At 40.9% G+C, this 144179-nt stretch overlaps 2 protein-coding genes across 3 annotated transcripts; both read right to left on the bottom strand.

Moving 5' to 3' along the window:
• Positions 1-70504: 70504 nt before the first annotated feature.
• Positions 70505-89384, bottom strand: LOC141495901 (serine protease 38-like). Of its 2 annotated transcripts, XM_074197770.1 has the most exons (6): positions 88821-89245; positions 88478-88504; positions 87050-87212; positions 80790-81067; positions 72589-72731; positions 70505-71055 (listed from the first exon to the last, which is right to left on the bottom strand). In XM_074197770.1, the coding sequence occupies exons 1-6, from the start codon at positions 89122-89124 to the stop codon at positions 70813-70815; spliced, it is 1158 nt and encodes a 385-aa protein (XP_074053871.1). In that variant the 5' UTR covers positions 89125-89245; the 3' UTR covers positions 70505-70812. The 2 variants fall into 2 exon arrangements, with proteins under 2 accessions (XP_074053871.1, XP_074053872.1); XM_074197771.1 differs by lacking the exon at positions 70505-71055 and having other exon boundaries at positions 72643-72731; positions 80974-81067; positions 88821-89384.
• Positions 89385-97104: 7720 nt separating this feature from the next.
• Positions 97105-137573, bottom strand: LOC141496516 (serine protease 27-like). Its single transcript, XM_074199024.1, has 10 exons — positions 137441-137573; positions 133508-133618; positions 126346-126490; positions 123553-123645; positions 119662-119813; positions 111128-111157; positions 108824-108986; positions 105347-105621; positions 98757-98923; positions 97105-97816 (listed from the first exon to the last, which is right to left on the bottom strand). Exons 1-10 carry the CDS (start codon positions 137571-137573, stop codon positions 97496-97498), a joined length of 1590 nt encoding a protein of 529 aa, XP_074055125.1. The 3' UTR covers positions 97105-97495.
• Positions 137574-144179: the final 6606 nt, after the last annotated feature.

Genomic DNA, 144179 nt, shown 5'->3' with positions numbered 1-144179 from the left:
GGTTAATATGAATATTATCAGTATCATTTTTCTATACATGCAGTTCATCCTCATTAAGTCCCTCATATTTCCCCCCTCTCCTCCAATCTCCATGTTTCACCTGAGTCCTGTATCTGAAGATCAAACCTTCTGTTCAGCTCTGGCCATTCCAAAAGGAACCTTTGAAATTCCCCTGGTTCATTGAAAGTTCATCTTTTCCCCTGGAAGAGGACATTCAGCCTTGCTGGGTAGTTCATTCTTGGCTGCATTCTAAGCTCTTTTGCCTTCTGGTATATTGTATTCCAAGCCCTATGAGCTTCCAATGTAGATGCTGCTAAGTCCTGAGTGATCCTGACTGCAGCTCCACGATATTTGAACTGTGTCTTTCTGGCTGCTTGTAATATTTTCTCTTTGACTTGGGAGTTCTGGAACTTGGCTATAATATTCCTAGGGGTTGGTTTTTTGGGATCTCTTTCTTGGGGGGATCCGTGGTTTCTCTCCATTTCTATTTTGCCCTCTGCTTCTAGAATATCAGGGCAATTTTCATGTAATAATTCTTTGAAAATGATGTCAAGGCTCTTTTCCTGATCATGACTTTCAAGTATTCCAGTAATTTTCAAATTATCTTTCCTAAGTCTGTTTTCCATATCAGTTGTTTTTTCAATGAGATATTTCACATTTTCTTCTAATTTTTCATTTTTTTGTTTTTGAAGTATTGATTCCTGATTTCTGGTAAATTTATCAATCTCCCTGAATTCTATTCTTTGTCTGAAGGATTTATTCTCCTCAGAGTTTTCTTATCTCTTTTTCCATCTGACCAATTTTGCTTTTTAAAGCATTCTTCTCCTCAATAACTTTTTGAACTGTTTTATCCATTTGACCTAAGCTGTTTTTTAGCATGCTATTTTCTTCAGCATTTTTTTGAATTTCCTTGACTAAGCTGCTGACTTCATTTTCATGTTTTTCCTGCATCTCTCTCCTTTCTTTTCCCAGTTTTTCTTCTAACTCCCTCATTTGATTTTTTGAGCTCTATCATAGCCTGAGCCCAGTTTCTGTTTTTCTTGGAGTCTTTAGATGCAGGAGCTTGTGCTTCCTCATCTTCAGACTGAGTATTTTGATCCTTCTTGGGCTCATTTGCAAAATATTTCTCAATGGTCTTCCTCTTGTTTCTTTGTTCATTTTCCCAGCCTAAGCCTATTTTTGGGGTGCTTCCTGAGCTTTTGGGACACTCCCACAAGGGTCTCATTGTGTGAGGTTCTGTCCTCCCTCCTGGTCTGTGAATGACCATAAGCGCCCCCCTCTGCCACGGGGCCGAGGTGGGGGGGGGGCTGCTGTTCTATGGGGAGGCCTAGACTGCGATCAGGATCTGAATGTGGTCAGAGCTCCAGAGTCCTGTTCCAGGGGCAGAGGACAGAGCTCTGCAGTCTCTCTTCACTCCCCTCCCTCAGCTCAATGGGCTCATGCCTTGGGGGCTCCCGCTTACTGGCTCCGCCTGCTTCTGTTTCCCTAGGCTGCGGAAAGACCAGGCTGCTTGCTATGTGCCCTGAGGGCTGGGCTGCACGTGCTCGCTCTGGCAGAGGTCCCCCGCTGTTCCCCCACTTTGTGCAGGTGCTCCCCGGGGTGCAGCTCAGGAGACTACCCCGCTGCTGTGAGCTGAGGCTCCCAGTGCCCTGGGGCTGCCTCTGGGAGGCTGAAGTTCTTTGGCTCTGGCAGGTCACCCCTCTGGCAGACCACCCCTCCAGCCCTGGGGAGCAGAGCCTTTCTGCTCTTTTCCAGGTTACCTTGAGTAGGAGAACTGACACAATGGGTCCCTTTGTGGGTTCTGTCTCTCGAAAGTTAATGAGTTTTTATCAGAAAGCTCCTAAGACTCGATCCCTTCATGTTGCCACCTTGGCTCCGCCCCACCAATGATCTCTTAATTGCCAATTATATAATGGTCTTTTCTCAATCCTCATCCCTCTTGACCCTCTTAACATAGCAGTTAAGTGAGGCCAGATTTGAATGCAGATCCTCTTGACTCCAGGCCCAGCTCCATCCACTGTGCCACTCTTTGAGATTACCTCCAGTCTACTTCGTATATATTTTATATGTGCCTAGCAATTTACATTCTTAAATTATAAGCTTCTTGAAGGTAAATACTATTTCTGTCTTTGTATACAAAGGGCTTATCACTGTGCTTAATACATAATAAGCACTTAATAGTTTTTTGTTGACTGGTTTGGGAATGAAAGAGTTCTAAGGCAATGGTGAAGTTCATGGTGAGAAGCTGAAGCAGAGGGACCCTGACAGCTAAGGCACATCTAGACAGTCTGAGTATCAATGTCATAATGAGCCATAGGATTTCAATCTGAATGATATTCTAGATCTTTTTTTAGGTTTTTTTTTTTTTGCAAGGCAGCAGGGTTAAGTGGCTTACCCAAGGCCACACAGCTAGGTAATTATTAAGTATCTGAGATCAGATTGAACTCAGGTACTCCTGACTCCAGGACAGGTGCTCTATCCACTGCACCACCTAGCTGCCCCAGAGAAGAGATTTATTCTAAAAGACACAACTAGATCATGAAGAACCAGGATCTGAATTCAAAATACCAAATTCCAACTCATGTCCTCTCTACTCTGGCACGCTATGTTCTTCTTTGGGTTTCTCTATATCAATTACCATCTTGTAGATTCCCCATTTGGCTATAGAATAAAAGGAGAGGGGCAGAAACTTTTTCAGATTAAAGGAACCCAAGTATAGGAGGAAGATGGCATCAAATCTCACATGACCAACCTTTAAAACTCCTGTTAATCCTATAGATTAGAAAGTGTAGAGAAAAGGAGGACTCTGTCTAGTTCATTATCCTGTTTCTCCCCTGGTACCAGATCCTAGATTCCTAAACCCTGGCCTTGCCACCTGTGAGGCCCCTCCAACTCAGCCTTCTTTAGATGTTGTTGCCTCTTGCTCTTTCAACTCAGTCATACAGAATTCCAGTCATCAGCTTCTGCTTCATTTAGGTTGATATTCTAGGCTACTTTCACCTTGTGCTCTAAATAAAAATGTCTACTGAGTTGAAAGCTCTCCCCTAATCCCCCAACCAAGAGAAATGCTACTACTCAGTAAGATAAAAAATACATTTTAAAATAAACTGAGAAAAATAATCAGGAAAGTAGTGCAAGTACTATTACCATCATTTTATAGATATAGAAACTGTGGTTCAGAGTAGAGAAGTGATTTACCCAAGGTTACAAGGCTAACAATGGGTAAGAAAACTATAGGTCTCAAACCTAGTTTCAATTTTACTGCCTCCCTATTTCCAAGGCCTAGGAGACACTGTTCATTCATGCTCCTCTGGTTCAGAAAACTTATTGCATTGGAAGTAGAGGAAAGGGATGGGGTGTCTTGAAGGAAGAAAATTCTTCAAGAGAGGTTGTTTCCAGGAATTGCAATTAATGATGGTTCAGCTAAAGTTCTAAAAGTAGATTTGGGAAACCAACAGATACCATAGCAGGAAGATTAGGGGTTGAAAGGAATCCAGCCTGGCATGATTCAATTGGAATGACTAAAGTAGGTTTCAGAGAAATTGGTACAGAGATCTAGGCCTCAATGGACTCCGGTGACAAAGTAGTTTGCCAAAATGCAATTAGACATCATCATTACCATCACAATAATCAGTGTTACCACCATCATCACTAACATTATCATCCTCACAATCACCATCACCATCCTCATCGCTCTTGCAGTTGTCATCTTTGTCATCTCTATCATCAGTGCTATTATTCATCCTACACCAAAATCAGAAACATAATTATCACATTTACTAGCACCATCATATCATCATCACAACTACCACCATTCACTATTATTACTGTTGTTATCATGGCCATTACTAGAATCAGTACCCCATCCACATTACCATCACTATCATCATTGCTATTGTTTATTATCATCACCATCACCAAAATCAGCAACATGATCATCATGCTTACTAGCACCATCACATCATCATTACAACCACCATCATCCACTATTGCTACTATTATCACCATGGTCATTACTAGAATCTGTACCCCAGCCTCATTACCATCACCATTATTACTGCCATCGTCTTCACTATTCCTAAAAAATTTGATTCTCCACCTTCAGACTGAACCCTTATTCTAGTCAAAGATTCAGACCTGACTCCAATCAATAACTCTAGTCACAGACTGACCTCTGATCATAGACTGAACCAAAGTCAAATGACTTTCTAATCACAGACTGATCCTCTAGCCCTCACATGCACACATTTTTGCTTGAAAGACCAGTTGAAAGGTAACTTTAACCTTCTATGAATAATATTATGGATAATTTAGTCAGTGGGAATAAATTACTGTATTCCATTACTATTGCAGGAGCCACATCTCACATCACATGTCCCACTGCTAAGATGAGAGAAGGAAGAAGTGGAGGGAGTATCCAACAAGGAAGATTATTAATCTCCCGTAATCAAATGGACAGTCAGGAGACTGGACTCCTTTCAATGCAATCATCCTGCCTTTTCCCTTCCTTCTTCCTTCCCCCCCAATCTCCCTCAAATCATCATCTCCCCCTCCCTTGGGCACTGACCTCGGTCAAGGGCCCATAAAGACTTAATTATCATCCAAATAGATTTTCCAGAGCAAAACTCCAAGTCAAACCCCTGGTTTCCTCTTGGGAAAGCAAACATGTTTATTCCCCATTGACAAGCACTGCAAGCACTCTCCTTACTGACATATGCTGTCATGGGGGAAAAGGGAGCATTTGTAGCTAAGGGAAAACAACCCATTTTTCTTCCCTGGAGGCCCTTGTTTACCTAGCACTGGGGCCAGGGTGTTATTTCAGGATATTTGCAAAGAATCCGGTTGTCAGCATTTCCGAGCTGAAGATGAGCTCTCAGAAAGACTGAGATGGGACTTCTCAGGATAAGGGTGTGTCTGTGTGTGTGTGTGTGTGTGTGTGTGTGTGTGTGTGTGTGTGTGTTTGTGTGTGTTTGTGTGACAGACAGACAGAGACAGAAAGAGATAGAGACAAAGACCCGGAGACTAGGTGGGACTGGTCCAGGACAAGACCCAACCTACTCCCTTTCCTGACCAGACATTCCTTCTTACCTATTCCATTCTGTTCTATTGTTTCTATTCCATTCCATTGCAATTATTAGCTAAATGACCCTAGTCAGTTAACCCTTCTGAACCTCAGTTTCTTTATCCAAAATATGTAAAAAATAATGGTACGTATCTTACCAGATTATAGTCAAGATCAACTGATCCAATGTATGGAAACCACTTTGAAAAACTTCAAGTGCTTTTTCATGGTAAGCTGGTATAGTATTAATAAATTCCACCCATTATGGTCTATTCCAATCCAAATGATTCATTTCTATTAAATGATCATTTATTTAACACTTTTAGGTATGATGTACATTACATCCAGCATAATCAATTCAATTTAACAAGTATTTTTTGAGGCTTCCCATGTATTCTCTCCTCCCCTTACCTTCCTTTCATTCTCCCCTATCCTCCCCTCTCCTTTTCTCTCCTATCATTTCCCTTCCCTTTTCTCCTCTCCCCTGCCCAATCTGCTCTTCTGTCCTCTCCTTTTCCCTGCTCCTTTCTATCTTGAGACTAAATTTAATTAAGAAGCACAAAATGAACTACATAAATAGAGAATAGAGAAAACACCAAATGAGCTCCATGAAGGCAGGGAATTGTGTCTTATTGACACTTTGTATCTCTTCCCTATGGACTTAATATGTTTATGTAAAAGAATTTCCCTTTTACATAAGGGATGGAAGTTATAAGGAACAAAAACAGAGATTGAAAATGAATGATGAGGGGGCAGCTAGGTGGCGTAGTGGATAAAGCACCGGCCCTGGAGTCAGGAGTACCTGGGTTCAAATCTGGTCTCAGACACTTAATAGTTCCTAGCTGTGTGGCCTTGGGCAAGCCACTTAACCCCATTTGCCTTGCAAAAAGAAAAAAAAAGAAAAAGAAAGAAAATGAATGATGAGGCAGTTAGGTGGTTCCATAGATAGAGCACTGGTCCTGAGTCAGGAGAACTTGAGTTCAAATCCAACCTTAGACACTTAATAATTGCCTGTGTGACCTTGGACAAGTCCTTAACCCCATTGTCTTGCAAAAGAACAAAAAGGAAAAATAAAGAAAGAAATGAGGAATCTCAGATTTAAAGGAACATTTCAACTCCTTAGAAAGGGTCTGTGGCTAGTACATCTTCATCCAAAAGGGCCAGTAAATATAATAGGCACAGATTGCCTATACTTTTGTTCAGCCACTCATCTGTGTAAAACCTAACCTAATAGGAACCTGGAAACTATAACTAGAGTGGTTACCATGGGTAAGAATGATGTCTTGCACTGAGGAAAGCTCTGATCTAAGACAAAAGGAACTGTCAAAAAGGAGAGGTTAGACATCTCCCCCTTCTTGCCTAGAAGTGGCAAACCTCAGAGCTGAGGTTCTTAGAAAGTCTAAGAGAAGAGACTTTTGTCCACCTTAGGCTAATGGGAGCTGCTGTTGCTAAAAGTGCAATAATATACCAACTAAAAATGTTCTATAAAACTCAGCCAAGCCATAGGCTAGAGTAGAAGCTGTCCATCAGAAAGTATGCTAAAGGAATCTAGCATATCAACTCATCTAGCAAAGATGCTCTATCCCGAAAAGAACCCAAGGGGCCAAGCTATCTCTTTGATCTGGTCAGGCATCAGATTCCCAGTAGCTGGGCAACCTGTCCAGTGCCAATTGGCAGTAGCTATGCCCAACAACCAAGCAACTTACCTAACCCAGCCCAGCTCAAAGGTAAGCTCAATGAGAGCTCAGATCAATAGCTGAGCAACTTGCTTGACCCAGCCCCATTATAAATAAATCCATCTAGTGGAGATACCATACTCTGTGAGAATGTAGCTCAACTAAGTCACCCATTCATCCAGAGGAGAAGTGATGTCCTCAAAGGATTTGACCTCACCTAACAGCAGAGTAGTTCACTCATCAGTTTTACAACCCAGTCAAATTTGGGAAGACTTTCCAGCATATCAGCATCCTGCTATTTCAGAATTAAGCATTGCCTTTGCTACTTGCAGTTCTTAACACATACTTGACTACCCTTATACAGGTTCTCTCTTCCTTCTCCCTTTATGGACTCTGTGTATACTTGTGGTTGAGTGTGCTCCAGATTCTGAGAAAGATATGCTGTAACTACTGTTTGTTTCATACCATTTAAATATCTTTCATAAGAAAGGAGTACACTGGCTTGTTAGTGATTGGGGCTGATGAGCTAAGGTGATAGAAGTAGTTACCCACAGGTTACCCCTAAAATCCAACATAGTAGTTGTTCCTCTGCTAGCAGCTAACCCAACCTGCCAATGCTAGTATGAAATGAAGTGAGCCCCAAATGAGTATTAAATGGGAATTGAATTGAACTGAAATGAATTCAATTCAAGAGGTAACATGATATAATAGAATGAGATTTGGGTACTGGATTCAAGTTTTGCCTCTGATATATACCAGCAGTGTGACCCTAAGCAAGTTATTTAACCTCTCTCTATGTGCTTCAGGTTCTGCATCTGTACAATAAGGAAGTTAAACTGGATGACTTCTAAGGCCCCTTCGGGCCATACATGATAATTCTAATTTGTCAGATTCAATGAAACAGCAATCTCTATGAAAAAGATCATGTAGTTCTTAGTAAACTGCAAATCCTTTATGTCTAAAATGAAAATGAAAGCAAAGAAAAAAAAAGTACAGTTATAGACTTCTTTAATCAAAGGAGAGTGTCCAGAATGAGAGCCCTGATGGCCTACGTCCTCTTTCCTGGCCAGGCCACATCTAGAGCATTGAATCAAGTTTTGATGGTCACAGTTTATCTTATTTTGGCTTTTTTGCTTGTCACATTTTAGAAAGGTCATTGATAAGGTAGAGTTCATTATGAGTTGGGTGTTGAGGATGATGAGAGGACCAAAGAGGGGAGAAGTGTCAGGAAGTGGAAGAAAAGACTAAAGGGGATCTTGATCTTTGTCTTCAAGTGTGAAGCAAAGTCTGCCATTTGAAAGAGGGATCTGTTTGTACCAGAGGACAAAACTAGAAAGAGTGAATCAGAGTCACAGGAAAGATTTTAGGCCACCTGAAAGGCAGGAAGAACAGCAAAGTAGCCCAATGGTTATTTTGGTAAAGTAGTGAGCCCCTCCTCATTGGAAGGATGCAAGCAAAGACTGGATGACTGTCCATCAGAGCTAGAGAGCATTTCTACATGGGAGGAGAATATTGAGTAGGTGACCTCTGGGGCACTTTTTGACTTGTTCTAGCAACAAGTACAGGTCTGTATAGACATATATGGAGACATACAAGTCATGTATGTGAATGTCTATAATGATAATGTTGAATGTAGGCATGTAAGTGAGTATGTGAGTATATACAGGAGTTTACATGTGGGATTATATATAAGAACATGTGTCTGTATGTGAGTGTACGAGTATATATCTGTGTCTGAGTATGTATGTTGAAGTGTAATTGTGGAAGACATCTAAGAATCTCTGGATGTTTATTTGTGAGTGTGTGTGTGTGTGGGGGGGGGTTGAGTATAACCTCTTTGGGTCTTAATTTCCTGATTTATAAAATGAAGGAAATGATTACATGACCTCCAAGTTCCCTTCTTGCTCAACATCTATGCTCATGCTCTACAATCTGTGTGTGTGTGTGTGTGTGTGTTGCATGTGTGTGTGTCCCAGTCTCTCCTTCCTCCTTCTTCAGGACTGCCGTTATCATGGCAGCGGATATGACAACCAACAGAACTAAGGAGGCAGCTTTGAGATAACCCCATATCACCAGGGTTTTAGCAGAGCATGGAGAAGGATACTGGACTCCTCCCCAGGCGACAGGCCAAATAGACACCAGCCCCACCAACACCTGATAACAACACCTCCCAGCCCCTATCCGGGAGGAGGATGTTGGAGTTGGAGAGGAAGATTCAGGATTCTCTTTCTCCACCTCTTGTGCTAGAAAGACAATGGACTCTTCCTTCCGACGGGCCCTCTTTGGGGCCTCTTACACCTCACCCCCTTTAGGGACTATGTCCTCTAAGTTGAGTCCCCAGCAATAGGGATGAGCCTCCTGGAGTCATTTCCCTTTCTTGTTTTATGCTTTCAAATAATCCAAATGATCCTTATGGTTTGGCTGTAAACCTTCTACTAGAAGCATTGAATTCAGTGTATGCTTTGGTATAGGCTCTATTCTGTGTCTTTCCTCCTTCAGTTCCAAGGAGGAGCCTGATATCTCTTAGGAAGACCACTAACACCTAAATCCAGTAAAGACAGGGTGTGGAAGTGAGGAAATGGCTTTAAAAAGGCCAGAGAAAAGCATGAGAATATATCATTTGTAATGACTTGGATTGGGATCCAGTTTGCTATTAAGGGCATCTTAGAAAAAAGGCACAGATCAGTCCATCAGCCAGTTGCAAGTGTGTGTGTGTGTGTGTGTGTGTGTGTGTGTGTGTGTGGTGTGTGTTGACTCCAGCAAGTAATTGGGGGGATTGCAGAAGAGTAAAGACCCCAGGGGGAAGAGAAAATGGGGTCAGAATTTCAGAAGCTTAGAGGAGAGAGAGCCATCAATGTAGACCAGAATTGACTATGACTCAAATGATGAGTAGAATTCAGAAAAGCAGAGGACAAGAGCAAGGAAGGATCTGACAGCATGAACTGGTGTGGTCTGAACTTTGAATGATGAGTACACTTTAGAAAGACAGAGAAGACTGAAGAAGGAGCCATTAATGGGAACTTATTTGAGCTGAGCCTTGAATAAGTAGAATTTGGAAAGACAGAGAAGAGTGAAGAGGGACTTGCAATCAAAGCCTGAAGATTTTGAGACTTTGCCACTTCTGGCTCTTTGACCTTGAGTACCTCAATTCTGTTTTTAGAGCAGAATTGGAGCCTCAATTTCCTCATATATAAAATGAGTTTAACATTTGTCACTTGTACTCCCCACACGGTGACGATCAAATGAGGTAATTCATTTAGAACACTGAAAATCTTTTTTTTTAAAGATTTTATTTATTTTGAGTTTTACAATTTTCCCCCTAATCTTACTTCCCTCCCCCACCCCCACACAGAAGGCAATTTGCCAGTCTTTACATTATTTCTGTGGTATACATTGATCCAAATTGAGTGTGATGAGAGAGAAATCATATCCTTAAGGAAGAAACATAAAGTATAAGAGATAACAAGATCAGACAATAAGCTATCAGTTTTTTTTTCTAAATTAAAAGTAATAGTCCTTGGTCTTTGTTCAAACTGCACAGTTCTTTCTCTGGATACAGATGGTATTCTCCATTGCAGACAGCCCCAAATTGTCTCTGATTGTTGCACTGATGGAATGAGTGAGTCCATCAAGGTTGATCATTCCCCCCGTTGCTGTTAGGGTGTACAGTGTTTTCTGGTTCTGGTCATCTCATTCAGCATCAGTTCATGCAAATCCCTCCAGGCTTCCCTGAATTCCCATCCCTCCTGGTTTCTAAAAGAAAAATAACACTGAAAATCTTAAAGTGATATTTCATCTTTGAAGGAGAATCACCATGAGGGAATGAGGAATGATGTATGTAAGAGACTAGGGGACAGTGTTGGGGGTGGGGCAGGGAAGAGAAGAATCAGTGGGCATTGAAAAGCTTAATGGATTGAATTGAGTTGGAATGGAAGATATCTTTGAAAGGAAAAAAAAAGATGGAAAAAAGTAAATTGAGATTGAACTATTCAGGAGAACTGACTGTGTTTTCCAAATCAGATTAAAATGGAATTGAGAAATATTTAGCAAAATAAATTAAAATACAATAAAAATAGATAATAATACATTAAGTGAATATGTATCCCACAAAAATCTTTATGGGCCACTTAGTGACCCCATTTCTAGTTGTGCTTCATCCAAGTGCTGTACAATATCTTGACTATCTGGCTAAGGAATCTGACTATTCTTCTGAGGACACAGGGAATCAGTTGAAGGTCTATCAACAGGGATGTGATGTGATGAAAGAGGCTTGGAAGGCAATTAATCTGGTAACATGAGCAAGATGGATCAGAGAAAGAACTTAGAGGTAGTATGGTCAATTAGGAAGTTGTAATCATTCAAATATAAAGTGAACCTAAGTCTAGTTAGACATGGGCTAGTGTGTCCCCTTGTCCAGGGCATTAGGACATTGAAGAAGCTCAAATAGCCTTTATAATTCTGACACGAAGCTTAGGGAAAAGAGGGATTCATCCCTTGTGGACCTAACTCACAATCAAAGAAAAAGATAGATCATTACAGTGAGCTTTTAACAAACATTTAGCTAGGGATTTAGATGATTTAGATGCTATGATGCTTACGAGTCTAAGAGGAAGGGAGGGGGCAGGAAGAAAGACAAGACATACAATTCAATTCCACTTGAGAAACTTTTATTAATCACTTACTTTGTGTTTATCACTGCTAGGTGCTAGGTAGGCACAAAGTATAGATAAGACACCCCCACCATCCCAACCTCCCCCCCCCCAACAAGAAGCTTACCATCTGATGGGGGATAATATTTATAGTACCATGAATCCTAAAGAAGTAACTTCCAAAGTTGTATTATAGACATGGAAATACATAAATTTAAGAGTCTGGTGATATATAAGACTGATTAGGAGAAATTTGGAGTGTTTCTTTTGTAACTGTAAATATACCAGGAGGATTGCTATTCAAGGACTGATCCTTCTATTTGCTAAGAAAGAAACATCACACAGGAGTCAATTGGGTGCTTTGGAGGGTGTCTGGGGAAATGAACTTGAATATCCCTTTGGCTATTAGGTAGAGTAAATTTTGTGGCTTTAAATTAGAGACTTCAGGAAGAACTCATGTGGGTGTCTCATTTCCTGATCCAATAGTCCTAAGTATGCCAGAGCTCACCCTGCCCCTGCCATCACTCAGAATCTTCAACACTTAAGGAATAGGGTTGGGTCAGCAATGTGATCAGTCTAATGTTCATTCCCAGATTCATAACTAGGAAAGGACCCTTGGGATATTGCCTCAGAGTACCTCACATTCAGAGGGCATCCTGCCCATTTCCTCCTCAATGGTGTAACAGATCCCTACTCTGCCCCCTAGGCTTGAAGAGCATATCATTTTGGCCCCTCCTGCTGACCCCCTCCACCACTGACTCCTCTTAAGATCATTGGCCCTAGTATCAGGGCTCAAGTTATCGATGCCCACGGTGGCCCTTTGACAGAAATGGTGATGGTGTTGGCAGAGACTTTTGCTTTTGGATTCAGTCTTTGTTCACTGAACTCTGCTGGATTTGCCATAGATAAAACTAGGAATATAGGCATCTATGGAAAATTTAGTACTGAATATTCAAAACTCTATATAACAGAAAAAAAATTGAGGATTTTTCCCCCCTCATATTTTGAGAGTAAGAAATGTCCTTGTGCTGTGATGGAGTTGAAGCACATTCTCTGTAGATGCAGCATGCTAACTGGATACCTTTGGTATGATCATGACATGTTTGTTGTTGATGCCTCCTACTGAGCAATGGAGCTGCAATCTCTAAAATCTAAATCATCCTGAACGATTTCCGGGAGATCACCAATGAGATGTTTTGTGGGTTTGTGAATTCCCAAAAAGCCACAGCACCCTGGGAGAATGTCCTGAGAGGACTGTCCTAGTTATGGCTCTGGACTGGATTTCATACTAATCACATTGCAGCCCATCCCTATTCCTTAGGGTAGCCAGGAAGACCCTGGGTAATGGTTGAGGTTGGCTCTGGCACTCTTGGGGCCTTTGTGGGGTGGGGAATTGTTAAAGGAGATGTATACCCTAGCACATTAGCTCTTCCTGATGAGGTTTCTCTTGTCCTCCAGGAGAGATATGAAGACACTGAATGTTAGTCCATTGAGTCAAATAGCTCCACATCAGGAAAAGGGATAACTCAAGAAACCTCTAGGATGTAGAGTATCACTTGAAGTCACTTTAGGCCATAGAAAAGTGAATACCTAGCTCCAACCACAGTCTTTTACCAAAGACAAAATTCAATGAATCCTCAGCTCTTCACACAAAACCTCTTTATTTCCAGTTCTCATGTCATAGTCAAATCAATTCTGCCATTGTTTCCAATGTCTATACTCCACTCAAAAGCCCTGGAACTTCCCAAACCAAATCACTCATTGGCCATCATTCTCTTTTTTACATTGTCTCCCACTGTAAGAGTGTGAGCTCAATGAGGTCAGGAACTGTCTTCAACTTTGCCTTTGTACCCCAAACTGCTTGGCATGTCCAAACAGATGCATTTTTCATTTATGTATTCAGTCAGTTTCAAACAATTTTGCTAATAGCTTCAAAGGGTGGCTCCATTTTCAGCCTCCTCTGATAATTCTTTGTTAGGATGTCTCTCCCTAAGCCATGGGTAAATATAGAAGTGTAAATGAAAGTCCAGGGGAAAAAGAAAGGAGGCAAGCGAAAAATCTCAGGTTGATGACCATGTCAATCTCCTATTGCTTTGCTGACTCTAACCTATTTCCCTTGTCAAATTCCTTTCCTCCTTCATTTTTCTCATTTGAAGTACTAGGTGGAATTAGATTCTCTCTAAGATCTCTCCTTGGAGTGGCCCACTGGATAGACTGCTGACCTGAAGTCACCTTTAGGAGTTCAAATCTGGTTTTAGACACTGTATGATCCTAGAAAAGTCACTTCACCTTGATTCTCTCTATTCCTCATCTATAAAATGAACTAGAGAAGGAAATGGCAAACCATTCCAGCATCTTTGCCAAGAAAACCCTAAACAGGGTCATGAAGGGTGAGACACACTGAACAAATCCAAAAATTGTGATGCATATCTTGTATTCTCTGGGATTCAGTTTCCTTGTCATTCAAATGCAATCTTTCTTTCCAATAAATATCCTTCTTTCCAATAAAGCTCTACAACAGAATAAGAGAGGCCCCCTTTCTCCTCCCCCTTCCATCACCTCCTTGGCTCCTAATCCCTCCACCCAAGTACTTGCATATTATCCCTCTCTCTGGCTCCCTGCATCTCACTCTGTTATCAGACCAAGGATCCAGACCTCTGACCCTGAGGTGTTATTCCCAGTCTCAGGCCCCACGGTCCCCACCATCTGAGGTGTTGGTCTGGCCCCAGCTGAGGAGCTAAGAGTCCCTAAATTTGTTGATGGATGGATTTTGAATTTGTTGATTGAAGGATCCCTAATCCTTCCGCTCTGAGGATTCATCTGGGGACCAAGTCCAAAGAGGCCTACTTTGATAAAAAGAAGAGTGTCAACCTCAGCACCGTCAGCCCCAACTTAAGATATCCCTAACATATTCTGGGCCCCTGGGTTTGAAGTTCTGCCAGAGGAAAGAGGCTTAGGAGGCTTATTCCCTCTGCTTTTTTATAACAGAAATGATCCTTGCCCCTTATCACCCACATTCACACCCCTGAGTCTCTCTAAATTGTTTTTCTCCCTATCTACACCAAACTCCCGATGCTCTTTAAGTATTTCACCCCCTTGAGGAAGGTTTTCCAATATGTGTGGATTACCTTTTTTCTTTTACTATTATTTATTTTTACAATTATATGTAACAATAATTTTCAACATTCAGTTTTGTAAAGTTTTTTCCTCCCTAGGATCACAAGTAATCTGATGTTGTTTATACTTGTTACGTATCATGCAATGAAAGAATCAGAACAAAAAATTTTTAATTTTTGGAGGAAAAAATCAAAAACCAAATTTAAAAAGGTGAAAATATTATACTTTGATCTTCATTCAGATTCCATAGTTTTTTTTCTCTGTATGTGGATGGCATTTTCTATCACAGATCTTTTAGAATTATCTTTGATCTCTGTATTGCTGAGAAGAGCTAAGTCTCACAAAATTGATCATCACACAGAGTCGCTGTTAAGTTATATAATGTTCTTCTGGTTCTGCTCACTTCACTCAGCATCAGTTCATGTAAGTCTTTTCAGGATTTTCTGAAATTTGCCTGTTCATTGATTCTTGTAGAGCAATAATATTCCATTATGCTCATATACCACAACATGTTCAGCCATTCCGTAATTGATAGGCATCCCCTCTATTTCTAATTCTTTGCCATTACAAAAAGAACTGTTATGACTATTCTTGTATCTGTGGGCCTTTTTCCTATTTTAGTTATCTCTTTGGGATACAGATCTAGTAGTGGTATTGTTGAATCAAAAGGTATGCACAGTTTTATTGACCTTTGGGCTCAGTTCCTAACTGCTGTCCCTAGAATGGTTGAATCAGTTCACAATTCCATCAACAGTACATTAGTGTCCCAGTTTTCCCACAGACTCTCTAACATTTATATTTTCCCTTTTCTGTCATATTAACCAATCTGATATGTGTGAAGTGATACCTTAGAGCTGTTTTAATTTTCATTTCTCTTATTAATAGTGACTTAGAACAATTTTTATGTGACTATACATAACTTTAATTTGTTCATCTGAAAGCTTCCTATTCATATTCTTTAACCATTTATCAATTGGGGAAGAACTTGTATTCTTATGAATCAGTTCTCTATATATTTTAGAAATGAGGCCTTTATCAGAAACACTGGCTGAATATGACCAGAAAGGATAATGATCATTGTTGGAAGGGTTGTGGGAAATCTGGGACACCATTGCACTGTTGGTGGAGCTGTGAACTCATCCAACCTTTCTGGAGAGCTATTTGGAACTACACCCAAAGGGCAACAAAATGAGCATACCCTTTGACCCAGCAATACCACTACTGGGTCTATACCCTGAAGAGATGATGAAAAAGGGTAAAAACATCACTTGTACAAAAATATTCATAGCAGCCCTGTTTGTGGTGGCAAAGAATTGGAAATCAAGTAAATGTCCTTCAATTGGGGAATGGCTTAGCAAACTGTGGTATATGTATGTCATGGAACACTATTGTTCTATTAGAAACTAGGAGGGACGGGATTTCAGGGAAGCCTGGAGGGATTTGCATGAACTGATGCTGAGTGAGATGAGCAGAACCAGAAAAACACTGTACACCCTAACAGCAACATGGGGGTGATGTTCAACCTTGAAGGACTTGCTCATTCCATCAGTGCAACAAGCAGGAACAATTTTGGGCTGTCTGCAAAGGAGAGTGCCGGCTGTATCCAGATAAAGAGCCGTGGAGTTTGAACAAAGTTCAAGGACTATTCCCTTTAATTTAGAAAAAAACAGATATCTTATTGTCTGACCTTGTCACCTCTTAGACTTCTTGTCTCTTCCTTAAGGATATGATTTCTCATCACACTCAATTTGGATCAATGTACAACATGGAAACAGAAACACTGGCTGTAAAAATTGTTAACTAGCTTTCTGTTTTCCTTCTAATCTTGGTTGAATAGGTTTTGTTTGTGCTAAAAACTTTTCAATTTAATGTAAGCAAAATTATTCACTTTGCATTTCATAATGTTCTCTATCTCTTCTTTTATCACAAATTCTCCTTCTCTCCCTATGTCTACTAATTAAATGATTCCTTGCTCTTCTAATTGACTTATGGCATCAACCTTTATGTCTAAATCATGTGTCCATTTGACTTTATCTTTGTATAGGATGTGAGATATTAGTCTATGCCTAATTTCTCTCATTCAGTTTTCCAGTTTTTCCTGTAGTTTTTGTCAAATAGTGAGTTCTCATTCCAGAAGCTGTAGTCTTTGGGTTTATCAAACAATAGATTAGTAAACAGCTATGTCTTGTGAATCTAACTCATTCTGTGTAGATTATCTGTGGATGTTTCATTTCTCTACTAATTCACTTGGTGGTCTCATCAACTTCCATGCATTCACTGATCATCCTGATACAGATGATTCTGAGATCAATTAATCCAGCCCAGACCTTTCTCCCAACTTCCAGTCTTCCATCCCTATCTGTCTATTGAACAGCTTAATCTGGATGTCCTGTAGACATGTTGATCCAACATGTTCAAAACTAAACCCATTATTTTTCCCCCAAACTCTCTCCTTTTCCCAACTTTCCTATTATTTTGAGGATACCAAAAATACCCTCTCAACCAGGTTCATAATTTATGTGTCATCCTCATCTTCTCTCTTTCTCTTTCTTTTTACCACTCCTGCTCTCTCACATTTGATCAGTTGCCAAGTCCTGTCAATTTTCTGGCTTTTATCATATCTTTCAAAGATGTCCCTTCTCCCTTCTGATTCTGCCACCTTCAAGCCTTCACCACTTCATACCTGGCCTATTGCAGCAAACTTCTGGTTGACCTTTCTGCCTCTGGTCACTCTCCCTTCTTGTCCATCCATCTTTCAGCTATTAAAGTCATCTTCCTAAAATAAACAGTCTTACCATTTTACTGCCCAATTCAGTCAACTCCCATGACTCTCCATTGCCTCTAGGATCAAATATAAAATTCCATTTGACTTTTAAAGCCTTTTGTGACCTGGAGGCTTCCTACTTTTCCAGGTTTCTTTCTCCCCTCCTTGTACTGTAGAATCCAGAAACTTGAACCTTCTTGCTCTTCCAGGCACAAGAAACTCCATTTCCAGACTAAACATTTATGCTCCCTTGTTGGGAATGTTCACCCTCCTCATCTAATCTCCCTGACTTTCTTTAGATTTCAGTTGAAATTTCTAGTTGCTCCCCCTTTAATGTTCATCTACTCCCTCTAATATTCTCTTCACTTTATCTCATCTATATCTTGCATGTACATAGTTGTTCCATAGGTCGTCTTCTCTATTAGACTGTAAGGGCAGAGATTGGTTGTATTCCCAGATCTAGGAGAGTGTGGGTAAGAAATTAATGCTTGTTGACTTGATACCTTCCTCAAGCAAAGAGTCAACAAACCATTTAGTGTCTATGTGCTTAGGGCTAACCTTCCTGGGCTCTGTTATCCTTTAGTCTTTATGTATTCAGATGATTATACACTTCCCTTTATCTTCAAATTGGCCCCTAACTCTGCTCACAGATGAAGCCTTGACTTTGGCTACAGACCAATCACTGACCCAAAGTCACAGATCCATGCCATGGTGTCTTCCATAGAAGAGATGCTTAAGAAATTCATATTGATTGATTGTCTACTCACACATTGAGCCCTAACTGCACCTTATTTTCAGCCCTAAATAGGGATGACTCAGTCCAATCCATCTTCACTGTTGGATACTCAATTCAGAATCCACAAGGGGTTGGCAGAGAAAATGCTCTTGGCTTACTCTGCTCACAGAGGCTGGTACCAGGATAGGAAGATTTGTTCCTATATTTTCTAGAGTGACATTCAAAATAGACAAATCTGAGAATAACCCACAGTCCCCGTGGCTCAGTGAGTAACTTTATAATGGGTTCAAAGGGTATTTGGGGAAAAGAGTTACCTTCCCTGGTGGTATCTTTCTACAAGAGAGTGTTTAGTTTGCCCTTTAACATAATGGAATCTCCTCTTAGTGTTCCCATTATGTGGCCATGAAGCCTCTGCTTGATGGATAACTTGCTACCTCCCTGGATAGCCTATTCTATTTGGGACAGCTTAAGTCATTAGGGAAATTTTCCTTCCAGAGAAACAAATTCTGCCTCCATGTCACTTTGCATCCCACTCAGCCCTCTCTGTGGCTCTGAGTATTGTCCCCTGGGGACCAATAGACCAAAAATACTTAATCCCTCTTCCCAGCCTTCTCATGGTGGAGGCAGGGAGCCAATCCACTTCCAAGAGAAGAGCCTGGGATTATTTCCCAAACTCCCTTTTCCAAGTGCCAAAAGAACCCCAAGTCCTAAGGTACAAAACTCAGAAAGCATGCCCCAGATCCCTTGCAGCCTCTTGATAAATGTTTAGACTGTTCAGTCAGCTCTCTTCCAGACTGAGGAGAAATCCATGATATGTACAGGAAGGTAGACACTGTTCCCTGGGGCCAAATACCTCTACTCTTCATTTTTTCTAACACATAACGTTTAAAAAGAACCTGCCTTCCAACAGCTCTACATAGTAGGTGATTTCTTGTTTTTTTGTCTAGATCAATGATTTCATTAATGAGTGGATGGTATATATTGGAAAGAGTTTGGGGAACCAGTGTGGAATCTCTCCCACCAAGACAAATTAGCATCGTCTATGTCTAATGTAGGGAGTCACTTGGGTTGTAAAAATATTATGGTGACATATGTATCCAGGGTCACCCAAGTAGCAAAAGTTACTTACTCTAAAATCTTTCTTGATAGGTAATGCAACTATTATTAGCCCCATTGTAGAGGGGACAAAGGGACAGCTGAGTGGTGCTGGAAATACAGGATGGAACCTTTAGTCTTGAAGACTCATCTTCATAAGTTCAAATCTTGCCCAGACACCTAGCTATATGTCCCTGAACAAATCACTTACACAGTTTTCCTCAGTTTCCATATCTGTAAAAAAATTAGAGAAGGAAATGGCAAACCACTTTAATATCTTTGCCAAGAAAACAATAGGTTCATGAAGAGTTAGATGTGACTGAAAAACCACTAAAACAACAAGAATGTTTAGCTAAGGAATGTTAGGGTAAGAATTTGAACCCAGATCTCTTGACTCTAGGACCTTTCTAATGAACCTGCTTTGGATGACAGAGTAGTAGTAGTAGTAGTAATAGTAATAGTAGTAGAGGAATTTGTTTTGTCCAAGAAGCCACAAGGTGTCATATGGTGGTGCAATGGATAAAGTTCAAATCCTGTGTTGGTCACTTACCTGACTGTGACCCTGGGAAGATCACTTCAACATTGCTTACCTCAGTTTCCCCATCTGAAAATGGGGAATAATAGTACCTAACTTTCTGAGTTGTTGTGAGGATAAAATGACTGAATATTTGTAAAAATGTTTTACATAATCTTGAAGAGCTATGTAAAAAGTTACAGCTAGATCCACATGGGAGACTGAGAGGACACAATCAGACACATGGAAGGACCCACAAGAGAACAGTGTCATGAAAATCAAGGGAGGAGGAAGACATACCCAATAAGATAATCAATTTAAGAACCATGGCACTTCTTTCTCACTCTCCCTCCCTCACTGCGGCGGCTCTGTAGACCTTTCCACCATGTTTCAGGCTCTTTTTATGTTCTAGTGAAGGTTTTGGAGATCCAAACTGAGTCTCTATCCATTTCAGGTCATCTGGAAAAACCTCTTTGAAGATCGCTTGTGAACTATAGCAGATATGTATAAAACCATTGGAAGGGATTAAGGTTTATTCCATGACTGGGATTAGATCTGTATCCAAAAAGATCAAAATCAAAGGAAAGTATTTCCTTGAGATAGCTAGGCATCATAGTGGATAGAGTGCTAATCTTGGAGTCAGAAAGACTTGAGTTCAAATCTAACCTCAGGCACTTATTATCTATGAAATCCTGGCAGTCAGTCACCTAATTATTTTCAGCTTCATTGAGTACCAAATGAAATAATATAGGTAAAAAAAAACTTTGAAAATTTTGAAGTGCTATATAAATGTTGGCTGTTATTACTATAAGAAAATTACCTGCTGGAATTAGACATTGAACCCTCTGAGTTGGCATCATTTCCCTTCAAACATTAAGCACTGAGCCCCAGCCTAGGTGGGGATGACTACCTCAGTCCCAGGTGGGCTATTTTATAGGATTGTTTGGGGATAAAATCTTATAAACTCACATTCCTGTTGCCCCCTTGACTATCTGTAAAATAGCAGTAATAAGTCTTGGGCTGCTTATATCATCAAATCTCCACCCCCATCTCTCACTCCAGTCCCTGTAGTTCCTAGAAGGTCCCTCCCCTGGGTACAGGTTCCTGGGTACTGGAAGCATACCATCCCTGGACTCCACCTTCCTCCCCACATTCCACCCCAGACCCCAGGGTTCCATTCTGGCCCCAGTTTCATCTCCCCCAACCCCCTTCGGTCCACCCCCTCCCCAAGTTCTTTTCACTCTCCTGACAGCTGATCCCTGAGTTTTTAGTCTGTTTTATTTACTGGTCCCTTTTGGCTGTCACTTGGTTTATTTTGGTCTCCCTCTGGCTTGGCTCCCTCTTTGCCTTAACCCAGTCCAACCTCCCTTTCTCTTACCACCCCACCCATCTGTCTTCTAACTCTGACTATTTTCCTGCTGGTCTCCAGCCCTCATACTCACCCCCCTGGGTTCCTTCCCAGATCCTTGTCATCTGTTCTCTGTCTTCTCTCTCACTGCGCAGTCTTGGGAGCTGGTTTGGATTAGATGGATTCATGTAAACCTGTTGACAGCAAACCGATCTGCAGACTACCATATATTCAGGTCAATAGTCTTGAGATCAGAGAGAGAAAAATTGTCCCTAGATCATAAGATTTCTTTTTCTACTTCCCTATCTTCAGCCTTGGAGGAGACCCAGTAACTTGGTCCGATCCGGGTGGTGGAAAGGATCTCAGAGCATCACCAATCTCTAGTTGCATCTTTAACAAATGGTCCTCCAGTTGCCGTGTGATAATTTCTGATGATGGAGCTCATTACCCAACAGACAAATATTTTACTTTTGCAGAGCTCTCCCCTTATACACAAGCCTCCACTTTTTTTTTTTTAGGTTTTTGCAAGGCAAATGGGGTTAAGTGGCTTTCCCAAGGCCACAAAGCTAGGTCATTATTAAGTGTCTGAGACCGGATTTGAACCCAGGTACTCCTGACTCCAGGGCCGGTGCTTTATCCACTGTGCCACCTAGCCGCCCCAAGCCTCCACTTTTCAATAGCAGTGCCCATCCAGACTCTCAGAGGGCAGCATTAACCTTAGGGGGAAGTGACCTCAATCTGCAGAATTTTGCTTCTATGAATTTGCTTCTGTGACCTAGGCCTTCCTCCCCTGTGTTAAATGTTGAATTTCCCAAAATCATTTCAAAGGCAGCTCATCTGTTGCCTCATCCAGGAAGGTTCCCCTGACTTTCCCAAATTAAGTAGTCAGCTGGTGATGGAGGCATGGCCAGTGGCTAGGTACAGGGGTGCTGGATTTAGCAGAATTTTCCCAGAGTCTGGTCCAAGCGGTATCAAAACAGCAGAGATCACTGTTATGGCTCATTTTTCAGCTCCTACACATAAATGAAGGAGCAGAGAAGGATGGGCCAGGGGCCTGCTCAGAATTTGCTGAGTCTGCACAAAGAACCTACCCAGGAGGGGGTAGATTGGGGTGGGGAGGAACCTACATTTGCCTAATGGGCCTTAATAATAGGGCCAGGAGAAGGGGAAGGAGGGGGACTGAGATTAACTCTGGGGGAAAAGGCATAAAATGTTATGAAACACATTGGACCACAGTAAGGGCAGGCAGGCAGGCGGCCCTGGAGGCCCATAATTCAGAGCAAATGTTCGCCTGCAGCTCCGGGGCTCAGGCCCAGCAGGGGCACCTGAGTGAGGGGAGGGGGACAAGCAGCTCCTTTCCAGATTCACTGCCTCTACCTCTCCTCGGTCCTTTCTCCCCTCAACCCTCCATCCAACCCTACCAGCTTCCCATCTTTTCCAGACTCCTTTCTTTCTATGCTTCCAACTCCCAGGCAGCCAAGTCAGTTGGTGACAGCTTCAGGACGAGAGGGAGGATGGAGATCGACTAGAGCATCATCACACAAATCCTTCCCTGGATCAACCTTCTCACAAATACATTCTTGCAAATTTAACCTCTTTGGACCTCAATTTCCTTTCCTGTAAAATAAGTGGACTAGACTATCACAATGATAACAGCATTTATATAGAACTTTAAAGTTGCCAAGTGTTTTGCAAATATTATTTCATTTGATCCTAGTGCCAGTCCTGCACAATAGATACTGTGGTATCTATGTACAGATGAGAAGACTGAGACAAGACAGCATTTAAGAGACCTACCCAAGGTCATACAGCTGGTAAGAGAGTGAAAGTGGATCTGAACTCAGGGCTTCTTGATTTCAGATGGCCTCTATGGTTTCTTCCAGTTGTGACATACATGGAATCGTGAATACAGAGATAGAAGGGTCATGAGAGGTGTCTGAGTCTTTATACAGATTTGTAAATGTAAGTCCAGAGACATTAAGGGACTTGCCCACATCACACAGTTAGTAACCCAAGTGTTCCTGGAAGTTCACTTCACAGAGATTCTTAGACCTTTCTGTCTCATGGATCCCTTTGGCAAAGTCTGATGAAACCCAAGAATCCCTTCTCAGAATAACATTTTCAAAATATATAAAATACATAGAATTTCAAAATAAATTAATTCTATTACAATAGAGTTATCAAAATATTTTTAAAATATAAGTTCCCAGGCCCCACATGAAGAAGCCCCCTCCCTGCCCACCAAGCCACCTCTCCAACATTCCCTGCAGCTTTGACCTTCTCTGCTCTGGTCTCAGGTTCCAGCTCTGCCTGTGGTGCCTAGCCCAGACTTCAACAATCTCAAGGACTGAAGGAAATAGGGGAAGGGGGCTGTAGAAAAGAGCCAGGAGCAAAGAAAGCATTTTCTTCTTCTTTTTGCAGGACTAATATGGCACCTCCCCACCCAGGTATAGGCAGTAGAGATGATGCCCCAGGAGGAGAAAGCATGTGATGGGAAGAACCTTAGTTTGAAAGTTTGAACAAGTTGTCCACCATATCTGAGCCTGGTTCCTAATCTGTAAAATGAAAGATTTGGATACAATGCTCTCAAGGGTCCCACCAAGCTTTAGATCCGCAGATCCCATGAATGCTAAAGGGTTAATTCCTTACATGCCTTCCATAGAACAAGTGAAACCTCTTTGAAGGTGTGGTTAATAGGTGGTCAGAGAAGTGAAATCACTTACACAAGGGCATCCAAGAAAATGGGACAAAAAGTAGCTCCAAGAGCCAAGACCACAGGCCAGGATGGAGCAAGGTTCTCATTTGGCTCAGTTCCATTCTAGAAACATTTTATTGAGTTCCTACTATGTGCATAATTTTATGCTTAAGGCTGTAATCCTTAAGACAACCACAAAATAATTCAGATCTCACCTCAAGGATCATATAATCTACTGAGGGGGGTGAAGTGATAATTACATTATATTATCATATCATATCATATTATGTTATGTTATGTTATATATAATATTAATGATTAGGAGCAAAAGAGATGGAATCCAAATACTCTCTGACTCAGGAAAGGTTTCAAGGAGGAGGAGGTGACAACTCAGTTGAACCTCCACCAAAGTGACTCCTGCTTCCTAGGGGACTCCAGTCTGCTAATAGACAAGGCCCCAGTGATGGTGATCATCGGAGGCCCTGGATTTTCAATATGAAAGAAACGAACCAGGTAAAATGGTGCCTATGAGAACAAAAATGTCCTTTGATAGACCCAGGCAGGGATCTCCCAAGGGATGGATGACCCTAAGAACTAGAATTGGAAGGGACCTTAGTAGGTGGCAAACAGAGAAGTAAGAGCCTGGAGTGCCAAGTTTTAAGTGATTTGTCCAAAGTCCTGCTAATAGAGGAATAATACAGTTCCAAGAGTGGTTTTCTTATTCCTCCAAGTTCGAGTTAATACAGGAGGTAATACCATATTTCCCTATGTCTCTCCTTTGCAACAGGGGTTCCCTGAAGGTATGAACTCTTTGGAGGAAGCTCTGTATACTCCTTAGGAAACAGGATCCCAGAAAGTAGAGGGAGTCTCTCCCTTGGTGCAAGGTTTCTCTCAATGTAGGGGGCAATATTTATTTCTCAGACTAGGGACTCCCTGGGTGCAGAAGCTGTCTCTTCTCCTTTGAAGATAGACTTTCTGAAGGTAAGGGCTGTCTCTCCTTTAAACCAAGGGCCTCCAGAAGGCAGGGACTGTATCTACCTTCCTATCCCCACCCCATACCAGGACTCTCCAGGGAGTAGGGGCTGTGTTTCTCCAACCCCATCCACTACACAAACACATCAAAGTATCTCTAAAGGAAAAATGGATATTACCCCCATCTCCATCCCCTCCCCAGACCAGGAACTCCCAGGGAACAGAACTTGTGTCTCCCCTACAGAACAATAGCTCTGAGGGCAGGACCTGTGTAACCCCTTCAGAACAAGGGTTCCCTGGGGGTGGCCATTCGCCCAGGCTAGAGCTGGCTGGGGGGTGAGGGTGGACATCCCTGTGGAAATCAGGAGGAAACAGAAGACTCATTCCTTCCTCTGCCCGGATGGGTGGGACTTCAACTTCATCTGCCTTCTCACTTTCTTCCAAGGCAATGGCAATAAGGAAACAAGATAAAGGGATGAGAAGGGAGGGGAAACACTTGGCTAGATTGTTGATTGAAGGGACAAGACCTCAGCAACAGGACCACAGAGCTTCCAGGCTCTGAATTTTCCCCTGTAAAGACCTGGACCCTGACCCCAAGCAAGGGGGTGCAAGTGATGGGAGGCAAAGGAGGGAGTTACTACTAGAACTGGGACCCCAGAGCTCAGAGTCCAGAATCTGACCTTGCAGATGCACATCATAAAATGGCAGAACCAAAAGGAAACTTAGAGATCATTTAGCTCAACCAATTTATTTTACAGATGGGTAAACTGATGCCTAAGAAGAGGAAGGGGACACACCCAGGAAATAGTAGAATCATATCTTTTATCCCCAATTTTGGTGCATTCTCCACTCTTCCAAAACATTTCCAACCAAAAAAATTTTCCACTGTTCTATTCTTGTCAAATGAACAAACTGTGGACAGGGACTGTCTATATAAGAAGATGCCTTATCACACACCCCGGTAGTCTGGGTTTTGCTCAATTTGGGGTTTTGGGATGTCTGTGAAGAATGTCCCCATTGTTGACTTAACACTAAATGTGGGGCAGTGGCTGGGGGATACTTCTTTATTTTTAGGAGACAGATCCTGGGCTTCAATCAGTCTTAATCCTAGGGTCCTAATGGGCTATTTCTGTAGAGCTAGGAGGCTCATCTTTTACTGATCCTGGAAGTACAGGTACACAGAGACAGTTGTGAAAGAGACTAAGGTTATGGGAGTTGGGGGCAGTCAAAAAACTCGTACTGTTTTGGAGTTTTGGTGAATAAGAAACAGTAGTGGTACTCTTAGGGAGTTCCAGGTAGGTGGGAAAAGAGAAAGTTCTTTTAATCAGGACATACTTGGCATGAGAGTCTCTGATCTCAAGGAGACCCCAGTCTGTGAAGGGGAAAGCACAATAAATTTTGGTACTAATAGATTCCCAATCTAATGGAGAAGATCCAGCCATTAGCCTGAGGGAGGCAAACAGGAAGGAAATTTGTCTGAGTAGTACCTATCCTCTTATTAATGGTGAAGGGAATGTTTGTGAACTTATGTATTTTTTTTAGTTTTTTGCAAGGCAATGGGGTTAAGTTGCTTGCCCAAGGCCACACAGCTAGGTAATTATTAAGTGTCTGAGGCCGGATTTGAACTCAGGTACTCCTGACTCCAGAGCTGGTGTTCTATCCACTGCACCACCTAGCCACCCCTTAAACTTATGTATTCTTTTTTTTTTTTAGGTTTTTGCAAGGCAGATGGGGTTAAGCGGCTTGCCTAAGGCCACACAGCTAGGTAATTATTAAGTGTCTGAGACAGGATTTGAACTCGAGGTACTCCTGACCCCAGAGCCGGTGCTTTATCCACTGGGCCACCTAGCAACCCCTAAACTTATGTATTCTTAAGAAAGACTTCACCATGTGGAAGAAATCTCATTTATTTGGACTGAATCTCTTCCAAGAGATGGTGGACACAACTCTGCTATTTATTATCTGTGTGACCTTGGGCAAGTCACTCAAATTCTCTAGACTTCAGATTCTTTATCCAACTCTGAATCCTTGGACTGGCTACCTATGGTGTATCCATCTTCCTCTTTTATACCTTTCTTCATTGATACTAACCAACAGAGATTAGCTGAACAAAAGGAATTCTATTGTTTCATCTTTCAAAAACTCTTGTATGCTACTGACAAATCTATGAGGTGTCTAGCTAATGTCTAAAGGTGATATTTTGTTCTACCAAATCAATGGGCTTATTTGACCTGGACAATGTAAAATAAGCCAGAGAGTTCTTGTATTTTTATGCCTTTCAGTTGATTATGTTACTGACAAAATGTGTTCTGCTATAGAGTCAGCATTCAGGAAATGAGGAAATGAGTATATGACTGGAAAGGGAGGTAGGCCATCGCACAGTAAGAATAAGAATCTGGATGTCCCAACTGATGCCAATGCAATGTCCAGAAACCTTGAGAAAGACTCCTAGATAATGGGGAGAGGGAACCCTCTGGGAATGAATGGTGAAGAAACACGATCAAGAGGCACATAGTATGAGAAAGCTTAAAGTAAATATACTTAAAAGTGAGATAGAATGTGTTGTGATAAGGGCAATGGAGTTAAAGTCCAAAGACCTAGGTTCCAGTCTCCACTCTTCTGCTTACTACCTATGTGGTCCTCTTTGCCCTCATAGTTTTTGAAATCTAAAGCCTAGAAAACTATCCCATTGGTCCCATCAGGGTTGGGTTGGGAATAAGTCATAGAGTATACACAGTATAGTTGAACAGCCAAAGAACCAAGTCAAGGGAAGGTATTCATTGTCAAAGGTTTCCAGGATGAGTCTGGTGTCTAACTTCTTCCAAGGAACTGAGGGCCAGGGAGTCTGAATTGGGAAGGATGTGGAGAGGTGATGATGAGAAACCATTGGATCTAAAAAGGTAGTCCAAGATTAGACTATGTGGGGGGAGGGGAAGTTGAAGTAGCCTGATGTGTCAGGGCTTAGGGAAAAAATATGTTATTTATGTCAATTATGGCTGTAGGACTGGAAGGGTCTTTAGAGATCACCTAGCCCAAAGGTTCTTAACCCTTTTGTTTGTTTTTGTCATAGATTCCACTGGCAGTCTGGTGAATCTCAAATGGATTCTATATAAAACCCATGAGGTGACAGACACTCTGCTAAGCACTTTTATTAAAACAAATATTTCATTTGATTCTCACAAGAATTCTGTGTATCCCCATTTTACTGTAGAGAAAATCGAGGCAAACAGAGGTTAAGAGATTTGACCAAGGGCACATAGCTAGTAAGTGTCTGAGGTTATATTTAAACTCAGGTCTTCCTGATTCCAGACCCAGCTTCCACTAGCTGCCTCTAAGCCCATGGATGCCTTCTCAGAATAATGTTTTTAAAGCACAAAATAAAACACATAGGATTACCAGTAAAATCAAAGGTTAGTGAAAACAACAGAATCCCTGAAAACTCGACTCACACCCATTGAGGCTCCATGGACCTCAGGCTCTACTTCAATTCCACATTTTAGAGAGGCCTCAAAAACTTGCCCAAGCTCACACTACTAGTAAGCAGCTGATACTGGAGAGATTCCAACAGTATCCTTTATGTGGTAGCACAATCCTAAGAACATGGTCTGGGAGGTGGGGAACCCTAATATCATCCTAAGCCAATGAAGGGAGTAAGCCAAGACTGCCAGAATAAGTCTCTATACTTAGCTCTCTTACAAATAAATAAAGAGAAATGATCAAATCTGCCCCATTAAAGGAATTCTAAAAGCATCTTCAGTTGCAAAGAGTCATGGTAGAAAACAGAGACACTATCATGAGATCATTTCTGAGGAAACTGCTTACTCATACCACCCAAGGGAAAACACTATCTGGCAGCTTTGTTTTCTAATTCATTATTCTTGCTAACTAGGTGACAAGGCCAGGTATTTCTTCACATTTGACATCCAAGATGACTAATTAACAGAAGTAGTCATGCTTATTGGAAATAGATGCTTTGAGAGAGAGGGAGAGAGGGAGGGAGGGAGAGAGGGAGGGAGAGAGAGAGAGAGAGAGAGAGAGAGAGAGAGAGAGAGAGAGAGAGAGAGAGAGAGAGAGAGAGAGATTAAGTTGAAAGAGACTTTCAAATTAAATATCTCTCTCTGTTTCTCTGTCTCTCTGTTTCTGTCTCTATCTGTGGCTGTCTCTCTGTCTCTCTCCCATTATCAGACATGTAAGTATCATTGAGTCATCTTTGATTCCAGTTTACAAAGGAAGAAAACTAAGGACTCAGAAAAGAGAAATAACTTTATCAGTGACTGAAATTAGTGCTGAACTGAGGTGGAGTCATATGGAGCCCGAATCTCATTGACCCATAGAGGGACAGAATAGAAAGAGACCCTGGAGAGCACTTTTGTTCAAAGAATTATTTACAAAGGATGAACCACTTACAACTGTCGACGAGCTACTATTGAGGTAACCAGTTACATAACATCCATTCAGCCAGTTTTCTGTGATCTTCTCTTGGGGAAAGATTGCTAATACATAGGAGAGCAATGTCAAGATCCAAAAAGACCTCAACTAACTAGACCAATGAACTGAAACAAGATAAAATTAAATTCACATTACATATATGTGTTTAAGCACATCCACATTCTTTCACTTGGATTAAAAATAATTAGCTGCACAAAAGAAAGATGGATTCCCCATCCCATACAAGCTCAGTGTGACTCAACAGGATAGTGTGGCAACCAAAAACTATCATGCAATCTTAAATTTCATGTAATAGTGGCACTGTATCCAGAGAGAGGGAGGTGATACAGTTGATATTCTCTCTGGTCAGACCACTTATTGGAGTATTGTGTTTGGTTCTAAATATTACATTTTAGGAAGGTTATTGACAAGCCAGGATGTTTCTGGAGGAAGAGGAACAAAATGGTGGTAAGACTGGAGACCATATCATATGAAAATTATTTGGCAGAATTATAGATGTTTATTTAGCCTGAAGAAGAAAATTGAGGGGGAAGGAAAGAAAGGTAGGTGAATTGAATAGTTTTTGCATTTTTAAAGCGCTGTCATGTGCTAGAAAGTTTAAATTAATTTTTCTTGGACCCAGAGGGAAAAATTAGGAGCCATGGGGAGGGGAGGATAGAAAACAAAGACTCAGAATGAGGTTTGGTGGAGGGAAGAACTTCCTCTTGGTAAGGAACATTCTAAAGGATACCTCAAGAGGTTGGTTTCCCATTATGAGAGGTCTCCTATCATTTGTCTAGGAAGGGATTATTATTCAGATACAATTTAGATTACATGTCCTTGGGCAAGTAACTTTACCCCTCCATGCCTCAGTTTCCTCATCTAGAAGATGAAAAAGATTGAATTAGATGACCTCTAAGGCCTTTTCTAGTCCTAGACTTGTGAATTTGACTTTAGCTGATCCAGTCTCCAATCTAGACAAAATTGAAATCAGCCAGCCCTGGATAAAATGAGGAAAAAAAGAGAATGGACTAGATTTAATTATCTGGTCATCACTAGGAATCACTAGGATTAACCACTAAGATCTCTGTACCTTTGGAAATGACTTCTGGATCAATTTAAGACTATCTGACAATAAATGACAAAAACACTTTCAACATGCCTAAATAAGGCTCAACAAACTTTTAAGGAAACAAGGAGAAGGGAAAAGAAAAAGTCTGTATCTTCTTCTGAAGACCAAGCCATGATGGGACATTATATGATCAAAGGATTATAGAATTGGAGGTAGAAGGGACCTCAAAAGTCAACATCCTCAATTTACAGATGAAGAAATTAAGGAGCCAAGAAGTTTCAATGACTTGTCCGTGTTCACCAGATAGTAAGTGTCTAAGGCAGGAATCAAACCTAGGCCTTCCTGATTCTAAGTCCATCATCTTTCCATGACAGCATGCTACCAGAGAGCAGTAACTCACTACTTGGTTAACTTTGGGCAAGCCACTTAACTCCTCTGAGCCTCAGTTTCCTCAGCTATAAAATAAAGTGATTGACATAAATGGTTGCTAAGGTTCCCTTCTAACTCTAAATCTCTCAATTACTAGGTCCAGCTAGGAGGTGCAGTGGATAGAGCATCAGGATTGGAATCCAATCTTCCTGAGTCAAATCCAGTCTCAAACACTTACTAGCTGTGTGACTTGTTTGCCTCAGTTTCCTCATCTGTAAAGTGAGCTGAAGAAGAAAAGAGCAAACCAGTTCAGTATCTTTACCAAGAAAATCCTTAATGGGGTTAAGAGTAGGAAATGACTGAAAAACAAAAGCAATGACTAAATACATTTCATCACAGGTACTGGGCTTCAACTTCCTATTAACCATTGTCATTCAGTTCATTCCAGAATAAAGACCATTTCTCTTTGGTAGATAAAAATTCGAAGGGAGTGGTTATTTTCTCTCTGCTGTTCATTATCACCACCCCCCCATGTCTCTGAGCAGCAGCAGCCACAGTAGCAGCAGGTGACCTCTCCCCTCCTTTGACCCTCCTCTTCACATGGTCATGTTTACAAAGGCGCCCAATTGTCCCTTCCGTTCAGCCTTTCTGACCCCATCTTTTCTACAATATAAGCTTTTTTTAAAAGTCCTTTAAATCAGAGCCTCAGAGAATCCCCAAATTGAATAGTTGATATATGTAAGCATCCAGTCCAGGCAAAGAGGAAGCTGACCTTGAACTTCAGAGCTCAAGACCAAGAGCTCTGAGGCCAGCCAGCCTAGATTCCAGAATCTATGGACCCTTGAAGTTTTCTCTGTTTTGTTTTTTATTTTTATTATATTTTATGTTTAGATTTTTTCCAATTGTTTTCTCTGTTTTGTTCATGGGAAGCACTCAGAACCTTAGGACTGATGGCCCTTCACTCTCTGGTCCCAACTTGTCCTTTGAGCTACCCACATTCCCCCTAGTTCTTCTACTCAAAAGAAAACCCTTTGCTCATTAAGCTGACTGAGACATGATCAAGTTAGAAATAAACTTGACTAATGAATTAAGTAAAAAGCCACATCTCACATAATAAGTAAGTTACAAAACCTTCAGATGGTCATGTTTACAAAGACGCCTAATTGTCCTTTCCCTGAAGCCTCTCTGACCCCATCTGCTAGTCCTGGCCAGGCTCCCCCTCATCCTTCCCTCCTCCTTCCCAGGCTGCCAGAGGAAGGGGAGGAAAGTTAGAGCCAGCAAGGCAGTTGTAGTACAACAGAGTGTTGAAGCTGGAGAGAGAAGGTCTGAGGTCCATTCTACTCTGCCCATGCCTACCTATGACCTTGGACAATGCATTTACCCCCCCTCTCTGAGCCTTTGTTTCCTCAGCTTAGACTTACCTAACACATAGGGTTGGTGTGAGAAACTTTTTTTTAGCAAATAAACCTTTTTTTATTCAAATCAATAATAAAACAGAAATCAGAGAAAGTTTGTATAGTAAAATATATATCAAGATAATTCAAAGTGAAGGAACCCTCCCATTATGAGTGAGCAGTTTATCTCAATCAGAAAGAGAGCCCCAGATTTTACCCAAATGGAAATTCCTCAAAGTAACTAGTGCAACAAGTTGACAATAAGGACAGATTTTGACGTTCTACATGTTAGTTCCTCCCAAGAGTCTTTTTTTTCCCACTTCCCTTCCATTTTTCCCATCCCACTTCCCTGAAGTAGGATTGGTATCATCTGTCTTCCCTCTTGAAGCTAAAAGTCAGAAGCACCTGAAGAGACTTAAGAACCCCAAGAATTCTGAAGAGAACACATCTCTTTTCTTTATGGTTCTCTCCAACTCCATCTCAACTCATACAGGCTCAGGGCATTGATCTCCACCAAAGAGGAAAGAATTCTCTATCCCTGGGATTTGGATTCCAGGTTACATTCCTCCCTTGGGCCAAAACCCTTTGCAGTCCTTTGCAGAGATTGGGGAAAGCCTTTTGTAAACTTAATATGTTCTAGAAACAGGTATTGTTTTTCCACCTGTCTGTCAGTGGGAACTGGTTTGTTAGTATGCTAGGAGACCAAAAATTCACTGTTATCCTTTTTCATTGAGAGGATAAAAAGAATACATCATTCATATGGTAAACATCTGGGTAAAGGGCTGACACTCTTACCAACATTAAGACAGTTTAGGAAATAAGAAGGGTGTTGGGTTGGAAGTTAGGAGACTTGAGTTCTAGCCCTAGGACTTTTCCTATTAGGGCATTTAAACTTTAAACTCCCTCCTAATTGGAATTCTATAATCATCTGAATATCACTTTCATCATCAGTAATCAAGGTTTTTCATTCCTGTCATTTCTCCTTTGTTTTTCTCTCTATTGAAAGAAGAGAGGAGGGGGGAAGGGAGGAAGGGAGGAAGCAAGAAAGCAAGGAAAGGAAGGAAAGGAAGGAAGAGCGAGAGAGAAAGAAAGAGGAAGAAAGGAGAGAAAATGGAAGGGAGAAAGAAAGGAAGGAAAGAAAACAGGAAGGAAGACAGCCAGGAAGGAAAGAAGGAGAGAGAGAGAGAGAGAGAGAGAGAGAGAGAGAGAGAGAGAGAGAGAGAAATGGAAGGAAGGGAGAAAGAAAGGAAGGAAAGAAAATAGGAAAGAAGACAGACAGGAAGGAAAGAAGGAAAGAAAGAAAGAGAGAAAGGAAGAAAGAGAAAGGAAGACAGGAAAGAAGGAAGAAAGAAAGACAGAAAGGAGGAAAGAGAGACAAAGAAAGGAAGGCAGACAGAAGAGAGAGAGAAGAGTGGAAGAAAGAGAAAATAAGGAAGAAAGGAAGCAAGGAAACGAGGAAGGAAAGAAGAAGAAAGAAAAAGACAGTGGCCCAGAATTTTGTAAGCATTTACAAGGGGCCAGGCACTCTGCTGATCACATATTTCCGATGGGATCTGACCAAAGCCGAGGAGGACAGAGTTCCCACCTCCTTTGTTCTGAGCTCTTGACCTCTGCCCATGAAACCCAAGGTCCTCTTGGCTTTCCCAGCTGCCAGGTCACATTGCTGACTCAACTTGTGCTTGCAGGCTACTAAAACCCTCAGATCTTTTTCATCTCCCCATCTGGTACTTGCAGAATTGACTTTTTAAATCCGAGTGGAGGGCATTCTTAGAAATCCCTCGCAGCCCTAAAGTCCCATGTTTCTCATTATCTTAAGTATCAGTTTGCTCCGAAGGGGGGGGGGGGGGGGACTCTTCACCGGGCGCAGACTGGAGGTGAAGCTTGAGAGCTTCCCAATATTTGAGGAAGGAGGCAGGAACCGCAGCATCCATTTTCCAGATGTGGCTCGATTCTGCTTCTGTTCTAGTCATTCCTACGGGCCGGATGATCTGCACAGCCAAACTGTATGCGTTGCCAATCTGGTCCTCTCGTCAGAACAGAAGTCAGTGTCTGCGGCTCCTCTTCCTCCCCATCCCCTAATTACTTAACTTCTAAAGTAACTGAGGCAAAGAGTGTGTAGGTGGATCCCTAAAGCCTGGCTTGTGTCAAAGGAGTCCTAAGACCTGGATTCAAATTCTGACTCGTATTAGCTGGTGCCTGTGGACAAGTCCTTCAAACACAGAGCCTCATGAGGGTCTTGGATGAGGTGATTTGTTGCCCTAACAGTCAATGTTCTCTGATTTGAGTCCCGACAAGATCTGACATTCTAGGATACTAGATATTCTTGCTGAAGGATTGCTGGGCCAGTCCCAGACTCTTCCCCTATATCGCCCCCCCCCCCCATACATTTGGGAGAGAGAAGAGCCTGCTTGGTCCTTAAGAAAGAACTTTGGAGAAAACTTTCTGCTCTGCCCTTGTCTCCTGTCTCCTGTCCCTCTTTATATTTCACATCACCTGACCCTTTCCTATCCATTACCCACAGAATTAAAAAGGGGAGAGGATGGAGAAGAAGGGGAGGGAGAAAGAAAAATGAATGAATCTCCCTCAGGACCACACATTTTGGCCGTTAGAATTTATGGAAATGATCCCTAGTTGGTCATTTTAAGATTCATTAAGATCTGCCTCCATCTAGTGGACGGAATGGGGAACTGATGAGGGAGGGGGCGGGGAGGAGTGGGGGGACACACATGCAAATTGATTGTCCTGGAGGGGCTGCCAATCACCCCCAGATGTGCTTGAAGCCTTCTCCCCACCTCTGGGAGTCGTGTTTAACAAAGGCAGTCATAAAATTAAGAACAGTAACATTGTGTTTGTTACAGCGATGTAAGTGGAAAAAGAACAGGATTGAGAATCGGGGAGCGAGTTCAAGTTCTACCACAGCTTTGCCACTGCTTGCATTCCAGACATCAATTTCACCTCTGTAAAATAAGAGGAGGTAAACTGAGTTATCTCGAGGGCCCCCAAATCCTATGGTGGCTTTGAAGTATCCTTTCCATAACTCAGCTCCATTAATTTGATCATCCAATTAAGCATTTATTAAGTATCTACTATATGTCAGGCCCTGTGCTAAGTACTAGAGATACAAAGAAAGGCAAAAAGCAGTCCCTGTTCTCAAGGAGCTTATAGTCTATGGGGAGACCCAACATGAAAACAAACTGTATGTAGGATAAATGAAAAATAACAAAGGGAAGGGGCTAGAACTGAAAGGAATTAGAATTTAGCTAACTATATAACAATAATACTAATAGCCTTATTTTAAAATAAATAATCCATCAAAAAAACCTTGTAAGATAGAAAGTGAAAGAATGAGCTCTCCCATGTTATGGATGAAGAAGCTAAGGTTCACAGAGGTAAGGAGATATAGTCAGGGTCACCCAGCTAGTAATAGAATTGTCATTTAAATTCAAGCACCCTGACTCTAAATCCAGTTGTCTTTACCCTACATTATGTTTTCTCTCATAACAACTCTCATTTCTAAAGTACCTGATGATGTATGAAGCATTTTCCTCCAAATGACCCTGTGAGGTGACTGTCACAGGTTTTATGTCTGTTTTCCACATGAGAAAGTTGAGGATCAGAGAGACAAATTGACTTAGCAGCATTCTTAGAAGTCAGAATTGGAATGGACCTTTGGGATCATCTAATTCCCATCTGCTCAAACTATGACAAATGAGGAAGCAGAGACTCAAAGATGGGAAAGGACTGAACTGTGTTCACATAAATGGGTAAGCGGTAGATTTGGTAGTTGAACTCTGGTTTTGACTCCTATGTTCTTTGCTGTTCAGTGTGGCCTCTCTCTATGTTGCCCCTGCCTTGAGAACTTTGGCCCATCCCACTTTTCAGTTCCCTTTTATTGATTGCTTTCTCTAATTAGCAAGCAAACTCCATGAGGGCAGGGACTGTCTTTCTTTTTAATGAATTTATCTAGGACTTAGTACAAGTCTACCACATAGTAAGCTCTTAATAAATGCTTATAGCTGTTCACTTGATGCAATTGATTGTGATTAATAAGGAAGATGAGGCCAAGTCCTCAAGGAGGCACTGGTCAGAAGTTGAGGCAAAGGGTTCTTTTCTGGGTTACAGGAACTCTAAGCAAAGTGAGCCCTGGATAGTCTCTGCAGGTGAGCAGTTGTTAAGAATGGAGCGCTGTCAGGTGTAACTTGGAGGACCTGGGATGGGTTCATTTAATTTTGGAGGACCACATTCTCTAGGACGGCAATGAATGATGGGCAAGAATATCAGTGTCATTGCTGGGTGTGATGCCTCCTATCTCAGTTGCTTTCTAAGCTGATTTAATCCATACCAAAATTACTAGTCAATACCTTCCTTGGGCCAGATGGACATTCTGCCCTCCCTTTGACAACAATGGAGGACTGCTGTCTAGGCTCTCTATACCCATTTGTTCTTTTTTGAGGGCAGATCCTACCCTGGGTCTCCTCTTTGGTGGTGGTGTTGGAGGTAGGAAGGGGAGAGCTGTCCCTGAATCTGACCCCAGGGCCTGGTTAAATCAAGCTCAAGTCTAGACTCACCAGGTTTCCTCAGGTGAGATCCCCGCACTGACCCAGGTATGTCAAGAGAGAGACAAAAGCAGCACAGTGAGGCCTAGAAGGGCAGCTGCCCACTAAGTAAATAGCAGTGAGGTTCAGCAGAAAGAACAAGGAACTATGAGAAATGGATTCTGTTCAGGGCTACACATAAATTATCAGATCATTTCTTTTCTGTCTAATTCAAAGGTTTTTTGTAAAGATAAAATGAGAGAGGGTGGCTAGGTGGCACAGTGAATAGAGCACCAGCCCTAGAGTCAGAAAGACCTGAGTTCAAATCCAGCTTCAGACACTTAATAATTGCCTATCTGTGTGACCTTGGGCAAGTCACTTAACTCCATTGCCATAAATAAATTAGATTTTCTTTAAAAAAAAAGATAAAATGAGAGAATAAAGTTCCACATTTATGTAAATGTAGTAAGGGAGAGGGGCAGAAGGGGACTTCTGATTAATTGAGTTCCTGCCCCCAGTCACTCGATAAGATTGTAGCATGTAATGAGCAGGAAACAGAGACAATGGGGTGTTAAGGCTTTTCGCTTTGTAAAAGGTTCACCCTTTCCAATTTTTGCAGGATTCCTTTTGTAACTTGTAAAGGGCATGAGACTCACACCCTGAATGACCCATTCGTGGATTATAAAGGGCACAAAAAACAGGGAGTGGTCATTCACAGCTTGTAAAGGAAGTGTAAAGACGATGCAGTTACATTTGTGGGTCCTTGAGGAATAGGAAGAAGCACCCCCATCAGTTTGATGGAACTGTAGGCTGGCTAGCCATTGGCTGGCTGAAAGATCATCCACACCCCTGATGACCTTTCTAAAGCCCACCAGTTCAGCAGATGAAGGATTCTCTCTATGAAGCCAAGGAATTCATCCCTGGAAGCAGAAGAGAGAACAGTCACAGGAAAAAAAAAGTCACTCCTTGCCTTTTCCCCTATGCCCTTTTTTTAAAGTTGGGGTAGGGGGGAGAAGGAAAGAAAGAGAAAACATTTTCTCTTTCTGTGTTTGTCCCCCCCCCCCATGTGTCTCTTACTGTATATAATTCCCCAGCTCTCTGTTCTCTCTGTCTCTGTCTTTCTCTCTGTTCTCTCTGTCTGTCTGTCTGTCTCTGTCTCTGTCTCTCTCTCACTCTCTCTCACCCCCACCTCCATCTCTATGTGTGTACCTCTGTCTCTCCTTCTCCCTTCCATCTCAATGGTAATGGCATTTGACAGCAGAGCACCTCTGAGACTGGCTGTTGGAAGTGAATAAAGTCAAAGAAAGCCTAGGGCTATGGAATGGTATTCTTAAACTGCCTTACTATACCAGTCTTGGAAAAGGGATGGTACTTGAAGTGGCTGGGAAAAGGGGCAAAGCAATATGACTCTCAGTGGTCTGATGCTCCTGAATGATATCTTTTTTTTTTGTTTGTTTTTACAAGGCAATGGGGTTAAGTGACTTGCCAAAGGCCATACAGCTAGGCAATTATTAAGTGTCTGAGGTTGGATTTGAACTCAGGTACTCCTGACTCTAGGGCCGGTGCTCTACCCGCTGCGCCACCTAGCTGCCCCCTTGAATGATATTTTAATCTTCCCTTGTGTTGCATTTGTTACTAGGGAAGTCTTGAGTACCAGGCCATGGTATCATCTACCTAAAATCTTAAGCAAAGAGAATGATGCCAAAGGACTGGCAAGGTCAATGACTCCTGCATGCTTACATATAAGAATACCCATTTTTACAGCACTCAAGTTTATACAGCACTCTAAATGTTATCTCATCTGATCTTTATAACAATTCTTCCAGGCAAATGCTATTATGAGTTCCATTAGACAGATGAGAAAACTGAAGCTGATCAGTGGCACACATCTAGTAACTGAAACAGGATTCAAACTCAGGACTTTCTGACTCCAAGACCAGGTTGGTTTCCCTGCTCTTCTCAGGTGATCCTGAGTCAGAGTTATAAGCACTTGCAGCGAGGTAAGAGAGCCTTGACACTAATGTTCTATTATTTCACAGATTAAGATTTTAGTCATTTATAATTTCTTGTGAATCAGAACTCAGAGGTAAAAAATAAACAGAGGAGAGGTTCATCCTTTTGATGGGGAGCAGGGAGCAGACTTTTGTCTTGTCCATGGAAGTTAGTCTTCATCTAGATCTTAGAAGAGGGAACAGACTGGTAGAGCGAAAAGGAGGAAGTTATTCCAAGAGAGAGTTACAACATGGTGGTGGTCGTTGTAATGTTCAGATTGTGTTGGTTCTAGATACAAATTCATTTGGCTTGGAAAAAGTGGTGACTTTCCTAAATGGTACTAATGATAGGTAGAGTCAACAATAAATTCTAAATTATAATGACAGCACTGACAAAAAAAGTCTTGTTTCCTACCCTTCTTCCAATCTCCCCCCACCCAGGGAATGGCCCTGCTTGAAATCCCACAATACAATCATGTCTCTTTGGCATTTTATCCTTTTAAAATACAAGTTCCACTTATAAGTGTCATATAGTAGGAATAGTCAAGTGTTCTTAACTACTGTCTTTGGCCTTGTTTTTGAAATATTTTAATGATAATTCTATTTCAATGTATTTGATTTCCTTTGTACCCCTAGGTATCTTATTTAAAAACATTACTTTGAGATGGGGTTCTTTAAACTTTACCAGACTGCTCCAGGGTTCCATAACACAGAGAAAAGTTACATTCCTCTGTCCTAGAGGACTACTCCTATAACCTAAAGAATGAGTTTCTTACAGCCAGGAGGAGGAGGAGGAGGAGGAGGAGAGAGAGAGAGAGAGAGAGAGAGAGAGAGAGAGAGAGAGAGAGAGAGAGAGAGAGAGAGAGAGAGAGGGAACGAACAGTGGCCTGAACCGAGGTTGTGTCTTCAGCAGTGGGGATCGGCTGCTTGACCCTAAACCATCCATGTGTAACTGCTTGGTGTCTACATCACCATCAACCATAGCATGTAGTTTTATACCAGTTGATGGAGTTCTAGGCTGGTCTACAACTGGATTAGTAAAAAGTCTATGATCAGAGCTGCTAGGTGGCGCAGTGGATAGAGCACCGGCCCTGGAGTCAGGAGTCCCTGAGTTCTGATCTGGCCTCAGATGCTTAATAATTGCCTAGCTGGGTGGCCTTGGGCAAGCCACTTAACCCCATTGCATTGCCAAAACATAAAAAAAATCTATGATCAAAGTCAGACCTCAGAATATTATGAGAGACAGAACTAAATCTATGAGAGGGGTTTAGTCTATGACTGACATTCAAAATAGATCTCAATTTCTGACTTTCCTTTGGACTCAGTTTGTGGTTTTTAAGTCAGTCAGAAAGTCCGAAAACATTGATTAAGCTTTTACTATGTGAACTTAGCAGTGCGGACACCCAAAATGAAAAACCAGTCCATGTCCTTAGAAAGCTTCCATTCTAATTCAGGGAAAAACATGTAAATAATGTGGTGTATATATACAATACATATATAATTAGACAAATAGCTATATAGGGAAGTTACTAGTGGGTGGACAATCTAGAAAGACCCTCTGCAAAGGATGGTATTTTATCTCAGTCTTTATTATTGAGTTTGAATTCAGTCTCCATTACTGAGGCTAGAACCTGCTCTGTGACCCAAGTTGGGTCCATTCTGTTGTACTGAAGGAGACCCAGTCTGGGACCAGGAATATGGTTCCATCATATAATTTGGCAACTAAGAAAGCAACAATCTGAGTCTGAGTAGAGAGAGGCAACCAATCCAGTTTTCAGTTTTGAATATCACATTTTAAGGAGGACGTTGATAAAAAGGGAAATGAAGAGCATACTGATATAATGTCTTTCCCAATTTTCCCTCCACTTTAGTTCTACCACCACCATCCAAGTTCAGACCTTTTTCATCCATTGGCCTATTGTCATAGCCCATCTTGCCTCAACTTTTTCCCTTTCCAATTAATCCTGCATTCATTAACTAAATAATTTCCTATATGCCCTATTCCCTTGTTTAGAAAGCTGTCCACTGGATAAAATTCAGTCTTTGACCCACAAACCATTCATCTTGTTTTCCTCTTATTACTTAATAGAAATAATAACAATTCAGTTGTATAATACTCTAAGACTTTTTCAAATATATTTTGTCAAACTAAATGCACCCTTATCCTTCATTGACTTGGTACCCTTTTCTAATATCATCTTTTCTTCTTAGTATGCTCTCAACTAACCATCTCAACCCAGGAAAATCATATCTATTTTTATACACAGTTCAAAAATTACTTCCTCCAGAAAGATGGTTCAATCTCAGGAGTACTGAGTTTAAAGTCAGAGGAATCTCAGTTCAAGGTCTGCCACTTGCTAGCCAAATGACCTTTGGCAAATCACTTCTGAACATCAGTTCCTTCTTCTAAAACACTTAGAAAGCTATACTTGGTCTCTAAAGTCTTATCTAGTTTTAATCTCTTGATCATCCCCTGACTACTCCAAAGCACAAAGATCCCTGATCAAAGAATATGAGAGCTAAATGAGACCATAGAAAATATCTGTTCCAACCCCTTCATTTCACAGATGAGAAAATTCAGTTACTCTCTCCAGTCTAGATCTTGTTGAGATTTTCTGGGTATAGGAAGGAAGAAAGGAAGGATAGAAGGAAGCAAGGAATGAAGAAAAGAAGGCAGGAAACAAGAAAGGAAAAGAGGGAGGGAAGAGGAAAGAAGGAAAGGTGGGAGGGAAGTGGTTGTTGTTTGCCCTTGGTTCTCAAAGAGACTTCCAATTCCCCATTCAAAGTCTGATCACTCTGGCCCATATCACTCCCTTCTCCAGACTCCTAGAATATTAAATAAAGAAGACAGAGCTATAGCAACCTTGGGAGAAACCTAGTTCAACTTCTGATTTTACAGATAAAGAAACTAGAAAAGCACCTTGTCCATGGACAGAGATAGAAAACAGCAGAGTGCAAATTCAAACCCATGTCTTCTGATTCCAAATTCAGGGCTCTTGCCACTATGGCCCAGCTACTCCTTGCCTAAGCAGAAGATGAAGGATAGAGAAGATGAGAAAGGCAAAAAAGGCAAAAAAGAGAGGACTAAGGAGTTGGAAGAGGAAAAAGAGAGGGAAGAGAAGAGAGAAATAGGGAGAGAAGGCAGGGAAGAAGGAAGGAGCCAGTGGCTCATCAGAATTGGAGAATTTAACAACTTGGGTAAGTCGGCCCCTTGACCCTTCAGAGGGAGAAAATAATTGTTGACAGGATTGGAAAAAATGTTCTCATTGTGAACATAAACAGGCAGGCCAGGCTTCCAACCACCACCAGATGTGACTGGAAAATGTTTAGGATCGGAGTCAACATATGAAATTTCCATCAAACTTTTTATTAATCAGGATGCTTTTTTTTTGCATCCCCAGCTTGATGTTGCTGAACAGTAGAGACCACTCCAGTGACATTCTTAGGAAAGATTGCTTCTTTTTCCCCTGGGGTGGGTGGGCCAGCCCCTAAGTTGAGGCTAGAAAGAGTCCCTCTCTGGGTCTCTAGAAACCATCCAGTTCCTTCCTTTGGTCTAGAATAAACTTCCTTCAAAAGAATTGTCCCTGGAGAGAACAGGCAAACATTTTCCTGGGTGAGTGGATTTGGGAATTAGAGAGGAGTGCATAACCCTGGGATGACTCCAGAGCTTTAACCAGGAATTCTTTCATCTGGTGCAAAACCCACTTAGGAGGAGGGTAAGGGAAGATTGTGATGAGGAAGAGGACAGTCCAACCATAGGTAGAGGTGAGTTGGGAGAAGAGGTGGCTCCTCTCCCATAAAGTACAACCTGTATCCCAAGGTACCTCCCATGTGGGCATCCTGGGGCAAAGTATCAGCTTTCTTGCTATAGTTAGGATTCTGACTGGGGCATGAGGAGAGCAAGGGGGAAGGTGACATAGTCTCTACTCTTGGTGGAGAAGGCATCACATATACATGAGATACAACTGAAGCTCCCAATGCTGAGAGGGCCACAGATTATATTTGCCATTATCCAGTAAAATATTTCAGACTAAGTGCATTTGGCTTGGGGGTGGGGGGAAAAATTGAAAAGAACTCAACCACAAAATCACATGGAGTCTTTTGAAGGGTCATATTTTGCATCCTATCTTCATCCTCAAGCCAAGGGCTCTCTTGAAGGCTCAGGCTTCTTCTCTCTCAAATGAGGGGTCCGTGAGGACAAGAACTCTTTCTCCCTCCTCAGAATAGGCACTCTCATAGGGTAGGTGTCATTTCCCCCTTGAACCAAAGGCTTTCTGAAGGCAGCAGATATATATCTGTCTGTCTGTCTGTCTGTCTGAGTGTGTCTTTCAGACTCAAGGATATGTCCAGGCTGGTGTTCTTCCAACAATGACCCTTCCAAAGTGATTCAGTGTCATCCCTTCTCTTAAAGAGGGAGACAAGAAGGTGAAGAAGACTTCAGACTGACCAGGGTTCACATGACTAGATGCTATGACTGAGTCCTGAGATGTTTTCCACAAGGTGCTATTATCCTTATCAGTCATAATCTTTCCCTTTTCCTATCCTAAATCACACACACATACACACACACACACACACACACACACACACACACACACACAAACGCACATACATTCTCTCTCACATATGCACACTCTGTCACTGTCTCACTCTCACATACACACTTTCACATAATTCTCATGTTCTCTCTCAAACACACACACATATTCTTTCTTTGTCTCTGTCTCTCACACACACTTTATCTCTCATACATTCATACATACATACACATAGTCTCACTCTTTCTCTTTCTGTCTCTCTGTCTCTTTCCCTCACATACACACATTCTCTCACTTTCTGTCAATCTGTCTGTCTGTTTGTCTCTCTCTCTCTCTCTCTCTCTCTCACATACACACACACATACACACACAAACAGGCTCTCTTACACACTCACACAATGCACCCATGAACACACACAAATCAGATATGTTCCCCACCCATGACATGCACCCACAACCTTACACATCACATAGATATGCCTGTGTCACATCTACATTCCCCTCTCCCATAACACTCCCCCCTTATACATGCATACATACATACATACATACACACACATAAATACCCGATGATACAACCTTCTCCCACACATGGTCTACATATGCTCTGACCACATGCACACACACACACACACACACACACACACACACACACACACAAAACACCCTGCAGGCCTCCAAGTTCTTCAGTTCCCTTTTGTCTGGGCAAGGCAGGCCAAATTCAGGACAGCTGGTTCCAGAGGTTCTGGGCAAGAGACAGCAGTGACCTCTTTTATGGGATGGAAGGATCGTAAAGAATGAGGAGTACCACTTAGGAAGCTGAGAAAGTTGGATGAAATTCTCTTCCATGAGGGGAAGAAAAAGAATCCTGGACTAGCCCAGTGGGAAAGATCTACAGACATTCCCCAGTCTCTTGTGCCTATAGGTCTACCCTAAACCCTTGGTTAGAGAGGATAAAACAGAAGATCTTACCTAAGACAGTCCTCTTTCCAACAAGAAATCAAAGTTGATAGCATCTAATAGTTCTCCCTCTCTCTATCTTCCCCTTCATCACTGGATTTCACAGTTCTCTTAGGTAGGATAATCCTCAGGCTTCAAATCTAAGGTTCTTAACTCTTTCTGTGCCATGGATCCCTTTGTCTAGTAAATCCAATTGACCCTTCCTAGAATAATACTTACAAATAATTGAAGGAAATACTAAATTTCAGTTAGACCCAGTGAAAATTAAGATGTACAAAAAAATATTCATAGCATCCCTGTTTGTGGTGGCAAAGAAGTGGAAATTAAATGAATGTCCTTCAGTTGGGGAATGGCTTAACAAACTGTGGTATATGTATGCCATGGAACACTATTGTTCTATTGGAAACCAGGAGGGATGGGAATTCAAGGAAGCCTGGAAGGATTTGCATGAACTGATGCTGAGCAAGATGTGCAGAACCAGAAGAACATTGTGCACCCTAACAGCAACATGGGGGGTGATGATCAACCTTGAAGGACTTGCTCATTCCATCAGTGCAACAATCAGGGACAATTTTGGGCTATTTGCAATGGAGAATACCATCTGTATCCAGAGAAAGAACCATGGAGTTTGGACAAAGACCAAAGACTATTACCTTTAATTTAGAAAAAAGTTATCTTATTATATAATTTTGTTATCTCTTATATTTTATTTTTCTTCCTTAAGGATATGATTTCTCTCTCATCACATTCAACTTAGATCAATGTATACCAATGTAAAGACTAACAGACTGCATTCTGTGGGAGGTGGGGAGAGGGAAGCAAGAATAGGGAAAAAATTGTAAAACTCAAATTAAATAAAATCTTTCTTAAAAAAAGAAAAGAAAATTAAATTAAGCTGTATTTTTCCCATTCAAGTTCATAGAGACACTCCCCACCCTGTCATCTCCATAGATTCCCTGGGAATCCTTGGACCCCAGGTCAAGAACCCCTACTCTATCCATGAGTCTTTTTTTTATCCTTCCCCACCAATCAATTAATTGTTTGTTCAATATTTCTTTCATTCCAGTCATTGAATTCAGAGAGTTAAGTCATGGCAAGGAAAGGACTTTATCCAGTCCACTGATATGATGAAGGTATTTTCTCCTACAGGGGGCTGGAGGATGACTGTAATCACCTCATTTCCTGACACTCTCCAGTTAAATAGCATGGTTATCCCTGAAATCTTGTCCCTTTAATCCTTCCTCCAGAGTTCACCTTTCCCCAGCCCCCATGGGAGTGAGGGCCAGACTCTCTGAGGGATGGAATGTCCCCCTTTTCTGGCATGATCATCTCCCATCAACTTGGTGGATGGCTTGGAATGTCTTTTTCCTGTCATACTAAGACTCCATCTACCCAACATGAATTTTCCCCAAGTAGATTTCCAGTTCGTTATGGCTTAGTGCTTAGTTAATTGAAGTGATGAACTAAAGTGAATTTTTGAATCCTATCTTCTGAACTGAAGGTTCAGAGGTTTGAGGTTCTGAGGCAACAGTATATTTATTTCCTCAGTCCTTCCCCTTCTCCTCCCTCAAGGCAAGAGAACTCTCTCTCTCTCTCTCTCTCTCTCTCTCTCTCTCTCTCTCTCTCTCTCTCTGTCATCCCAGAATCTTTCTAATCACATTTATTCTATATGGACTTTTATGATAGAGAGGAAAAGAAATACCTAACAGAAGGATCTGCAAGGTTGACTATTCTCAAATCAGCTTCCCAATGAAGGTGGGGTAGGAAGGAGAATAAGTCATGAACTACACAAGAAATCATGAGGATCTGAAATGCCTGAGGGTCTTAGTGGACCTCCAGTTCAATTGGAACATGACAGCTAAAACAATCTGAAGGTTCATTAAGAGAGGCTCAGTTAGTATCCAGAAATGGATGGGTGAAGTGTCCCACTCTAATCTGCTCTGTTCTGACTACATTTGAAGTTCTGTGTTCAATTCTGGTTGCCATGCTTTAGAAATAATATAGTCAAATTGCAGTGAATCTAATGGAGTGCAAACAAGATGGTGTCATTTGACATTGGGTCCTTAGAGGATCAGTTGAATGAAGATAGAAGGATTGCAGAAGAAGGAGCAGATTAGTTTTTGCACCCTCAAGGGGCAGATCAAAGATCAATGGACAGGACCCAGGAAGAAATGTCAGATCTTCAGCAGTTGTCCAACTATGGTAAAGTTTTAACTTCCTAGAAGCATCCATGGAAATTGGAAACTTCAAACATGATATGATGATAAATGTGGTTTTTTTCTTCCAGTGTTCAATTTTCTGTCTTTATTCTTTTTTCACTTTAAAATTTTTATTATTTATTTTTAAAATTCTTTTTAAAAACCTTAAAATTTTGTAATTTATTTTTAACCTTTATTTTTAATTAATTTTTATTCCTAACATTCTTTTTTTAAAGATGTAAAATCTATATCAATTATTTATCATTTTTTAAAAATTTGAGTTCCAAATTCCCTTTCCCCTTCTGGCCTCTCTCCCTCACCCCCCATGAGAAGGCAAACAATATATCAATTATACATGTAAAATCATTAAAAATTTATTTCCATCTTAGCCATGTCACAAAAAAACAAAAAAAAATAAGGTGAGAAAATTATATTTCATTTTGCACTCAGAGTTCATCAGTTCTCTCTCTGAAAAAGGATAGCATTTTTCATCATGAGTCCTTTGGAATTTCTTTGGGTCACTGTATTGATCAGAGTAGCCATGTCTTTTATAGCTGATAGTATGACAGTATCTATCTAACAACAGTTCTTTAAACATGCAGGACATACTTTTAAGTTTAATTTGCATTATTAATATTTCCTCCATCACTTTCTGAAGTCTCAACAATCAAGAAAATTAAGCCCGAATTTATAGTGTTTCCTCATTTTCAAAGTGTAAATGCTCACACTGAAAATGTAGGGAGTATGTCAGAACCTGCTCCATCTCACCCTTGAAATGAGAAATTTCCCAGCAAAGGAATTGCCCCTCCTCCTTTCTGGTAGTGAAAAGACCCCCCCATATAAGATTTAACTTCTCTTTTTTTTTTAAATTTTCTTAAGGCAATAGGGTTATGTGACTTGCCCAGGGTCACACAGCTAAGTATTAAGTGTCTGATGACAGATTTGAACTCAGGCCCTTCTGACTCCAGGGATTGCTCTATCCACTGTATCACCTAGCTACCCCCCCAAATAAGGTTTAAAAAGCTCTTTTCCCACATCAATCTCATGAGATAGAGAATTAAAGGATAATTACCTCCAATTAAGCATGATTATTCCCATTTTAAAGATGAAAAAGCTGAGCCTCAGAGAGGGAAAGTGTCTTGTGTCTTGACTTCAAAATGTGCTGATCATTAGAGAATATGACTTATCTCCCATCTTCTGGAAGCCCCCCCCCCACCATCTCTTTGAGACAGAGAATACTAGGGAAGTTGGACCCAAGAACCATTCACTATGGAACTCTAGCCCCCAAAGCCCATAGCATCCTTTCCCCCTTGGTAAGTCCTTATGTTTCCATCTAGACTACTGCCCTTAGAAGTGGGAGAAGTGGGAGAAGTGGGTCAGGTTCTTTATGTGTCCCCCAGACAATTATGCTGCTGTCCAAGTGTCCATTTATTGATTCAGAGCTTGCAATTTATCCAAGTGGATCTTGAAAATTGCAGGAGATAGTGGTCACTAATCACATTTTATGGTTTGGTCCAAAGATTCATATCTGAGAATTTGCTTTTGAGGTTAATAATAGCAACAAATATCATTTCCATGGTACTTTAAAGATATGTGGCGCACTTTATAAGCATTTGATTCTCATAACAATCTTGTGAGACAGGTTTTATTCAAGAGTCTTAAGCCCAGAGAAGTTAACATAATTTGCTAAAGGTCACCTGGCTGGCAGGTAGGAAGGTGTGTCTGAGCTCCCTCAGGTCTTCGTGACTGCAAGTCTTGTGCTGGAGGTTATACAGATGTACAACAGTAAAATTCAGTGTAGGGATGTCCAGGAAGACTAGCACCTCTGATGGGAGGGTAGCTGAGCCCTTTCAGTGCTGCTTATCCACCTTTGGTGGAACCTGTGGTTCCACAAAGCTGTAGCTTGCACAGTAGCCACATCCTGGTAAGCTGTTTCAGCAGATGGGCTAAAGCAGGTTAAGGGTAACCAGTGAGCATCAAACTCATCAGTGAATTAGGAGGCTGTCTGCCCTAAGCATGTGAAGTCTTTTCCTGGCAGAATGGGCAGATGAGAACACTTTGTTCCAACAGCCATGAAGATGGAAGAAGCAGGCACTGTGGAGCTCTGAGAGCACTGAGAGCTCAGACATTGAAGACCCAATCCACTGCATCCTGAACTAGCAACAGTCATCTTTATTTTTTAATTAATTTATTTATTTTCCAACTACATGCAAAAGATAGTTTTCAACAATCATTTTTCTGTAAGGTTTTGAGTTTCACATTTTCCTCCCTTCCCTCCCCCCTCCCCTGACAGAGAGTAATCTAATATAGGTTATATATGTATAATTATATTAAACATATTTCCATATTACCCATTTGTGAAAGAAGAATCAGAACAAAAAGAAAAAAACCATGAAGAGGGAAAAAACCCATAAAACCCAAAACAAATTTTAAAAATTCAAAATAGTATGCTTTGGTCTGCATTCAGACTCCATGGTTCCTTCTTTGGATGAGGATGGTATTTTCCATCACACGTCCGTTAAAGCTGTCTTTGATTATTGAAGGCTGAGATGAGCAAGACTATCACAGTTGATCATCACAAAATTTTGCTATTATTGTGTACAATATTTTCCTGGTTCTTTTCACTTCAATCAGCATCAATTCATACAAGTCTTTCCAGGCTTTTCTGAAGTCTCCTTCCTCATGATTTCTTACAGAATAACAGTACTCCATCACATTCACATATCACAATGTGATCTGCCATTCCCCAATTGGTGAACATCCCCTCAATTTCCAATTCTTTGCCTCTTCAAAAGAAGTTACTATAATTATTTTTGAACACACATCATTAGTCATCTTGGCTTTTGTCTTGCCACTGGAACTTGATGACTATGGAAGAGAATGAGGTCAATGAATTCATTACTTAAATTCAATTTATGCATGAGTCAAAAGACATCACCCATTCCATTTTACTCTTCTTAGCCACCTCAAATTCTTGTGGTAGTGGGCAAATGATGAAGCAGCAGGAACAGATACACTGGGAACTTGCTCACTGGTGGCCCAGGTCATATGGGTATCTTCTCATTGGCTTGAATTGGCAATGGAATTCAGTAGTTCCTTGTGTATCTGAGCAACATTTTTTTAAAGACCACATTAGTCACTCCTGGCATGAGGAAAGGGGTTAAAAAGGTGCCCTAAAATTGTCTGCTTCACCCAACTTACCCTTGCTCTGTTTATAATGGCAGGCTATGATCTTAGCTTATGGTTGAAACACAAAAAATGTACAAAAACTTTTGTGAAGATGATTCCACTCACCATTGGTATGTGTACATGCTTTTGAACAACACAAAATCCAGATGAACAACTTTTGTTGTGAGAGAACTTGGTAGGTATTGCATCCAAATAATAGCCCTGAGTGAAACAAGGTTGGAAAATGAAGCCCAGTTTACTGAAGTTGGCACTGGATACACATTATTCTGGAATGGCTGCAGTAAAGGGGAGAGTTGTAAAGTTGGTGTGTGTTTCATAATTAAAGCTAATCTAATCAACAGGCTTATAAATCTCCCAAAAGGAGTGAATGACAGACTCATGACATAATGATTGCCAATTGCAGGAAAGTGCTATACTGCCATCATCAGGGACTATATTCCCACCATGATGAACCCCAATGAGGTCAAAGAAAAATTTTATGAAGACCTGGAGACCCTCATCATCAATGTGTCAAAATATGACATAGTTATAAATCTGGGTGACATTAACACCAAAGTAGGTATAGACTATCAGACATGGTAGGGAGTCTTTGGGAAGAATGGAATTGGAAATAGCAACAGCAATGGTCACTTATTACTAAAGACTTGTGTGTCTCATGACCTTCTCATCATTAACATGTCTTCTGTTTACCTAAATTCAACAAAATGTTGTAGATGTACCCACACAGCAGGTACAAGCATACACATGTTATTGTAAGAAGAGACAGGCAGGATGGGTGAATAACAAAGATGATATCTGGTACAGAGTGCTGGACTGATCATGTATTTATCCTCTCCAAGCTAAAACATTTGCATTCAACAAGAATGGCAGCCCCAAGGCAAGCTGACTACCAGAAGACTTAATATCAACAGATTAGTGTGCATTTCTGTGACCAAACAGTTTGTTGCTAACTTGGAAGAAAACCTGAGGAAATACACAATTGGCAACAGTGGAGTAGAAAAGGAGTAGGTAGCTTTCAGAGATCTGGTGTATAGCACTGCATTTATTCATCTGAGTCAGAATATTCACAAACATCAGGATTGGTTTGACAAAAATGATGGGGAAATTCAGAAGCTAAGTTTAAAAAAAAAAAAACCACAAAACCAGAGTTCATAGGGTTTAGAATAGTTTATCTTTCTCTAAGAAGGTAGTATTTCATTCAAAAAGTAAAGTGCAAAAGAAGCACAGAGAGATGCAGAATTCTTGGTTCAGTAAGAAGACAAGTGATATTCAATTTTATGCTGATAGTACCGATCCAGAGAGCTTTTATGATGCCCTGAAGGCTATTAATGGGTCCAAATGAATGCTTCATCTCAATTACTCTCACATTGATTACTAATAATACATGATCCTGGAGATATGGGCTGAACACTTGCCTAGTGTTCTCCACAGATCATCATCGATCAATGCTGAAGTCATTCACTGTTTACTTCAGATTGAAGTCAATCCCTCTCTAGCCAAATTTCCGACTGGAGAGGTTTCGAATGCCATTAGGCACCTCTTATGTGGCAAAGCACCTGAGTTGATTCTATTCCAGCTAAGATATATAAAGAAGGGGATCCACCATTCATACAAAGCTGACTGAAATCTTCTGGGTGATGTGGCAAGAGGGGGTTATCCCTTAGGAGTTCAAAGCTGCCTTCTTTGTCCATCTCTATAAAGGAAAAGGAAATAGATTGCCTGTGACAATCATGGGGTGGGATGGAGAAGGGAAATATTATCTCTCTCTTAGTGATTTCTGGAACATTTCTTGCCAAAGTCCTCCTTAATGGACTGACCCTTCACCTGAAAAATGATCATCTACTAGTGTGGCTTCAAAAAGGAAGAAAGAACAATTGATATGGTGTTCACTACCTAACTACTCCAGGAGAAATGCAAGGAGCAGAACAGATGTCTGTACACACTATTTGTCAATCTGACCAAGGCTTTCCAATACTGTCCTTTATGAGGACTTGTAGAAAACATAGAAACATTTTGTTTCCTGGAAAAATTCATCAATATTGTATGCTAATTCCATGACAGTTTGCTTGTATAAGTCCTGGATAATGGGAAAGCTTTCATGCTTTCCCAGTCAGTGGAATAAAGCAGGGCTGTGTGTTTGCCTCTCTGCTTTTGGCATGCTATTTTAGTGATGATGGATGCCTTCAAGTGCCTTTCTCACTGAAGGTAAATTATTTAATTTGAGAAGGTTACAAACCAAGACTAAAGTGGAGGAAGCCTTGGTGCCCAACTTTTTTTTGCAGATGATTGTTCACTCAGTACAATCTCTAAAGTTGAGACGCAACAGAGTATGACCGAATTCTCCACTACATGCGTTCATTTAGACCTGAGAGTTATTACCAAGAAAACCGAGATTTTCCCTCAGCCAGCACCATACCATCCGTACATACACAGAATCATCAATAGAAAATGGAGAAATTTTTAATGCTGTGGATAAGTTCACTTACCATATCAGTATACTTTACTGGAATATATTTCTAGATGATGAAGTTCACATACCACACACACACACACACACACACACACACACACACACACACACACACACATTACCAAAACCAGTTCAATGTTTGGGAGGCCCCAAAAGAAAGTGTGGGAGAGAAAAGGTATTAGGCTGTCCACCCAACTGAAGTCTGCTGAGACATTGTGCTGACCTCATTGCTTTATGTTTATGAAACCTGGACAATCTACCAAGCCAAGAAACTGAACTGCTTCCATTTGAATTGTCTTAGGAAAATTCTAAAAAATAAGACTCTAAGGTCATTTTTTGAGCTAAACTGCCAAGCATTCTAACTCTACTGCAGAGGCCTAACTCTGATGGGCTAGACACACTGTTCAAATGCCAAACAGACAATTTCCTAAAAAGAATATTTTATGGAGAACTCATGCAAGGTAAGTACTCACATGGAGGTCAGAAGAAGCAATATAAGGATGCTCTAGAGATTTCTCTTGAAGAATTTTGGAATAGATTGTGATACATGGAAGACACTGTACAGTATGCCCACATCAAAGAAGGTGCTATGAGCTAAGCAGAATTTTGGTAGCTCAAAAGAAATGTGAGATGCATAAATTTAGAGACATCTCCACTCCAAATTTTCACATGCACCATTTGTGTCTGACCTGTGGTCGAGCCTTCTAAGTTCATTTTGGTCTGATTGGTTGGGATCCTTATATGGTGATATCATTTTGGTCCTCTTCCAGCATGGACATCAACCAACTAACCACCCAACTAGCAGTAGAAGAAACAAGGTTGCAGTAGGGAAGGCCCAAGATGAAATTATACTGTAGATATTGTTTTGACTCCTCATTAAGAGAGCTGCCCTCCAGTTGAAGAGGTGGTCTCAAAAGTGAGACACTTCTCCATTACTGGAAGGGTTCAAACAGAGGTATAAAAGGAACTCTTGTAGGAAGGTTGTGTTGGTGCCCAGAAAAAGCCTGAAAGAGTAGAAAGAGAATTGGATTTAGAGGCAAGACATTATATTTCCCAGACGGTTTGGGACACTTTCCATTCCCTTTTCTGTAAAATGGGGGTAATTGTGCTTAGAAAAGGGTGGAGGAAAGAGCTTATCAAAAGGCTAAGAAGATTGACACTGATGGGGAAGCTGTTTCTGGTGTAGGGAATAAGGCAGAATTAGGACAGATAAAGGAGTGAGGAGGAGGAATTTGTGGTTGAGGAATATCATCCGGTAGTGTCCTGTTTTTTAGCTAATTATTTGAAGAGCAATTACTAAGCTCCATTATTTTTACCTGCTTAAGGAGTACAATTACTGTCAGCATCCTCTGCATTTCAATCTCCCAGGGAAAAGATTCCTTTATCCACCCACAGATGGACTCTGATGGTGTGGAAAATACTTTGTGAATCTCACTCTATACAAAAATGAGAACTTTAAAGCCTGTAACACCGTTTAAGCATTGTCTCCCTTAGAACAAGTAGCTATGTTTACTTATCATCTAGTTCTTTTCCAAAGATCTGCCCTGAAGGGCTTACAGAACTGGCCTTCATATCTACAACCAACTCCAGTTAGGAGTCAATCAGAAAGAATAGAGGAGATGCATGAGAAAAATAATCTACCCAAGTGAAAAGTCCTCTCAGCCAAAGCAGAGGCTTTTTTTGTGTTAACATTAAAACAAACACAATAAATTTCAAGACATATTCAGTAGGCTGGAGCATGCCAACAGTTGATTCTATTTCAAACCATTTGGGACTGTGCTTGTGAGGGCTAATGAGACCATCTGTACATGCATGTGGGGTGTGAAGGGATGATACCTTTTGGGAGTGGGACCACAGAAGTAGAGTCTATGCTTATAGTATAGGATCTGGCAAAGTTTGGGGTGTGGAGACCAATGAAAGAGACAGAGAATACTAGGCTTAGCGCCAGCCTCCTCCTGGATATCTCTAAGTGGCATGTAGGCATCTCAAACTCAATACATAATATCTTTCCCCAAAAACCAATCCCTCTACATAACACCCATCTTTCTTTTTAAAGAACCCATCCTCCTTCCAATTAAAAAGGGTCTCAGCTTCAGGGTCACTTTTAAACTCTTTGCTGTGGCTCAAGCCATGGTCAAATCCTGCCTTTTCTACTCACACACCATCACTAGGATCATGGTCCTTCCATTCTCTTACACAGTCACTACTCTTAGGTAGGCTCACTTGTCCCTTAAAATACAAGAAGGGGCGGCTAAGTGGTGCTAGGAGCAGATAGGTGGCGCAGTGGATAGAGCACCGATCCTGGAGTCAGGAGTACCTGAGTTCAAATCTGGCCTCAGACACTTAATAACTACTTAGCTGTGTGGTCTTGGGCAAGCCACTTAACCCCATTGCCTTGCAAAAACTTAAAAAAGAAAAAATACAAGGAAGGGATGCTGCTGGGTCTTGTATTCCTCCACTGAAGCTATAACAGCTAGGAAAGATCCATTCATGGTATTTTCCACATTGGACTATAAAGGTATGGAGTCAAACATGGAATCAGACTGGCTCTTATCAGGATTAAGAGTCCAAGAGCATAGTAGATAAAAGCATTCCATTAGGAGACAATCAATCAATCAAAATTTATTTAGATACAGAATTTCTGAGAAACCCAGAGAAAGCAGTTAGCTAATCCTGTTCCTTCACTTTGCAAAGGAAGAACCTGGAGGCCAGAGAAGAAAGTGACTTCTCCCACCCAGTTCACACAGGGGAGTAAGGAGTAGAATCTAGATTTGAACTCACACCTTCTGACTCCTAATATGATGGTCATTCAAATACATCATGAGTCAAGAGTGAGACCTCAGATTAGGTGCTTAGTAGCAGCTCAACCAGAGGTAAATCAATTTTCTTAACTATAAATTAAGTAAGTCAGGCTAGGCCACTACTAGGAGTCCTTCCCATACCTGATCTTCTCTATTTTCCAATACAGGGGTGTAGTCAGACAAATGCTATGTCAATTTTAAATTCATCATCAAGATAAATGTCACATTCAGTGTTCTGTGGAAATGGGGAGGATAGCCAGGTCTCTCTATTTTATTCTGGTCATCTGCAAGGGACAGTGGTAATTTCAGGTTTTGACTTCTTGGAAAGCTTCCTTATACACATATACATACACACACACATACATATACACACTCATACACATATACATATGCACATACAATTGAACTATTGAAACTCCTCCAAGGGGCTTGGCTTCTCTAGAGGTTGGAAGGGGAGGGGGAGGGTACTTCCTCCAGGTCCACGTGCCTCTTCCATGTTCTTAGCTCAGGGACCTTTACATGCTCCCACCTTCCTGTATGGCTGTCCAGAAACCTAGACCCTTATCTCTCCTGGCTGCCACGCGCCCCTGGACTCTGGCACACATTGTCTCAGCTTCCGGAGCGTGACAGTCCATCCTCAGAACTCTTTTGCTAGTCAGAGAAAAGATGGGAGAGAGGGAGGAAGGAGGTTGCTGATTCATCAACCCAACCTAAGGCCTTCCCCAGGCTGACCTCAGAAGATAAATGGTTCCCGTGTTGGGAAAGAGCAAATTGTGATTCCCCTGCCTTAAGTTACAGCCTACCACTCATCATGGAAGAATCATTTTTCACCCTGCGGGCCTGCTTTGCTCATTAGTCTGTGGTGGAGGGTTGAAAACACGAGGAGGATGGGGAGGGGGAGTGTGGGAAGAGAGAGGCTGTTTTTTCGATTAACCCATGTTACTACTACCCACTCAGACCTGTTGGGCAGCTCTGCTTTTTTAGCCTCAGTAGAAATAAAGAACCCTGGCCTTGGAGTTAGGAAACTGGGGTTTGAGTCACATTCTCAACCATAGGGTTGACCTAGTTGTGTGACCTTGGACAAATCACCAAAAGTCCTCAGGTCTCAGTTTTCTTCATCTGCAAAATGAAGAAGTTGGTTTAGATGGCTTCTGAGGTTGGTTACCCCCACCTGTAAAGCTGTGATCCCTCTCTGAATGTCAGTTTCCTGATCTGTAAAAATTAGGGAGTTATGTAGGATCAACTCAAAGGTCTCTCCTAGATCTCACAATGCTAGGATTCTATTGACTTGCTCTAAGATCTTCCTCTCTGTGTCTTAGTTTCCTAATAATTTCAGGGATGTCATCATGTCTCCCTACTTCCCACCCCGCAACCAAACACCTCTTACTGTCTGATACTTAAAATTCTACCATTCAAAGCAATGTGGTATAGTAAAAAAAGGACTGAAATCATAAATCAGGAGACAGGGAGTGGGCTGCATTCTTAATTCTTCCTAAGTCTATGGGCAAACTAATTCTTTTCTGAACCTCAGTTACTTCATCTGTAGCACTGAAATAATACTCCCACTTCACAGGGGTTTTTTTTAGGAAAATGTTTTGTAAATCTTTAAATCTATTTTTAAAAATACCTAGCCTAGTTAATTGAGCTTCATGTGCAGAAAGGATGGAACTGGAGAGAGACTGGAAAGACCATGGTGAAGGGAGTAGGATAATTATTGAGGTCTTTTATGCATTGATCTCATGTAAGATTTTGATATTTAACTTTCTAATATCTAAAAGCCTCAATCTCTCATTTGCAAAATAGATCCAATCTTCACTATGAACCACAACAGGAGGAGAGATTCATTGTGTTTTCCTTATCATCAACAAAGGTTGACCTCCCCCATACAAACATGGAATCAGCCTGACTCCTATCAGGATTAAAAGGCCAAGAATATAGTAGATAAAAGCTCTCCGTTAGAAGACAATCAATCAATCAAACTTTATTTAGACACAGGGTTTAGAATGAAAGAAAACTCAGAGAAAGCAGTTAGCTAGTCCTATTTCTTCATTTTCAGAGGAAGAGCCTGGAAGTCAGGGAAAGTGCTTTGGGGATCAGATCAGATAATGAATGGAAAACACTTGAAAACCATAAAGTACTCAGAATACAATGTTGATTATTATTATTATTTATATACTGGCACTGGACTTCCAATGAATTCTCCATAGCAAATTAGAAACAAGTAAGATGAAATTGAATAGAGATATGTCCAGGTCTATTTTTCAGAGGTTCCTCTTTTATTCTTTTCCCCCCTGCTCCCAGTGATTATAGAAATACAGACAGCAATAAGGCCAAAGTACTAGTGGTGCCCATTTGCCAGGCAGCATAAGGCAAAGCAGAGGGAAGAAAAGTAATAAGGGATAAATTCACCCTGTCCCAGTTCAACAGCAAATTCTTTCCACAAGATCACTTCTTAAGTAGGTCAGTGAGAAAGACAAAGCTCCAACTGCTCATGATTTTATTCAGTTTGGGGTAACAGTGCCCTTCCTTACAATCCATTGATAGGCTCCTCAAGACTACAAAGGTGGGGTGGCTAGGTAGTGCTGTGGATAAAGCACCTGCCTTGGAGTCAGGAGTACCTGGGTTCAAATCATGTCTCAGACACTTAATAATTACCTAGCTGTGTGGCCTTGGGCAAGCCACTTAACCTCATTTGCCTTGCAAAAAACCTAAAAAAAAATATAAAAAAAAACTACAAAGGTTCTGGGCTTCCCCTGTCAACACTGGCTTCCACCTCCCAAGATCTTTCTATTTGGGAAAAACTACATTTTCCAACAGCCCCCTTGCCAATAAAGGGTGACAGAGATGAATAGAAAGTCTCTCAATTGATTTCAAAACTCCAAAATCATAAAGACATTGAAAGAGTGCTTAAATAAAATTGTTTTTATCTTTCATATACTTATATGTGTAAGAATATGAGCTTTTTGAGGACAAAGATTATTTTCCTTTTACTTTGTATTCACAATGCTTAGGACAATGAAAAGTATACAATAAGCCTGATAAAAACTTGTAGATTAATTCTATTGGTAATTATAAGACCTGGATTCAATTACTGACTCTGCTGCATGATCTTGGTAAAGTCTCTTTCCATCCTTGAGCCTCAGTTTGGTCAGAAGATCCCACTAGATATTTATGGCTCTAAAATCCTATTATCCAATAAATACACAGAATTTGTTGTATAGAATATATACAATTTTATCCAATATATACAGTATTGTCCAACAAATATAGTAATGAATAAGTAATAAGTAATAGATATTGTGTATACACACACACACACACACACACACACACACACACATATATATATATATAGATAGATATATATATATATGTATATTGAATGGATTTGGATAGACCGCACAGAGTGAAGGAAGCAGAGCTAGCAACAATTTCTATGCAAAGAACCTATGGATTTAAGGAAACATCAAGAATAATTAAGTGGGATTTTTCTCAGGGAATAACAGGGAGAGGGAAGAACTGAAGAAACAATGGGAGCTAATCTATGCATGGGGGGAGGGTAGTCTAGCTTCATGTACAAGAGGGACTGAACTGAATAAAGAATGGAGGGATGCTAAGAGGAGGAAGGAGAACTATCAGAGCAGTTTCAGCTAGATTCATAAGTTTGGGGTGAAAAGGGAAAAGGGCAGCATATGAAATTATTTGTAATAAACAAATAGCTCTATATCTATCTATTTATATAATGCCTCCCTGCTGTAAATATTTATTATGATCTATATCTTAATAAATATTTACAGCAGGGAGGCATTATTATTGTTAGGAATCATTACTCTCTCTTCACACAAGCCAAGGAAATCCCAAAGTACATCCAAGCTTAGGAAAATCAAAGAACATTGACCTAATAAAAGTTCCTGGTTTCAGAGCACAGTATTGTGTACACTGCACTTACCTCATGAAAGCCCTGCATAGCAGACAATGGAAGGGATAATAATAATTACAACTCCAATTTCCATGGCATTTTAAGGTTTATGAAGGCCTTTCCTCATAGTATTTTGTCCCCATTTTACAGAGGAGGAAACTGAGGTTCAGAAAAGGTGTATGATTTGAAGTACATTACGCTCTATCACTGGTTAGACAGTTTAAGTAGCAGCAGTGTTGTTATTGTTGTAGTGCTGTCATTCAGTTGTGCATGACTCTTTTTGACCCTATTTAGGGTTTTCTTGATTCTGGAATGGTTTGCCTTTTCCTTCTCCAGCTCATTTTGCAGATGAGAAAACTGAAGCAAACAGAGTTAAGTGACTTGCCCAAGGTCATACAAGTGTCTGAGACAGAATTTGAACAGGTCTTCCATACTCCAGGACTTGAGTTCTATCCATTGCATCACCTAGCTGTCCCCTAGACATCTTAAACTCATCGTGTTCATTGTCTTTCCTCCAAACCCTCCCTGCTTCTAACTTCTCTATACCGAGTCAAGGGCACCACCATTCTTCTAGTCACCCAGGCTCAGAATCACAATGCCATCCTTGCCTCCTTACTCTTTCCCCTCCCCTCCCCTACTCACATATTCAATCATTTGCTAAGTCCTGTTGATTCTATCTTCCCAACAGCTTTCAAATATGATCTCTTTTCTCTTCTGAATGGAACTACTCTGGTACAGACCCTTCACCTCATACTTCAATTACTGCAGTAGCAGCCCTGTTGATCTCTTTGCTTGGTTGGTCTCTGACTACTCTAGTCCATTCTCCACTCACCTACCAAGATGATTTTCCTAAAGCAGAAGTTTGATCATTTCACTCTTTATTCAATAAGCTCCCAATGACCTCTAGGATCAGACATAAATCTCTGTCTTCTAAAGTCCTTCATAACCTGGTCCCTTCCTACTTTACTCACCTTCATGTACTCTACAATTCAGTGACAATGACACAAGACCCCCCATTTCCTGATTCTGAAATATTTACTTGGCTGTCCCCCAGAGCTGTCTCTCCCTTGCTTCTTTGCCCCCTGGCTTCCCTCACTTCTTTCAAGTCTCCCATTTTCCACAAGAAGCCTTTCCCCAACCTCTTGGATGCTCATGCCTTCCCCTTGGGATTGCTTCCATGGTCATCTGGTATCCATTTTACTTATACATAGTTGCTTGCATGTTGTCTTCCCTATCACACTGTGAGCTGGAGAGCAGGGAAGATTTTCACCTTTCTTGGTCTCCCCAGTGCCTAACAGAAGGCTTGGCACATTGAAAGTGAGATAATTTTATTATCATCCCATTTTACAGAAGAGGAAATTCAATTCTATTCAATAAGTATATCTTAAGTTTCTATAAATACAAAGTAATTAGAGGAGGGAGATAATATTAGCAAGTAGGAAATCACAGAGAAAGTGGCATCTGGATTGAGTTTAGAAGTATGATAAGAATTGTAGGAGACAGAGATAAGGAGATTATATATGTGGCATGGGAGGTCTGTGTAAATTCACAGAAGTAGAAAATAGAGTAGAGATAAGGCAGGGATATACTTGTAAATATTTCTGGAAAACTATATATTTCCTATACTTGTAAGTTTAATTTTCATTAATAACTTTTTCTCTATCACTTTCCTAAGTCTAGACAGTCAACAAAAGAATGAATCAAGCCCTTAGTTGTTGTTGTTCAGTTATTTCAGTCTTGTCCAACTCTCTATGATTCCATTTTGGGGTTTTCTTGGGAAAGATACTAGAGTCGTTTGCCATTTCCTTCTCTAGCTCATTTTAAGGATAAAGAACTGAGGCAAACAGATTGTGCCTTGCCCAGGATCACAAAGCTACTAAGTGTCTATGGCTGAATTTGAACTTAAGAAGATGTGCCTTCCTGACTCCAGGCCCTGTGCTCCATCCACTGCACCACCCAACCATCCCCTATTTATAGAAATTGCTGTTCTGAAGTGTAAGTTGCTCACCCTGAAAATTTAACAATTTTGAACTGGTTCAAGTTGACTTTAGCAGGTCATTGAATATATAGCTCATAGTTCCACTGAGATAACACACAGAATGAATGAAATGGAATAATATGAAGAAGGATTGGAAAGAGAAGTAAGAGTTTCATTCTGGAGGGTTTTAGGGAGTTTGTACTTTGTCCCAGAGGAAATAGGGGGCACTGTGGTTTTCTGAAGAGTGAAATGATATGGTGAAACTTACACCTTTAGGAAGAATTTTTTGGACACTTACATTAAGGATAGATTAGAGAGAGGAGAACCTGGAAGTAGGGATAGGAGTTAGACGGATGCTACAACAATTGACCAGGCAAGAAATTTTGATGGTCTGAATCAAGGTGGTTAGGGTATAAGAAGAGGGAAGGAGGAAGATGTAAGAAATGTTAATGAGGCAAAATGATAGTTCTAAGTACATATTTATTTATGGAGTGAAGAGTTAAGGCTAAATCCTGTGTTTCAAATTTTGAATATTTAAGTATTGCTGGTACATTGAACAAAAATAGGATAATTTTGAGGAGGCTCCATTTAGGATGTTGATTTTAATGATGGACATCTCAGTACAAAAAGCCAATTGGTAATTAGCAATGCTGGACAAAGTTTGGAAAAAGACTAGGAATTGATATATAAATTTGCATCTAGATGGATGGCTGGTTGGTTGGTCTTGTCCTTTGTTATCAAAGAAGACCAAAATGACTTATGTTAGAGAGACAAATTACAGTGTGTCCAACTATGGCTGACCAGACCAATATAAGCTCAGGATGCTCTACCACAGGTCAGGCACAAATAGCCCAGATGAACACCTGGAGTGGATATTCTCATGTTTCTTTGGAGCTGCTTCAATTCTACCTTGCTCACAGAGCTCAGCACCCACTCTGATGAGGGCACGTCATGCTGAACATGTCATCTAGATAGAGGGGACAATTAAAAAACAATGGAGATCATTGTGGAAAAGAGCGTAGAGAAAGATGAGAATAAGGTCCCAGATTGAGACCTGGTGACAACTTAAACTAAGGGGAGAGACATAGGTGAGTCTCAGAGAAGTTAAGGGATTTGCCAGTTGTCACACATTAGTGAATATTAGAGCCAGGATGCAATCCTAAGTCTGCCCATTGCACCACATGGTTGTTTCACCAGTTCTCAGAGCCAGATTTCTCAAGAAAAGTTAGTTAGAAGACCCAGAAACAATCAACATAACCTAGAACAATCCTAAAACACAAACAAATGGGAAAATAGTTCCCTATTTGACAAGGCCATCTCACACCATATACACTAAAATAATATGGATACTTGAATTAAATATAAAAAAATTACATCATTTTAAAAATGGAACGAAAGGAATTACCTTGTGAAATTATGTCCAAAAGGAAATTCCTAACCAGACAAGTGATAGTGACAATCATAAAATACAAAATGGACAATTTGGATTACATGAAAGTAAAAAGGGTTTGAAGGAGCATATTTAATGCAAATAAAAAGGAAAACTGTCTAAGAGGAAAAGTATCAGATCCCTGATAAAGATCTGATATGATATATTCTATGTTATATGTATATATTATATTTATGTAGTGCACATACACACAGAAGTCCTATAAATGTGTAAAATATAAAATTTTAAATTATAGAAGATATGAAAAGGCAGTTTTCAAAAAAGAAATGCAAGCAATCAACAGTCACTTGAAGAAATGTTCCCAATCACTAATAAGAGAAATAAAATTAAAACACATATGAGTTTCATTTCATATACATTAGAATGGCAAAAAATGACAAAAGACAAGAATGATAAATGTTGAAAGGATTGTAGAAGTCACAAATGTACTTTTAATGAGTTATAAATTGCTTCAACAGACCTAAAAAAATTAACAAAGTATTCAAATCGAACATATTGGAAGAAGGGAAAGAAAATGGAAGGGGAGAGGGGGAGGAGGAGGGGAGAGAGAGAGAGAGAGAGAGAGAGAGAGAGAGAGAGAGAGAGAGAGAGAGAGAGAGAGAGAGAGAGAGAGAGAGAGAGAGAAGGAAGAAGGAAGGAAAGAGAAAAGGAGGGAGGGAGGAGAAAGAAAAGAGGGAAGAGGGAGGGAAGAGGGGAAGGGGGAAGGAAGGGAGGGAGGAGGGAAGGAGGGAAGGAAGGGAAGGAGGGAAGTAAAGAGGGAAGAAAGGGAAGGGGAAAGGGAGGATGGAAAGAAGGAATGGAGGGAGGGAGAGAGGAAGGAGGGAGTCAGCTAAGGGTTCCAGGAATCATTCTTTGATTTTGCCAAGTGGGTAGGTATGGGGATTGATACTGCCTCCACTTTGTGAGTTAGGGAGACCTCTGACCTAACAGGAACTGCTTCAGGGAACATCAAAGTACCCTCTATAAAGAGTCCCCTAGACCTGGGGATCTCGGGCTCCACACTTTATATCCTTGGCTGTCTTCTCCCTCTATTCTACTTCTCATTAGCTCAACATAGATTTAATTATCATCTCTTTAATGGTGATTCTCAAATCTGCCTTTCCTGATCCAACCTCTCTGCTGAGCTCTGACCTAACATCTCCAATTCCTTCCAGACAACTTGATCTGGATGTCCAATAGATATTTTAAACTCAACATGTCCAAAAAGAACTCATCTTTCCCCCTGATAAGGAGACTCCACTAGCCTCCTACTTTCTCTCTTGATTGCTTGGTTCTTGTCTGTTTGGATGTTTGAACCCAGCATCATCATGTTAGAGGTATGTCACAGTGTGTCTGACTGTGGCTGATCAGACCAATATGAGTTCAGAATACCGAACATAGGTTGGGTACAAATAATCCATGTGAACATCTGGAATAGTTATTCTAAACTTTTGCAGCTCACATTTCCTTTGAGCTCCTTCACTTCTGCCTTGCTCATAGAACACAGCACCCTCTTTGATGAAGGCATGACATGTTGGGCAGTCCTGTGCCAGTGTCTCCCATATTGCACCAAAAAATTCCAAAATTCTTAAGAGAGAACTTGAGAGTATCCTTGAATCAAAAACTCCAATAGCTCCTCTGTGAGCACTTGCCTTGTGTGAGTTCTCCATAAAATAGCCTTTTTTGGCAAGCCTACATTTGGCATTCAAACAAGGCCAGCCTATCAAAGTTTCATTCTTTGTAGAAATAGTTGAATGCTTGGCATTGATATCTTCTGCCAGGTGATCTTCAGAATCTTCCTAAGACAACTAAAATGGAAGCGATTCATTTTCCTGACATGGTGCTGGTAAACTGAGTTTCACAGGCATATAGCAATGAGGTCAGCACAACAGCTCTGTAGACCCTCAGTTTGGTAGTCAACCTAATAGTTCGTCTCTCTCACACCTTTCAGTGCCTTCCAAATACTGAGCTAGCTCTGGCAAGGTTTGTGGCAACTTCATTATCAATGCGTACCACCCTGGAAAGTATACTGCCAAAGTAAGTAAACTTATCCTCAATATTAAGTACTTCATCCAAAAGGATGGTATGGTGCTGGCTGATGGAGCACCTGTGTTTTCTTAGTGTTAATCGTCAGGCCATAATTAGCACAAGCAGCAGAGAATTGATGCATACTTTGTTGCTTCTCAGCTTCAGAGGCTACATTGGGTGCCCAATTATCTGCAAACAGAAGATCATGCACTACCTCTCCCTCCACTTTGGTCTTGGCTTGTAGCTTTTTCAAGTTGAAGAATGTACTGGCTGACCTTGATGTTTTGCTCATCCTTAGTGAAGGTGCTTGATAACATGGCTGAAAACATCATGATAAAAAGCATAGGAGTAAGGACAGATTCTTGTGAAACAAAGCTACCAATTATGACTGGGAAAGAGTGAGAGCATCATACATTCTCCAGATCCCAAAAGAATTTGGGTAAGCACGCAGTTATGAAATTGATGTAAATACTGATGATCTTGTCTGGGCAATCAAATTTTGATATAATTTCCCATAAGTTCTCACAACTGACAGCATTAAAGTCCTTGATCAGATCTACAAACATTGTACACAAACCTCTATTCTTCTCCTGGTATTTTTCCTAGAGTTGTTGGGCAGCAAACGCCACATCAACTGTTCCTCAGACCCTTTCTGAAACCATACTGGTTCTCAGGGAAATGACCATTTTCCAAGTGAGGGGTCAGTTTATTGAGAAGGACTCTGGCAAGAATGACTAATGACTAAAAGAGAAACACTCCTGTGATTGACACAGGAGAAAATATTCCCTTAATCTTAATAGAAATGGATGATGGAGGTATCTTTGAATTCTTGGGGGATAACCTCTTCATGTCATATAACCTGAAAAATTTCAGTCAGTATTTGTATGAGCAATGGACCTCTCACCTTGTACATCTCAGCTGGAATAGAATCAGCACCAGGTGCTTGATCACATGAAAGGAGTCTAATGGCATTCAGAACCTCTTCTTCAGTCGTAACTTCAACTAGGGATGGACTGATATCAATCTGAGATAAATGGCCAATGGTTTCTGCATTGATTGATGATAGTCTGTTAAGAACACTATGTAAACTTCTGGGAAGAGTATTGCAGAAACTAGGCATCTCACACTCTATACCAAGATAGAATCAAAATGGGTACAGGTTTTAGGCATAATGGTTGATATCATAAGCCAATTAGGAGCACAAGGAATAGTATCTGTCAGATCTATGGAAAGGAAAGGAGATTGTGACCTAACAAGAGTTTGGAAAAATTATAAAATGCAAAATGGATAATCTTGCTTTATTAAATTTTAAAAGTTTTACACAAATAAAACCAATGCAACCAGGATTGGAAGGAATACAGAAAGTTGGGAAACAATTTTTACAGCTAGCATTTCTGATAAAGCATTCATTTCTAAAAATGTATAGAGAACTGAGTCAAATTTAAAAGAATACACGTCATTTTTCAAATTATAGTAAAAGGATATAAACATGCAGTTTTCAGATGAAGAAATTAAAACTATATATAGTCATCTAAAATATTCTAATTCATTATTGATTAGAGAAATTCAGATTAAAATAACTGGGGTATCACCTCACATGAATCAGATTGGCTAATATGACAAAAAAAGAAATGTGGGGGATGAGGGAAAACTGGGACACTAATGCATTCTAGGTAGAGTTATGAACCTATTCAACTATTCTAGAAAGCAATTTGGAACTGTACCCAAAGGACAATGAAACTGAGCATATCCTTTGATGCAGCAATGTATCACAAAGAGAACATAAAAAGGGGAGAAGATCCACATGTACAAAAATATTTATACCAGCTCTCTTTGTAGTAGCAAAGAGATAGGAAGCAAGGGAATGTCCATCAATTGGGGAATGGCTGAATAAAAGTGTGGTGCATATGAATGTGAAAAGCTTGGAAAGACTTATATAAACTGATGCTGAGAAAAGTGAGTAGAACCAAGAGAACACTGTACATAATAACAGCAATATTGGGTGATGATAACTATGATGGACTTAGCTCTCCTCAGCAATTCAATAATCAAACTCAATTATGAAGGACTTGTGACAGAAAATACCATCCACATCCAGAGGAAAAACTATTCAGTTTGAATACAGAATACAGACCAAAGTTACAATTTTTCATTTTAAAAATCTGTTTTATGCTTTATGGTGTTTTTTGCCCTCTCGTGGTTTTTTTTTTGTTCCCTTTTGTTCTAATTCTTCTTTCACAACATGATAAATTTGAAATGTGTTTGGCATAGTTGTACATATATAACCTATATCAGTTTACAGCAAGTAATCAAGGGGATGGGGGAGGGGAGGGAGGAAAAAATGTGAAACTCAAAATCTTACCAAAGAATGAATGTTGAAAGGTATCTTTGCATGTAGTTGGAATAATACATATATATATATATATATGTATGTATATAAAGAGCACTGTGGAAATGCTTAGCCCATTTCTCTAGGATCGTGATGCATTATATGTCTTTGACCCATAAAAAGCCTTCAGGGCATCGTAAAGCACTTTGGATTATTATTAACTGCCTAAGACTGAATTTCATCTGCCTTCTTATTGAGTCAAGAATTCTGAATCTCACTAAGTTTCACTTGTACTTTATTTTTTATGTAATTAAATGCTATTTTCTTAGAAATGATAAAACTTGTGTTCTCATTTTTCAGTTAGCAACTTCTTTATTTCCCCATCATTTTCATCAAACCAGTCTTGATGTTTGCAAATATTCTGACACTGATGAGCAAATGCAGTGCTGTACATCAAATCTCTGAAAGCTGCCCACTCCTTTTTTGTTCCATTGTTGCCAACTGTGTGTTGGCTCAACTTTCCTTCCAAGTTAACAAACTGTTCCTGTTCAGAGAAACACTTTAATCTCCCGACATTAATTCTTTTGGCAGGCATTTTGTTCTGGGGTCAACATTTCAGTCGAATGTGAATACTTAGCTTGAAGAGGATGAGTCTGTGATCAGTCTAGCACTCTGCACCACACATTACCTTCCTTACTCTCACATCCTGTCTGTTTCTTCTCCTCACAGTCTTTAGATGCCAAAGTTTGCTGTAAAAGTACATCCACCAAGTTTTATTGCATTTAGGTAAACAGAACACAATGTTTGTGATGAGATCATGACAGACACAAGTTTTCAGTAGTAGATGACCATTACTGTTGCTGTTTCCAAATCCATTCCTCCCAAGGACTCCCTGCCATGTCTGGAAGTCTGAATTTACTCTAGCATTAAAAGTCTCCAGAACTATAAGCTTGTCCTTTTTTGATGACAGGGATCTCCAGGTCTTCATAAAATTTTTATTTGATCTCATCAGGATTGTCATAGTGAGAGCATAGGCAGTGGTAATGGTGGTATGGCAATTTCCTGCAAGTGATAATTGCATTGTCTTGAGCCTGTCATTCACTCCTTTTGGTAGACATACAAGTTTGTTGGTTAGATGAGTTTTGGTTGCAAAACCAACTTCAGGTTCACTGCAGCTATTCCAGAAATAATGTGTATCCAGTGCTAACTTCAGTAAACTGACCTTCATTTGTCAGCTTCCTACACCCCCACTTTCTTCCTACTCCTGAAATCACCTTTCTGAAAATGTTTGGAAGAAGGGATGGGGTTGTTGGGAAGCTGGGGTTGTTGGGGCTAAGGGCAGAGGCCCCCCCAAAAAACACTTTAAAATTTCAACTAAACAAGATTTGTAGTTTGGTATATTCCCCTAATATCTACTTCCAGGCATCACCTATCCAATCACCCTTCCCCTCAGACCAGAGGACATCACTAAAGTTTTTTAAAAACTTCATGTGGAACTTTATCTCTGGGAACCCACTGTCCTAACAGGTTATTGCCTCACATCTACCACATCAAGTCTTCCGCACTTTGGAAATATGATCAAATAGCATGCTCAGTTTACCTAACATGGAGTCCCCCGAGTCCCCTACCACATGTAGGGGAAGGAGTAGTTTCCTGTGATTGACTATGTCTTTAAAATTATCAAAACTGATTCTCTTTGGGCTATACTCATTTTTCCATAATCTTTTTCAGCTGTTTGACCCAGCATGGACACCACGAACAAAACCCATGAGAGGGGAATAAAAATACTCTTTTACCTCAGCTTTGAGAAATGGATCTGGTGTTTGATTCCATCCTGTGTTGTTCACCCTCTTCAGTTTTGGGTGCTGAGGGTCATCCCCACAAGTGAAAGTTTGATCCCCGCTGACCTTGGAGCCAGGATTGCAAGTGCATGGAAGCCCTGAGAAGTCAGGATGTGTGGGACTCAAACCCAAAGCAGAGACTTGGAACTGAAACTGTGTTCTATGGGCAGAGCTAAACTGTGAATCTAATTCTCTTCCCCTCCCCAGAAACTGAGGTATAGCAAAGAGGAAAAAGGAGAAAGATGTCTCTCACATGTTTGTCATATTTTCTGATGTAAATAATCCTTTGTAAAAGGTCCAGGGTTACAAACAGAAGGCATTTAATAAATGCTTGGGTTAATGGAATGGGCTAAGAGAGGAAAAACCTCAGTTTCTTCCCCTGCTCTGATAGAAAAGATGTCTAATTGGGAGAGGCAGGCAATCCATAGGAAGAGACCCCAAAATGCATAAATTGTTTAATTCTCCTGGTGTATGGGCATTGGTGGTATCTAACCAAGAGAAGCCATCAACATCTCAGGAACTTAAGGATCTATATGATTCATCTGGGTAGAAGTATTTTCAGAGGAAACAGGGCTATTATTGTAGTTAAGAAACAGGAATGGTTCCTTCAACAAACAAATTGCAACCTCTAAATACTTTGGGCTTTATGAATTAGTCAAACTCTTCATACTCAATAGCTGACCTTTCTGTTGGTATTCCCTTCTCCACTTAGCTGGGTAGTTCTTGGACAGTAAATGAATGGTATGTTACTACCCATATCAAGCAGGTCAGGACCCATAAATTTTTTTTTCTAGAAGTATTTGCTAGAGCCCAAGGTCTCTCTGCATCATCAATCAAATCCATCCATCATACTGTGAGATATTTGACAGGGTAAGATAAAGTGTGGCATCTTGGGCGTAGGAAGTGTTCAGTTTCTGCTCCCTCCCCTAAAGGCTTGTGGGAGGAGGAAGAGGAGGAGAAAGAACAAAACCAAGATTTATGTGATACTTTTAAATTTGCAAAGCACTTTAAATACATTATATTATTTCTCACAATAACCTTGTGATTTTTGTCAGTGGCTAGCTAGGTGATACAGTGGATAGAGCACTAGTCCAGGAGTCAGGAAGACTCACCTATCCAGGACATCACTCACTCCCGTTTATCTCATTTTCCTCTTCTGTAAAATTGGAGAAAATGGTAAACCACTCCAATATCTTTGCCAAGTAAATCCCAAATTGGGTCATGAAAAGTTGAACATGACTGAAAATAACAACAATCATTTGATTCTCACATCAACCTTGTTCTCCATTTTACATATGAGGAAATTGAGAGGTTAAGTGATTTGCCCAGGATAATACAAATAGTAAGGGTCTCAGGACCTCCTGATTTCAAGCCTCCTCTCCACCATTCCACCTGCAGCATATGGTCCATTCCGGACATCACAATTATAAAGACATTTACAATTTGGGGAACCTCCAGAGAAGGTCACCCAGTTTGATGAAGGGGACTGAGTTGCATTAAAGAAACTGAGGACATTTAGCCTAGAGGATATAAGATTTAGAAAGGGCATCACCACTGTCTTCAAATATTTGAAGGGTATAAAAAAAGGAATTCAATTCAATTCACTAGACTCCAGGGGAGTAGGCAGAAATTATAAGGAAGAAGACTTCAGCTTAATGTTGGAACTTTCTAACACTGAGGTATGCCCAGCAATGAAATGAGCTGACTTGATAGGTAGTGAGCTCCCTGTGAGCAGAAGTGTTCAAGCAAAGGCTAAATGCCCACTGTCAGACAGTTTATTAAAGGTGATCCTGTATTGGGTTAGGTTCAGTTTTGTGTGCCATGAGAGTCTTCACCCTTTTCTTACCTAAACTTTGCATCTATCTCAGCACAGAACCCAGCTCTTTGAACCCAGCAGAGGCTTCATAAATGACTGATGATCTTCCTCCTTTCCTTGAAGGGCAGCAGAGACAGGGTCCATGTGCTAAATATTGCCTATGTTGTCTCATTGTGTCAGCTGGTTTTGCTTAACTTTTCTTTATCACAAAGGAAGGCTCAGTAGATGGGGTAGGGGTTGGGAGTTACACAATCCAGACTGTCTGTGATGTCAAAACACACGGCCTCAATAAAACCCTAATTTTTTTTCAGAAATGGCTGCTGAATCTAATTGAATTGAGGTTGAATTAAATGAGCTCTAAGTCCTTGTCTAGCTCCAGATTCCTCAGTGCTATAGAATACAGGCTTTGACAGCATGCTTTTTTTTTATGTTTCTCCCATATTGTGGTGTAGACACAGCCCTTGAGTGTCCATGGAAATAAGACCATCTGATCTGGGGACAAATGCAGTACTGATGAGTGTCGGCTTTACAACAATTTAATTAGACTATAGAGCCTCAGTCCTTGTTACCATTCAATGAGCTGTTCCTTTCCAGAACCCTCACCCCCCCCCCCCCCAATCACACCACTTCAGGCTTCCCGGTTCTCTATGGAGATTTAGACCTTGACTTTTCCCTTCCCTTCCATAAACTAATACCAGTTCTTCGTCATCGCCTTCTCATGCTTTATCTATCTCCCTCACCACTACCACTTCCCATCCAGGGGAAGGGAAAAGCATGAAGACAGGGCAGCAGGAGTGAAAAGAGGAAGGAGGTCTCGTTGAGGCTCTAAGAATCAAGTAGGGATTTTGAGGAAGAGGTTTCTAAAGATGCTAGGAAGGAAGGAAAGACAAGTGGGATAGTCACTGGATTCTTAGAACATGGAGAAACAGCAGGGGAGTCGGCAGAGTTATCCAGGAAACGATGGTGGTAGTTGATCTGGAGATGACGGATTTCATGGTCCATGAGATCCATTCTGAGAAGAAAGGGACTCTGGAAAAAACAGCAGGGAATAAAGGCATGCTACAGCCTCTGCCCCAGGATGCCACCCCAATCTGGATCCATGTATCATTGAATTTGCAGACAAGGGGTCCTCCAGAATCACCCTAGGAAGAAGAAAGGAAGAATTAATAATAAGTTGGAGTGGTGGGAAGAAATGAAGCTTGCCTTTTGTCATAGGGTCATAGGATCATTGAAGGATTTGTTAGAAGGGATCTTAGAGAGGTCATTGAGTTTAACTTTATTTTATATGTGAGAAAACTAAGGCAGAGAGAAGTTAAGTGACTTGCCCAAGGCCACAACAGCTAATAAGTATCTGAGACTAGATTTTAAACCAGATCTTCTTGACTCTAAATCCAGTGCTCCATAAATTCAATTGAGATCAACAAATTTAACTAAGAATCTAACGCATTCACCAAAAAAAAAAAAAAAGACATAATAGGGAATTGGATTTAGAAGAAATACCCAGTGGGGCTGGAAGGGAGATCATGTAATCATAGGATTTAGAATCAGGAAGGACCTTAGACATGAGTCCAACCCTTTCATTTGGCAGATGGGAAAACTGAGTCTCAGGTTAAGTATCTAGCCCTGGGTCCTAAAGAAAACGAGAAGCCAAGAACTTTGACTCCAACTCCTGCACTCTTTGCATTCTGCCTGGATTTCCACTTTCAAATTTTTCCCTTCCCAATCTTTATCCTCTCCCATAGATACTTTCTATATCTTTTTGGTCATGATTTTTTTCCTGTCATTCAAGTGCTATCTTTCTTTTCCAGATTTATCTCCCCTTCCTTCCTGCTACATACTTAATACTCTAGTCAAACTGTCTCACCTTTTGTCTCTACCATTATCCCCCCATCATCTCCTCCTTCCTGTCTCCAAACTCATCCTTTAAACCTCAATTCAAACATAATTTCCTCTGAATAACTTTCCTTAATCCCCTTATTTGTGATAGTTTTAGGTCCTCCTCCTAAAACCTCTCTGATGCACTTAGCATTGTGCCTTCTACTTGCTTTTTGTACTTATCTCATTCCTCTGCTAGATTTTGACTTTTTTCTTTGTAGGAACAAATATATTGATCAGAATTTAGTGATTCTCCTCTCCCCTCACCTCTATTCCCAGCAGAGTACTCTTTATACATTAGACAATAAATGATCATAGATTATTTAGTTAGAATGAACCTTAGAGGTCATCAGTTCCAACCATCAGATATAGGTCTAATTACCATTTTCATTTTGTTTTCTTCCATCTCTGTGGCTTAGTTCATGTGGTCTTCTATGATTGGAATGGATTTCCCCTCTAAGGCAAGTCTTCTCATCATTTTACAGATGAGGAAACTAAGGTCTAATAGTTGAGTGATTTGTTCAGAGTAAAAAAATAGTAGTAGAGGCAAGATTTGAACTCATTAATCTTCCTGACTCCAAGTATAGTAATCTGTTTATTATGTCTCATGATTCACCATGATTCTCCTGAATCAAAGATTACAGCTCACTCACCAAGACTATTCTACATCTCTTCCTGACTTTTTAATTCTAACACTTGTCTGTCCAAATATCCACCTTTTTCTTAATTGGCCAACATGAACTGAACCTCCTGAAAATCTGGTTTTTGTTCCCTGGGTCAGCTTAGTCCACAGCACTTACCTCACAAGGGCTCTTCCTAAGTAATAGATCAGTGGCACATATCATGTCTTTCTGGATGAGGAATATGCTTCCATAGAAGAATTGACAAATAAACTGATCGATAATTGGTACTTGAGTTTCTTGAAGTCTTTTTGTTACTTTACCTGGAAGGGTCAGAATCAGAGAGCTTTAGCACTGGAAGGGACCTTCAGGAACCTCCAGTCTGACCTCACTGTTTCACAGATAAGCAATCTGAGAGACCTGGAGGGTAAGGTGACCTGATCATAGCTAGTTACTTTGTACTAGAGGCAAGACTAGAACAAGACCCTCCCCATTCTCTGCTCTACTCACTATTGTTAAAGAATGGTATTCTAACCAGGGGTTAACAGTTCATCTCCTTTTTCTTTAATGCATGAGTGACCAGACAGAGGTAGGTAATAGAGAGGCAATGAGACCTGGAAGGTAGAAAGGTCAATAAGACTTAGGTACTACCTTAGAACTTTTATGTGCTGGGTGACCATGGCCATCACTTAATAGTTTTCTCACTGGAAAATGGGAAAGATAATTCTTGCAGTACTTATCATGTAGGGCTGTTATAAGGCCAAAATAATTTTTTTTTAGGTTTTTGCAAGGCAATGGGGTTAAGTGGCTTGCCCAAGGCCACAAATCTAGGTAATTATTGTCTGAGACCAGATTTGAACTCAGGTACTCCTGACTCCAGGGCTGGTGCTCTATTCACTGCACTACCTAGCTGCCCCAGGCCAAAATAATTTAATGTTTGTAAAGTGCTTTGCAAACCCTAAAGGTTTATATAAAATTACTATTGCTATTTTTGTTATCATGAACAACAAACTGGAGATTAAAGAAAAATGTAGAACTTCAAGGATCTCTAACTGGCTTTGAGGCATATGTCACATCAGAGTAGGAACTATATGATTCTCTTTGGAAACTTCTTATTTTTCTTTATGGGTGAGTCTTCTTCATTAGAATGAAAGCTCCCTGAGGGAGGAAGGGATGGGGGAGTGAAAAAGAGAAGTAGAGAAAGAAAAAGGTAGAAATAGAGTGAGAGTCAGAAAAGTGGAAGCAATCAATGAGGGAAGAGGAAGGAGAAAAAATTAGATTGGTGATATAATATCTACACACAAAGACACATGGCAGTATGAGAGGGATTGAAGGATTGACTTGGAGTCACAAAGATCTGGGTTCAGATCTGCCTCTTGCATAATTGACTCTTCAGCCCTGGGCAATTTACTTATATCTCAATGCCCAAGGAAGCTCTCTAGGACTATGACTGACCAGACAAGTGCTACTCAGCATTGTAAAGGGAGGGAGCTCCATACTGAGAATTTCCTACATCAGTGAAATCACAGGACTAGACATGTAGATGTCTAGATTTTCAGGCAGGCACAGAGATAACTAGGTTGATAAAAACACTCATAGAGAGGCAATGTTTGGATGAATATCTGGAGATCTAGATATTTAGATAGACATAGGTGTGAAAGAGGCAGACAGACAGCAGAGAAAGACAGAGAGAGAGAGAGAGAAATGAATATAATGGATGGAGAAATACATTTGAATAGATGTCAATATCCACAATGATGTAGTGAAAAGAGTATACTTTGAGTAAGACAATCTAAAATCAAGTCATAAGTAATACATTTGTTGACTGGGTGAACACTGGTTCACATCATTCCTTCAGTCAATCAATCACTAAGTTTTTGTTAAGCACTTATTATGTCTAGCATTAAATCACGGAATCATAGGACTAATGCTAGAAAGGGTCTTAGAGCCTTCTAATTCAACCCCCTCATTTTACAGATGAAGAAACTGATGTCCAGGAATGCTAAGTGAATCCTCCAGATAACCCAAGTAGCAAAATCTGAGGTATGTGAAGCAAGATTTGAATCCTCTAAATACAAAGCAAGCATTCTTTCCCCATGTGGTCTAGGTAAATACATACACTAAGCACAAAAAGGATAAGATTAAAAGTCGATGTGTAAAATATAACAGATTATTAGTCTTTTAATTTAGCAATTTAGCTCTTTGAATCCTGGATAAACAATGGCAGATAGATAGATAGATAGATGTATGTATGCACAACTATACATATAAACACACACAAAAAAGACACACATACATGCATATGTATATCTAAAGAGTCACTCACCATTTCCTAATCTATTAAATGGGGTAAATGGTATTTTCACTATGTGTAGTTTGTTGTGAGTAAAGTATTTTGTGGGGGGGGGGGGTGAAGCCAAGATGGCAACAACAGCAAAATCATGTCTTAGGCGCTCTCTCATAAATCTTCAAAACTAAGGACTTTAAATTTTCGAGAGACAGAACCCACAGAGGGACCCAGTGAGGTAGTTCTCCTACTCAAGGTAACCTGGAAAAGAGCAGAAAGGCTCTGCTCCCCAGGGTGGAAGGGTGGCCCGCCAGAGCAAAAGAACTTCAGCCTCCCGGAGGCAGCCCCAGGGTGCTGGGAGCCACGGCACACAGCAGTGGTGGAGTTTCCCGAGCTACCCCCCCAGGGAGAACCCGGCACAAATTGAGAAAACAGCAAGGGACCTCTGCCAGAGCGAGCATGTGAAGTCCAGCCCTCAGGGCACACAACAAGCTGCATGGCCACTGCATTCCAGATCCAGGAAACATAAGCAGGCGGAGGCCCCAGGGCATGAGCCCATTGAACCTAGGGAGGGGAGTGAAGAGAGAGAGTACCGAGCTCTGTCCTCTGCCCCTGGAACAGGACTCTGGGGCTCTGAATGCATTCAGATCCTGACCCCAGTCTAGGCCCCCCTAGAACAGCAGGGCCCCCCCTCTACCTCAGCCCCCTGGCAGAGGGGGATGCATATGGTCACTCACAGACCAGGAGAGAGGACAGAGCCTCACACACTGAGACCCTTGTGGGAGTGTCCTAAAAGCTCAGGAAGCACCCCCAAAATAGGCTTAGACTAAGATAATGAGCAAGCAGAGAAAAAAAAGGAACATCATTGAGAAATATTTTGCATATGAGCTCAAGAAGGATCAAAACACTCAGTTTAAAGATGAAGAAGCACAAGCTCCTGCATCTAAAGACTCCAAGAAAAACAGAAATTGGGTTCAGGATATGACAGAGCTCAAAAAAGACTTTGAAAATCAAATGAGGGAGTTAGAAGAAAAACTGGGAAAAGAAATGAGAGAGATGCAGGAAAACCATAAAAATGAAGGCAGCTTAATCAAGGAAATCCAAAAAATGCTGAAAGAAAATAGCATGCTAAAAACCAGTTTAGGCCAAATGGATAAAACAGTTCAAAAAGTTATTGAGGAGAAGAATGCTTTAAAAAGCAAAATTGGCCAGATGGAAAAAGAGATAAGAAAACTTTCTGAGGAAAACAAATCCTTCAGACAAAGAATAGAACTTAAGGAGATTGATGAATTTACAAGAAATCAAGACTCAATACTTCAAAAGCAAAAAAATGAAAAATTAGAAGAAAATGTGAAATATCTCATTGAAAAAACAACTGATATGGAAAACAGATTTAGGAAAGATAATTTAAAAATTATTGGAATACTTGAAAGTCATGATCAGGAAAAGAGCCTTGACATCATTTTCAAAGAATTACTACAGGAAAATTGCCCTGATATCCTAGAAACAGAGGGCGAAATATAAATGGAGAGAATCCACCGATCCCGAGAAAGAGATCCCCAAAAACCAACCCCTAGGAATATTATAGCCAAGTTCCAGAACTCCCATGTCAAAGAGAAAATATTACAAGAAGCCAGAAGGACACAATTCAAATATCATGGAGCTGCAGTCAGGATCACACAGGACTTAGCAGCAACTACATTAAAAGCTCATAGGGCTTGGAATATAATATACCGGAAGGCAAAATAGCTTAGAATGCAACTGAAAATCAACTACCCAGCAAAAATGAATGTCCTCTTCCAGAGAAAAAGATGGACTTTCAATGAACTGGGGGAATTTCAAATGTTCCTGTTGGAATGGCCAGAGCTGAACAGAAGGTTTGATCTTCAGGTATAGGACTCAGGTGAAGTATGGAGATTGGAGGAGAAGGGGAAAATATGAGGGACTCAATGATGATGAACTGCATGTATTCCTGCATAGAAAAATGACACTGATAATACTCATATGAACCTTCTCAGCTAATAGAGCAGGTAGAGGGAGCTTTTATAGCTGAAGCACAGGAGAAAGCTGAATTTGAAGATAAAATATGGTGTAAAAATGGAGTCAAGAGAAAAAAGAGAAATGTAAAGGGAGAAAGTAAAAGGAGATGGGGAATGGGCCAAGATATTTCATATAATAAGATTTTTCTTTATTACAATGAGCTATTGCAATGATATGGAAGGGGGGAAGGCAAGGTGGAATGAGGGAATATTTGCTCTCATCAGAGGAAGAAGAAAACAGGGGAGGAAACAGCATATATACTCAATGGGGTATAGGCATCTGGAGTAAGAAGGGGGGTACAGGGGGAAGGGGTGGGGATGTGAATGAAGGAGAGGATGGACCATGGGGGGGAAAGTGGTCAGATCTAACACATTTTCTTTACTTCTTGCAAGGGGCTGGGATTGGAAGGCCTGTCCGGGACCATAGGGCCAGGTGGATTCTGGGCCTAAGGGGTGGTATGGGGGCTCAGGGTCCCTTGGCCCCAGGACCAGGGATCTGTCTGCTGCACCACTCAGCAACCCTACAACAAAGTCAGAGTGAAAGGAGAGAGAAAATATGGTACATGGTAGCGGAGAAATATGAAAGGAGGGAGTTGTGATCAGCAATGGCAATGGTGGAAATATATGGAAGTAACTTTTGCCATGGACTTATCATAAAGAATGCGATCCACACGCGACAGAGTTGCTGGTGTTGGAACAAAGACTCAAGCACATTATTTAATATTATTATTTTGTAGGGGATGCAGAGCAAATGGGGCTGGGTGGCCTGCCTGGGGCCGCATAGCAGTGTGATCGTTAGGTGTCTGAGGCCGGATTTGGACCCGGGTGCTCCTGGCTCAAGGGCCAATGCACTGTCCGCCACTCAGCCATCCTTACTATTATTGGTATTTTATTTTATTTTGGGTCTTTTTTTTTCTTTTGGTTTTTGCAGGGCAGTGAGGTTGGGGTGGCTTGCATGTCACACAAGCTGGGTGATTGTTGGGTGTATGGGGCCAGATATAGGCTCAGGTGCTCCTGGCTCCAGGGCTGGTGCTCCGTCCATTTTGCCACCTGTTTTTTTTTTATTTTAATTTTTTTCTCTCCCCTTTACTTTATCGCTCAAGCGAGTCTATATTTTTTGGGGGGGGAGGAAGTATTTTGTTTACTCTTAAACAAGAATATTTTATTAATGTATAAAAATCATTATTTGTACAAAATGAGAATAAAATATTAAATATTTTTAAAAAGTGTTTTGTATTTGTGATTATGAAGATGCACATGATAAACAGGCTGAGAAGAGATAGGTGTGTGGATAGATTTATGGATGGACATTAGTAGAATGGTGTTGGCTGGCTCCCTAGATAAAAATGACTAAACAGGAAGATGTGATGCCATCTTGTATTTTGGCTCATCTACAGTACTGAAGGCCTGAACCAGGTTGCATTTGGGAAACACTCTTGTAGCCAATGTACTTTTCATTCCCAGGTCTGACTTGTGCCAATCTCCACTCCATCCCAGGACTTGGCACAATAACTGTTTGTTGACCCTTACAGCTTCATCACTGTCCTAGTCATATGACTTTCCTAACATTCTACAATTTCTTTCTATCTCCGCCCTTTTCTAAGGAAACTTCCTCGACAGGCTTCCACCACAGATGATCATTCTTGAACCATAGAAATTATTCACCGGTCCTGGAGCCTGATTGTAACATTTCAATTGCCCTTTGTAGAATCACAGGATGTCAGAAATGGAAGAGATCTCAGAACAGGGGTTTAGAACCCAGGGTCCATTTTAATTTTTAAAAATTTTTTGATAACTATTTCAATATAATTGGGTTTTTTGTTAACTGTACTTCAATGTATTCTCTTGTATATATTTGAAAATATCATGCAAGGAAAGGATCTATGACAATAGACCACCAAAGGGGTCCGTGACACAAATGAGATAACTATCCCTTGTCTTAGAGCATACAACATGTGATTACAGGAGGGCACTTAGAACACAGAATTCCTCTTTCATTGGTGGTAAAGGGACTGTTGGCCAGGACAGGCTGAGTCTAATGACCTTGAGGTCTTTCCAACTCTGAGATTTTGTGTTTCTATGAACATCAAATGTCAGAGTTTAAAGTGAGCTCAGAGATTATCAGGTCCACTTCCTTCCAGCCTTTAGGTATCTCCTGACCATATTCAACATGACCCTTAAGCTCTAGTTCTAATTTCTTTTGAACATGAAGCTCTCATCACTCGACCTCTTCTCTACCTGTTCAAAGCCAAACCTGCCTTCTGGACTTAACACTACCAAGTGTCCCATAAAGCATTTGTTAACTTTAATTCATTCTAGTCCAATAAAGGTCGATTAAGCAGGAATTATGTATAAAGTCCTATGTTGGCATACAATAATGCAAAAAATCATAGTTCCCATACTCAAGAATCTTAACAAGGAATAGGAAGGATTAGGAATAAGACTGGTACCCTAATAATAGTGACAGTAGGTCACAAGGACAATTGGGTGAAGTAGTAGGTAAAGCATTGGGCTTGTCATCTAAAAGTAAGGAACATCTGGGTTCGGATCCTGCCTCACACCCTTGCTGGATGTGTGCAACCCTGGGCAAATAAGGAAGGAAGGAAGGAAGGAAGGAAGGAGGCAAGGAGGGAGAAACGGAAGAGGGAAAGAAAAATAATTATCTGGCAATTAAGAGCCACAAGAATCCTGATTCAAAGATAAATTTATAATGAAAGGACCCAAAGGAGGAGTGATGGCAATAGAGGCAGGCTAGGGGAGTGATGGTGGGGAGCAAGAATTCCAAGTCCTCTCCCCCAACCACTGCGCAATAGCAAATGAAGCCTGTCCTAGGACAGGCATTCAGAGTCAACAGGATAGAGCTAAGTTTGGTGATAACCAGAACACGGAGGTAGTGAGAAAGGAAAAAGTGTTTAGATGGAAGCATATTTATTATGTCAATTATGCTGTCAATAAACCCTGTTAATGAATGCTAATTATGGAGCAGGCATTCTAGAAGGTGAATGTGGGACTAAGATCTGGTGAGGAAAAATGAAGGGGATGCAAGGGGAAAGAAGAAAAAAAGGAAACAAACATTTAAGTTTCCACTATGTGCCTCATTATCTCAATCTTCACAACACCCTTGGGAGGTATGATCTCCATTTTACAGAATAAGCCAATTGAGGGGGGACAGAAGTAAGGGTTCAGGTAGTGGGGGATTATGGGAATAGAGTTTGTCCAATGAAACCAGAGCTTCCAAATGAAATTGAAGAAGAGTATGAACAGGGTAAGACTATGAAAGCCATTAAGTCATGATGATGTTTGTTAACTTCATTAGAGGAATAAATGAGTCCAGCCAGAATTAACAATGACTGGAGAAAAGACCTTATGAGGGAGGTAATAGGAAATTGCAAGCAGTTTTGGAGTGAGGAAGTCAGGTGTATGCCTTGGATGATTATTTTCAGTTTTGTGGACAATTTTTTTGGGAGGGGAAGCAACAGAAACCAGGAGTACAAATAAAATGAGAATTATAGTAATCTAAACCAATGATGAAAAGGGCATGAAGTAGGGTGACACAATAGCAATAAAGGGAAAAAAGGGATGGAGGAGAAAGGCATTTTTCTGGGGGGGGGGGCAGGGAATAATGTGCCTTGGCCATTGATTGGAGTGGTGAGGGAGTGGAAAATTCTCCCCAACAACCCTGTAGAATAGATAATGCAAGGATGTAATTCTTCCCAGGAGCACGTCTCTACCATTCTCATCTTCAGTCATGGTCCTCTGCCAGGTCTCAGGGTCATGATACTTACTTCTTTTCTAAGGCTCACCTTCCCCCAGAGGTGAAGAGGGTAGCCTTCAGATTCTCTAGGGAATAGGAACTTTATGTATGTTTAGGATATCTCCTCCACTCTAATTCCTCCCACACCCCCCAAAGTAAAATACTTCATTTCCTAGCTCTGGACACATAGGCAGGGAGAGGGGAGAGAACAGGGCTCAAAACATCTATTCTCCCTCAGTGTCTTTTACTTTTTCCAACCCTCCCCCCCAAAAAAATCCCTCCAACTTTTAGGTCTACACACCTGACTGTTCCATCTTTCCCCATCCTGTAATCCAACATATGTTTGTTTGTTCTAGACTGATGGTGGGGCTAGGGAGGCAGATAGGGAGGACCAGGGAGGAGAACTTCAAAGGTCTGGACAGTTGCACCAAGGCGATGTCATTTCCATTTGGGTGAGTTTGCCTGTATAGTGGATGGATGATCACCTGCATGATGTCTTGTATCTGAGCACCGTGTGTTCTCCTAGTGAGGTCCGTGAAGCCTGCATTCACTTTGAAGTACTCCAGTAAATTCAGGGCCCTGAGGAGTCAGGGAAGGAGAAGGTAAGTCACCACCACATGCACCAGAGTCTAGGGAAGTTGTTCAATAAAATCTCACCTCCTCCAAAGAGCCTTCACTGGCCAGTCCCAACCCACCACAAACTCTCCTTTGCCTGCCCTCCTATGGTACTAAGACATGGGAATCATATATTATGATAAACTGTGTTATTATACTACAATATTGTATATTATATGATTATATTGCTAAGCTCTCACTTTGCAGAGCAATGTGACTTGGTGGATGGAGAGCATATCTCACTGCTCTTGAGAGATGGGATGACCTGGGTTCAAATGCTGTTTCTGACACTTCCTAGATGTGCGATAATAGGAAAGTTGCAATCTTTGCCTCAGTTTTCCTATCTGTAAAATGAAGCTGGATGTAGTCCGTTTGAATTAAAATCTGAGAATCTACGATCCTTCCCTGAACTCCAGTAGCAGACCTTAATACAAATACTTATTGGTGATTTTCTAGAAAAGGCAGAGAACATGGAGACAGGAGACCTGCGTTGAAACCTTCCCCCCACACACATACAAAGTGGCTGTCATACTTGAGTCAGCTTTTTCTAGAACTCAGGTTCCTTGCCTGTGAGATGCTGTTTGTGCATCTTCAAGAGGTATGTAGGTAGCAATGAACTCTTAAAACTGCTTATAAGGAACAAATGTGTTATAGAAGCACATCTAGACATTGTAAATGTAGACGTGGTCTCTATTCATGAGCTGTCTTATAATCCTAAGACCAACTCACAGTTCTCTAGAGTTTTCAGCATGGCCAGTCATCATTCCTGTTAATCACAATGCAATCTGTGGGGGCTAATTTCTAATCACATGTGACTTCTCTGATGAGAATCTACTGACTGGAAGTTGAACCAGAAAAAATAAGGGATCCTTTTTTAAAAAATGAAGTCAGTATTCTGCAGGCCTTGTCCTGACTATAGTTCTCAACCAGAATCCAGTGAGGGATGGAAAGATGCTTTCCTATGCTAGGGTCCTGGTGCTCCCATTCACAAGTCTGTGGGGACTTAGCCAAGCTGCCTTTGTCTCTCATTTGTTGGGCCTTTGGTTTCAACAGCAGCAAAAGTTGGCTGGCGATAATTGAAGCATCAACCAGAGGCTGCATGAAATGCATCTAACATGGTGGCTACAGCAACATTATCAACACTATGTTCTACAAGAAACATCAGAATCAGAGAGGTCACCAGTACTGGAAAGATCAAGGTAGAACTATTGGATTCAGACAATGCCCAGGACAGGGATGAAATTCAAAGGGGACAGTTGGGGGACTTGTAGAAACTGTTTTATGTCCCAACAGGACTTGAATATGGCTTTCTGGTTGACTATGCCAATGGGAATAAGGAAGCTACTGAATTCTGTTCTATGTGAGTCATAACTTTCTTCAAAGAGAAATAAATCATCTGTCCTGTACTAATCCATATTTGCTAATTTAGTACCTCTTTAATGCTTACCACCACCACCACATATTGGGGGAACCCTAGCTTAGCACCAAAAGTAGCTTCCTCCTTGGAGTAGCTGGGGGTGGAGGAGAAGGAGGCATGTAAGAGCCAGTGAATGTGTGAACTGGAGAGCCTCCTTTCTCTACTGAGCGCTCAGGCATGAATAGTACACCAGTCATAGAATTTTAAGAGTTGGAAAAGATTTAGTAGCAATCTACTTAACCCATGTCCAAGGTGGAAAAAATTTCCACTGGCACACACCTGACCAACAGTCATCTGGCCACTGTTTGAAGACTCATTACTTCCTAAGACAGCTTCTTGTAGAGCTCTAATTAATAGAAAATTGGTTGATTTGGTTGATTTTCCTCTAATACCAAGCCTAAGTTTGCCTCTGAAATTTCCATCTAGGTCATTGTCACTGAGTCACTGATGGGGAAACCAAACTTCAGACAGACTAGGTAAACTAACAATGTAGCTAGAAATTATTGGAGCTAACATCTGAAACCATAGCCTCCTTACTGCAAATTCAACCTTCTCCCCCACCATGCAATGAAACCGCCCATACTGCCTTGAGGTTGTTATGCTTACCTGGGTGTGGGGATTGTTTCCCCAGATGAATTTGAAACTCTAAGACGACAGGAGCCATGATGAGATATTTCTTTATAGTCCTTCAAGAATTTTTGATTAAGCAGCTCATGCAAGGTAGAAGTCCAATGACTAGCCAAGGGTTGGTTATCTGATTGATACTCAGAACCTCTCACAAATACACATGTATATGTAGTATAAGATAGAATACACTATATGATATATATTACGTTGCATGACATAAGGCATGCATATGATATGCAACTATTATGGTATGCCACCAACATTATGTTATTATATTTGATATTAAATATTATGACCTAACCATATGAGTAATATATAATAATACCTTGAATGTATAGAAAATATATATATAATATGGAATTTAATGTGGAATATGATATATTATATATCATATATCATATATTATATAGTAACAATACTCTGCATGCATGTTAATAAATATATTACACAAATACACACATATACATATATATAAAGTGTTTTTGACATTTCAAGGCTCCTTCTGAGACCTTGTTCCATTGGTCCCACAGAACACTGACCAGGGAAAATCCCTTGATATGTGGCCTTGGGCAAGGGACTCTAATGTTCCTGAATCAGTTTCCCTTTTTATCAAATGAGAGGGTGGGACTAGCAGATCTTGAAAGTCCTTGCCAGCTCTAGACTTCTAGAGGTATTATATCATCATTTTACACATAGAGAAATAGAGGTGATAATAAATTAACTTTCTTCAAGATACTAAATTTGCCAAGCAATTTAAAAGAATGATATCATTTGATGTTCATCACAATACTTTGAAATGGATAAGTAGAAGTTTTATTTATTATCCCCCATTTGCAGAGTAGGAAACTGGAGTTAGGAAAGGAGCAGGGCTTGCCCATGGCAATGTGGCCAGTGAATTCCACAAATGTGATTTCTTTCTAGGTTACTCATTACCAAGGAGAACATCACATCTTCCCAGAAACTTAGGTTTGCAATCCGCATGTCATCTTTGACCCTGTATTCTCTCTCACTCCCTACATTCTACCTGTTACTAAAAGCTGGTGATTTTACCTTTGTAACAACACTGTCCCTTTCTTCCCTTTGACACCAGCCCCCTGCTACCATTGAAATAAGCTTCTGTCTCTCTCCACTTCCCACTCAGTTGTCAAAGGGAACTTCCTAAAGTACAGCTCTAACCTGTCAACCCCTACTCTACAAACACTAGTGACTCACTTTCACCTCCAGGATCAAACATAAAAATGTTCTGTTTGACATTCAAGGTCCTTCATAACTCGATCACTTCCCACTTTTCCAGTCCTCTTCAACCTCTCCCTTCCCCCACCCCACATATTCTTCAGTTTGGGGACAATGGTCTCACTGTTGTTTCTCCAACAAGATGCTCCATCTTCTGAATCTGATTTTTTTTCATTGTCTGTCTCTTTTTTTCCTGGAGTTTTTCCCTTCTGACCTTCATCTCCTGGCTTCTCTGGTTTCCTTCAAGTCCCAGTTAAAATCCCACCTCCTACAAGAAGCCTTTCCCAATTTCCCCTTCACTCTAGACTAGTACTCTAAAGTCTAGTACCTTCTCTCTTTTAATGATTTCCCATTGATGCCACATGTATCTTGTTTGTACATAGATTTTTGCATATTGTCTCCCCCACTATATTATAAGCTCCTTGAGAACAGGCACTGGCTTTACCTCTATCTCCAGCACTAACCACAATGCTTGATACCTGATGTTGTTCATTTGTGTCCAGCTTTCCAAGGGGTTTTCTTGGCAAAGATACTAGAGCAGTTTGCTATTTCCTTCTCCAGTGGATTAAGGCAAATAAAAGTTAAGTGACTTGCCCAGTGTCACACTGCTAGTAAATGTCTGAGGCCAGATTTGAAATCAGATCTTCCTGATTCCAGGCCAAGGGCCAAGCCCCACATCTACTGAGCTACCAGCTATCTCTGGCTGGACATAGAGCAAACACTTAATAAATGCCTATTAATTGAATAATAATGTCTAGCCCTCTGTAGCCACTACAATGCATTTTATATTCAGGGACAAATAAAGAGGTCAGGTGGCTCGAGTCACTGAAGGCAGTTTGGGGAGGCAGCTCTTTAGCTTTTACAGGTATTCTGAAATTTGAATTCTCCTAAGTTCAGTGAATGGAATGTTTCCTTCTCGGAGAACTGAGTAGCAGTAGAAACTCCTCCCAGAGACTATTTTTAAAATATTTTCTACACATGCAGAAAAAATCTATTCCTCTACCTTATTCCTCCCAGTCATCCCTTTTAACAAAGAATGAAACAGATATTTATTTGTATGACAGGTCATGTCTATATTGGGCAAAAAGTTGGATAAAATGATCTCTTAAGGATTCTGTGTACAGATTATTTCCAACAAGAATCTAAACTAGGAAATTAGTACCTCAGTTGAGGAAGAGGAGGAGGAGGAAGAGCTGCACACTGCTCCATGGGAGATGTGGACAAACCCCAGCAGACTGGCTCAAGGCTTGTCCAGGGAAAGGCAGGTCAAAGACCAGGGAGTATGGTAACAGGGTAGAGATGGATAGAGACCATTAAACATCTGATCTGTGGCAGCTGTTGACAAATAACCACTGAGAAGTGGGCTCTATTTGTCTTCATTGTCTTTTCAGTTACAAGATGGCAAAGGAGTGTTTGCCTCTCCTATATGATCAACAACCAAAGTCCTTTTCATTGTATCTCCCCATCTTCTCTTTCCCCCCCATTCTCTCATCCCTGATACAATGAATAGAAAGGGCATTTGAATTAGAGTCAAAGGACCTCAGCTTTAACACACCACCTCCTTACTACCTGTTGGAAAAGACATCTAACCACTTGGGGCCTCAGTTTCTCCCTCTGTAAAATGATTACATTGGAGCAGATGACTTCCGAGATCCTTTCTACCTCTAAGTATATGGCCCTATGAAGTATATATGCTAATACCACCCTAGTATAAATAGATAGATAGATAGATAGATAGATAGATAGATAGATAGATAGATAGATAGATGATAGATAGATTGATCTGGTCATGCTTCCTGAAAATTTTCAATGATTCCATTTTGCCTCCTAAAACAAGTCAAATTCCTTTCCTTGGCATTCAAAGTTCACTATTTTCTAGTGCTGCCAGGCTCATTTCACTTCATTTCCCCACCCCTACATCTTGAAAGTGGAATAATTTTGGTTTTGTCAATGAGATTCAATACCTTTCATGGTGTCTGCAGACCCTTGTACAATGGTTGATGAATTCTCCACCTCCACCAAACATGCTCCTCTCTCCACTAAACCAGTATACTCTCTTGCCACCTTGCCTTTGTCTTGGCTATGTCTTATGCCTGAAATGCTCTCTTTGCACCTCTTCACCTGCTGAATTCTTTTCATTCTTTAAATTCAACTCAAATACTACCTTCTCCACTAAGACTTCCCAAGTCCTCTTTGTTGGTAATAAAAGTCCCGTCAGGATTTGCATAGCATATGTTCTCCCCTCTCTAAAATATTTTTATATTAAATTATGTGTTCAGTCATTGATATTTGTATCTAATCTCAAGAGTCCTTTAAGGACAGAGACCATATCCTAACTAGACTTTGTCTCTTCCCCAGAAATGAGCAGGTAATTAATAGATATTTATTAAATGAGTTCACCCATGGTGAAACAGAAGATTTGAGATGGGTTGATATTAATAAATGTTTGGATTGATTTTCAAGTGGGAGAAAGGGGTGTGCCTTCAACATTTTTCATCGGGCCCTTCCCTGGAGGCAGTCACCTTGTAGGTGATCACATTCACCTGTTGGTAAGTCCAGACCAGCTCTGGTGGATGCTCAATTATTGGCCTCCTGCCTTCAAGGTCCCCATTTATCTCCATCCCCAGCCTTGACTGTACCCATTTAGCCTGAAAAGAGTGAATACTCACTGGTCAAAGCAATGGGCAGCTGTGAGCACCCAGTAGTTGCTCAGGATGGAGCCTCCACAGACATGAAACCTCCTGAAGGAAAGGCTCACTTGCCAGGGCCATTTCCCTTCGAGGGCATCCTGACCCCCAAGGATCTTCCCTTCTGGAAAGGGTTGTCCACATTCTAATAGGAGAGTCATAGGGACAGTCATAAATAAAGAGAGCAAAGAAAATAAACAGGAGAGGAGGTGGGTGGGTAGGGGTCACTGAAAGAGTAAAGTAGAAGTAGAAACAGAAAGACCAAGGCAGTCAATGAAACCCTTGGAAATCAATCCAAACATTTATTAAGTACCAGACACTGTGTTAAGCATCGGAAATAAGAAAAGAATCAAAATACAGTACTGCCTTCAAAGGACTTACAATCTAATGGGAAAAACAACATGCAAACAACTGTAACCAAAGCAAGTTTTAGACAGGATAAAGGGGAAACAATTAACAGAGGGAAGGAACTGGAAAGAACCAATAGTCAATAGGCATTGATTGAATAATGACTAAATTCTAGACACTAGTTCCTCATTATATTAGAAGCTGCATGACAGCAGGGACTGTCTTTTTACTCTTTGTATTTCCAATGCTTAATATTTTGTCTGCCACAAAGGGGCACTTGATAAATATTTATTGGATTGAATTGAGGATACCAAGATGAAAATTAAATAGTCTCTGTCCTCAAAAAGCTTATATTCTTTTGTGATAGACAACATAAAAAGGATCAAACATATTCAAACTGTGACCCAAAGAAGGGCATAATTTTAGTGTGGGGGAATAATGAGTGTCACTGATGGGAGGGTGGCATAAGGTTAGGAAATACGTTGGGTAGAAGGTAATTCCTGAGTACAGTTTTGAAAGAAAGAAGGGATGATATGAAGGATTGTCGGGTTTTTTGGGGGGGTGGAGAAACAGCTAGGGCAAAGACAAAGAGAGAGGAGATGAAATGGGTGTCAACAAGAAAGGGAGAAGAGAGAGGGAAGGAAACAGGAAAGAAAGAGGGAGGAAGAACAAGAGACAGACAAGGGACAGAGAGAACGAGAGAGGTAGAGGAAAAGAGAGATGGAGAAGGGAGACAGACAAGGATGGGAAAGAAGTATGAGAAGAGAGAGGGAGGGGGAGGAAGAGAAAGAGAGAGAGCAGAGGAGGAAGAAAGGAGAAAGCAACACAAGGAGAGTAAGAAGGGAAAGAACAAAAAAGAACTAAGCAAGGAAGGGAGAGCAAGAGAAAAATGGGAGAGAAGGGAGGAAAGGAAGAGAAAGGGACCCGGGGGGGGGGAGTGACGCGTGGCCGCGGGGTGCCCACCACCCGGGCGGGGTGCCCACCGCCCGGGCAGGGCCCCTGGCAGCGGGGGAGGGGGCGCCACGCTGCCTTGGGGAAGTCTTCCAAGCCAAGTTCCCCTACCTGTAGGTCTGTGCGGGGCTGAACAACCTGGAGAAATAACAGAGGTGTGAGCTGCGGGGGGCTGGGCCACGCCTGAGGGGGCAAGGGGGTCACCGGAGGGGCCTCGGGGGCCCCCATCTGCACTGACGGGGCGGGGTTCCTCTCTGGCCCCCCATCAATGAAATTAGGCAGAAAGAAAACACGGAGGGGGCGGGAGTTGGGCGGGGGCGGGGGCGGGGGCCGGGGGCGGGGGGGGGCCGGGGGAGGGGGGGGCCCTGGGGCGGGGGGGGCCGGGCCGGGGCCGGGGGGGGCCCGGGGGCGGGGGGGGCCGGGGGCCGGGGGCGGGGCCGGGCCGGGGGCTCACTGGGCCGCGGCGGCAGCAGCAGCCACACGAGCGGGAGCAGCAGCGCGGGGAGCCCCATGGCCGCGGGGAGCCCCCTGGCCCGGCCCGGCTCCGCAGGCCCCTCGGGCTCCCCAGATGTCGGTCTCCGTCGGGCCGGCGGGGGGAGGGGTGGGGGAACGACCCGCAGGGGCCCGCAGTCCGGGCGCCGCCGGCAGGGGCAGTGCCAGGCCTGGGGAAGCCCCCGCCTGGTGCGGCCCGGGGAACAGCGCAGGGGGCTTCCCGGGGCCCAGCATGGCGGCCAGCCGCGTCCACGTGGGCCGCGCATCCCTTGTTTAGTTGAGCGGAGCACGCCTGAGGCCCCGGATGAATTCGGGGGTGCCCCACTAAAATCTCCCTTGGAAACTCAGATGCCCGGATGGACCCATTGGCGGTACCTGTAGTAGCTCAGATGCCCGGATGGACCCATTGGTAGTATTCCGTTGTGATGGTAGCAGCTCGGATGCCCGGATGGACCCATTGGCGGTGCAGCGGCAGCTCAGATGCCCGGATGGACCAGTGGCGGTGCTGCAGCAGCTCAGATGCCCGGATGGACCAGTGGCGGTGCAGCAGCAGCTCAGATGCCCGGATGGACCAGTGGCGGTGCTGCAGCAGCTCAGATGCCCGGATGGACCAGTGGCGGTGCTGCAGCAGCTCAGATGCCCGGATGGACCCAGTGGCGGTGCAGCAGCAGCTCAGATGCCCGGATGGACCCATTCTCGGTGCAGCGGCAGCTCAGATGCCCGGATGGACCCAGTGGCGGTGCAGCAGCAGCTCAGATGCCCGGATGGACCAGTGGCGGTGCTGCAGCAGCTCAGATGCCCAGATGGACCAGTGGCAGTGCTGCAGCATCTCAGATACCCGGATGGACCAGTGGCGGTGCTGCAGCCGCTCAGATGCCCGGATGGACCAGTGGCGGTGCTGCAGCAGCTTAGATGCCCGGATGGACCAGTGGCGGTGCTGCAGCAGCTCAGATGCCCGGATGGACCAGTGGCGGTGCTGCAGCAGCTCAGATGCCCGGATGGACCAGTGGCGTGCTGCAGCATGATTGTCAGTGTCCACGTGCAGAGCTTTTAGGGGCCTCCCAGAACTCAGTTGAAGGCTCTTTGCTTGCTCCGGTGCTAGATGAGATGTCCCATTCCGGTGTTACTATCACAAAGGCTGACCATTCATCACTATTCTTTAGCAGTGCTTCACTGATCACTTTCTTATTGACCCCATGTTCCACTCCCAAATCTCCTTCCAGGAAAGGATGCCATGACACTCTGCCCACATAGCGGGCTGTCAAGCCCCCAGAGTGCCTAACTGCCCTGACGGTCATATTTCCCCAGTTAACCCCTGCTTTCACAATTCTCTCACTCAAATTTCGCCAGTTGGTCTGTCAGCACCTATATGGTGATGTGGCCAGGGAGACCATCTGGTGATCCATCATCTTTAGAACCATCAACAGCAACCTGGGAATGCTGGGTCTGGGGATCTCTTCCTCTCCCTATCATCAGCCTCCATTTAGTGCCCACTGAGCTAATGCCCTCCGAGTCAAGGAGGGCTTCACTCTGTTCCACTGTAAGTAAGCTTTGTGACAAGTGGAAAACCTTGGAGCAGCTGGAGCCATTGGGATTGACAATTGATCCCTGGTCCAACAGTAAGTGGCTCTGATCTATTTTTAATTTTCTGTAATTATAGAAGGGTTATTCAATATCCTCTATGTGCCAGATATACTTTGCAAATATTATTTCATTTAATCCTCATAACAATTCTGTGCAATTGGTACTTACTTTATTGTTATTTATTGTTATCACTATTTTATGGATGAGGAAACTGAAGCAGAAATTTAATAACTTCTGAAATAATGTATTCTCCCTAAATTCAGTGAATAGAATGTTTCCTTCTCAGCAGAGCTGGGTAGCAGCAGAAACTCCTCCCAGACACTATTTTAAAAAATATGAATATTATCTATTTTTCTATCATCTACATATATACAAAAAAAACCCTATTCCTTTGCTCCCTTCCAGTTATCCTTTTATCAAAGAATAAGAGGGGGGAAAGTGTTTCATCAAAACCATTAACCAATGTCAGTTGAAATGAGAAAGAAGTCATATACTGTATGCATAAATATATATTTACATAAATGTAAATACACATACATATGTATTTATATGATATTTGAGGTAGAATTTGAATTCAGCTCTTCCTGACTCCAGACCTACTGCTCTATGCTCTCTGGTGCCACCTAGCTGGCTTCTAAATCATATCATGTGTATTGTAAACTTTTATTGGGAGGAGACACTGTCAGAACAGGATGGAGGCTGCCACTCCTGATTTGTTTGGATAATTCACATCAAACATAGACCAATGAATACTACCCACAAAGAGTCAGAGTCAAGGGTCAGTAGGTCCCAGAGAGAGTCTGAAGGAGGTACAAAGGAACTAGGCTGACATCCCAGACTGACATCTGGTGTTGGGTGGTGCACATAATAGAAAGAGTTGGTCATCTTTGAATAAATGAATGATGGCTGCATGGATGGATGGATGGATGGATGGATGGATGGATGGATGGATGGATGGATGGATGGATGGATGGATGGATGGATTGACCTATAATGTATGGATAGACAGATGGATGGGCTCTACATATCCCAGCCTAAATTCATCTTTCCTAAAACAGCTTTCTCCCTCTCTCCCAGTTTTCTTATTTTTCTGTTGATGGTTTCACTCAATTCTGATGTAGTCTTCCTGTCACAAAATGTCTGAGTTACCTCCTGTTCTTCACTCTCCTTCATCCCCCACATTCAATCATTTCCCAAGTCCCAATGATTCAATCTCTGAAATATCTGTAGCCTCTGATCCATCTCTTTCAAGTATGACTACAACTTTTCCTAGCACCCACATGTGGTCTCCCCAACCTAAGAAATCTTCCGAGTTCTCCTACTCAAGGTAACCTGGAAAAGAAAGGCTCTGCTCCCTGGGGTTGGAGGGGCGGCCTGCCAGAGGGGTGGCCTGCCAAAGTGAAAGAACTTCAGCCTCCCAGAGGCAGCCCCAGGGCACTGGGAGCTGAGGCTCACAGCAGCAGGGGAGTTTCCTGAGCTACACCCTGGGGAGCACCAGGCACAAATTAGGGGAACAACGGGGGGACCTCTGCCAGAGCGAGCACCTGAAGCCCGGCCCTCAGGGCACACAGCAAGCAGCATGGCCAGCTCAGCCAAGTTTCGGGAAACATAAGCAGACGGAGCAGGAGCCAGTAAGCAGGAGCCCCCAGGGCATGAGCCCATTGAGCTGAGGGAGGTGAGTGAAGAAAGAGAGACAGAGAGAGAGAGAGAGAGACAGAGAGACTACAGAGCTCTGCCCCTGGAACAGGACTCTGGGGCTCTGACCACATTCAGATCCTGATCACAGTCTAGGCCCCTCCATAGAACAGCAGGGGCCCCCTCACCTCAGCCCCGTGGCAGAGGGGGGCACATATGGTCATTCACAGATCAGGAAGGAGGACACTGAGATCCTTGTGAGACTGTCCCAAGAGCTCAGGAAGCACCCCCAAAACAGGCTAAGGCTGGGAAAATGAGCAAGCAGAGAAATAACAGGAACACCTTTGATAAATATTTTGCCTGTGAACCCAAGAAGGATCAAAACACTCAGTCTGAAAATGAAGAAGCACAAGCTCCTGCATCTAAAGACTCCAAGAAAAACAGAAATTGGGCTCAGGCTATGACAGAGCTCAAAAAAGACTTTGAAAATCAAATGAGGGAGTTAGAAGAAAAACTGGGAAAAGAAAGGAGAGAGATGCAGGAAAAACATGAAAATGAAGTCAGCAGCTTAGTCAAGGAAATCCAAAAAAATGCTGAAGAAAACAGCATGCTAAAAACCAGCTTAGGTCAAATGGATAAAACAGTTCAAAAAGTTATGGAGGAGAAGAATGCTTTAAAAAGCAAAATTGGCCAGATGGAAAAAGACATAAGAAAACTCTCTGAGGAGAATAAATCCTTCAGACAAAGAATAGAACTCAGGGAGATTGATGTATCTACCAGAAATCAGTAATCAATACTTCAAAACCACAGAAATGAAAAATTAGAAGAAAATGTGAAATATCTCATTGAAAAAAACAACTGATATGGAAAAAAGACTTAGGAAAGATAATTTTAAAATTTTTGGAATACCTGAAAGTCATGATCAGGAAAAGAGCCTTGACATCATTTTCAAAGAATTACTACAGGAAAATTGCCCTGATATTCTAGAAGCAGAGGACAAAATAGAAATGGAGAGAATCCACCAATCCCCTCGAGAAAGAGATCACAAAAAACCAACCCCTAGGAATATAATAGCCAAATTCCAGAACTTCCACGTCAAAGAGAAAATATTACAAGCAGCCAGAAGGACACAGTTCAAATACCGTGGAGCTGCAGTCAGGATCACACAGGACTTAGCAGCAATTACATTGGAAGCTCATAGGGCTTGGAATATAATATACCAGAAGGCAGAAGTGCTTAGAATGCAACTGAGAATCAACTACCCAGCAAAAATGAATGTCCTCTTCCAGGGAAAAAGATGGAACTTTTAATGAACTGAGGGAATTTCAAATGTTCCTGTTGGAATGGCCAGAGCTGAACAGAAGGTTTGATCCTCAGATACAGGACTTGGGTGAAGCATGGAAATTGGAGGAGAGGGGAGAAATATGAGGGACTCAATGAGGATGAACTGCATGTATTCCTGCATAGAAAAAATGACACTGATAATACTCATGAACCTTCTCAGTTAATAGAGCAGGTAGAGGGAGCTTTTATAGTTGAAGCACAGGAGAAAACTGAATTTGAAGATAAAATATGGTGTAAAAATGGAGTCAATAGAAACAAGGGAAATGTAATGGGAGAAAGAAAAAGGAGAGGGGAAATAGGCCAAGATATTTCATATAATAAGATTTTTCTTTGTTACAATGAGCTATTGCAATGATATGGAAGGGGGAAGGCAAGGGGGAATGAGGGAATCTTTGCCCTCATCAGAGCTGGTTAGGAGAGGAAACAGCATATATACTCAATGGGGTTAGGCATGGGGAAGGGGGGGGGGTGATGTGAGTGATGGAGGAGAGGATGGACCATGGGGGGAGAGTGGTCAGATATAACACATTTTCTTTTTTACTTCTTGCAAGGGGCTGGGATTGGATGGCCTGTCCGGGACCATAGGGCCAGGTGGATGCTGGACCTAAGGGGTGGTATGGGGGCTCAGGGCTTCTTGGCCCCAGGACCAGGGATCTGTCTGCTGCACCACTCAGCTACCCTACAGCAGAGTCAGAGTGAAAGGAGAGAGAAAATATAGTACATGGTAGTGGAGAAATACGAAAGAAGGGAGTTGTGATCAGCAATGGCAATGGTAGAAAAATATAGAAGTAACTTTTGCCATGGACTTATAAAGAATGTGATCTACACTGACAGAGTTGTTGGTGTTGGAACAGACTCAAGCACATTTTTATTAATATTTTGGGGGGTTGCAGGGCAGATGGGGCTGGGTGGCCTGCCTGGGGCCGCATAGCAGTGTGATTGTTGGGTGTCTGAGGCCGGATTTGGACCCGGGTGCTCCTGGCTCAAGGGCCAATGCACTGTCCACCACCCAGCCACCCCTACTATTATTACTATTTTATTTTATTTTGGATCTTTTTTTTTCTTTTTTTTTAATTTTTGCAGGGCAGTGGGGTTCAGGTGGCTTGCATGTCACACGGTTGGGTGATTGTTGGGTATATGGGGCCGAATGTGGGCTCGGGTGATCATGGCTCCAGGGCTGGTGCTTCCTCCATTGTACCACCTGGCCATACCTACAATTATTACTATTATTTTTAATTTTAATTTTTTTCTCTCCTCTTTGCTTTATCATTCAAGGAAGTCTATATTTATGGGGGGGAGGGGGTATTTCATTTACTCCTAAACAAGAATATTTTATTAATGTAAAAAAAACATTTGTACAAAATGAGGATAAATATTAAACTTAAAAAAAAGGGAAAAAATGAAATCTTCCTCATGGCTTCCAATATAGTCCTACTAATGCATGCCTGGCCCTATTTCTTCTCTGAAGACTCAAAAGTCTTCATTGGTCATAATTAATGCCCCTGCTTTTTTTTACTCTCAAATGAAACATAAAAATTCTACTCCAAGCTTTCATTTTAACTCTTTATCTTTCATTTTTCATTGTGTTTCTTGCAGTTCTTCATTGCGAAAGAATAAAATTCAATTACATCTGCACAACATTTAATATCTCCACAATATGACTCCAACTTACCTTCCTGGTCTTATTTCCCCCTTCTTCTTTCAAGAACTCAATAGTCCCCAATCACATCCTACCTGTTTGTATTGGTACAAGTCATCCCCATCACCTCCCATCCCTCTCACACTTTGCTATCTGAAATACATCTCCTCTTCATCTCCATTTATTGAAACCCTTTTTTTCCCCTCAGGTCCAACTCATGTGCCCCTTCTTCCAGAATGACTGCCTTCCCACCAACTCCTTATGCTCCCTCCCTTCCAAAATATTCCCAGAACATGTTATTTGGATTTCTCTTTTCCCATCATCCCACCCTATTTTGTGTTTCATTGGACGTTTCCCACCTTTGTATTCTCAGGCACTAGCAGAGAGACTAGCAAAGTAGGCAATGAATTTTACAAATTTGTCTTTAAATATATATATATACATATATATATGTATTTGTGTGTAGGTATGTCTGTGTCTATGTATATATATGTGTGTGTGTGTGTGCATATATCTATATATTATATATTACAAATGTATAAAGTTACAAATTTGTAAATATATCATTATATGTTTTATAAGACTATATAACATAAATTGTTTTATGTATATATTTACATAAATATCTTATATATGCATGTAAATATGTGTAAGTGTATAAATATAATGTATGTGAATGTATGTACATAACATTTGTATATACATGCATGTATGCTTCTATATTCACCCACTTATATGTATATCTGTGATATATATGCATGTAAACATATATATATATATATAAAAATATATATCAGTTCTCACTAATATATCATTGTCCTAATCCATGATCAAAGTTTGGAGGTGACTCTGACTTTTCAAAGTGTATGTCAAGAAAATTCAAGTTCTGGATTACAGATAAGAAAGGAGCTTGGATGGTGATGGACTTGGGTCACTAGTCACTTCTCCCCAAATCACCTTAATCAAATTCAGAGGTGTCTTAGGGTAATGACTTTTTGGCCACAGTAACCCTGAAAGTTCACACACAAGTTAGAATGAAGGTCTGTTTCTGTCTTTGGAGAGAATGGTCAACCAGATAACATTCAATTTTCTTATAGTTAAAGCTAAATACAGCATCAGAGAGGTATTACTGGAAGGGATGTTAGAGGTTATTCAGTCACGGGGTCATAGACCTAGGACTGACAAAGATGACCCCCTCTCGTTTTACAGATGAGGAAACTGAGACCCAGAGAAGTTTGTGACCTACCCCAAGTCACATCATCTGTAAAGAGCAGAGTCAGAATTTGAAGCCAGTTTCTCTGCCTCTAGAGCCAGTCTCCTTCATTCATTAACCTGAAGTAGCATAATTAGTGCTTCAATTTTTGATTTCCATTATGAATTTTAAACATAAGGATAGGACCCTAGATTGTCAAAGAAAAATACCTTGGAGATCATCTGATCCAATCTCCTTCCTACCCCAAGGATCAATCAGGCTAATAACCACACCAATCTTTTAGAACCAAGCTGAAAAAAATAACTCATTCTTGGCCCAAGTTTAACATCTTTAAACTTTTTTTGATAGTTTCATGGTCTTGGAAAGTTAGTACTCATTTTAACAAGCATTTATTAAATGTCTGCTTTTTGCTTAGCCCCGAACTAAGCAGACACAGACAGGAGGAAGCAATCCCTTTCCTTAAAGAATGTGTGACATTCTAGTAGGAAGAAACATTATGTAGATCAACAAATACAAAGATACTACATGCAAAGATACATAGATACATCCATGAGCATTTGTGGGCCATGACCTGATGACAGAGGCAAAATGGAAAGGATGCTGGGCCCAGAAGTCAAAGTTACTTCCAAATCCTATTACTGGTTGAGTGAACATGGTCAGATCATTTAATTTTAATAAGTTTCAATGTTGTAATCTGTACTGCCTGCCTCATGGTGTGGTGAGGAAAGCCTTTCCCAAACCTTGTTGCCTATAGGAATAGGAGTCATTGCTGTGTCCTTGGATGTGAGAGGTCAACTATTTGTCACCAAAGATAATTACAGAACTCCATAGTCTTCCTCATTGCAACAGTTTAATGGGTTAATTAAAGTCTCAAGGCTCCACTCAAAGACTTTCTAGTCTCCCAGTCCTTTAGAACGTTCACCTCCATAAGAAAATTTAGCTCTTCCACATCGGCTCCCAGTCCCACACCCTCATTTTCTTCTTCCTTGAACCCCAAACATTCCATCTGTTCCCCTCCCCCATCATTATTCTCATCCCTAGTGTCCTCTTAGAGGACTCCTAACCAGACCCCATGGCCCTTCTGGAATACACAGGCATCACACTAGGAAGATAGGAAGGCTAAAACCAAAGAAGGAAGGGAGCAGAGGATATGAGGAAGGCTGAAAAGAGATGAAGAACCTCTGGGAGGAGAGAAAGCACTATCCTGAAATGCGAAGAAGATTCACAGTACCACCAGGAGACCCTGACAGAGCAGCACAGGCAGAACAGAGATCTGGGAGGGAAGAAAGATATGGCAGCCCGATGTAAAGCGTGTCGATTGGGGAAGTTTTGTTATGTTGACAGGTTTCCTCACAGTCGGAACTTTTGTTGGTGATGATTGATATGCCTTCTTCTTGGTCTCCTCAATCCAGTCCAGATAATAAGATACTCTAGAAAAGACACTTGGGGAGACTTGTGTTACACATTCCATGCCCCAGCTTGCAATTCCCACCTGCATCCAGGTCTCTGAAAATTCACAGACAAGTGGACCTCCAGAATCTCCCTGAGGAAAAGAGAGAGATTATTAATAAGAATGGTGAGTAGCAGCAATTGGGAGAGGGTAAGTGTTTGGTCCAGTTCCAACCATCTCCAGACAAGGAGAATCACTGACCATAGGATCCTAAAATGTCACGACTGGAAGACTCTTTAAGTCATTGAAAGTAAGAATTGCAAGGAAACTTAGAGACCATATGTTCTAAACCTCTCACTTTACAGTTGAAGAAACTGAGACTAAGAACAGGGAATCATGGTGATCTAGCTTGGCATTCATGAAATCTCTTCTAGACTTAAACATGACTGCCAAACAAGATGTTGAACCTATTGGCATAAGATTCTACCCAAGTGACTCATTCATTCATTCATTTATTCAACAAATATTTATTAAGTACCTATTTTATATAAATAAGACAATAAAGGAATTTGAAGTTTGGATAAGTCACAGACTTTGCCTTCAGGGAGTGGTAGGTATTTCTCTCTATGATTATATTTCTCTTCCCTCCCTTTCATCTTCCCAAGATTTTCTAGACATGAATCTGTGCTCCTTTCACAATTTAGGTTAATCTTTTCTAAGATGGTAAATGAGGTAGCAAGAGCACTAACCATTGGAATCTTTACCATCAAGGCTAGTCAAAGTTCTGATACTTATATGGGACCCTAGAAGTGGCCTTCTCTCTGTAAGTCTCAGGTTCATCATATATAAAATGAGAATTAAAACTAAAGGATCTCTAAAGAGACTTCCAGGTCTAAAATCCTGTGATTCTAAGATTATAGCTCAGAAAGAGGTCAACTTTCAGGTGATTGATGGGTCGAGGGATAGCTAAGAATTAGGTAGTAGGGTAGATGAGTAGTCAAAGCTTTGACCAAAATGGTAGACACTTTGACCATATTGGACTCTGAATTTTGCAATGAGTCTGAGGCACCAGGAGGAATACAGATGATCTCACCCTGCAGATTGCCCTTTGATGGATGATGTCCCCAGCACATAGCATGTCATCCTTGATGTCATATGTCAAGTTGCCTGTCATTTGAACCCCATAAAATAGGTTGCATAAATAACTGTTCATAAGAGGGATTTCAGCCTCTTGGAGTTTGGATGTTTCTGAGTAGTTCTCTGTTGGCAAGAAGATTTCAAAGTAAAAACTGTGTCCTCAGGACTTTTCTATACCTGCCTGACAAAGAAATCCAAACTCTCCAGTCTGGCCTTCAAGGTCATTGTCAGCCATACTCCCTAACCATGTCATCCACCAATGCTTTCTCTCAGAATGACCCAATATAAGCTATTTCAGGTAAGAATACAAGCCAGGCAAGCACCTAGGTGGTACAATGGAGAAGGAACTGATCTTGGAGTCATGATGACCTAAGTTCAAATCTGAACATAGACACTTAACTAAGGTTAAGTCACTTTTGTGACCCTGTACAAATCACTTTACCTCTCTCTGCCTCAATTTCTTCATATGTAAAATACCAATTAATAACAGCCTCTCAAAATTGTTGTGAGAATCAAATGAGATAACTAAAAAAGTATTTAATGATGATGATGATAATGACTTATGTTACTTGGCCTGGTTCCATCTCTGAGATTCTCCATAGACCATACTTACCTCTAAGAATTCCCTCCCTCCTTTCTACCAAATAATGACTTTAATGCCTTAAAAACCTATCACCTCTAAACACTTCTTCCAGGAAGCTTTTCCGGGTTAAGTTTAAATCCAAAGAAATAGAATTTTAGAAGTGGAAGGAAGCTCAGATATCACCAAGTACAACCAACCCCCTTATTATGGAGGAGGAAAATGTGGGTTGCCAGAGGGAAATGGCCTAGTCTAGCTTTGACAAAGCTCTGAAATCTCTGCATGGGCTTTGTTACAACTGTTAAAGTTAGGAGGTCCAAGTGACTTGAGGCTTTAGCTGGCTTCTTTGTATGTATCAGCATATAAAAGGCTAGGAATTTGGTCAGGTAGATAGAAGAGACAATGATAGGTAGAAGCCACAATGACTTCTCTCCCTAGGTTTAATTCTGTCTCCCTAATTTCTCTCCTGAATCATCTATATAGGAGAATGAACCACTGGTTTTCAAACTTTTGGGTCTGCCTTTACACTCTAAAAAATTATTAAATACTCCTCTTAAAGAACTTTTGTTTATCTTGGATATATGTATATGAAATTAATAAGAATAAAAATAATAGCTAGCATTATATAGTACCTTAAGATTTGCAAAGTGGTTTACAAATGTTATTTTATTTTGCCCTCATCACAACTCTCAGAGGTGAGTGTTATTATTCCCATTTAAAAGATTTAGAAACTGAGGCAGATGAAATTTAAGTGATTTACCCAGGATCACATAGCTAGTAAATTTCTGAGGCCCAACACTCTATCCCCTGGGCATTATAGTAGCCTTCATAAACATCTTGATATCAATATGGAAAAAGTTTTGCCCTCAAAGAACAGGGAATCCCTAGATCATATTTTAAGAGTTTCAAAATTCAGGTAGAATAACTGGAAGAATATTGCCTTTGATGGTACAAACTCTTTAATACTCCCTCAATTTGTCTTTTCCTATATATGCTTCATGGAGGGTCTGCTTATCTTCTTGGAGAACACTCCAATCAGGACACACTTGATAACCTCATATGGGGTTTTCTTGTCAAAGATATTGGAGTGATTTGCCATTTCTTTCTCTAGTTCATTTTATAGATGAGGAAATGAAGCAAATAGGGTTAAGTGACTTGCCCAAAGCTGCACAGCTAGAAAATATCTAAAGTCAGATTTGAACTCACAAATATTAGTCTTCCTGATTCCAGACCCAGTATTCTATCCACTGTGTTGCCTAGCTGCTCCGTTGGGACTTAATTACTACTTAATTATATGAAAGATGTGATTGGACAGAAGTTAGTGTGCAAAGACCTGTAATGGAAAATTTAATATGGTTCAAAGAAATGGTTCATATTAGGATTGGATTTAAGTCTTGCTATATATTTTCTATGATCTTTTTTCAGTTCTAATGACTTGGTTGTTTTATTGAAAGGGATAAAAGTTAATAGATTTAGACTGCATGAACAGATTATCCAGAACAAGGATAGTGATTGTCCTACTGTCCTCTGTCATATCTAAAGCACATCTGTACATGTCATATTTGAAGGAAGATGGTGAAAAACTAAATAGTAGATGGGCCTGAAACCATAGTATGTGAAGCTTACCTAAAGATGGGGTTTGTTTAGTGTAGAGAAGAGAAAATTATCAGGGCACAATTACTTTCTTTAACAATTTGAAAAGTAATTGTGGGAAAGAAGATTAGGTGGCATAGTGAATAGAATGCCGGCCCTAAAGTCAGGAAGACTTGAGTTCAAATCGAGCCTCAGAAACGTAATAATTACCTTACCTGTGTGACCTTGGGCAAGTCACTTAACCCCATTGCCTTGCAAAAAGCAGAAAGAAAGAAAGAAAGAAAGAAAGAGAGAGAGAGAGAGAGAGAGAGAGAGAGAGAGAGAGAGAGAGAGAGAAAGAAAGAAAGAAAGAAAGAAAGAAAGAAAGAAAGAAAGAGAAAGAGAGAGGTGGGGGAGGGAGGGAGGAAAGGAAGGAAGGAAGGAAGGAAGGAAGGAAGGAAGGAAGGAAGGAAGGAAGGAAGGAAGGAAGGAAGGAAGGAAGGAAGGAAGAAAGGATGAGACTTGGTCCCAAAAGAGAGAATTAGAAGTATTTGGGGAGTGTAGGGGGTAGTAATATGAGAAAGGAGTAAACAAGAAGTCATATTTTTAATCCAATTTAAAGAAGGCTTTCCTTAAAACTATTTAAAAGTGAAATTGACACGGTGGCTAGGTGGTACAGTGGATAGAGCACCAGCCCTGGAGTCAGGAGTACCTGAATTCAAATCCGGCCTCAGACACTTAATAATTACCTAGCTGTGTGGCCTTAGGCAAGCCACTTAACCCCACTGCCTTGCAAAAACCTAAAAAACAAACAAAAAAAGTGAAACTGACTTCCTCAGTAGTTTCCTTTTAGGTGGAAGTTTCATGACTGCTCATTAGGGGTATTTTAGGAAAACTACAGAATGAAAGTTTCAAGAGAGCCCAAGTCCCCCAAATTCCCATCAAAAGATAATGAGGAGGAGCAAGAGGAAGAGGAGAAGGGGGCAGGAGAAAGAAGAAGGAGGAAGAAGAAGATGAAGAAGACAAAGAAGAAGAAGAAAAGAAGAAGAAGAAGAAGAATAAAGAAGGAGGAGGAGAAGGAAGAAGAAGAGGAGGAGGAGGAGAAAGTTTCCATAAAGGCTTCCCTTAATTTTTCCCCCATATATAAAAAATGTTTCCTAGAAAAAGAAAAGAATCAGAGACACTAGCAAACAAAAGAAAAATCTGACCTAATGAATTAATAAATTGAATAAAAAGAATTTAAGTAAAGAATCCAGAAGAATTATAAAATGAATGAACATCAGGGGCACCAGAAATGAAATTGAAACTCTCATGAGGGACATCAATGCAGATAATAGAAAAAGGAAATGAAATAAATAAATGAAAAGAACAAAGAACCAAACAAGATCATGAGTGAATGCAACCACTTGAGAATATCCAATGAATTCACTGAAAAATTGAACTCATTGGTTGGAGAAGAAAATAACAGAAAAAAAATAGAAGAAATGGAAAAATGTTCAAAAAGTACTCTCATTTGAAAAAAATTGTAAGGCTCTTTTTTTTTAAAGACAGATATGGAAGACAGTACTTGGAGAAAAAATCTATTTGGCTCCAACAAAAATGCAAAGAAAGAGAAAGTCTCATCACCATACTTCAGGAATTGTATCAAAAAATTCTCAGATATATTAAAATCAAATAATAGATTACAAAGAGAACATCAATAAGGGATCTATTCACATAGACACATTTACATCAAACTCCAAGACTACAATGATAAGATGATTTATTTTTAGAGCATCAATAAGAAATGTAGGGGCAGCTAGGAGGAGCACCAGCACTGGAGTTAGGAGGACCCAAATTCAAATCCAGAAGTTAGGAGGATCTGAGTTCAAATTTGACCTAAGACATTTAATAATTGCCTAGCTGTGTGACCTTGGGCAAGTCACTCAACTCCACTGCCTTAAATAAATAAAATTAAATAAAAGAGAAATGTAAAAAAATGTCAATTCTAACTGCACAGGATTTTTTGCCCAAGCCAAGGAATTCCAACTAGAATGTGATATAATGAAAATGAAGAGAAATTAATTTAATTTGGAAAATCAACCATCCATCAAAACTGAGCATATGTTTTAAGATAAAAATTGTTAAGAATCAATGATACTTGAAATGGAAATGTGAATATGTGAAATATCAAGTAACCAGTAAAATCAAATACTAAAATCAAACAAAAATGTGATTATCTAGTGTTTAGTTGAATCTAAATTCTAAAGAAGGCTAGCATAATAGTAACAGGGTTACAATATCTATGAAATGTACTCACCATATTGTGAGTCATAGAATTAAACTCAGTTTCATTGTTTTAGCAGGCAAAATTTGTTAAAAAACAAACAAACAAACAAACCATTGGCTGGGCTGGGAGAATACTGTTTCTTTCGGAAGTGGTTCCTATCCTTTAAAAAATTAAAGTGTATTTTAAATGTCAGTGAACAGGGGAAAGAAAATTACATTTGAGAGAGGTCAGCGTATCTGTTAGGTCCAGATTTTTCCACAGGTTCTAAATGGAGACATCCTGTCATAAGCCAGAGACAGTGAGGCAGGCTAGGGCGTGAACTTTAGGGTTACCTAATGGTCACTTAGATTAGACTGGCTTTAACAGCTGGACAATTTCCTAGGCACAGGACAATACTTAAGGTTAAAGAGGAGGTCAGGGATGGGGGGTGGTTTACTGGAATCCATTCTTCCATACCTCAAGACTTAAAAAAAGATAGTTTTAAAATAAAGGTACTCACATCAAACTGGCCTCTAAAGATGAAACAGTGCTGGTTTGACCAACAACTATTTTAATATAATGACCATAATAGGATAATATATTTTAATGTAATGACCATAATAGGATAATTCATTTTTAATTAACAAGAAAATTGCACAGTCTGTCTTGAATTAAGAAAGGGAAAAAAAGAGAAGGGAAATGAAAGAAAAGAGAGAAATAAATTGATTATCATTGTTCCAGAAGAAGAAGGAGGGGGAGGGAAAACCAGTAAAGAGAGTAGCATAGGGAGGATATAAAATCCCAGAGAGCAACACTTATATCTCAAATAAGGGGAAAGTTTGCCCCCAAAAGCTTGGTAAAAATACAGTCTTTTTTTCTTCTACTTCCTTTTTAATGAAAGGTCCTTTTTATTAGTTTTTCAACACCACAGGAAAATGTGTTTTTACTAGACTTTGTCATGTATGCTCCATCCCTGGCCAAGAATCTGTCCTTCCTATATTTTAAGTCATTCAAATTTCATTGTCATATACCTTCTTTTTAACCAATGATTCACTTCTCAAATTTTCCTCTTGCTTCCAAATTTCTCATTCCATTTTGGCAACCCAAAGAGGGGAAACGCCATATATATGATTATAGTCTCTATTTTCTTATAGATGACTTTATAATCCTTACTGATCTTTCAAGACTCTTTTTGGCAGTTTCATTTATCCCCACAAGATAGTGACAGGAATGGCTAGCAATCATCGGGTTTGACAGGTTTTGAAAGGTTCTCTCAATCATGTCCTGGATACATGTTTCTTCTTTCATTAATATATTACAGTTCTTTCTTTAAAATAAAATAATATAATGTGATAGATGATAATCCAAAGTTAACAGCTATAATCTTTAACCTAAATGAAGTCTCTCATAAACAAAAAAAAGATTACTAAATGGAATACTCAACAATATGTTGTCCACAAAAAAAACACATTATGCACAAAAACACATTTACATTTAAAGTAGAGAACAAAACAAAATTTAAAAAGTGAACTTAATGACCTAGTTATTAAATTGATAAAAAATTGATAAAAATTGATAAAAAAAATTCCTTCCCAGCTTGGTTTAGATGCTATCTGGGGATCCCCTCTTCCTCCAAAGATCTAAGATTTCCAGGATCAAATTAATATCTTCTGTTCAACTTTTAATGACTGTTACCTTTCCAGTCCTCTTACTATTTAAATTTTTCTTTGTCCTTGTCTCTACCATCCATCCCCAACATATCGTATAGGACTCTTTTACTCTCCCTCGAAACACTCACTCCGTTTCTTAACTTTTTGCATTTTCATTGGCTTTTCCTTATTTATGTCTGGAACTATCTTCCTCCTTATCTCCACCTCCTGGCTTCCCTGGTTTCCTTCAAGTCTCAACCTTCTGCAAAAAGTTTTTTTCCTGATTCTCCTTTAATTCTCAAACTTTTTCTCTGTTGATCATCTCAAATTTATCTTAAATATATTTTATTTATTTTATTCATATTGAATTTCTCTCATTGTAATCTTATTGTGTAGGAACTGATTTTTACTTTTCTTTGAATACTCAACACTTTGTTCAGTATGTGTTATATACTTGGTGATTAATAAATGCTTGTTGAATAACTATTTGACCTCACCTGTTTCTATGAGAGCACCCCAACCTGTAATCCAGCAGGACGATTTCTCTTCATAATATAACCCAGGAGTCGGCAGGCAAATAGGGAGGATGTATGAGGAGAAGCCAACTGAAGAGCTCAGTTCCAATAGGGCAATGTCACTTCCAAATGGGTGATCATTGGAAAAGTTTGGGTGCCTGAAAATCTTTCTCACTGAGACTTGAAGAGAGTGGCTATTTCCCTCATACAACTTGGTGTAGCCCACAAATATCATATACATACTTGGATCAGTGGACCTGCCCAGAAGAAAAAGAAGGCATCATATTACTATTGGTTTTGTCCAAGTCTTTTGAAGTGAATCCTCATATGTAGTTATAATCATGGAATTTCTGAGGTAGGAGGCACTTTTGAGATTATCTGGTCCAATCCTACCCAACTCTCAGTTTCATCTCTAGAAGTGATCTCCTAGCTTCTAGTTAAAGATCTTCCATGCTGGAAGAATTCAATAAACCACTCTCTCTTTCCTCCCCCAAGAACCACCAACCTATTCCATTGGGATGACTCTACTTGGAAATTCTTCCTTCTGTTAGACAAAGTATGCCTCTCTGAGACATTCAATCATAACTCTTAGTTCTGTCTTCTAGAGCTAAACAGAAAAAGTTTAATCACTGTTTTATGCAAAAACTTTTAAGATATTTGAGGGCAGCAGTTAAACCATAAAAATCACAAAAACCATAGATCTTCATAGGATATAGTGTCCAGATCCCTTGCTATCATGATAACTTCTCTGAACACTCCAGGTACCTATAGAAACTGGGCACAGTATTACAAATGAAATCATTCTCCCTCTGTACCCTTTTGCTGCCAACCCCAATTCTTCCTTGCTCTGGAAATAATGATCAAATAATAATCACCTTTGTTCTGGACATGAATGCCCTTTTAATGAAAACTTTTTTAAAAATTGTCATCACATGTCTTATGATTAATTGACATATTAACTAGCTAATATTGGGCTGTGGCTCACTGTCACCCTCAAATGTTTGACACATAAATCATACTGTCAACCTCTTTTATTTTAAAATTTTATTTTTCTTAATCTAAACATAAAACTATACATTTATATTTTTTAAAAATTATTTATGTATTTATTTTGTTTTTATTTTTCCCCAGTTACATGCAAAAAGAAGTTTCAACATTCACTTCTAAAATCCTGAGTTCCAAATTCTCTTCCTTCCTCCCACTCCATTCCCCCTCATTGAGAAAGCAAGCTATCTGATATAGGTTTAAAATGTGTAGTCATGAAAAACATTATCACAACTGTACATTTATCTTCAATCAATTTCATCTTTTAACAAAATTACTGATGTATTTTGGATTTTCTTTATACTATCATAACTATCCCCAGTATCTCTCCCTTGTCCAAATTAATTTCACTTCATGAGAGTTAGCCCATATTTCTAGTCTGTTAAAATCTTTTTGGATTCTGGTTATCTTGTCTAAGGAATAAAGTTATGTCTCTGAGTTTTGCAAAGTTAGTATATTGGCCATTGTGCCTCTAGATTAGAATGGTGTAATTTTTTTTTACTTAGTATTTTTTTTCCAATTACATGTGAAGATAGTTTCAACATTCATTTTGCAAGATTTTCTCCTATCTCTTTTCCCTTCTCCCTCCCTAAGATGGAAAGCAAGCTGATATAGCTTATACATGTACAATCATGTTAAACATATTTCCTCATTAGTCATATTGTAAAAGAAGAATCAGAACAAAAGGGGAAAACCACAAGAAAAAAATGACAACAAAAGTGAAAGTAGTATGCTTCTATCCATATTCAGATGCCATAGCTCTTCCTCTTGATGCAGGAATGGAGTATGGAAAAAGAATTGGATTTAAGACCTGGGTTTAAATTCCTATCAGGTTTACCTCTCTGACACTCAATTTCCTCTTCTATAAATGGGATTACTAATATTTGCACCAGCATGGCTAATATGGAAATTTGTTTTGTATAACTAATATTGAATTGCTTGCCTTTTCAATGGGTGTGGCAGGGGCAGGAGAGAGCGAGAAAATTTGGAACTCAAAATTTTCAAAAAAATGGATGCTATGTTTTCATACGATTGAGCAATATTTAACAAAATAAATAAAATATAAAAATAAAACTTGCACCACTTATGTACTATGTGGCTACATGTATATAATGTTCTCCTGATTCTGCTCACCTCCCTCAGCATCAGTTCAAGTTAGTCTTATCAGTTTTTTTAAAATCTGCCTGCTCATTATTTTTTAATAGAACAGTGGTATTCCATTATATTCATATACCACAACTTATTCAACCATTCCCCAGTTGATGAGCATTCCATCAATTTACAATTCATTGCCTCAACGAAAAGAGCTGCTATAAATATTTTTGTGCATGTGGAGTATGACTAATTCTTGAAGTATTTATGCAGGCTCTTAGTGATCATAGTCTTCACCTCAAAATGTTCACAAATGAACCCTTTAATATAATATGTCTAGAATTTTCCAGAAATTAAAGTAAAGCTCATTGGTCTAAATGTTGAAGGCTCTCTCATATTAAAACATAGGATTTATATTTTTTAAAAATCAATAATCTGTATTTTTACATGTCTTTGATTTCTTTATATATCCCTCCTCTATTCTCCTTCCTAGAGTTATGCCATGTAACACAAAATAATAAAGAAAGGCAAATTAGCAAAACTAGCCAACACATCAACCAAGACAGACAGTATACACAGTGTTCCACATTGATAATCCCCCATCTCAACAAAGAAGAAAACTTGACAGGAGATACATTTTTTCACCTCTTCTTCAGGACCAAGCTTGGTCTTTTTAATGACACAGTGTTATTTGGGTTGGAGGAGATGGTGGTGGCGGTATTTTTTAAGGAAGCATTTATTTATTTTTTATGCATTGATACTCTGTCTCATTGTCCTCCCACCTCTTCCATTAAACAACAACAACCAAACAAATATCAGCATAAACATGTATAGTCCAATATTCAACATAGTCCAATATAGTCCAATTCTGCAAGAGAGGTAAGGAACTTAAAATGTGGAGATAATGTTTCGAGGCATAGCCAAGGTCTGAATCACTGGGGTTGTGAGTGGAGACTTGGGTAGTGGATGGTCAATTCCTTTTCTGTAGCTTGGGTAGTAATTATTTGATCATTATTTCCAGAGCAAGGAAGGAATGAGGTTGTGGGGGGGGAGGGCAGAGAGGGAGGTTGATGTTCAAAATGTCACTTTTTGTTTTTCCTTGCAAATCAGTAACACACCAGGATATTTAGGTCCCACTTATCCACACCTACAGCTGCCAGACCACAATGACCTACTCACCTGCTGGCAATAACCTAAGCCAAGACAATGGACAAACTTCTCATGATTTTTCCAGGAAAGCCAAGAAACTGTCTCAACAAGGCCATGATATTCTGTCCCACCCCAAGCTAGAGTCCAACTTTTTTCCCCAAAATAGTCACTCACTTTAGGAAACAGTGGGCTGCTGTGAGTACCCACTGAGAGTCAATGAGGGACCCCCCACAAATGAATCTTCTTCTGTACCACAGGCTGACTTGCCAAGGCCACTTTCCCTCAGGAGCAGACTGGCCCCCCATAATTTTCCCAGACAACTTGGGCTTCCCACACACTGTGGAAAGAACAACAGGAGGGAAGAAATTAGGGAAGCCTAATTCTACCAATAGGTTGAAGCCCTTATGCAGGCCTTAATACAAGATAGGAATGAACCAAAGTTCTTTTTGTCAAGGGCAGAATTGACTGTTTCTATGGTGTGACTTCAGGGAACCCCTCCAAATTCAACACACACCCTTGGTCCCAAAATGAGTATGGAGAAAGAATTGGATTTAAGATCTGGGTTTAAATTCCCATCAGGTTTACCTCTCTGACACTCAATTTCCTCTTCTATAAATGGGATTACTAATATTTGCACCAGCATGGCTAATATGGAAATTTGTTTTGTATAATTAATATTGAATTGCTTGCCTTTTCAATGGGTGTGGCAGGGGCAGGAGAGAGGGAGAAAATTTGGAACTCAAAATTTTCAAAAAAATGGATGCTATGTTTTCATACGATTGAGCAATATTTAACAAAATAAATAAAATATAAAAATAAAACTTGTACCACTTATTTCATAAGTTTAAGCAGGAAAAATGCTCTCAATTTCCTCTATAAATGAGATTAATGATACTTGCATCACCTATTTCGTAAGTCTGGGAGGAAAAATGCTTTGCAAATTGTGCCATGCTTTAGAAATGTGAATTATATATAGATAGCAATTTGCTTCATAGGAAGGAGAATACATATGGAAGAGGTCATGGATCCATGAAAGTATAACTATTTAAGAAATAGTGGATTCTCATGGTAAGGCACCTATAGCTTCTGGAAATAGAAGAGAAAAAGTGAAGATATGAACCAAATGTAAATCCTATACTAAGGTTTCTCCAAAACTTCTCTAAAGCCTGAACAAAGAAAGATGCCACTTAAGACATGCAAGTGGTGCATAGTGGACAAGAATCAAAAGGTCTGGGCTCAAATCCTATATCTAACCTTCACTATGGGAAAAAAGGCAAGACACTTAGCCTTTCAGTGGGGATAATAAACAACTTATCCTTTCCTGCACAGGGATGTTGTGAAGATAGAATTTTGTAAGCCTGAAACACCAGAGGAAAGGAGTTAGTCAGAATTATTTTAATAGTGATCCCCATCAATTGGGGAATGACTAAATAAATCCTTGTTCATGAAGAGGATGAAATACTATAAGCTATACTTTAAGAAACAAGGAATGAAGACTATAGAGAAACACATGAAGCCATCTATGAACTGAGGCAAAATGAAATCAGCAGGCCCAAGGAAATCATGTACACAGATATTACAACCTACATAGAAAGAAGAACAACAACAACAATAAAAATAAAACGCATGCATTTTGAAATGATACTGACCAAGCTTGACTCCAAAGAAAAAACATGAGAAAGCAGCTCCCTACCTACTCCTTTCCTCTGGTGTTTCTGCTTACAAAATTCTATTCTCACAACATCCCTGTGCAGGAAAGGATAAGTTGTTTATTATCCCCACTGAAAGGTTCAGTGTCTTGCCATTTATCACATAGTGAAGATTAGATTTAGGATTTGAGCCCAGACCTTTTGATTCTTGTCCACTATGCCCACTATAGGGAGTTATGGATATGGAACGGTATGTATAATGTCGTAATTGGTTAAATGTTGCCTAGTTTTACTGAACTTTTTTTAATTTTTAAAATTCATCATTATAAGAAATGTAGAGGGGGAGAGGGTATATTGAGAAACCAAGGAGATGTAAAAACAAAAGGCATCAATTAAAGCTGTTGCTATTGTTTTTATAACAGCTATGATCATTATGGTTAACCTTTCTGGTTGATGGAAATGATTTTCTGGAAAATTTATGATTCTAATATGTGTGCCCATGTCTTGGTTCACTTTCCTGGATATCCTCAAGCCCTACTGCTTCTGCCCTGCTTTCTGCAGTACTATCTTGGTTTCTTCCATCTCTGATCTCAGATTTTCATTTCCTTCACTGATTATATTATTTTCTCTTACCTGAAACATTTATTTATTCTCTCTCTCTTTCTCTCTCTCTCTCTCTCTCTCTCTCTCTCTCTCTCTCTCTCTCACACACACACACACACACACACACACACACACACACACACACAAAGACATACACACAATCCCAGTCCTTCACTGAATTCTCATCTATCCTGGTCTCAGATCCTAAAAGAGAGATGAGTCTTACCTTTATCAAGATCACTACCACAGGATCCCGCTGACATAATATTCAGGAAAAGAAGGGATAAAAAAATGTTAGATGAGAGGAGGCATTTCCAGTTGCCCATAAGGCTGTCTGGTTTTTCTTGGCATTAGTCTGATTAACAAATCCAGATCCTAATTCATCTACTATTCCCACCACCAAGTTTCCTCCTCTCCCCTCCAACCCATCTCCTGGCCCACCTCCCCCCAGCTATCACTATTTTCTCTTAGTGGTCTCAAAAAATCTCAACATTGCTTTCCCCAATCATACTTATGTCTTCTAATAGAATATAAGCTCTTTGAAGGCAGAGGTTATTTAATTTTTTCTTTGGATCCTCATCACCTAGTCCAGTGTCCAACATATATAATAAGCATCAATAAATGCTTATTGATGATTGACTGAGTCTTCTTTTTTCCATACCTCATCACAGCATTGACCCTAATGGAGCACAGACTCTGGTCGAGTCTCCCAAGCTGGAAAGAACTTTAGTATAGACTATGTCCAGCCACTAGTTAGTCCAGACTAACAACCTAACTCTGAATTTCCTTTGACCATACAGGATGAGAAACCTCAGGTAAGGAAGAGTCACAAGGGCATAGGTTTAAAGCTAGAAGGGAGCCATTAAGTCCAACCTCCTTATTTGACACATGAGGAAACTGAATCTGAGAGGTAAAGTAACTTGCCCAAACATATGCAGCAGAGTCCAAAATTGAATCAAGAAATTCTGACTTCAAATCCAGCACTCTTCCTATTATATCATGAAATACCCTTATCAATAACCCTTCTCTATATTGGACTCCATAAGGGAAGGGAGAAGATCTTTATAACCATAACCTTTCCTCTTTCCCAGAAGAGTCTTCCATACTTAATATTTGTTCAGTCATTTTAGTCATATCTGACTCTTCATGACCCTATTTTAGATTTTCCTTGCAAAGATACTGAAGTGGTTTGCCATTTTCTTCTCCAGCTCATATTGCAGATGAGGAAACTGAGGCAAATAGGATTAAGTGATTTGCCCAGAGCCACAAGACTAGTAAGTGTCTGAGGCTGGATTTGAATTCAGGTCCTCCTGTCTCCAGGGCCAGTACTCTCTTCACTACACCTCCTAGCTTCTATACTTAACAGGAGTTGAATAAATGTATTTTATTGTTGCTGAACTGAATAAGGTAGCAGAGACCTTGACATATGCTTCCTAGGATCATAGTTTATGTCCCCAAAGGCTAGTGCCTGGGGGCAATAGGGATCATAATGTAGATTTAGAGATAGGAGGTATTTTAGAAGTAATTCAGTCCAAACTCATCAGTACAGAGAGAAAACTGAAGCCCTCCCAGTGAAATTGAGTGATTTACCCAAGGTCTCACAGATAATAAATCTCAGAACTAGATTTTTGAACCCAGACTTCTTTCTGGTTCCTAATTGGCCATGCTTTCCCCTTTATTGCATAACTAGGCAGAGAGAAGCATCTATAAATATCCATTGGTGGGGTTTGATGTTTCGTTTATTGGAGAACTTAATAATGCTAAATATGTAGATGAATTCCTAGGGTCTTCAAGGTTAGCAGGAGCAAAGCATATCTTCCTACATGGTTACGGTTTCAAATCTTATATTTAGTAGAAACCATATCCATCACCTTTTCACCAGTCTCTGAGATGAGAGGGATTTACCCCAGAGAGCAAATGCATCATTTACTGAAATCTTTAGCCACTTTAGTCTCTGCATCCTGACTTTATTGCTAAATCTGCTCATTTCCCACAAATCATTCCATTCATATTCCAGTGGAAATTCATTTTTGATACAATTAATATGAAAAAATGATAACTTTCTTCTGGGTATAAGAAAAATATTCCTTAACTATGCGAATTCTCCAACTCTGGACTTGGCTATCTCTAAACATAGTTAGCACCCCCTAAGTATTCAAGCAAAGTCTGGTGACCACTACCTCAGAATGTTAATGAGAGGATTACTACTATTCAGTTACAGGTTGAACCAAATGATCTCTTGAGTCCTTTCCAGTTCTATTCAATTAATTCAATTAATCTCAAGTTTTGAGGTGTAGGAGATTTTTTTTCATGTACTATTTATCATATCATTTAGTGGCCACCAAATCTCAAATTTCTTTCCTTTGTTTTTATAATTCAATTAATCTGATGTTTTGAGATGGCAGGAAACTTTTTCAAGATTCTTTTATAATGTCATTTAATGATCATCACATCTCAAATTCCTTTCCTTTGTTTTTATTTGTGCTCTATTTGCTTTATCCAATTTATAATCAAAATAACATTTATATTTTTGAATACTTCCCAGTGGGCAACGATTATGTTTTTGCCTTTCTTTTTATCCCCAGGGCTTAGCACAGTGTGCCCTTAATAAATGTTGATTGATTGAATGCAGGCTTTCTTTCATAACTTTATAAGTCCTGGATATGTCCTAAAAATAAAAATAGGAACTTCCCACACACAACTTTAGTCTCCAATTCTAAGTCGCTGACTTCAACACTTCAGAAATCTGAGGTTTCATCATCATCATCTGGTCTTTCCTTTTTCATCCAGGAGATAGCTCTTCCTGAGTCCCAGGTAGTCAAGAATCCCAGCCCTGAGCCTCTCCATGCTGAGCCAAGCTAGGCCTCTGACCACCAACATGCAATCCATTCCCAGTCTTATACTCGGAAACTTTCCAGTTTGGTGGAAACTTGTGCTCTACTAATACAGCCTACAGAAACTCAGCCTCCCCTATCATGGGGCATGGAGAATGGAAATGAAAATGTGAAAGAAAAAAAGACAATTAAAAAAATAACAGAGCAAAGCTGTTTTCCATTTGTGGGGTGGAAGAAGGAAGTTGACAAAATTTTTGAAAAAGTAATTTTTAAAATGTTGCCACAATATTGAACATTTGTTGAATTTTTTTTTTTGGAAGAGGAAAGGAACTTTAAAAAACGTTATAGCATAGTAGGTAAGGCCCAAAGTCCCAATACATACATATCCAGCTGTCCCAACAGATAAACCTGTCAGAGACCTTTGTATAATTTTAAACTGTCTGTCTCATTTCTATTCCAGATTTTATAATTCAGGATCACTGCCTTGCTGCTTCACTGGAGTCCTATGGCCAGTATCTCTGGCTACCAAGTGGTGATATGCATAAACCACTGGGTCAGGGAGTCAGGAAGATCTGAGTTCCTTAAGACACCTACTAGCTGTGTGATCTTAGATAAGTCACTTGACCTCCATCTGCCTCAATTTCCTCAACTATAAAATAATGATCATAATACCACATACTTGGAAGGGTTATTGTAAAGATCAAATGAAATAATATTTGTAAAGCTCCTGCCACATAATAGGTACTTAGTAAATATTTGTTCCCTTTCCCAACACTACTGTCCCCAGCCCACCCCCCCAAAAAAAGACTTTTCTTATAATTTGCAGAAAAATAGCATAGAATAACTGGGATTTTGCTTGTTGCTGTTGAGTTATTGTTTAGTTGTGTCTGAGTGACCCCATTTGGGTTTTCTTGGTAGAGATACCAAAGAGGTTTGCCATTTCCTTTTCCAAATGAGGAAACTGAGGAAATAAAGTTAAGTGATTTGCTCAGGGTCACATAGCTAGTATGACTGGTTTCAAACTTAGGTCTTCTCAACTCCAGGGTCAGTGCTCTACCCAAAGCACCACCTAGCTGCCCCTTGATTTTGAACTAGGTTGCCAATATGGAGGTGGAGGTCTGCCCATCCTGAACCATGCCATCTAGCCTAACCTAGCCCCTTCAGGGCAAGACTAGAATCTACTTGCTGCCTCTGGGATGGGGGCCTTTTGCAAGGGGCAGCACTGGTATCAGCAATGATGGCACTGTTATAGCCTGGCTTCTAACAGCAACTGGGGCATCTCTATCTTCCCTCCCTACCTCACTTCTCAATAAATTTGCCCCACTTATCAAAATTTCTAATTATGGCTCTGGGTACATTTGAGGCATTTAAAGTTTCCACAAAGTCTTTGTCTTCTGGGGGTGGCTAGGTGGTGTAGTGGATAAAGCACCGGCCTTGGAGTCAGGAGTACCTGGGTTCAAATCCAGTCTCAAGACACTTAAAAATTACCTGGCTGTGTGACCTTGGGCAAGCCACTTAACCCCATTTGCCTTGCAAAAACCTAAAAAAAAAAGTCTTTGTCTTCCAAGACTAGCCATTTGCCCCAGATCTTATGGATCATCCTTTCCATAAATCTCTAATTATCCCACCTTTCTTTTCCATTCCCATGTCTAGGGCTCTTCTTTTTAAGATACTCAGTGTCATATATTAAGAAAAATAACAAGGAGAGAAAATGATGAAGGGGGGGAAGAGATGAGATATTATGAGAGAAGACTGTAAAAGATCAAGAGGAAAGATAATCTGGGAATAGAAGAGAATGAATGAATGGAAGGTAATGAAGACTGATAAATTAGCTGGAAGGGGGTAAGAGAATAGCAGCAGCACTGAAAGAAAAGGAGGAATGAGAGAAGAGTAAGATTAGAAAGGATAGGATCATCTGAAATAACTGGAAAAGAACTAGATCATGGGGTGAAATAATAGGAATGTTTGAGATAAAAGGGGAGAGATGTGATAGCAGGAAGTGGGTAATATGATGGGATATCTGACAATGAAAGGGAAGCAATATGAAAAAGGATGGGAGAAGATGAAGTAAAATAATAGGAAACAATGAGATTATAGAAGAAGGGATAAGAAGTTTCCCAATACTTCCAATTCCTCAATTTCTATGACTTTTATCTTCATTATACTCTTGTAAAAGAGTCTGGTCAGACATTATATCTTATCTTGACTCACCTTCTTAATCTCATACTCTGAAATTCCTCCTTCTGATTATAATCCCCTATCCATTCATCTGTCTCTCCCACTCCTATTCCTCCCATTTGTCCCCTTTTCCTCTTTTTCCTCTGTCTCTTTTTTCCTCTGTCTCCCTTTCTATATGTCTTCTCCTTCCCCTCCCCTCCCCTCCCCTCCCCTCCTCTTCTCTTCTCTTCTCTTCTCTTCTCTTCTCTTCTCTTCTCTTCTCTTCTCTTCTCTTCTCTTCTCTTCTCTTCTCTTCTCTTCTCTTCTCTCCTCTCCTCTCCTCTCCTCTCCTCTCCTCTTTTTTCTCTTCTCCTTTTTCTTTCTCTCTCTCTCTCTCTTTCCTCTGTGTTTTTCTGTCTCTGATTCTCTCTTCTCTCTCTCTCTCTCTCTCTCTCTCTCTCTCTCTCTCTCTCTCTCTCTCTCTCCCCCCTCTCTCACCTCTATTCACTCTATCTCTCTCTGCTCTTTGGGGCCATCCTTTTTCTCCCTGACTTCATTGTTCTCCCTTTCTTCCCTCTCTACAGTCACTCTGTTCAGTTATCTACCAACCGCCCACTGTGAGTCCCTTCTCCTCTTGTTACTGTTAACACCTTAGCAGTCTTCAGTTCACCATCTGTCTTCTCCAATCTGTTAGAGAAAGTCAAGAAAGAGTGCCTGGCTGTTCTACATACTCAAGTTACCTAATCTCAAGTGGTCCTTCCTTTAGGCAAGATGCCCCCAGTGCTTAACTCTTCTTTCTTCAAGCTCCCTGAATTGCCCTCATTCTTCTCTAAGCATTCACCCACTCTCCTACTTTACTACAATCTCAAAGAATGACATTCCCACTCTGCTTCCCAAGGACAACTCTCTAATCTGTGTTCTTAAATTCTCTCCCATCTCATTCCTACCCTTTCTCCTTCAATAATTCCCTCTCACTGTTTCTTTTTTTTCTATTTCATCTTCATATCCTCTGTGTATGTTCCTTCTGTTCAACCTAAAGCATACCTAAATCTCCTTCATCTTTGAAAAGTCTTCACTTGACCCTGCCATTTCCTCAGCTTAATTTCCTCTTCCCTTTACTGCTAGATTCTTGAAAAGAATTGTCTATTCCTGCTGACTCCACTTCTTTACCCCCCACTCCTCCTACCTCTTTAAAATAAGGCTTGTGATTGAACTTCTCTCTTCAAATAAGTAATCTCTTCACAATTGCTTGTCACCATCATGGAGCATGTACAGTTCAGAGTCTGAAGGAAGAGCAAAGTCTTTCAGTCTCCCTTTTATGGATGAGATAGTATTGATTGAACCAAGTGTAGAAGCTCCTTCAGAAAATGTCTAATCAATCACTTTTAAAAGTTCAGCCTAACTATTCACTAGGAAAATCAATTTGATATGGGGGAGAAGAGATAACAGTGAAGATGTGATAAAAAAGAAAGAGATAAGATTAGGGATGAGATAACAGAGAGATATGACAAAATTAAAAGGGAGTTAGATAATAGGGATAATTGGGAAGAATGGGCAGTTAGGTAGTTCGTGGATAGAGACTTGAGTCTGGAGTCAGGAAAACCTGAATTCAAATCCAGCCTCAGATCCTGACTAACTGTATGATTCTGGGCAAGTCATTTAACCCTGTTTCCTTTCCTCCTCTGTAAAATTAGAGAAGGAAATGGTAAACCACAGTATCTTTGCCAAAAAATTCCCTATTGGGGTCACAAATAGTTGAACAATACTGAATAACAGAAAGAGATAATATTATTAAGAAGGGGTTATATAATTGGGATAACTAGAAAGAATGAAATAATAGGAAAGGAGAGATATGAATGAAGGGAGAAAGAAGGGGAGATAACAGACACAGAATAGGGAGAATTAAGAGAATAGTAGGAGGGAAGTAACTAGAGGAGGACCAAGAAGAATTGAGATAGAAGAAGTTGATATTATTGGAAAGAGTTGAGATAATAGATGTGAGATGATAACAGAGTATAATTAGATAGGAAAAAAAGGGGGAAGTGAGATAAGAAAGGGATAAGACTTCTAGGAAGGAGTGAAATGACAGACAACAGGTGAGCTAATTGTCCCGGAAATAATAGTGCAGAACAGAATAGGCGAGATGAAAGGGCTAGGAAGAAGATGTTATGTGAGCCATAGAATGAAATTGAGATAAAAGGAGAGGAATTGAGATAGGGGAGAATATAAAAGGAAAATAAAAGGCCAGTGAAACAGGAGGCGGATGCACTATACAGAACAAGAACAAAATAAGAACAAGGAGGGATGAGAAAATAATACTTGTGAGATGGCAGAAAAGTCATCAGATAATAGTGGGGATCAGATAAGAAGGGTGATGAAGAGGGGAAGAAGTGAAATAGGAAGAGAGAAATAATTGTGGAGGTGAAAAATGAGGGAATTGAGACAACAGGGAACAGATGAAATAACTGAAAATGGAAGAGTAGGGGAAGACGACTTGGAAGGAGTAAAATCAAAGAGAAATGATGACATAAAAAGAGGGTGACATCCTGGTCAAGTGATGAGATAAAAGTGAGATAACAAAGATGGAAGAGGTGAGATGAAAGGAAGGTTGAGCTAACAAGAGGCAGAAGAGAGTAAAGTGAGACCACAAAGAGGACATCATGGAGGAGATGTTAGGGAGGCATCAGAAAACCAGGAGGATTGAACTAATGCAGAGAATTTTATAATAAGGAAGAGAGAGACAATAGATGTGAGAAAAAAGAAATAGAGGGAGATCAGAACAGTCATTTAGTTGGTAGGGTATGCTAACAAGTAAACTTGTATAACAGAAGAGTTAAATAACTGGAAGAGGAGAAACTGAGAGAAAAGGGATGTATGACAGAAGACTGTGAGATAAAATGAGCGAAATAATGGGCAGGAGGCATGTTAACAGGGAGTGGGATAAGGAGGAAGGAGAGAATGAGAAAACAGAGAGGGAGAATGCAGAAGAAGGGGTCCTTGATCACAGGAAAGTGAAATGAAGAAGCAATGCTCATAACAATGGAGGAGTTGGGTGAAACAGGGGGCTTGAGACAACATGGAGTGAAATAGAGAAGAAATAAAGAAAGGAAGAGATTGCAATAATAGAGGTCAGATAAAGGATAACATCATTGGGAGAAGGTGAGGCAAATGGAAGGAGGTGAGATAGATAACTGAAAAGAGGTGAGATAGAAAACAAGGGGGAGGTGAAATAACTGGAAGGAGATGAAATAACAGGAGGGGTGAGATAACTGGGAGGAGGAGGTGAGATTGATAACTAGGAAAAGATGAGATAGATAATCGGGAAGACGGGATATAGAAAACTGGGAGGAGGTAAAAGAGAACAGGAAAGAGGTGAGAGCAGGAAGAAGGTGATATAGATAACTGGGAATAGAGGATATAGATAATGAGGAGGTGAGATAATTGGGAGAAGGTGAGACATAACAGGAAGGAGGTGAGATAGAAGGAAGAAGGTGAGATAGATAACTGGGAATAGAGGATATAGATAATGAGGAGGTGAGATAATTGGGAGGAGGTGAGACAGATAACAGGAAGGAGGTGAGATGGAAGGAAGAAGGTAAGATAGATAACTGGGAGGAAGTGAGAAAAATAACTAGGAAAAGCTGAGATAGATAACTGGGAAGAGGGGAGATAGATAACTGGAAAGAGGTAAGAGATAACCGAGAGGAAGTGAGATAAGAGAGAGGAGATGAGGTTGATGGGGAGGGGGTGAGATCACAGGAAACCTCACTGGGGGTCAGCAGCAGCAGTAGGAAGGTGGGTAGGAGCCCCATGTCCAGGCCCTGTGTCCCCTGGCAGCGCTTGTGTTTTGTGGTAACTGACTTTGTGGGGGTGGGGCAGTGGGAGCAGAATGCTTCTAGAGAGTGCCCCCTATGTCTGGGCCTGGCATAGTCCAAGGGGAGCACAAGTTAATCACATCACGCACCCCTCTATCCTCAGCCCTCTTCCCCTACAGGACCAGTATTTCCCAGTGGCTAATCCTTGTTCAGACCATTCATTCCTCCCAGGCCTCCAAACTGCCTTCAGGGAGTTGGTTTGCAAGGGCCATGATGTCTGAAGGAAAACATCGTGATTCAGTAGAAAGTTTATTGAATTTGAAGTCAGAAAAAGCAGTTTTGAGTTTATAGTTTAGATCTACATGTCCTCAGGTACTTTAATTACTAATGAAAGTGCTGACCTCTAAAGTCCATCCCAGCTCCTTATTCTGGGTCCTATAAACTCTCAGGGGGCTCCTGGGAGGCCCCTAATACAAGAAGACCCCCGTAGCCTGAGAGGAGACAGTGTCTGCTGACCTTGGAGAGTCCTTGTTCTGAGAAACCACATCCCTCTCCCCTCAGGGAAGCTTGAGCCAACAGCAAATTGTAACCCCTGCCCTCCAGCCATCTTTGTGCTCCAATAAGGACATCAGGTAGACTCTGATAAGACCACCCAGGACCCCCTAGTCTGACTTTAGAGGCATTCCTAGATTTGAGGATACTTGTATCTTTGTCTCTTCCTTATTCACTTTCTATCTAGTCAAAATCTGGGTCTACAGGTCAATGTGCACCAAAGGCACCCTAATAGGATTTTCAGTCACTATCAAGATTCTGCTCCCCTTAGGTTATGCCAGTCCCAGGAATAGGAGGCACTCTCTAGAAGGATCCTGCCCCCAGTCAGTTACCACAAAACACAGGTGCTGCCAGCAGAGACAAGGCACCACACAGGCCATGGGGACTGGTTCATCTCTGAGCCTTTCTGCTCCTGAGACCCTGGGGCCCTGGGGCTCCTGCCCACCTTCCCGCTGCTGCTGCTGCTGCTGCTGCTGCTGCTGCTGCTGCTGCTGCTGCTGCTGATGCTGATGATGATGATGATGATGATATTGGGGAGGAGGTGAGATTTCTTGTAATCTCACACCTCCTCCCCAATATCTGCCTCACCTCCATTCTCTTATATCACCCCTTGTTATCTACTTCAAACAAAATATTTAACTGTAGGCAGATTGTATCAGGAATGTGTAGCTATCCCAACAGGAGACTGGGTAAGTTCTCCCCTTTTTGTTTCTTCTTGGCAATATGTGAATTCTGTACACAGGATTATCTTTTGTTCCCCAGACCTCATTGACTCAGAGAACAAGACTTCTTTCCCCTAATACAAATTGACTTTTGTCACTAGATCATACATCTGAGCTAATTGAGTTCCCAGCTTCTGCCTTTAAAGTAGGTTGTGGAATAGAGAAGACAGAAAGATCCAGAAAAGTCCCTAGAGGGAGAATTTCATGTCTACACATGCTCCTCCAGAGCAGAAGTGACCTTGAGAAAACATTTCAAGTTGATATATAGAAACTATAAGAAGTCCATACCAGGAGCATGGGAGAAGTGTTTGATAAGAGAATATAGAAGGAAAGTGGGAACCATTGCCAGATAGAGATACAAGGGAAAAGGAGTTTCACAACATGAAGATGATGTGGAAGATCATCCTAGAGCCCAACAGGGCAGCTCTTGATGATCCCACCAGAAGTGAGGGTTGTGGGACTACCCAGCAATGAAGTGGGTGGGTCCCAAGGGTAGTACCATTATCTGGTAGTATCTGAAAGAGATCCCTGGGGAAGGCAGAGGTTCACAGAGAAGGAAGGGGAATTTATTTATAAGATTAGGTACAAATCCTTTAGTTTTTGTAAAGTAAAATAAAGCCTGTCCTATATTCATTATTTTTGCTAGCCTGGATGCTTACTTGGGAGCAAGGGGCTTCTTGTTTCCAGGGAAAACCATGTTTGGGAGTAAACGTGAACCAAATCCCTGCCTCACCCAAAGTTAGAGGGGTACAAATCATCTATTCTAGAAACAGTAGCCATACCCTCTGCCTCACTGGACCTTTGCCCAAGCCCTCCAGCCCCTAGATTCCAACCCTCCCCCTTCCTGCACCCAACTAGTCTTGATTCAGGTGCTGAGGGCCAGGCTAGGTGCTGGAGACACAGAAGCTAACTGCAACTGCCCCAAGCTTATATTCTCCTGAATTAGAAAGACTGGTCTGCATCGTTCTCTAAATGTAAACCCCCGAGCTAGAGACCAGGGACCATAGAAACCTACTCCAGGTTGACCTTATTCCAGTCGAGGTCCTGAGGGAGTAGTCAAGATTCCCAGATAGTCTTCAGGTCAAGCCATTGCTGCCAGAAGTTTCCACTACTGGCCCATTGACTGTGGGGAATTTCCCACATTTGTCTGAACCATGTGAGGAAGGCCTGGCAACAAGGACTAAGCAATAGCTGTCCAACTCCAGAAGGCAGTGTCTTCAAATGATCTTCCAATAAAAACTGACCAACAGATGGGTCAACCCAGAGCTGATCAAGAAGCAGCGTGACATGATGAGTTCAAAACCGCAGGCCCAGGCTTGAATCCCAGCTTAGTTATTCACCACCCAGGCGACCTCACTCCCCTGCATTGTCAGTGGAGCTGTGAGCCTAACCCTACTGGAGAACAACTGGGAATTATATGTTAGTCACTAAGCTGTACAAAACCCTTTGATTAAGGAGGTCAAAGACAGAATAGGAAAATATTAGCAGTACTTTCAGTAGCAGTAAAGAACTGGAAAGAAAATTGGTGCCCATTTATTGGGGAATGACTGACAAATTGTGGCATATCATGAAATCTTGGATGTAGCATTGCAAGGGACTCAGAATCTCTAAATCTGGGAAAACATGAATTTCTTTTTTATTATCCACTTCTGGCTTCTATCCAATGGATAGGATAAGAAGAGTTCCTATGAACTCTTTATGTCATTATGAAGCACTGTTCTCACAAAGTAAAATGGGGAAGATTGAGCAAGGATTGTTATCCTTATTTTTCAAATAAGAAACTATAGGCCAGAGAGGAGACTTTAATATGACTCCCAATAGCTCTCAGTCAGTGGAGCAAAAATTCAGAGCCTATGTTAGGTAAGAGCTCAGCTCTTTGGGAATGTTGATCAGGTAAAGGCATCTGAAACCTGGAATCTGGTCTAGCCCGTGATCTAGCTCACTACCTGTATGATCACAGACTAGCGAATTAGTCATAGTCATCCTTTTGGTGGTTCTATTTTTTCATCTCTACAAAGTCAAGGTTGAACTGGATCCTTCCTGAGCAAAGCCTGCCTCTGAAATGTCCTATGATATAGCAAAGATTCCTATTGACACATGGATCAGACTAGACCAACAGTGTCAAATACAGGGTTACATGGGTTCCTTAATCCCCCAAGTGTTTCAGAATCAGATTAAAATATAAATGGGAAACATTTAACAAAATAAATAAAAATACAATAGAACATAGATGTAGCTAAGATGCAGTTTTTCTAAGTCAATATGTGGCCCACAGGGATTCTTCTACATGACTCAGTTGGAGTTTGATACCCCTGAACCAGATGACCCCTAAAGTTCCCTCCAGTTCTAATATTCTGAGATTGTAGACTGCAATTCCTCACCCCCTCCATGGGACAGAATGACTCAAGAATGACATCCAAGAAGAGAGAAAGGCCACTGAGGAATTGAGAGTAGAAAAGAAAAAAATCAGTGTTGCCTCTGTCCATGATGGAGTAATCTTTGACCTGACCACAGAAGGCTCTGAATTCTGCCCTCAGAAGCCAAGAAGAGGGGTAACCAGAAGGAACTCACCATGCAGATCCCTGGGGTTTACTGATCCCACCCCCACACAGCATGGTGTCCTGGATCTCATATCCCATTGTGCTGGGCTTGGAATCCTCCAAGCTATAGAGGAGCTATAGAGGACATTACACTTGGAATTCTTAATAAATGGAACCTGAACCTCCCACAGAAAGGAGGCCTTGATCAATAACATTGTTGGGAAGAAAAGTTCTTAGAGTCCAGGCCCTCTCCCACCTGTCCTGTCTGTCCAACCCATGAAATCCAACTCCCCAAGAAGTCTGCCAGAGTAATAACTACAATAATCATAATGGTTGGTAGCACTTTAATGTAATAGCCAAGATATTTCTAAGAAGCACTTAACACTCTGCTCTGATTGGTCATTTTCAGTTGCATCTGACTTTCCGTGAATCCATAGGGGTTACAAAGATATTAGAGTGGTTTGTGTCATTTCCTTCTCCAGCTCATCTCACAGATGAGGAAACTGAGGCAAACAGGGTAAAGTGCCTTGCCCAAGATCACACTGTCAATAAGTGCCTGAGGCTGAATATGAACTCAGGCCTTCCTGATTCAGGGCCAGGAGCTCTGGTTGCCCAGCCTTGTCTTTAGCACAAGCTTTGTTGAAGACCCGATCACCAGCTGCAGCCTTGTAGTTCCTAACTTATTTTCATCTCTTCACAGACTTCTACCCCTTTCTCTCCTTTCCACTAAACTAGTTTCCTTCCTGCATTGAAAATCTGGAAGCCTTCCAGGTTAGTCTGACTTGCAATTCCAGAGCTGGACAGGTTCATGAAGTCTTCCAATCTGGATCCCTTTAGCAGACTGGGGAAGACTCTGGATCCCTTCTCAGAATCAAGTTTTTAAATGCATAAAATAGAATACAGAGAATTGCAAAGGAGACCAAAGATGTAATTTTTTTTGTTCAAATTCATGGACCTCCAAGATCACTTGCTTGTGCTTGGACCTTAGATGAAGAAACCTTGTCTAACTGCCTTATTTTACAAAACAGGGACCCAAAAAAGGGAAATGATTTAACCAAGGTTGCATAGCCTTTGTCTTTGACAAAGGCAAGACTCAAACCCAGGACTCTTGATTTCCAGGCAGGGTTTTTGTACAGAGACAAAAAGTATGGATAATAAAAAGGGTGAACTTAAGATCTTGACGAAGGAAGTTAGTCTGATCCCCTAGGTAGATCAATTTGAAAACAATGGTGAGATATGACAATAGAAGGTTGCATTTGGACTATTGCTTCAATGGATACATATCAAGCCTCTTAATGCCCACTCATCTTGTCCATTCTTCCTGGAAGGGTTCCCCAGAGGATCCATCCACCTTCTTGGTGGCTACTCACTGGACTCTATGTAAGCGGATGAGAAATAGGGGGTATACAATCAATCATGTGAAACAAGATGGACAAATTATTTATTATTTAAACTCCAAGATGATGATTTACCTCTTTTTAATACTAAATTTCATCCTACATGATCTCTCCTAATAGTTCAAGGCTTTCATGGACCTTCTGAATATTGACTCTGTTATCAGGTCTTTTAGGTACATCCCTTCTACCACTGCTACAACCCCACTCCAGCTGCATTGATCTTTTACATATTCAAACCTAATGTCCTTCTTTAGTTCTATTCCCATATGCCCAATGATCTGAAAGGCATCTCCACTGAAACATACCGCAAATCATCCAAAATAGAATTTATGATCTTCCTCCTAAACATAATCGGATGAGAGATAGGCGTATTCAGCCAATTATGTGAAACAAGATGAACGAATGAGAGGACCTGGGCATGTGAAGGAGGCTGTATTCATGGAGAATGAGGGAGGTGAGGGACCTGCCTCACCCTCAATCCCTGCTCTGGAATACTAACTCAGGAGAAGCCCAGTTCCCTTCTCTGGCTTCCCCTTTCTACTCCCCTCTCTGAGACCAGCTTGCCCCAGGACAAAGTAAAGTACTTCTGTTTGTATCTTGAGTCTTAAAGCAACTACAATGTAAAAGTCTAAAATCTAGTCATCTTCTCCTTACCTGGTTGATTTGCCTACTTATCTGTCATCCATCATCCATCCATCCATCATCTATCCATCCATTCATCTATCCATCCATTTATCTATCTAATCTTCTGTCATCTATCTAGCTGCCATCTATTATCTTTCTTTGTATGCATTTATCCATCTACTTGCATACCTATTATCTTTCTACCTATTCATCTATCATCAATCTATCTTATTGTTGTTGAGTCATTTCAGTCATGTCTTATTTAGAATTTTCTTGGCAAAGATATTGAAGTGGCTTGCCATCTCCTTCTCCAGATCATTTGACAGATCAGGAAACTGAGGCAAAGAGTGTGAAGTGACTTGTTCAGGGTCATATGAAGAAGTGTCTGAGGTTTGATTTGAACCCAGGTCTTCCTGATTCTAGGTCCAGCAGTCCATCCATTGCACCACTTAGTTGCCCTCCATCTATCTACTAACATTTATCTGCCTTCTAATCTATTTATCCATCTATGTACTTATCCTTCTACCATCTACCTACATATCTGTTATCTATGTATCTGTTTATGCATCTATCCATCTACTTATTCACTTATTGTCTAACATCTTTCTATCCATCTCTCCTGTCATATAAAGAGTAGAGATCCATGAGAAGAGCCTGGAGAACCCCTGGTTGGCAGGATAGAAAGGTGCCATTTGGCCTGGTTGCCCCCTGTGGCCTCTTTACCATCAACATCACCCCCAGATTTGAGAGTCTCTTATTCTTTAACTTCAGCAAACTGGCTCTCAAGCTCTGGAGGACTTTACCTCATTGTCCACAAATCTTTCCTCTCATCTTTGTGGTCAGCTCGTTCCCTGCCCATCATCCAACAAGAGACCTTCTCTTCAAAATTTAGGCCTGCTCTCAGCAGGCAGATGGACACAGCATATGGAGACAACTTCACTGGCCACTCTAGGAGGAGCAAGGCAATATCATGTGCAAAGGGTTGAATTTATTGGAAATCTGGATATCTGAAAATCCTCTTCACTCTAACACTGAGAGCTTGGGGCTTATCTCATACAACTTGTGGCTGCCCACCAAAACATGGTAGGCAGTCAAGTCACTAGTCCTGTAGAAAAAAAGGGGAAAATCTCATTACCTCCCACTCTTTGTGAGTCTTGGGAAATGAATCACAGTTGAAACAATAGACTCTGAGATGGAGGATGTTTCAGACATCACCTTGTCCAATACTCAGTTACATCTCCAAGAAGTGGTCATTTAGTTCTCCTTTGAAATTCTCATGGACAGAACATTGAAGGCCTCCTTATTTTTGGATACCTCTAATGTTGGGGAATTCTTTCTTGGGTTGAATCAACACCTGACTCCCTGAATCTTCCACCTACTGCCCCTCCCTTCTGCCCACCAAGGTGGAACACACCAGGTCTAACCTCATGCCTTCTGACATCATCATCATGTTTTTTTCTAAATCTTTCTTTCTTCAGGAAAACTATCCCCAGTTAGTCTCTATGTGACATAGCCTCCTATCTCCTACCATCTTGTCATCCTTCTCAGGATGCAATCCAGTTAGCCCATGTGATATCTAAAATTAAACAGAATTGGCTAGATGGGATCTGAATAGGTCAGAGTCCAACAGAACGTTTGACTTTCTGCTTCATTGTATCTCTCATAATTAACTAAAGATCATGTTAGCTTTTTGACTTGATGCCACATAAGAGTTGACTTATATTGAGGAAGTAGTCCACCAAAACTCCCAGATCTTTGACATACAAACTTATCTAGGCAGTCCTCTACCTTCTTATATTTGTGTGTGTGTCTTTTTAACTAAAAAAGTTTATATTCCCTTTCATTCCAGTGGAAGAGGCAAAAAAAGAAGAAACAAAATCCTTGTAACAAATATACATAGGCAAAATAAATTCCCTGATTGGCTAGCCAAAAATAGAGATCTCATTCTGAACCTTGAGTCCATTATCTCTCTGACAGGAGATGGGGAAAATACTCCATTGTGCATGTTTCCTATAGACATGAATGGTCTGTCAATCTCCTGGAGTCATGGATGATTATTGAATTGATCAGAATTCTTAGTTTTCCAAGTTGATTCTTTCACAATTTTGTTATTATTTAAATTCCAACATGGTGATTTATCTTTTTTTTAAATAAATTTCATAGATCGAGGCTGTCAAAGACCTTCTGAATATTGACACTGTTATCAGATCATTTAGGTACATCCCTTCTACCACTACCACCACCTAACTCCAGCTGCATTGGTCTTTTAAATATTCAAACTTAATTCCATTCTTTAATTCTATTCCCATATGCCCAATGACCTGAAAAACATCTCTACTGAGACATACCACCAATCATCCAAAAATAGAATTTATTTCTCCTAAACCTGCCCCTCCACCAAACATGAATATATCCTTCCAGTTAGACAAAGTTAAATAAACACAAATCTTCTCCATGATGAACATTCTCAAATTTACCTATCCAGCCCCAACCTCTCTGCTAGCCTCCAGTCTCACATCTCCAACTGCCTTTCATACATTTTTAACTGGATGTACAGCAGACATCTGAAAATATGTCCAAAATGAAGTTTATTACTTTTCACCCTAAATTCTCCTCCTTCCAAACATCCCCCCTCCTGTTAAGGAGCCACCATTCTCCTCCCCAAACTCACAACCTAGGCATCAACCTCGACTTTTCAATATCCCTTTTGACTCTTCCTCACCTCCTCCCACTATTGCCAAAGTCTGCCACCTCTCAGCAATGATTCCTTCTCTCTCTTGACACTGCCATAGGCACCATAGTGCAAGCCCTCATCCCCTCTGCTACTTGTGATCTACCTATCCCAAGTCAACCTCTATATCCTCCATTCATCTACCAAAGTGATTTTCCTAAAATACAGGTCTGATCATGCCAAACTCAAGCTCAGTAAACTCCAGTGACTTCCTCTTGTCTCCAAGCTCAAATACAAAATGCTCTGTCTGTTTGGCCTTCAAAATCCCTCCTAACCCAGCCTCCCCTCACATTCCCAGTCTTCTTACAACTTAGCTCATGTCCAATCCCCTGTATATTCTTCCATCCAGTGACTCTGGCCTCCCAGCTATTCTGTGAACAAGAAACTATCTCTCATCATCCCTCACAGGGTCAGAGGAAGATTCAAGTCAGACAGTGGTGAGCTATTACTATTCTAGTTGACATCAGGGTGGCATGGGTCCTGACTTAACTTCTCCCAAAGCCACCACAAAGTTTTGCAGAACATCAGCATTGCAGAAGTTCTTGGAGGCCACAGGACTTTTATTAGGCACTGAAAAAGAGATGAGATCTGCCAAGTTAGGATTGAGGGCCTCCCAGCCCAGAATGGGTTGCTCTCTATATAGCACTGTTCCTCCCTTGGCTGGTCTTTCTGAATGACAGGAACAATTAATATACTTCCATTGTGTTATTTATTCTATCTTCTATTTTTCCTTGTAGACAGGTAAGACTGGGATCTCCAGGTCCTAGGTGGACACTCCAACAGTTGCTCAACCCCTTCTGGCTGGCCTCTCTGGAACGGGGTGGGGGTAAGGTGGAGGGGGAGCCCCAGTGCCCTCCCTTAATAACCTAGGCCCAGTGACTCACTTCAGGAAGCACTTAGAGGTTGTAAGCACCCAATGGAAGTCGATAAGACTGTCTTCACACAGGGGGTGATTTCCATACTGGAGGCTCATTTTCCAAGGCCACTTCCCCTCTCAGATGTTCTCATTTCTTAGGACTCTCCCCTTCAGCCTGTGTTTCCCACACATTGCAGAGAGAGACACAACATATGGAAGGGTAGGGATGTCAGCAGGCCCCACTTTAGGCTGAGGCCTGTGGTCTCAGGATGAACTCCTCACCCCCTCCCTAGGATGCTTTTGCTCCTCAAAATGGTATAAAGAATTGAGAGTTAGAAGGTCTGGATTTGAACCTCAGCTCTTCATCTATGAAATGCCTCCCCATACTGTCTTTGTTTCACAGGGGGAGGGGACTGTGATGGAAGATATTTTGTACACTGCAAAGTTACTAGATGTAAAGGTTATGGGCTGCAAGCAACATGATGGAGAGGATTTCCACATTGAGGGAATCATAAGGAATGAAGAAATGAGCCTTAGAAAAATGTGCTCTTGGTCCCTGCTGGATAAGAGATAGTGCTAAGGTCTGAATTCAGATTAGCCAAGTACAGATCCAGTCCCCTTACCACTACTCCCCTCCTCCCTGGCTATATCTGGTCATTGAATCCCACCTGTTGGCCTTACCTCATCCCAGCCTTTGACCAGTGTAGGTCCTAGGAAAGGGGAATTGAGCAGCCTGTGGATCCAGAACTCAATTCACTTGCCCAGCCCACTTTGACTATGTCCTAGGTCCAGGTCTGAGTCCCTCCTTTAATGGGCATCTCTTTACCCCTGTTCCTAAGGGGCCAAGATCCTACCAACCTCTTATATGTGTGGCTCAAGATTAGGTTCAGCCCTCAATATTCAATCTCAGTGTCTCTAATCCTGTTTCCCATGACAATCATTACCCATTTCTCTTGACAACCCTCATAGTCTCAGACTTACCCAGATGTCTGACTACCACAAGACAATGAACTCCCTTCTTTATATCTCTTATAGGTATATAAACTAATTTCTTCCCAAGAATCTTGTGAATTTGATAATAACACTGCAATTATGACCATTTTTCAAAGTTGGAAGCTGAGGTGAAATGACTTGCTCATAGTCACAGAGCAAGGTCTGGATTTGAATTCAAGGCTTTTCTGACTTCAGTCCCCTAAATGCCTTTTCACTGAGGCACAAGTGCTCAGCCTTTGTAGCTTCATCTGGGAGGACAGTCTTATAAAAAAGACACTAACTAGGGAATCATACACTCCTGCCTCTGACATTGACAGGCAAAGTGACCCTGGACAAGACTCTCGGGGTTATTATGAAGATGGACAGAGGTAGCGCTTGGAAAGCGATTCACCCAATTTAATGCGCTCTGTCCAAGGTAGCTCTCCTTATCCTTATTGCTTTTGACTCTGGGCAAATCACCTTCCTTCTTGAGGATTCCATTTTCCTTGTTTTAAAAGAGGAAGTTCTCCTCACACAGGGGGTGATTTCCATACTGGAGGCTCATTTTCTTCATTCCTTATGATTCCCTCAATGTGGAAATCCTCTCCATCGTGTTGCTTGCAGCCCATAACCTTTACCTCTAGTAACTTTGCAATGTACAAAATATCTTCCTTCACAGTCCCCTCCCACTGTGAAACAAAGACAGTAATGGGGAGGCATTTCATAAATGAAGACCTTCTGACTCTCAAAGTTAGGCTAGGTGTCCCTTCATGCTCCACATTCTAGAATCCAGATTTGGATTCTACTAGGAAAATTCTCTCTCCATTCTACCTCCAAAGGTGTGTAAAGAGATATTCAATAATGAGAGGCAATGTGGGACAATGGACAAAACTCAAGACTTAGCAGACTTGAGTTCAAATCCCAGTTTGAATAGAATCATTATGGAAATTACTCTGGGGCTTCTGTCATTTCTGCTTACTTATCTCTGAAATGGGAAAAATAAATAATGCTTACTCTCTCTTCACATCTATCTCTGTCTCTCCTTCCTAAGAGAGTTGTAAGGAAAGCAAGTTATAAGCCCTTTGCTCCATAGAAATGGAGTAGGTCTGAGGCCATGAGAGCTGTCAAGAGAAATGGGTGATAGTTGTCATATAAGATCCTTCTGTCTATGCTTCCAGGTTTGCTTATAGCCCAATCACTGTCATAGATCCCAAGGCTCTGGCATCCAGCTGCCATCTTTTCTGTGGTTACCCTACCTTTTCTACCTTGGTCTCTTCTTCAGTGCCATCTTGGCCCCTTCATCCATCTCTGATTCCAAGTTTCCATTTCCTTCCCTGATTCCACTGTCTTCTCCAATTTTCAGTGACTCCAGCCACACACACACACACACACATACACACACACACACACACACACACACACACACACACCTGCATGCATGCACTCACAGACACACATGTGCATATATACACACACACATATACACATTTGGGGCTTACTAGGTTCCAGTGGCTAATACCTCTGGAATCTCAGGGATCCTGGTTCCCAGACCCTAAAAAGAGAGAGCCTGGATTGGAAACACATCTTACCTCGATGAAGAAAGTTTCTTCCATGGGACACTGCTGGGAGGGGATTAGGGAGATGAGGGAGGAAAGAGAAAAACTGTATTAGAGGAATATTTCTGGTTGTCTACTTATATCTCTTGCTTGACATTTGATAACCACTTTATTTTCTTTCCCAATCTGCTTCCTAGTCCAATCTCTCAGGAATGTCATTTCTTTCTAGAATTCTAGTCACAACATCCAGTGTCTCCCCAATAGATTTGGGGATTTTCCACAAAGTTTTCTTCAATGTCTCATCAACAAGGAGATCATATCATTTGGGGCCCTCTAAGGTTACACTATAGCTTAGATAAACTCCAAGTTGGAAAAGCTTCAGAGCAGACCCATTCACAGCCCCCTCCTCCAATGACTAAGGCTACTGAAGAAGATTCAGGTTTTTTTTTTAACAAGAACATTAAGATAATAAGAAAGGGGACTTACTATGTGTGTGATTTAGTCACATAGTAAAGGACAGAAAAAAACACTTGTGGCAGGGAGAAAGGAATGAGATAACTGGTGGAGGGTGAGATTGAAGGAGGGATAGGATCACAGGAAGGAGCTAGATAAGAAGTGAGATAGGTCCAATTGAAGAAACAAGACTATGAGATGATAGTTAATAGTGAAATAATAAGGAAGGATAAAATAACAGGAAATCATAGAAAGGAGAAAATGAGGTCATAGAAAGAGGAATAATACAGGAGGAATGAGATTACAGGAGAAAAACCAGTAAGAAGGTAAGAGAAAGGAGTGAGATTGTAAGAGAATGGGTTTGAGACAGGAAGAGTGAAATAGAGGATGAGATAGAGGGTAGGGAGGGTAAGATAAAAGAAGGAGGTGAGATAGAGAAGGAGTAAGGATGGAGGAGAGTATGCAATAACACAAAGGGATGAGGAGCACAGTGAAGCTCAGATGGCAAGGAGGAGGAAGATAACTGAAGGAGGTGAGACAACAGGAAGGAAATAAGGATCTGGGATTGGAAGAAGGTGGATGCTAAAAAGAGGAGGAGGAGGTGAGGCTCTAGGAAATCGGAGGAGGGTGATGAGAGGGGAGCAGAAGAGAGGAGAGAACTGGGAGGGGATGAGAAGAGAGGAAGGGAGGAGGCCTGGGAGGAGGGTACTGGAGCATAGGATGCTAAGGTAGGCAGTAGCAGAAAAGACAGGAGATTCTAGTGGGACTTGGGAAGACAAGAGAGAAGTGGTTTAAGGGAGCTGGGGAGATCAGCCTGAGAGGGTGGTAGAACAAGAAGGATGGAGATAATCTGGTAGAGGTGAGCTAGCAGGAGAGGAGAGAGGATAGGAAGAAGCCTGTGGCATAACAGAAGGGACTGAGATAGGAAGAGGGCTAGCAAGAGAAGGGAGAGGAAGAAGAGGAGAAACAGGAGTGTCAGGAGGAAGAGTCAGAAGGCAGGGGAATAAAAGAACGAGGAAGGGAAGGGAAAAGAAGAGAAAGAGGAAAAAGGAAGAGGAGAAGAAAGGAAAGGAGGGAGAATGAGGTAGGAGAGGAAGAGGAGGAAGAGAGAAAACAAGAAGGGGTGAAATGGGGGATAATATAGGGGGGGAAGGTCAGGAAGAGGCTCTAGTTGAAGGAGAGGAGAGGAGTAGAAGGGAGGGAGATGGGTGGGGACTGGGGTGCCAAGGTGGCCCTTTCCCATCCCTGGCCCAGCCTCTGTGATGGGGGGCAGTGTCCTCACTGAGAAGGAGAAGCAGGAGGAGTCGCAGCAGAGGGAGGGGTCTCTTGACCTGGAGGGGCTGAACTGCGCCTGGGGCAGAGTCCAGGACCCCCTGCGCCTGCCCCATGGAGCTGACCTGGGGATCCACCCTGTGGGGCTAGCTCTATGGCCTCAGGAGTTTTAATGGCAGCCAGTCTTCCTCTAGTCTGTATTTTGATGCAAAAAGGCTTCGGGGGCCTACAGCAGCCTGTGGAGGGCCCAAGGCAGGACAAGGGTAAAACAGGTGTTAGGGAAGACCCAGTGCAGAAGGGAGCAGCCTCCACCTAGTGCTGGGGAGGACCCAGGGCAGGGCCAGAGGGGAATGGGCTCCAAGGGCCCCCGTGCCCATCTCTCTTTCCCACGTTGTCACTGGTTGGAGGGGAGGTCGTAGGGATGCTTTGTAGCTGTAGAACATGTAGAACCTTAGTACATAGAACACAGCACAGTCAATCTGGAAAGGGACCTCAGAATATGGAATGTCACCCCCGGGAAGAGCCTTGAAACCAAGAACTCCAGAATTTCACAACTACAAAATGGGATCGACCTGGCTAAATAGCAGTTTGTCTAAAGCTGGACTTTCCAAAGGATTGCGAGATCAGTCTGAGTCAGGATGACGGCAAGGCAGCCCTAAAACCTAAGGAGATGGGAAAGTGTATTAAAAGAGGCCTAGGATCCTGAATGGAGGAGGTGACCTAGTCCCTTCCACGGCAGCCTGACCTAGTCAGACACATTTGGGGTTCTAGAGGGTTGGAATCTAGAATCCTAGAATGGAAAGCTAGCGAATAAGTTGGAAAATACTCAGTGCACAACTAGGATGGTGAGACAGTCTCATGTTCACACCCGGCAAAGACCATCTTGAAGGAGTGAGATTTCATTTTTTTTATTTTAGTTTTTCCAATTACATACAAAGATAGTTTTTAACATTGATCTTTTTGTAAGCTTTTTAAGATCCACATTTTTCTGCCTCTCTCTCTTCCCTCCTCCCTCCCCAAGTCAGTGAATAATGTGATATAGGTTATCCATGTACAGTCATGTTTAACATTTCTACATTCATCACATTGTGAAAAAAGAATCATAACTAAAGGGGAAAAATGAAAGAGAAAGAAAAACATAAAATAAGTTTTAAAAAGTGAACATAGTTTGCTTTGCTCTGCATTCACAATTCATAGGGTTTTTTTTTCTCCAGATATGGATAGCATTGTCCAAGTCTCCCAGGGTTGTCCTTGAACTACTGAGAGGAGATGCGTTCATCATAGTGGATCAACTCACAGTGTTGTTGTTAATGTGTACAGTGTTCTCTTGGCTCTGATAGCTTTGCTCAGCATCAGTTCATGCAAGTTTTTCCAGGCTCTTCTAAAGTCCGACCTCTCATGATTTCTTACAGAACAATAATAAATGGGATGTCTAACCTGGAGAAGGAAGGCTTGGGGAGGATATACTAGCTGCTTTCCAGTGTTTAGAAGGGCGTCACATCGATGGAGACTAAACTTATTCCACTAGACAGAAGAAGGGCAAACTAGGAAGAAGGGCAAACAATGAAGAGAGGCATATTTTTTGACAAGGTAAGGAGAAAAGTCAAAACAGTTAGGGCTATCTAAAAATGGAATGACTGCAGGTTCCCCCTCGTTCCAGATGTCTTCAACAAAAGATGAATGAGCAAGTCTTGGTCAGGTACAGGTCCCTTTCAGTTCTGAAACTGGGCCTCTCCCTGGAATTGATAATATATTAAAAAGTAGAGGATTTGGAACAAAGGACCTTGTCTGAGGGTCCAGAATGACCACTCATCATTTTTGTGACACTGAGGAAGTCACTGTAGGTCTTCAGGTCTTATGTTTCTCATTTGAAAAACGGAGTTGACCATATTGTACTAATTGCACTACAGTGTCCCATGGAAAGTGTTTTATAAACCTTAGAGTACCAGAAAAGAGATCACTATTAATACTAACACTTTATGTCTTGAGGGTGTCCTTAGTTTAGCATCTAGCCTGGCTGGTTGAGGGATGGCTCTAATTCCAGGTAGGTGAGATCTCTTGAGCTCAGGAGTTATGACCTAAAATAGACTAAAGGAGACTGGATGTTTGTACTAAGGGTAGCATAGTGTAGTGCAACCCCAGGGGGTCAGGGGCTACCAGGATGGATGAGGAGAATTGAACTGGCCCAGATCTGAAACACAAGTCAAAGCCCCCATGCTCATCAGTAGTGGCATCAGATTCCAATGCCTTCCATCCTGGTAATATAAGGAGACCAAGATTTAGGAAGAAAGGAAAGAAGGAAGGAAGGAAGGAACGAAGGAAGGAAGGAAGGAAGGAAGGAAGGAAGGACAGATGGAAGGAAGGAGGGAGGGAGGGAAGAAAGTGCAAAAGAAGGAAGGAATAGTATGTGAAAATATGAATTTATCAAACATTATATTTAATAATACTTTGACCACACTTTCACATCCATTTCCTCATTTGCTCTCCCCAACACTCCTGTGAGATTGATAGGGCAGCATTTCTTATCTCCATTTTATAGATGAGAACCCAAAGTCCAGAGATCTCAGAGACAGAGGAGGAAAGATAATTCACTATAGGGAAAAGAATACTTAAATCAGAGCAAAAGTCCAGAATTCATCTGTCAAATCTGCCTCTCTAAGCCTCAGTTTCCTCCTCTGTAAAATGACAAAATTGATGATCTTTGAAATCCCTTTTAGCTCTAAATTCTGGCATTCTAAAATGAATGTCAGAGCTGGAAAGAACATGACAATATACAGACAGTCATCACTGGGAGAGAGCTTTGGGGTTAGAGAGGGGAACTGATCTGGCCTTTGGCTAGTCAGGGTTTTGTCCTATCTTAAGGACCATGATGTTTGTTCTTCATTCTTTTTTTTTTAATTTTTTATTTATTTAAGGCAATGGGGTTAAGTGGCTTGCCCAAGATCACATAGCTAGGCAATTATTAAGTGTCTGAGGCCAAATTTGAACTCATCTTTCAGGTCCTGATTCTAGGGCCAGTGCTCTATCCACTGCACCACCTAGCTGCTGCCCCTTGCTGTTGAAAATGTCCATGAAAGCGGGGAGCTAATGCCATGCCATGCCATCTGGGTCAGTGGGCCAAATATAGATCAGGATGACTGGAGTTGCCTTGAATGTGAAACAGTACAGGTTAAGCAACTTCCCCAAGTTCACACAGCTGATAAATGTCAAGTGTCTGAGGTCAAATTTGAACTCAAGTCTTTCAGGTCCTCTGCCAGCTGGCTGTCCTATCTTAATTGGATGGGAATAGCTCCTCAAAACAATGGATATGTCATCAATTTAGAGAGAGAAGGGATTGTCTGCTCCAGCTCTTTCATTTGACATTTGGGGATATTGGGTGAAGTGACTTGCCCAGGATCACACAGTTCATCGATGTCTGAGGACCAGTTGTCATTCAGATCTTCCTAACTCTAAGGCCAGCCTACTGTCCCCCATACCTCCCCCTCCCCAATGTCCAAAAAGACAGAGGAGGAAACTGAGAAATGGAGAAACTCACCCAGGGTTATACAAATATTCAAATTTGAATCCAGGACCATTAACTTCAAATCTGCCTCTCATGGATCCCTAGACAGGGACAGTCTCAATCCAGGAGGGCCTGGGCTCCCTCTGTAGAACAGACCCACAGAATCTCTGCTGAAAATCTCCCAACCTCCCCTTAGAAAGAGGCTACGGGGTGGGGGTGGGGGTGCTGGGGAGGGGGGAGAGGGAGTCCTCCTCCAGCTGCCAAGCAGCCAGCCCTCCCAGTCCAGCAGGGGGCCATGGGGGGCTTTAAAAGAAAGCAGGACACCCAAAAATGTGATGACTTGTCAAGAACGCAGGCAAGGAAGGTGTTTAAGACATGCATTTCCCTTGAGTGAGGACGTGGGGCCAGCAGCCTGGAGCGGAGGTGATTATGGACAAATTTATGGCTGGTCTCCCCCTGCCCCTTCCCCCTCCCGCCCCAGCCTTTCCCAGAGTGTTTAGAGGGCTGGGGCTGAGAGGAAACTCCCCACACCAGGAAAGGCTTATAAACTCCCTGCCTGGCTCCAGGCCAGAGCTCTTAAGATCCTTCCTGCCCTTCTGGGGGTCTGGGGCTCCTTGATGGGCTGGCTCCCTGGGAGGTGGGATGGACTCTGGTGGGGAGGGGGGCTGCCTGTCATCCCCTCTGGTCATGCTGGCAGAGGGACAGGTCTGACTCTGTCCCTACCTCCGAATGCCCCCTTTACCTCCTGAGCCACCCATTTCTTAGCCCACCGGCTAAGCATCTGAGCCTAACCTGGGCCTTCAGACAGTGCTGTTCCTTCTAACCAAATTCTATCTGCCCCTTGGAAGTTGCCTCTCTCTGGGTTGCCTCCTCCTCGGTAAAAATAAAGCCCAGATCATCGATTTTTAGAGCCGTCTAATACAACCCACAAATTTTATACAGAGGAAACTGAACCCTGGCAGGGGGGAAATAACTTACCCAGGAACCTTAGAACTATAATAATGATTTAAGAATCCCTCTCTTGGGGTAGCTAGGTAATGTAGTGGCTACAGCACTAGCCCTGGAGTCAGGAGGACCTGAGTTCAAATCCAATCTCAGATGCTTGATACTTGCTTAGTTGTGTGACCTTGGGCAAGTCACTTAACCTCATTGCCTCGATTAAATCCAAAAAAAAAAAAAGAATTCCACTCTTTTCTTTCAATATGCGGCTCAAGCAAAGCCCTGGTAGTATCTTTCCTTCCCAAAAGTCCTTGCTTTAACTATTTCATGTTAATTTACATTCTTTTACATTTATTCTGAATATACTTATGTGTGTACTTGGTTTCACTGCTTAGAGGGTGTGGACCAAAAGTCTTAGTGCAGTTTTATAGTTTTAATTACTTCAGAAGTAAATTTCATTATTTAAATACCTTTTGCTCTCATTTCATTTTCTGAATTCTGAATAAGAAATTTTTTTTAAGTTTTCACTTTAAGAAGATAGGGCGCCCTATCATCGTGTTCTGCGTGTACAAAGTTCTGGGTGACCTTTCTCAGATCAAGGATCCGTAGAAGAAGATGCTCTTTTTGGCCACCTCAGTCACCTGATTTATTTCCATCAGACTTTTTCTTATGGAGTCACTGTAACACTACCATGAATACATTAAAACCTTGTTCTATGCAGTATCTGAATTTGCATAGGTAAACAACCTTTTAGCTCTTTCTGGGCCTCATTGCCCCCCAAAAAACTTGACAAGGGCCACATATAGAATTCAGTATTGATTTATGACTACAGTGCAACTCATATTACCAAGGAATCTAATAATAAAATGGAATAATGCCGTATGAATAGGTTTTGAGGGCTACATGTGGTCTGTGGGCCTCAGGTTGGACACACCTGAAAGACTCATTGGTGTCCAAGTGGAAGTGCATATAGAGCCCTGCATGTGGAATCAGGAGACCAGAGCTCAATTCTGTCCTCAGACGCTTACATGCTATGGGACTTAACCTATTTGCCTCAGTTTCCTTAATTGTACAAGGAAGGCATAATATTAACAACTACCTGTCAGGGTTGTTTTTAAGGATCAATGAAATAATTTTGCAAAGTGCTTAGCATAGTGTCTGACACTATATATTTATTATTATTATTATTATTATTATTATTGAGCTGTATCTAATAAAAGTTTCAAAGTTCTAAAGTGATTAGAATAAGGTATGTACAAGATGATAGTTATGATGGATTTTAATAAGAAATATTAATATTTTTCCATTTAAATAATTAGCCTTTCAAATGGGGTAGTTTTTTTGTTTTTGGTTTTAGTTTTTTTTGGGGGGTAAACTCATAACATTTACATACTTCTTAAGTTATTAAAGCTTAACTGCCTCCAAAATTTGTATTCTTATACTCAGTGTGTGGCACCTCATAGGCCCTTAGTGAAAAAGAATTGTTGATTCATTGATTGACTGACTGATTACCAGACCATTTTTAGCACATGGCGTCCCAGATTGCTAAATTCTAGAACCCCCCCCTTTCCTTTTCACTATGAACCCTAGACCAGGAAAAGATTTAGAGCAAGAAAGACTCTCAAAAAAACCATTAGGACCAACGTTCTTCTTTTACAAGTAAGAAAACTGTGACCCAGAGAGATTAATTTTTAATTTAATTTTTTAAAAAGGTCCTCTAGCTACTCCCTGAAAAAAACTTCCTAGATCTGTCCAACAAAATTTTGGCAAAGGTTAAAGAAGGAATTTCAACAATAAATGCCCAAATTAAATCACCAACAGCTCAGTCTAGATAATGAATTCTGTACAAATACCATGACTGGAATATATGTGTAGGTATATGTATGTTTGTGTATAGATAGATATATAGATGATAGATAGATAGATAGACAGACAGACAGACAGACAGATAGACAGATACATAGATAGATGTATATATTTGCTTATACATTCATTCCTTCATTGTAGAGGTAGGGAACTATAGATGTGAAACATTGCACATACAATAACTATACTTAGATGATGGGGTTATTAGTTTTGTTGAATTAATTTTCTTTTTTTCAAAATTTCAAAATAAGAAACAGTTTACTGGGTAATAAAGAGAAGGAAAATTACTTTGGCAGTTTTGTGGAAGATAGATTAGAGAAGGTAGACGCACTTTGGTCCAGGATTACTGGTCCAGCAGAGATGATGAAGACCTCAACTGTGGTCATATTAGTGGATAGAAGAAAATGGATAAAAGATATTTCAAGGAAGAATTAACAGGAAGAGGTAGTGGTTCAGGAAGGAAAGGGAAACTTAAGGATGATGAGGCCATACAATTCTGGGGGACTGGAAGGAGTGTGATGGCTTTAACAGAAACAGGGAGGTTTGAAAGAAGAATGGTTTACCAGGAAAAATAAGGGCTTATTCTTTTTTAGAGTCATTATTTAAAGGTCTTTGGAGGGGTTTGAGGGAGAGATCAGGTGAGTCCCTGTTTTTTCTCTGCCATCTTGGCTCACCCTAATAATGACTTATTCTGGACATTCTGAGGTCAAGATACTATGGGATATGGGATATGTATTTGGACACAACTATATATTAGACTATTGGTAATTTCAGACTGGAGCTTAGGGGATGTTAGACTGAAGAGAAAAAATCCAGATATAGTCCAGGAGTCATCTACATGGAGCTGTTAATTGAACCAATGGGAGATGATGAGAACACCAAGATGGTATGGAAAAGGAAGAGGTGAGATCTCAGGACAGAGAAGAAGGGGACGCCAATAGTTAGCGGCTGTTGGACAGATAATAATTCAGCAGAGAAAACTGAGGAGGAGGGTAAACAGGAGAGAGCAGTGTCCCCAAGGAAGGAGAGTATCCAGGAAAGGGTAGAGAGCGGGATTAGTCAGCAGTCTCAAATGTGGCAGAGCGGTCAAGAAAGATGAAAACTGAGAAAAGGATGTTGGCTTTGGCAATTAAGAGTTCTTGAGTGACCTTGGAGAAAACAGTTTCTGTGGATGGGTGGGCTCAAAAACCAGATTGCTGAGAGTGAGTGGGAAGAGTGAAGAGGCTTTTTCTAGAATTTTGGTTGCAAAATATAGGAAAGGTAGAAAATAGTAGCCAGAGGGATGATAGAACCAAGACAAGGTTTTTTAAGGATGTGACATTAAACCTTGGGCATGCTTATATCCAGAAGGAAAGGACAGTAGAGAGGGTCATGAAAATACAGATCTTAGAGGTGATAATTCCAATCTCCTCATTTTACAGATAAAGAAACTGAGACCAAGAAATGTGAAATTTCTTCACTGGGGTCACATAATTACTGGGCATTGGAGTGGGATTTTTAATGCAGGTCTGGACAAGTTGACTCTATGCTCACTTCTTCATCAAACAAAAAAGTTTGTCCCAAGATGAGAGTTCCAAACCTGGTTGGGTTAATGCCATTAGGGCCTGGGGGACATTTTCTGGCAAGTTGATCTGGAGGTGCTTGCCCAGATGGGGAGAAGTGAGATAGCTGCAGGACAGATGGTAAGATGGTCAAGACAAATGCCTGAATGGGATATGAAACAGTCTGTGAACTTAGGACTTGAACTTTTATTTAAAATAGTTGCTAGAGCTTTAGGAAATTTTTAACCTGGTAGATTACAAATGCCATGAAAATTCCTGGAGAGACTGGATATTTAATAACTTTTTCTGGTGACTGGGTTTTCTTTTAAAATTTATAAATAAATATTTTATTGAATTTTTAAAAGTTAAACACATCTATTATTTCCAAATGTATTCCATCCCCCTTAGAATCCTCCCTTGAAATAATTAATAAACAGAAATATCTGAGAGAATATGCCTCACTTTGCACCAAGGGCCCACCACTTCTCTAGTGAGAGGAGAAGTACAACACCAAGATGTTCACTGTCATCACAAGTGATCACAGTCTTGACTGGAGTTCTAAAGTCTTTCAGTGGCATTTTCCTTTATGCTCTTATTGTCATTGTGTAAATTTTTCTCCTGTTTAATTTACTCTTCAAAATGATTGGGTCCTCCAAATATGAATTCAGTGGCTGCTGTGGTCCTAAAACCAAGTATATACACCGGTTGGCATCTGAACCCAACTAAGCACTTCTATTGTCAATCTAAAATTGGATGCTATTGAATACCAATACTTGGAAAGTCTGCTAGCCAGTATTCTATCAAATAACTATTTGAAAGCATAGTCTGAGGAAGCTGCCATCCATGTGGTGATCATATAACATCTAAGACTAGACCAATCAGAAGGTTGACAGGGTAGTGATCACATCCTTCTTGATAGGTCCTAAATCTGCTTATTGTTATATCTGATTATTAAAAGGGTTTAGAATACTGTTAGAAGTTTGCCTAGGGGTTCTGGAATGATAGTGCATGGTGGTTGCCAGCCACCAAGGATATTGAAACTGGAGGATCCCTTGAACCAGAAGTTTTGAACTAAAATGAACTATACTGATAAAGTCTCCAAATTAAATTCAGTGTTAATATAGTGAGCCCCTGGGAACTGGTAGCTGCTGTGGGAAGAGCCAGAGGAAGAATGAACTGGACCAAATTGGGAAATAGAATAGGTCAACAAGCATACTTCTAATATTTAAAAAGGAAAGAATGAAAAGAAAAAAGAAGGGGAAAGAGGGAATAAAAGAGAAGGGAAAGAAAAAGGAAGAGAAGGAGGAAGGAAAAGGAAAAGGGAAGGAGGAGGGGAAGGGAGATGGAAAAAGAAAGGAAGCGTAAGAGAATAGAAGGGAAGGAAAGGAGAGAAAGGGGGTAGTTTTATTTACTTTAAAAAATATTTTGCTTTTGATACCTTCTTAAAACATTATATTGATTAATAAATATGTTTCTCCCTCCCTCTCTCTCCTATCTAGTTAGCCATTTCTTATGGCAAAAATTTTGAAAAAATAAAAATAGTTCAAAAAACTAATGACTTCAACATCTAAGGATAATCATTATATATGCAATGTTCCACATGCATAGTTCCCCACCTCTACAAAGAAGGGATGAATGTATACACACATATACAAATATATATATATATATATATATATATATATATACTCACTTATACACACAAGCACACACAGATATATATATATATATATATATATATATATATATATACACACACACACACACACACACACACAAATACATACATACATACATACACCTATACACATAGGTATACATACTCTTCTCCAGGCCCAAGTTAGGTCATGCTGCTTGTACAGAATTTAGTTTCTAGGCTGAACTATTGGTGGTTCAATTTGGGCATTTATTGTTGAAATCCCTTCTTTAACCTTTGTCAAAGTTTTCTTGGAAAGGTCTGGGAAGTTTTTTTCAAGGGGTAACTTTTTAAAAAATTAAATTTGAAATTAATCTCTCGGGTCACAGTTTTCTTACTTGTAAAAGAAGAGCATTGATCCTAATGGTTTTTTGAAAGTCCTTCTTGCTCTAAATCTTTTCCTAGTTGAGGGTTCATAGTGGACAGGAAAGGGGGAGTTCTAGAATTTGGCATACTGGGAAACTATGTGTTATAAATGGTCTGGTAATCAATCAATCAATTGACATTGAGTATAAAAATACAAATTGTCCTAAGTCTAGGAGGCAGTTAAGCTTTAATAATCTAAGACATATGTAAATGTTATGAGCTTACCAACAAAAACAAAACAAAACAAAACAAAAAATACAACCCACCACATTTGAAAGATTACTTATTTAAATTGAAAAATATTAATGTTTCTTATTAAAATCCATAAGTCTTATAGCGGTACTCTCCTGCTCAAGAGTAACTCTTTATTGCCTCTAAGGAAAAATATAAACTTTGCATCTTGGTATTCAAGCTCTTCCATCCAGGCTGCACAGGTACATCATACTATTCCTGTTCACACCATCTATTTTTTTTACCCAAACTAGTCTACCTGTTTTTCCTCTGAATTGATCTTTCATCTCCAACCTTTATACCTTTGTGTAGACTGTTCATCTGGCCTAGAAAATACTACCTTCTCACCTCTTAGAATCCTTGATTCTCTTTAAGCTTCTTTTAATTTGCTTCCTCCTATAAGAAACTTGTCTCCATCCCTTTATATATTTGCATTCTCAAACCCCTCAAATAATCACATTTATATATTTATCTGGGAATAGATCCTGGGAGTATGCCAGTGTGTATTTGGCAACTGGCTCTCTAGGGGAGGAAAAAATATTCATTAAGTTTAATCTGAATTATAAATATTTTCTCCATCATTTTCTTAAGTCTAAATAATAATCAATTTTTTTAAATTTATATCATTTACCTATTTCTGAGATATAAATGTGCAC

This window comes from Macrotis lagotis, chromosome 8 (assembly GCF_037893015.1).
Source record: "Macrotis lagotis isolate mMagLag1 chromosome 8, bilby.v1.9.chrom.fasta, whole genome shotgun sequence".
Taxonomy (NCBI): Eukaryota; Metazoa; Chordata; class Mammalia; order Peramelemorphia; family Peramelidae; genus Macrotis; species Macrotis lagotis.
Note: the sequence above shows the minus strand (reverse complement) of the source record. Positions and strands in the feature narration are given on the sequence as shown.

Excerpts from the sequence above, each read along its gene's own strand:
- LOC141496516 (XM_074199024.1), bottom strand. The coding sequence starts at position 137,573 with ATGACCAGAGGGGATGACAGGCAGCCCCCCTCCCCACCAGAGTCCATC. Across the intron at positions 123,646-126,345 it reads AAAGATTTGTGGACAATGAG|CTTGGAGGATTCCAAGCCCA; the intron begins GTAAAGTCCTCC and ends GCTCCTCTATAG. Across the intron at positions 119,814-123,552 it reads AAACCCCAGGGATCTGCATG|GCCCAGACATAGGGGGCACT; the intron begins GTGAGTTCCTTC and ends GGACTATGCCAG.
- LOC141495901 (XM_074197770.1), bottom strand. The coding sequence starts at position 89,124 with ATGCGCGGCCCACGTGGACGCGGCTGGCCGCCATGCTGGGCCCCGGGA. Across the intron at positions 81,068-87,049 it reads GCTGCCCATTGCTTTGACCA|GGCCCTGAATTTACTGGAGT; the intron begins GTGAGTATTCAC and ends CTGACTCCTCAG. Across the intron at positions 71,056-72,588 it reads TTAGGAAGAGCCCTTGTGAG|GGTGATTCTGGAGGACCCCT; the intron begins GTAAGTGCTGTG and ends TCTTCTTCCTAG.